Raw genomic sequence first — 108,718 nt, 5'->3', positions numbered from 1 at the left:
CTAAAAATAAAAAGACTGACTATCCTCACTGTTGAAAATGTAGAGCAACTAGAACTTTCACTTTCTGTAGGGGGTGGGTGGGGATCTTAAAATGATACAGAATATTCCATCCCAAAATATGCCACTTTGCATAAGGGTTCTCTTGAGCTGAAGACAATTGAGAAACAGCAAACGCAAAAAAAAAAAAAAAAGAAAAGAAAAAAAAAGCTATCTGCCTTCTGCCTAAAAGCAGGCTTCAACTCTTTTTTTAAAAATTTTTTAAACTGTTTTATTTATTTAATTTTGAGACAGACAAAGACAGAGCATGAGTGGGGGAGGGGCAGAGAGAGAGGGAGACAACAGAATCCAAAGTAGGCTCCAGGCTCTGAGCTGTCAGCACAGAGCCCAACGCAGGGCTCGAACTCACGGCCTGTGAAATCATGACCTGAGCCAAAGTCAGTCACTTAACTGACTGAGCCACCCAGGCACCCCAGCAGGTTTCAACTCTTAATCACCTGAGATAAATCCAGACTCTTACCAGCTCAGAGATGGCATCCAGAGGAATCAACAAGAGTTAAGATGGTAAGCCTCAATATCAAGTGTTATCTGCCCTAAATTTCCCCCAAGACTTTACCCACCCACTGCTTGCTGCCCTTTAAAACCTCAACCCCTTTCCTTTGTCTTATCACTTCTCCACAAACACACCGTACAGTCGACTCTTGAACAGCACGGGTTGGAATGACACAGGTCCACTTATACAAGGATATTGTTTTCGATAAATACAGGACAGCACTGTAAATGTATTTTCCTCTCCTTATGATTTTTTGTAAGATTTTATTTTGAAGTTATCTCTATAGCCAAGTGGGGCTCGAACTTACAACCCTGAGATCAAGAGTCACAAGCTCTACGACTGAGCCAGCCACATGCCCCTTCCTTATGGTTTTCTTAATAACCTTTTCTTTTCTCTAGCTTACTTTGTTGTGAGAATACAGTGTATAACATGTGTTCATTGTGTTACCAGTAAGGCTTCTGGGTCAACAGTGGGCTGTTAACCTTAAGCTTTGGGGGGAGTCAAAAGTTATCACGGATTTTCAACTGTGGGGGTGTCCCCGAACCTAACCCCTGCGTTATTCAAGGGTCAACTGCATTGTTCTCTGTTGAGATGCATTTTAAACTTCAGTTCCTGAACCCCTGAAGTTACTCCTCACTGTTTCTCCCATGTGCATGAGTGCCACATGTGTTAACAAACTTTCTTGTTAATTTGTCTTTGTTTCAATTTCTAGGGCCCCAGATAGAGAACCTAGGAGGGTAGAAGAAATCACCTCTCCTACTGTGCAGCCACTTTCGAAAAGAGCTGGCAATTCCTTTTTTTTTTTTTTAATTTAATGTTTTAATGTTTATTTTTGAGAGGCAGAGACAGACAAAGCGTGAACTGAGGAGGGGCAAAGAGAGGGAGACACAGAATCCGAGGCAGGCTCCATGCTCCGAGCTGTCAGCACAGAGCCCAACGTGGGGCTCAAACTCACGGACCATGAGATCACGACCTGAGCTGAAGTCGGACGCTTAACTGACTGAGCCACCCAGGCACCCCCACAGTGGCTTTTTTAAAAGTGTATTTATTTATTTTGAAGGTGGAAGGGGGCAGAGGGAGAGAGAGAGAGAATCCCCAGCAAGGAGCCCCACACGGGCCCAATCCCACAAACCGAGAGCTCATGACCTGAGCCAAAATCAAGAATCAGACGCTTAACCGACCAATCCACCCAGGTGCCCCCACGGTGACTTTATTGGTAATAGTCCCAAACTGGAAACAACCCATATGTCCGTCAACAGGTGAATGAAGAAACAACTGTGGTATAAACATGCACTCGATACCCAGCAATAAAGAGGACTTGTTGCAACAACACAAATGAACGTCAAAATTATAATTCTGAGTAACAGAAGCCAGATTAAAAAAAAAAAAAAGAAGAATTCTTGCTAATTACATTCATATAAAATTATATATAAAATGAATATAGGATCTTATAACATTTTGGAAAACGCATACTAATCTCATCATATTGTGCTTCCCTAGCTGGAAGGGAGATTACAAAGGGCCATGAGGCAACTCTGGGGAGTGGTGAATACATTCGTGATCTTGATCGTGGACACGGCCGCACGGCTACACTTAGGTTAAAACTCATCAAATGATAGACTTTAAATGTGTAGGGCTGGTGTCAATTACATGTCAATAATAATTTTAAAAAGTTGGAAAACAAACAGACCCAGCCCAGGCTTTCCTGAATTTGTACCCCTAACCTTACAAGGCTCCTCACCGAGCTTCCCACGCCCCAGCTGTCCCCACCCCAACTCTGCGCTCCATGAAGGCAGCAAGGACCGCAGGGGATTCACTTTCCTAGGCTCAGAGCCCAGCCCAAGGCAGGCAGTCCTACATATTTAGCAAATGAGGCTTCACAGGGTTAAACTCCCCTCCTATAGTCACACAGCTCACCCGGGACTCGAGGCCAGGCGGATCTCTCTCTTGCAGGGGAGAAAAAACCTTCCCCTGCTTCCCTTCTAGGTTTTCAGGCTAAGCTAATACTTAAATGGACGTAAGAGAGAGTAACAGGAGAAAAAGAAATTTAATTTTGTACACAAGAGAGCCTATAAAAATACGGGACTCAAGGAAGTGACCACACCGGGCAGCTTTCATACCTTTCAGACAAAGAAAAGATAAATTTGTGAAGCACTGACAAGCCAGAGCAGTTTGGGTTTCGGGTAGTAAATCAGCGAGGAAATAAGAAGGGTTGTTTTTGCAGCCTTCTCAGCCTTGGATTCCCTGTCTCCGGCGATAAGGATGCCTTCTACCCTCCTGGTACAGGGAGGGTACCTTTCACATGGGAGATTTATTTCCCACTGTCAGAGGGACAGAGGATATTCAGAGCATCCTTGCACTGGCTGTTTCTTAAGTAACTTCAACTCAAAATAATCTATGTGCCAAAGTGGCATGTTTTGGGGTGGCAAATTTTGCTCCCTTTCCACCTTAAAGCACGCTCAAGTTCGACAAGAATCAGCTGTCTGGAGCCCCCCGGGCCTGGGGCAGTGAAGGGTGTATGTAGAAAGAGCAACATCTTTGTCAAATACCTTCCAGCTTCCGTTTCCCCAGATCCAGTGACTCAAGACCTGTGACCAGACCAGGCAGCAGTCGGGTCTCTGGAGAGCTCGGGCCTCGAGGACAGTCTGGCCAATACAGAGCCCGCCCATGTCTCCGAGACCTGGTTCAACCTGGCTCAACACGATCAAGGCACTTGTAGGTAGTGTAGACGGGTTAAAGCAATGAACTCTACACAAAAAGATTGCATCAAATCCAGTATCCGTGACTTACCCCACGTGCGCACTTTTAATCCTCTAAACTTTATTTCCTCATATGACAAAATGATAAGTAATAACAGCATCAGCTCCAGGGGATGTGGTAAGGATTAAATCAGCTTAACATATGTACGAAGCTCAGAATGGGGCCTGTGGAAGAGGAAGCCCTGGCTCACTAAGCATTCCTTGTTCTGTTTACTCGGAGAATGGCATCCAGTTCCCCTTTCAGGATACTGCCAGAGCCTTTTTCCTACCTAGAAATTTCTAGATGGTTCTGAGTACAGTGGGGGGGGGGGGTCACTAAGATCTGACCCAATCTTGCTCTCATTTGGGAGTTCAGAACCTCGGGTTCCTCATCTTTATTTTCTGCTCAATAAGTAAACTTCCGTAAGATAATCTCAAATGCCCAGAAAAGTCGCAAGAATAGTACACAGAATTCCTCACCTGGATTCACCAGTTGTTAATACTTGGGTCACATTTGTCTTGTCATTCATGCTCTCTCGATTATATATGCATACACACACTTTTTTTACATTTTTACATATACGTACATATTTAATATGGGTATATTAAATATTTGCATGTTTAATATATATTTTACATATATGTAAATATGTCTATTTCTGGCTTATTTGAGAGTAAGTCGCAGACATCATTCCCCTTTGCCCCAAATCCTTTAGCATGTATTATACCAGAGCACAGTCTCTTGTAACCACAGTAACATTGTAAATATCAGGGACTCTCACTTCAACACAAATACGTTATATAAAGCCGGCATCGGGGTCAATTGCACCCCCCCCCCAACTGTTCTCCCCACAGTCTGGGTTCCAAACCGGATCCTGCACGCGTTTAGCTGTCCCGCTGCTTTGCTGTCCCCAGTGTTTCATGACTGTAGAGGACAAGATGGGAATCACTCGGGTCAAGCAGGGGGCCCCGTCTAGCAATGACTAAAGCAGTTAAGGGCACTACAGCCAGGAGCTGTCCGGCATCAGCTGACACCCCAGAACTGATAACAGGCAGAGAGCACAGTGATAACAGGCAGAGAGCAGAGTGGGTCTTCAGGGGCCCAAGACTGAGTAAATCCCTTTAAAATGGGAAGAGTTTTGCAGCACACTGGCAAGACTCTTCAGACACTGACCCCTCTGTGTCTGACCACTTAAAAAAAGACAGCTGTGGGAAGGCTCTGCCGGATTGATCTCGAACACAGCCGAGATCCTTCACCGCTTCGATATAATAAGCAGTAAGGGCCCAGAGCGGGACCGAGGTCTTATCTCAACTTTGCCCCACAGACTGACTTCTCCTTTGGTTCATTAACTTCCTACCCACTCTCTTATCTTGCTTATTGTGTGACTTATGTTCGCTATGTGTGCCGTGTAAGAAGCCAGGCTAATCACGTCTGAAATGTTAGTGTAGAATCCTGAACCTGCCTTATAAGTACGCTAACCTTGCTTTAAAGACACAACTGGGGCGTGCTCGTTCATAGCGTGCTCATGACAATGACCTTGTCGTCTGGGGAAACTAAGGGGCTGTTTTGCGCCTGACCCTCCCCCCTCCCCCCCTTTTGAGTAGATCTCCTCCTCCACGTGGGCTCACATGCCCACCCTGCTGGGCTGTTAGGTCTGCAGAGCGCCTGGTCCTCAGAGGCGGCTGAGAAGGCCGGGTCCCTAAAGCAAGGCTGGGGAGGCTGGCGAGGACCCGGGGGCAGGGGGCGGGACGCTGGCTCCGCCGGGGATGCGGACGCGGCAGGCAGAACGACGTGCCGGCCCCGAGGTGTGGCTGCCCGGACCTAGCCCCAAGGGAGAGAGGCGGGAAGCAGCTGGAACAGTGACTCAGCGAAAACAGACCTCGGAACCGTGACTCGGCGAAAACAGACCTCGGGACCGTGACTCAGCGGAAAGCAGGCCGGGCGTGACTCAGCAGGAAAGAGCAGCCGGGCGCTGGGCAAAAGGATTGCTCAGGGGGCGGTCCTCTGCGGGCTTTCCTCCGCGCTCCGCCCCTCCGCGCCCCGCCCTCTGCGCCCCGCCCCCCGGCCCCTGGCCTTTCGGGGTTCCAGCAGCCACCCCTGCCAGCCTGCGGGGCATCTGTGGCAGACACGGTGGCAACCTTAGCAAGTGACATTTGAGCGGGTGGTTCCGCCACTCACAGCATCGTGGGCAGCGTGGGGACTGCTGTGGCGTCCTGGGAGGGTCTTTGGTATGATCCCAAGTTCCCTTCTGCCCAAGTTAGCAAACACTTGGGTGCCTCTGGGGCCTCCGTTTCCCCATCTTCAAACTGAGGGAGAGAGATGAGCTCCCTTCACTTTATGACTGACGTTCCATGGCTCTGTCACTGTTGACTTTTAAATGCATTTTTGTTTTTATTTTTTGTAAGTTGATTTATTTTGAGTGAGAGAGAGAATCCCAAGCAGGCTCTGCATTGTCAGGGCAGGGCCCAGTGTGGGGCTCGACCTCACGAACTGTGAGACAAGAACTGTGAGATAATGAGCCGAAATCAAGAGTCGGATGCTTAACGGACTGAGCCACCCAGGCTCCCTCTAAATACATTTTTTTTTTTTTAATATTCCGTTTTGATCCACTAGTTAGAAAATCCTGCATGGCTACTGTAATCCATTTAAGTCTGCAATCCCCAGCCTGCAGACAACCATTGTTAACCCCGCAGTGTATTTCTTAGGATTAAAAACAGTGCTGAAACTCTTATGCTCACAAAGGAGTATATACACAGGATGATTCTATGTAAGGAATGTTGATGACAGGAACACAGCTTATGAAATAGCTGTTTTTTCTTTCCAGCCTTTTTCTTTGCAAATTCTATATGCATAATCATAACGTCTATATTGTACTTTTGCCTTCCTTTTGCTTAATTAACCTAACCGTCTTCCTAAATTACTACAAGGCCTTTTTTTTTTTTAATTTTTTTTTCAACATTTATTTATTTTTGGGACAGAGAGAGACAGAGCATGAACGGGGGTGGGGCAGAGAGAGAGGGAGACACAGAATCGGAAACAGGCTCCAGGCTCTGAGCCATCAGCCCAGAGCCTGACGCGGGGCTCGAACTCACGGACCGCGAGATCGTGACCTGGCTGAAGTCGATGCTTAACCGACTGCGCCACCCAAGCGCCCCTACAAGGCCTTTTTAAGCATCATTTCAAAGGGCTCACAAAAATCCATTCAGGGGACATGTTCACTCATTCAACACATAGTATCCTGAATGCCTCGGTCCTACTGCTAAACCTTTGGGTTGCTTCCTATGTATTTTTTTCCTATCGAAAAAGAACGATAAGGAGTATTTACAACAATCTCAGTGGCTTTCACATACCAGGGGAAGGGCATTTTTCATATCCAAGAATTGTCATTTATTTATTTTCATTTTTTAAATGTTTATTTTTGAGAGAGAGCGCGCGCATGTATGAATCAGGGGAGGAGCAGAGAGAGAGAGGGACAGAGGGTCCAAAGCAGGATCTGTGATGACAGAGAGCTCCTAATGCGGGGCTCGATCTCACGAACCATGAGATCATGACCTGAGCTGAAGTCAGACGCTCAACCGACTGAGCCACCCAGGCGCCCCAAGAATTGTCTTTTTTATTTTTGCAGAAATGTTACATGCTTCCCCCTGCCCCCCAAGATCTGGAAGGAAGGTAAAAGAAAGGAGGAGAAAAGGTAGGCGGTGAGAGACTTTGTCTATAGACCAAGGCCTTCAGCAGATGCTGGAAAACAGGTAAGCTGACTTCTTTCTCTCTTAGGCTTACCTAGGGCTCTCCAGAGTCCAGAGGCCCACAGAAATGTTTTAATTTCTTTTAAAATCAGAACAAAACAAAGAATAAAGTAATAAGAAATATAGAATAATGAGGCCAGCCTGGAGTATATTCATCTTTATACTACTGCAGTCCTAAAGTGCAATTTTTATTTATTTTATTATTATTATTATTTTTAGAGAGAGCATCCTCAAAGACAGAGGTGCCTCCAGCCCACGAAAGTCAAAATGCATCCTTGTGGATAAGCTGGGGTCTAGGATGAGAAAGTGATCAATAAGAAATTGCTGGGGCTGGGTCGTCCAGGTGGTTCAGTCGGTTAAACATCCGACTTCAGCTCACGGTTCATGGGTTCAAGCCCTGCATCAGGCTCTGTGCTGACAGTGTGGAGCCTGTTTTGGATCCTCTGTCTCCCTCTCTCTCTCTGTCCCTTCTCTGCTCTTGCGGGCACGTGCACGCACACGTGTGCGCTCTCTCTCTCTCTCTCTCTCTCTCTCTCTCTGAAAACGAAAATAAAACATTAAAAAAAAGAAAGAAAGAAGTTGCCAGGGGTGAGAAATGGCCACTGGGTTTACAGGAGGAGGTGGCTAATGCTAAACTTTTATGTAGCTGCCGTGCTGTGTGCCCTGTAGTTCTTCTCCACGGCAGACCCTCAGTCCAGATCTGCCATTCACAAGGGCTTGGATGGGGTTCTTTGTGGGAATGAAGGAACAGGCCCCCACGGAAGAGGTGGAGGAGGTGTTCCCAGCAGACAAGGAGAGCAAGGGGTGGCCCCGGGGCTGTGAGCTCCCCCAAGAGGCCCCCTGCTGGCCGGGTGGGTGGGGCTGGGAGCTTTGCACTTGAAAATTGAAGGACAGGGTGTCCCCGTGTAATTCAAGAACTTGGGGGTACCATGGAAACACACAGTGGGTTACAAATCATTGCAGATAACAGCAAAAGGGACATCTTTAGGCAACCTATTTCCTCCATTTTTGATTATGGGTTTATTTATTTATTTATTTATTTAATTTTTTTTTCAACGTTTATTTATTTTGGGGACAGAGAGAGACAGAGCATGAACGGGGGAGGGGCAGAGAGAGAGGGAGACACAGAATCGGAAACAGGCTCCAGGCTCTGAGCCATCAGCCCAGAGCCCGACGTGGGGCTCGAACTCCCGGACCGCGAGATCATGACCTGGCTGAAGTCGGACGCTTAACCAAATGCGCCACCCAGGCGCCCCTTTGATTATGGCTTTAGATGGAAACCCAAGAGCAGACTTACTGGGCCACCCATAGACCTCTTTTTAAAACTTTGAGAGTCTTGGGGCACCTGGCTGGCTCAGTCAGGGGCGCTGTGATTTCTTGGGGTTGTAAGTTCGAGCCCTACGTTGGGTGTAGAGATTATTTTACGTTGGGTGTAGAGATTATTTAAAAATAAAATCGTTTTTTTTTTTTTTTAAGGTTTTTGGAATCTTTTACCTAATTGCAGGTGAAAGTAAACCTTCACTTTTTATAACTTTATTTGTCCTGTTACTACAGTAAATATGACTTTTGCCATTGGGGATGGGGTTGGGGGCGGTTTGCTTCAGTCTGTGAGTGCCGGCCAGGAGGAAGGACGGCTCCAGCGTTCTGCAAGATGGTGTGCTGTTTGGCTGGGAGTGAGGACACTGAGGGGTCTGGGGATCCACCCCCTAAGGGACAAAGAAAGGATGCTGGGAATCCAGAAAGAGGCCTATTACATTGCACCCAGAGTAGGGAGGAGCCTTATCGCAGGTCGCTTGACTTGACTTTGACCCTGAACTACTGGCTGGGCTGCTGGGTGTATGTATTGTGTTGTGTGTGCATGGGGTGGCGAGGGGTGGAGGAGGGGGGTGGGGAAGGGGCAGGAATGGATGAGAAGGTTGGTGGTGTCAAAGGTGAAGGAAGAGCTCGTGAGCTCTCTCTCTCTCTCTCTTTCTTTCCTGGCAGGTGTCTGTGGCAGCCCCCTCCCCCCAACAACCTGCCAGGAGCTCAGCCTTGGTGCTCGGCGGGGGGCACAAACGTGATTTCCTGAAAAGGCCTCTTTGTGCCCCTGGTGAGTTTGGGGTGAAGCTCCAAGTAGTCTTAGGATCTGTTATGGGCAGAATTGTGTCCCTCCTCAAATTCATCTGTGGAAGCCCTAACCTCTGGTACCTTAAAATGTGCCTGCATTTGAGGCTTTACAGAGGTGATGGAGTTAGAACCGTGTTCTTAGGATGGGCCCCCACTCCAGTGTAACCGGTGGCCTTCTGGAAAGAAAGACGACGTCTGGAACATGCACAGAGGGAAGACCTGTGAGGACACAAGAAAACTATTGTCTGGGGCGCCTGGGTGGCTCAGGCGGTTAAGTGTCCGTCTTCGACTCAGGCCATGATCTCGCGATTTGTGAGTTCGAGCCCCACGTTGGGCTCTGAGCTGATGGTGTGGAGCCTGCTTGGGATTCTTTCTCTCTCCCTTTCTCTGTTTGCCCCTTCCCCACTTGCAGTCTCTCTCTCTCAAGATATATAAATAAACTTAAAAAAAAAAAAAAAAAAACAGAAAGAGAAGGCTGTTGGCAAGCCCAGGAGAGGCCTTGGAAGAAAGCAAACCTGCCGACATTTCGACCTTTAGAACTATGGGAAAATTGAAGCCGCCCAGTCTGTGGTGCTGGGTCATGCTGTTGCTAACAGACTGACGCAGGGCCCTCGACTCAAGACGGAAATGGGCCCTGAAATAGGCTCATTCAACTTCTCTTTCCTCTCTCCTCTTCTCTCTCTTCACCCCCTCCCCCCCTTTTTAAAAAGATTTTATTAAAAAAACATTTTTTTTAATGTTTTTATTTATTTTTGAGACAGAGACAGAGCATGAGCCGGGGAGGGGCAGAGAGAGAGGGAGACACAGAATCCGAAGCAGGCTCCAGGCTCCGAGCTATCAGCACAGAGCCCGATGCGGGGCTCGAACCTGCGAACCGTGAGATCATGACCTGAGCCAAAGTCGGACGCTTAACCAACTGAGCCACCAGCTGCCCCTCTTTTTTTTTTGTTTGTTTGTTTAATGTTTATTTATTTTTGGGGCGCTTGGGTGGCTCAGTCCGTTGAGCGGCTGACTTCAGCTCGGTCATGATCTTGCGGTTCGTGAGTTCGAGCCCCGCGTCGGGCTCTGTGCTGACAGCTCAGAGACTGGGGCCTGTGTCAGATTCTGTGTCTCCCTCTCTCTGACCCTCCCCCGTTCATGCTCTGTCTCTCTCTCTCTGTCTCAAAAATAAATAAACGTTAAAAAAAATTAATGTTTATTTATTTTTGAGAGAGAGAGAGAGAGAGAGCGTGAGCAAGGGAAGGACAGAGAGAGGGAGACCCAGAATCTGAAGCTCCACCCTGTCAGCACAGAGCCTGACGTGGGGCTTGAACTCATGTAAACCATGAGATCATGACCCAAGCCACAGCCCGACGCTCAACTGACTGAGCCACCCAGGTGTCTCTCACGACATTGACTTTTGAAGAACTGTTTGCAAGAGACAGGTCAGTTGCCTTGAAAACGTCCCGTGTTCTGGATTTGTCTTTTTTCTCGTGTTTAGATTCTGGTTAAACATTTTTGGCCAGAATGCTGTATGGATCTGTTACGTCTCCTCATAAGGGGGAACCAAGGAAACGGAAACCCAGTTAGTTGGTGGCAGAGTGTAGATGCATTTCTTTGTCTTTTTAAAAAATTTTATTTAGTTATTTAGTTATTTATTATTTTTTAAAGTTTATTTATTTTGAGACAGAGCACACGAGTGGGGGAGGGGCAGAGAGAGAGGGAGAGAGAGAGAGACTATCAAGCAGGCCCTGCACTGCCAGCGGCCAGTGCACAGCCTGATGTGGGGCTTGAACCCATGAACCTTGAAATCATGACCTGAGCCAAAGTCAAGAGCCAGATGCTTAGCCCGCTGAGCCAACCAGAAGTCTCCTTTTTTTTTTTAATTTTTTATTTTCAGTAGGTTCACACCCAACATGGTTCTTGAACTCATGACCCTGAGATCAAGAGTCACGTGCTCTAATGACAGAGCCAGGCAGGCACCCCATCTTTTTTTTTTTTTTTCTTAAAGGAGATAGAAGTTTGTTGAATATACCACAAAGGAGCGATGGGCAGGACAGCAGAGGAGAGGCTCTCTGCCTTGGATGCATTTCAATACCAGATTTTTACTTTGCCTTTACCAAGGCTGTGACTGCAGAGGACAGGAAAAGTGCCTTTGTGTCAAGAAGGGGATGCTCATTAAACAAAGGAAAATGGGATCTGTTAATATAAATAATGCTATTTTTCCTTGTGAAGCCTGGTGGTTAAACACAAAGACACAGCTTTGAATCTCACTAGTAATAAGCTGTGTGGCCTGACTCAATCTGTTAATGTCTCTGGGCCTCAGTTTTCTTATCTGTAAAATGGGAGTAATAATAGTACCTACCTCCTAGGCTTATGTGACATGAAATTATCCCCCGTGCCTGGCTTATTGTAGTTGCTGAATACAAAGTAATAATTATCATAGATACGTTATAATTACGATTACCGACAAATGAAAGTGGCCTGGCCCTGTCACTCACATGCTTCCCCAGTCCCTGTGGTGAGTGAGCGGGAATGAGGTAGAGGCAGGTCAGAGTGGGCAGGCTGCAGCTTGAACTTGAGCTAGCCCCCCACCGGGGGGGAAGGACATGGCCTGGAGACTGAGCGGCTCAGGGTTCTCCGCGGGCCGCAGGACTCTGGGCTGCACAACTCCAGGGGCACTGTCCACGTTGTGGCCCCTGTGAACGGTGTCTGAGAAGCAACCTCTCTCCCCAGAGCCCCTGTGTAGGGGGCCCTTCTCCATGTGTCCCTGGTAAAGGGTGGGGTTGCCCTTCCTGCCTCCCTTGGCGGGGGGGGACAGATTTCAGGCCTGAGTATCCGTAGCCAGTGCGAGACCCTCCGCAGCTCTTTGCCTCTGGCTGGCAGCAGGCACTGTTCAAATGGTGGCTCCTCCACCCCCCTGGGTCCCTAAGTGCCTCCCCCCGCCAGCCCGCCGGGGACATGCGTGTGCACAAAACACAACCCTTTGCTGGGGATGTCGGGTCCAGCACAGTGACGAGTGTTCGCAAAACCATATTGTACCTTTGAAAGTTGCGAAGAGAAATCCTCATCACGAGGGGGAGAAATGGATAACCGAGTGAGGTGATGGGTGTTAACTCAACTCACTGTGGTGACCATCTCGCAATATCAGTGTGTACGAAATCACTGCTGTGCACTTTCTACTCATGCCAACTTACAGGTCACTTACATCTCCTGCCCCTGGGAGAGAAAAAACAAGAAAACCGTGCTTCGTAGGTCCAGCTGAGGAAGGGGCTTGGTGATCAGCTCAGCATTACCGAGCCCACCCAGCTGCTGCCCCTCAACCACGGCTGCTCTTTTCCCAGCTTCCTCCCCATCAGAGGGCTGCCCGGCTTCCCTTCCTCTCTCCGCACCCTCCCTCTAGCCCACCTCCTCCCCACGTTCGCCCTGAAGGCCTTTCAACTCACCCGCCTAGCCACTGCTAACCACTCGTTCAGGTTTCCTGGACCTACCCACAGAGCTGATGAGGAGAGATGGGGACCGGGGGAGATAGGACGGTGGCGAGGGACGAAGACAGTGGCTCACTGCCTGTGTCCCCTGGAGTGGGGCATGTCTGCGGCTGAGCGGGATGGGCCTGGTCCCTGGCCGGCTCCTCGGGTTTCCTACAGAGCCACTGTCCCCTCCCCCACGCAGGTGAGTCCACTTTGCTGCCCAGGGCGGAGCCATCTCAGAGGTCCTTTGGAGGGTTGGAGTGGGTGCTGGGTGGCCCGCCTGAGATTCTAGGTCTTTTTGGTCCCACATGAGTTACTAACTGGGAAAGCCGCTCAGCCTCCGGGCGTCGTCCACTCCTCTGTGACAAGGGATGTGTCAGAGGCCTCCAGGGGCTTGATGGGCCAGTGGGGTGAAGACTGTGGCCAGTTGGGGGCCCACATGCCCCATCTAGGGGGCAGTCGGAACTCAGCTCCAGCCAGCTCTTGCCATGCGAGACGTCGTCTTTTATTTCTTTTTTTAATAAGAGAAATGAGAAATTTCACATTCTTTTTCAAATTCTGGCAATAACCCAATTAGAAAAAAATCACTACGGGACTGGACATGGCCCTCCGGCTGCCAGTCGGAGTGCGAGACATCTGTGTTTTCAGTTCCCTCCTGCTCTCTGTCTACTTCTCTGATAGTTTGACTGGTCTGTGATTCCTGGGGGTTGGGGTGGGGCTGCTCCAGGAGGGGGTTTCGAAGATGGTAATTCCTGCCTCCTGTTTTTTGGAACACCCCCAAGCTGCCCTGTGTCACCCAGCCTTCCCAGGGGGCCACGGGCAGCTCCCCACAAACGTTGTGTGTGCCCAGCGTTCAGGGACCAGTGTCTTCTGTGCTGTTGTCATCATCCCACCGGAGTGAGGTCTTCAGGGATGGATCATCATGGGCCAGTCCCTCGGGAGCTTAGTGGCTGGTCTGGGAGTCCCGTTTCAACTAGAAAAACAAAAGAGAGATCTGGAGCGCCTGGGTGGCTCAGTCGGTTAGGTGTCCAACTTCGGCTCAGGTCATGATCTCACAGTTTATGAGTTCAAGCCCTGCGTCAGGAATTCTGGGCTGACAGCTGGGAGCCCGGAGCCTGCTTGGGATTCTGTGTCTCCCTCTCTCTCCGCCCCTCCCCCGCTCGCGCTTTGTCTGTCTCTGTCTCTAAAAACTAAACACACGTTAAAAAAAAGTTGGAGGGGCGCCTGGGTGGCGCAGTCGGTTAAGCGTCCGACTTCAGCCAGGTCACGATCTCGCGGTCCGTGAGTTCGAGCCCTGCGTCAGGCTCTGGGCTGATGGCTCGGAGCCTGGAGCCTGTTTCCGATTCTGTGTCTCCCTCTCTCTCTGCCCCTCCCCCGTTCATGCTCTGTCTCTCTCTGTCCCAAAATAAATAAATGTTGGGAAAAAAAAAAATTAAAAAAAAAAAAGTTGAGAAAAGAAGAGAGAGATCTGCTTGTTCCTTGTGTCTGGGAAGACAGAGGCAGTGACTTGCTCCTCGACAGGTCCTCAGAGCCTAGCACGGAGCAGAGCAAGGGTCCCAGCCACTGCAGCCGCTGCGTGGACAGAGGCAGGTTGGTCGCTGGGAATACTGAGCCCAGACTTCTGAGCTGGGGGGCACAAGACTGAATGAAGGGAAATCAGGATCAAAGAGGGTGTGGTGTGTCCGTTTGCCTTAACAGCCAGCTCGATTTTTTTAAGTGACCTTTTTATTTATTTATTTATTTATTTATTTTATTTTATTTTATTATTATTTTTTTAACGTTTATTTATTTTTGAGACAGGGAGAGACAGAGCATGAACAGGGGAGGGTCAGAGAGAGGGAGACACAGAATCTGAAGCAGGCTCCAGGCTCTGAGCTGTCAGCACAGAGCCCAACATGGGGCTAGAACTCACGGACCGCAAGATCGTGACCTGAGCCGAAGTCGGCCGCTCAACCGACTGAGCCACCCAGGCGCCCCTAAGTGACCTTTTTAAAGGTCACTTGAAAAGTAGTCGAAGTCACGCTTGTAAGTTGTGAACCCCAGAGGCGGTGCTTTTTTGTTTTTTCTTTTCTTTTTTTGCATTGTGGTAAAATACACACAAGATGAAATTCCTCATGTTAACCATTTTTAAGCATACAGTCCAGTGGCATTTAGGACATTCACGATGTTATGTAACTCTCACCACTGCCCACCTCCAGTACTTTTTCCATCATCCCAAACTGAGACTCTGTACACATTAACCAATATGCCGACTAGATTTTATGGCTTAACTGATGGGTCGGCGTTGGTGAAATGGGCGCCCGTGGGAGGTGGTGAGTGTCCCATCACTGGAGGCGTGCAAGCAAAAACTGGATTTAATGAGCTGGATGGCACCACTAGTCTACGACTGTGCCCTAGTCTTAACCAGGCTTTTGTTGGAGGGTGAGACAAAAAGCCTTACCTGTTGCTAAACGAGGTGAGAAGTTCTGCTGTGCGGGTTTGTGTGTGTGTGTGTGTGTGTGTGTGTGTGTGTATGTGTGTTCCAGGGGATATGATTTGACCTGCAGTTTACCTGCGTTAAAAACAAGCCAATAGTGAGGCTCCACGATCACTCACACATCCCCCAGTCTTGTCAGGCCAGTCTGGGTCCAGCCCCCAGACGTGGCAAGTGCATTCACGCTCCTGCTCATGCCTCACCTTCCAGAAATGTCTAACAGCCCCCTCCACCTCTGTTAAGTAGTAGGAGAGTATGGAGGGCATGGTAATCTGGTGGATCATGTCGGTTGTCTACTCAACAGCCATCCACTTTCCCCCTTGACGACAATCTCCCAAGTTGGTAAGGATTCAAATGAAGACATACTCAGGGAAGGCGGGCCCAGTGGCAGGGCATGAATCAGGATTGGTCTAAGGTGTGGACTCTAAGCCATCTTGCGGTTGTTCCATTCCTCTTTGCCAGTGCGTTCACGGAGATGAGTTCCGAGTTAGAGGAAGGACATTGTGAGGAGGTCTGGGGTGGAGCCCTGAAGGGTGAGTTAGTTAACTGGGGGTTGGGCAGTTCTAGAAGGAACAGCATGTGCAAGGGCCCTGTGGTCAGGGCGTGAAACTTTCGAGGTGTGAAAGACAACCTGTGTGTGTGTGTGTGTGTGTGTGTGTGCAGTGCAGAGATCTGGAGTGTGGCAGGATGCAGACCCCCAGGGCCTTGGAGGCCAGGCCAGGAAGTGTGTCTTTAACCCGAGAGCAGGTGAAGGGTTCAGGTGTGTGTGTTGGGGTTCGGCATGGCGGTGTTGTAAAACCCAGTCAGATTGGCCTTTTGAAAGTTATTCTGGCTGTGTGTGAGGGAGACACTGCAGCGAGGGCAGGGTTGATGCTTTAACCCCCCGGCTTCACACCCAGTAGAAGTCCGAAGTCCTCCAGAGATTTCTGAGATCCTGGATGCTCATGTTTTCGACACTTGCCCTGCCCCCACTGCGCTGGCTTCTTCCTGAGTGAGTCTCCTGGTCCTGTGCTGACTCAAATGTGGAACTTCACCCCTTCTCCATTTCTACAAAATCCTACTCTTGCAAATGCTTGTGAGCAGAGGATCTGCTAAAGATCCTGAGGTCACCGGGGTGACATCAGGCCTCACGCTTTAACGTGGCAAGTGCCATAGGTCTGTTCTTCCAAAACTTTTGGGCATACCCCGTGTCCGCCCCTGCCCGGATCTTCCCTGCACGCTCGCTTGATCACCCAGGGCTTCCCCCCTTCCTGGTGGCTTCCGTAGGATTCCCTCTCTCTCACTGCAGACGGGTTCCATTCTCCCCAAGCTTGCAGATCCAAAGTCACCATTCACAAACCTGAAAGTGACACGGGTTCATTTTCTCCAACCACTGTCGTCAACCACGCCCAGCCCCCCATCCACAGCCTTTGTGACACTTCTGGCAGTTTTGCGAACGTTCTTGTCTCTGTCACACATGACGAAGTCCAGTCTCAAATTCATTGTCCTCTGATTGGACACCCACTTCCTCCCTGCCCCTCAGCACTTTAGGGCCTTGCTGGAGGGACCTGGGGGTGGCGCGTGCCTGCTCCTTTGCCCCCCTTTGCTCTGTCCTCTGGTCTCTTTCTTCTCTGGTGGGCTGTGGCCAGGAAGAGGGAGACAGAGAGGTCTCTTGTCACCTGGTGCCGCCCACAGTGGCTCTTGCTGTGTGATGTCCCTCTCTGGTGGGGCCTTGATGTCCTCTGTGGGCCAGGTGTCTATGCAGGTTCTGGAAGAAGGGATGGCCGAATCTGCATCTGTACTGGATGGACGGATGTCTGGATGGCGCCTGGACCAGGGGTGAATGGACGGCAGGGAGGGCTTAAGGACGGTCGGAGGTGGGGCTGGAAGGCCCCGGTGTTCTCAGCCTAGGGGTCTCCAACCCCCTCTCCTGGCCCTCTGGCTCTGCTGCAACATGGGAGGAAGCCCAATGCTGTCTGCTCTTCACTCTCAGCTGGTGGGCAATGGGTGGATCTGCTGGTGGGAGAGTAACTGGGGAGGGGTGAGGGAGGGGGGATAAGGGGCTTCGTGTTGGAAGCTGGAGACTGGAAGCCAAGATCCCCAAGTGCCGAGATGCACAGGGCAAATGGGAGAGAACCAGTAGCTCATCTGGGAGTCAAGGAGCCCACCCTCGAGCTGGGTTTGCAGAGTGGTGGGACCATTGCAGACGATGGGGTGGTCACGACCCGTGGTGCGTGATGAAGAGTGAGGCCAGGGCCTGTGGCAGCCATGGTGGCACCCTGGGCACAGTAAGCACGGCTGTCCTGAGCTCCTGCCGGTGTGGGTTGGGGTTCTGACCCAAGCAGTGGGTGGGCCCAGGGGGCTGGACGAACAGGTGTGCAGCTGGGGGCAGGGACAAGGCTGTCCGCTGTGCCACGCTGGACACAGCATCCACTGATGATGCGTACAGGGAAAAATGTTAATTACTCAATGCTTCGCAAAATGTTGTGTAGACAATGAACTGAAATAGACAAAAAAACCCCTGTCCACATCCAGGGTCTTTGGTGAGAGGTTTACAAGCTGCTGGACCGGTTGGTGTAATATCCTGGGGGAGCCTGGAGCAGGTGCAGGGTGCCAGGGAGGTAGGTGTTTCTGCACAGGGATTTCCAGAACCCTCCATTCCCTGCTTCCTGCTGGGCAGGTTCCAGTGGGAGACCTGGGCTCTAGTTCCCCTTCAGGCGGTAGCCCCCTCCCTGCAGGGGGCCAGGACGCTTCTGTAGAATAAATGGCACCGTCCAGCCCACCAGCTAAGGGCCACACATGCAGGTGCACACACACACGTACTCACACAAGGGGACTTTTCTGGCTCTGAAGCAGCCCCAGGCATATCTCCAGCGCCAGAATAAACCGCACCTAACCTCTGTCCCCACAAAGATCCTTTCTCCCCAGGAAAGAGCACTCAGTAGGGCCTGTCCACTTCCTAGCTGCGTGGCCTTGGACTGGTCAGCTGACCCTCCTGAACCTTACTTTTTTCCTCCATAAAATGGGGATTCCTTTTCTTTCCATCTCAGGAGCAGCAGAGGGCAGGGCGGGGAGGGGGGTGGTAGGGTCCTCCTACCCCAGGTGTATTCTAGGGGCAGGGAATGACATCAACAGCTCCCTGGCCCTCCTCTGCTGTGGACCATCTGCTTCCCCTTTCCGGGGACTAGCTTGGGGTGCGGCTGGGGGTTGGGTGCAAGGGTGTTCCCAGCTTGGGTTTCATTTCCTTCCTGCCTCTGAGACAGTGGGCCAAGCTCCCCAGCAGGCACCCAGCATGCCATGCTATCGAGGGGGACCGCCCAGGGCCTTGGAATTCACGGCCACCCCTGCCTCCCACGCAGCAGGTGGCTCCCCACCCTTATGGGTCCTGGGTTGGGGGAAGGACCCAGGAGCCCCAGGCCAGGCTGGAACGAGGCTGCCTCCAGCGACCTTGCACTGGTGGGAAGCAGCCCAGTGGTGAGGCAGGCCCCCTCCCTCCCCTGGGCCTCTGTTTCCCTGTCTGTGGAATCACAGTGGGATTTGGGGCCGGGGTAGGTGTTGACGTCTCCCCTGTGTCAGCCAAGTCCAGAGGTGCAGCCTCAGTGTGGAACCAGCCTGGACAATGCGGGAATGAGGCATGTGCACAGGGAGGGAGAGGCCACAGTCCTGAGTCAGAGGTGAGAAGAGAGGATGGGGCCCCATGAGGTTGCTTCCCCAAGTGTGGTCCTACCCCAGGGTGGGCGTAAGGGAACCCTGCAAACTCGCTGCCTTGGGTCTGCTCTAAAACGTAATGGGTGGCATGGGGACCAGGACGGCCCATAGCTCAGGCTCTGGGCACCTGTGGCCTTGCCTTTACTCTCCTCACTCTGGTCTGCCCTTGGCTCTCGAGGCCCAAGGATGGACCGATAAGCCCCCCTCACAGCCCTTCCCAGGGGAGGGGCAGGGGCGTGGAGGTGGGTGTCACACGTGGTCACCTTTCTGCAGAGTCTGTGTGGGTAAGAAGAGCAGGTGGGCCTGGCCAGAGGGCCCTGAGGGCATCGGTATAGCTGACCATCTTGAGCTGAGTGTGCCCTCCCCCTGATTTAATGTCTAGGTCCCAACCCCCAGGACCTCAGAATGTGTTTTTGGAGGTAGGGCCTTTAAAGAGGGGATTAAGGTTAAACGAGGTCATTAATGGTGGGCCCTGATCCATTCTTTTTTTTTTTCTTTTTTTATATGAAATTTATTGACAAATTGGTTTCCATACAACACCCAGTGCTCATCCCAAAAGGTGCCCTCCTCAATACCCATCACCCACCCTCTCCTCCCTCCCACCCCCCATCAACCCTCAGTTTGTTCTCAGTTTTTAACAGTCTCTTATGCTTTGGCTCTCTCCCACTCTAACCTTTTTTTTTTTTTTTTCCTTCCCCTCCCCCAGGGGTTTCTGTTAAGTTTCTCAGGATCCACATAAGAGTGAAACCATATGGTATCTGTCTTTCTCTGTATGGCTTATTTCACTTAGCATCACACTCTCCAGTTCCATCCACGTTGCTACAAAAGGCCATATTTCATTCTTTCTCATTGCCACGTAGTATTCCATTGTGTATATAAACCACAATTTCTTTATCCATTCATCAGTTGATGGACATTTAGGCTCTTTCCATAATTTGGCTATTGTTGAGAGTGCTGCTATGAACATTGGGGTACAAGTGGCCCTATGCATCAGTACTCCTGTATCCCTTGGATAAATTCCTAGCAGTGCTATTGCTGGGTCATAGGGTAGGTCTATTTTTAATTTTCTGAGGAACCTCCACACTGCTTTCCAGAGCGGCTGCACCAATTTGCATTCCCACCAACAGTGCAAGAGGGTTCCTGTTTCTCCACATCCTCTCCAGCATCTATAGTCTCCTGATTTGTTCATTTTGGCCGCGGGCCCTGATCCATTCTGACTGGAGGTTGGGACACAGTCACACACAGGGACCACGTGAGAACACAGGGAGAAGACGGCACCTGCAGGCCCGAGAGAGGCCTCAGAAGAAACATCCCTACTGGCCCTTGACCTCCAGCCCCCAGAAGCGAGAGCCACCACCTTTGTGTTAAGCCCCTCAATCTGTGATGCTCTGTTGTGGTGGCCTTACACACACTGACCCAGGGCTTTTGTGCCATTTTCCGAGGCAGGAGGTAGGCCGGGATAGTTTGGAACTGCACAAAGTTCGGATGGTCCGTGTGGACAGTGGACGTGGATGCCACTTCAGAGAGGCTTCCTCTGATCGTCCTTCTTAGACTCAAACCTCTTCCGTTCTTCTGCTCCTGTCCTCAACAGCGGGGGTGAAGCCGCGAGACGGAGACGGGGCCAAGCAAGGTGGGAGGCAGCCTGGAGGTGGGGGTGGGCCTGCTGCCAGGGGATGGGGAAGGGGCGGTGGGTGCGGGGAGGGCGGGGCCAGAGTTGGGTGCTGGAGCCTGCGCAGGGTGAGGACCAGGATCTGAGCCGGGGCTCTGGTGTTCCATCCAGGCATGATGTGGCCACCCAAGCAAGGAGAGGAGGACATCTGCCGGCAGGGCAGTGGGGGCTGCGGGAGGTGGTCCCTCCCTGAAGGGTAACGGGGTGGGAGGGGGTGGGGGGCAGGTCCTCGCTCTGCCGAAGGGGGCAATAGATAGGGAACACCGGGAGGGGTCCCGCGCCGTCGACTGTGGTTGGAGCGGCTGGTGTGAACGCGAGCTCTCCTGCTTGCACGGGCGGAACCAGGTACACACGGATCTGCACGCCGCGTCCTCCGGGAAGCCAGGGCGCAGCGCCCCGCGTGGATGAGTGCGCCGTCTGCTTTGTAGGAGGCGCTGGCAGCTTCTGCGGGCTCCGAGGGGACGAGGGGACGGGGCTCTGATTTGCTGCCCCCGCCCCCGCTTGTCTCCTCGAATCCTCCCCCTAACCCGGTGGTGAGTCGGAGGGAATAAAAGGGCTGAGGTCCCTTGTCCAGACACGCACCTGTCAGCGTGCGGGGGATGGGAGGCAGAGGGTAAGGGAGTTTGCGGGTTTGGACTGGGGGCCCAGGACCCCTGTGCGAGGACAGAGAGGGCCGGTGCCCCGGGTCAGCCGGGGAGAGGGTGGCCGCCTGGGCGGTGGTGGACCGCGTGCTCGCGTGGCCCTGCGGGCCCGGTGCGTGTCGCGCTGCTGCCATCTCGTGGCCACCGTGGGACGCTGACCGGAGTCCGGGGCCATTCTGAGGGGAGGGGGAAGAGGGGCTCTCGCAGACGTTCGCGGTCAGCCCTGCTCAGCCCTGCGTCCAGGACCCCGGGCCTAGCAGAACGATGCGGAAAAGGCACCGTCGCAGGATCTGGAGCTGTCCTGGATGCAGCGGGCACCCTAGAGGGCTGGGGTCCCTGCAATTACCCCGGAGTCAGAGGAGCAGTGCCCCTGGCCGGGTGTCTGCCGCAGAGGCTGTTTTGGATGGAAGGGGTACCATCCGTGGCAGCACGTGGGGAGCATCGTCTTGACAGGTGCTGTGCTCCTCATCCTCTGTTAATCCATACCACGACCCTATGAAGGAGCAGCTGGTACAGTCCCTTTTACAAGTGAGAGAACGGAGGCACAGAGAGGTTAATAATTTGCCTAAGGTCACACAGCTCAGAAGTGGCCAGGCCAGGATTTGCTGTTAGGACAGTTGGAGAGGTTGGATGCTGACACTGGGGTGAGGGATGGCGGGGTGGGGGGGGGGTGGGGGTGGGGGGGTGGGGGGGTGGTCAGTGTCCAGGCCTAGGGTGGGGTTCTGGTGGCCCAGGGAAGCCAGGAGGGGGTGCGGGGTGGGGGGAGTGGAGGCTCTGCCAGGCAGAGCTGGTGCTTCACGCAGCCCCCCGGGGGCTGCCTCCTAGGTGCCCCTTCCCCTGCCCATGGGCTGGGCTCCACTCAACCTGCCTGTGTCCCTGGCCTGGTGCCACCACCTACTGAGGCAGCTGGGCCCAGCAGGAGCTGCTGGTGCCGCATTCATTTCGTCCCACGGTCCCCAGCGGCAGCTGGTCCTCTTTCATGTGGGGCCGAGTGACTTCCTGCCGCTGAGGGACTGCCCAGGGCCCAGGCCTCAGGGATCCCCAGCCTGGCTCCTGCCAGGGCTTCCTCGTCCATCCCAGCCCCATCTGCTGTCTCTTGAGAGGAGGGGACCCTGGGAGGTGTTCCCCAGTGCCGCCCCCTCCGGGGGACACCCAGAGCCCTTCCTGCCTGGCCCCCCGCCACTGCCCCACCCCACTGCTCTAGCCCTGGGCCCTGTCACAGCCCCACCGAGCCATCAGTTTCCTTCATCCCAGAGCAGGTGGCACTTCTTGCATTTATGTCTTGGCTGCTCCCCTTCCCTGCTGAGCTGAGTGACCCCCTCCCCCTCCCCGGACTGGCACTTGGCCACCTTCAGCTCTGTACTCTCAGCACTTAGAGCCACGCCTGCTACACAGCTGGCGCTCGGGGGACGCCACACGCGGGAAGGGATAAACAACTTGGCCACTCCAGTTCACAGGGCCACGAGCCCCTGGAGACTTCCACAGGAGGTTCCCTGGGCTTGGGTCCTTGTAAGATCACCATTCCCCGCAGCAGACTGGGTCCCACTCTTCCGTTATGGTGTGCCTAGGCGAGTCTTTGCTTCTCTGGGCCTCAGTTTCCCTACCTGTAAGCAGGGATCAAAACCTTTGACCGCACAGGGCCCCTGTGACTGTGGAGAGGCCCAGGCCAGGGGCTCCTCCGAATGAGGTGGGGAGGGGGGGACCCTGGGAGAGCTGAGGGGCTGCAGGGGAAGGGGAGGGAGTTCGCCTCGGGCTCCCAGGTCGGGCCTGGGGACAGAAGCCTATAGCTTCACTGTGAGTAGGTGGTACACCTGTCAGCTCACCCGGACAGCGTGCCCCACCACGTGAGCCAGTATGCGCATGTGTGAGTGCGCGAGCGCGTCAGCAGTCCGGCCACGCCGGGAGTGGGGGGCGGACGGTCTCGTGTTGCCATGGTCGTCCTGTCTGACCATCGGATACTGCCGACCTCAGCCAGGCAGGGACCAGCAGAAGGTTCACAGTATGAAAAAGATGGTCCCAAGCCCCAGGCACTGTACCCAACTTCATCCGTCATGTGGAACCGAGCACAAAATCCAGCCGCTGCGGACCCTGCAGGGCCGCTGTGTTGTTCCTGGCAGCAACAGCAAGAAATAGCCCAGGAAGGGACCCCTGGAAGCCGTGTGCTGGCAGGAGCGCTTGACCCAAGGAGGCAGCAGGCCCAGCAAGAGAAAGCAGTCTGGGGCCCCTCAGAGGGAGACCAAAGTCCTCAACACTTGGCCACCTCCGTGTGATAAGGCCGGTAAGATGGAGGGGTTGCTAATGCCCGAGTGGAGGCAGGGAGCAGAAGCGGCCGAGTGACAGTGTGGTACCCGGACACTGGCCTCTTCCCAGTTCTGAGGAGGAGAAGCCTGGGCAAGGCTGGCAGGGCTCCACACCTTGGCCTGGGGGCCACCTGCCAAGGGACGAGAGCAGGCGCAGGCGACACTTCGCACTGGTTAAAACCCCAGCCTTGGCATCACCTGGGCTAATGCGCCACTCACACGCGCAGGAGGCAGGAGGGGAGCTGGGGTTTGGACCAGCTGAGCCTGTATGAGCGGAGGGCGAGGGCCCAGGGAGCCTCTGCCTCACCAAAGCGACTCCACCGGACAGCCGGGCCCGTGGGGTAGCCGCGCCCCTCTCCCCTGCGAGAAGAGGTTGCTAGGGTTGGAGAAATAGGCCAGAGGTGAGCTGCAGCCGCCACCTTCCTCCAGGCTTGGCTCATCTCCAAGTTCTGAAGCCTGGCCTGGGCCATGCGCTCCCCCCCACTCCCCTGCTTGGGGGGACGGGCAAGCCTAGAGCTGTCCCTGGAGTTCCTGGCCCCGAATCCACCCGGAGCGCTGGCGGGGTCTGGTCTCCTGCATGCCAAGATCACGGCACTGCATGCCAAGATCTCCTGCCTGTCACCGATGGGAGCCGGTGGCTGCTCCCAGACCCAGGCCACACTTCAGCAGTCCAGGCTCCCCTGGACCCACGCGTTCGGACTTCTTCCCTCCTCTGTAGGTAGACCTTTCAGGCAGATCAATCGCTCCCACCACAGAGCAGCCCCCTCCCTTCCACCGCTGAGGGCTGGGCTGCCCCGCGGGGAGCCTGGTGTTGAGATTCCAGGCTGGGAAATGTGGTTCCCCAAGACATGGGGCTCTCGGGTTGCCACGGAGTAAGAACTTACTAAGACCCCGTGCCTACACCCTGTGGCTCAGCTCCCCGAGCTGTGTGCCAAGGCATCCAAACTGGGCCTCAGTGTTGTCATCTGAAAAATGGGGACAATGCACTGATGCACGAGGAAGCACCTGGCCCATGGTAAGCATCTATGCCACTTCTTCGGGGCTGGGGCAGCTCACGTGACCCACCGAGTCACAGGCTCAGCATCTGTGACAGGAGACAGTCACTTTACTTTGCCCGAGCCCGCGTGTAGCCCTAATGCAGTGCCTGGCACCCAGGCCTCAGATGGGACGCCCGTACCGTCTGCAGCCGCTCCTCTGTGATCACTGTTGCAGGACAGGAGCTGGCCTGAGGGGGGACAGCGAGTGTGGAGGTGCCCTCGGGATGGAGGGCGGTCGCTCAGGAGAGCGATGGGGCGAGTCGAGGCTGCAGCCCGTGTTGTGAGGCGTGAGGGGGCTGCACCTGCCCGCACGCGGTGCTGCCCAGTGCCGTCACCCTGCCTGTAGAGGGCCCTCTCCTGCATGCCCCTAGCCCGGCCCGGCCCGGCCCAGAGCAGTCCTGGTCTCTGGTGATGCCAGAAAGACACTTCCCACCTGGAGACTCAACAGCGTTGCCAGCAGGGTGCTTTCCTACCTTTAATTGGGGCTACAAAAGGCACCTCTCCCAGTACAAGAAGGTCAATCAACAGGTGGGTGGGCTCAGTGCCCGGTGGAGCCCTGACCAGGAGGAACAGGAGGAGGATGATGGAGGAAAAGGCAGTGGAGGTCGTGGGGGCCACAGGTGCTCCAGGAGCCTCTCCTTGCGGCCTGGGGCTGCTGGGGTCTCGCCCCCACCACACGCAGCTTTGTACCTGGACAGCGTGCGGCTGGGCAGAGGCCCCCACAGCCGGCCCTCGACGGCTAGCCAAAGCCTTTGGGGTCCACGAGGCAGGGGCCGGGGAATGGACCGGAGGCTGCGGCAGAAGCTTCTGCTGCCTCTGGCCTCCAGCCAGGCCTCGACTGGCAGTGTGGAAAGGGTCCAGGGAGGGGATCCCCTAGGACAAGGAGTCACATCCGGGCAACCAAGCGGCCGGCCTGTCTCAGCAAAGTAGTGGTCGGTTGGGGTGGGGAAGGAGGCAGGAGTGGCCAAGATCCCAATGTAGAGCTGACTCGTTACCCCGGTTCATCCAGCTGTCTCTCCACGGCCCAGGCGGCGCGGCCACAGCAGGGTCAGCCTATCCTCGAGGCGAAGAGGAGGGGGTAACAAGCCATCCTCAAAAAGCAGCCTTAACACCGAAGGAGGGAAACAGGCCCCCGTCGGGGACTGTGGGAGCAGCGGGGGCTCAGGCTGCAGGTGCCAGGCCCCACGCTCATAAGGCAAACAGCATGTCCTCATCTTTCTCCTGGGTCTTCTTCCGAGGGGCAGCGCCACGAGGGGGACCCAGGGGCCCCTCGGCCGAGGGGCTGGAGAGGTTGGGCAACCGATCGGCTGCTTTGGCCCGTTCTTCCAGGAACTTGTCAAATTCTAGAGGAACGAGACAGAGGGGTTGGGGGGCGGGTTCCGAGGCCAGGGCGGGGGAAGGGGCGGGCGGGCAGGGCCTACTACCTTCGCTGGTGACGCCCTTGGGCTCCTCCGTGTCATTCCCCTGAGAAAGCAGAAGGAGGAGGAGGAGGTTAGCGACAGTCGTCTGGGGGCAGGCGGAGTGGGCCCAGGACCCGAACCTTGTCCCCACTCTTCCCCGAGCTGCAGCCCTGGGTGTCACCTGACTGCTCTGAGCCTCGGTTTCCCGCTTGGTAGAACTGGTTGTCAGGAAGCTAAAATGGAATATTGGACTGCCAAGCCCAGGCTGTGGGGCCCAGCGGGTCCTCAATAAACACCAGGTCCTTTTCTTCCAGTGTGTAGATGGTGAACCCACTTGCCCTTGTGGCGGGAAGGGCCCCAGAGACGGAGGCCACGTGTGCTAAAGTAGGGAGTGGGGGGTGCCTCCTGCCACCACCAGGCATGGACCCCCGCGTGACCTCGGGCGGAAACACCGTCTTGGCCGCTGGCAGAAGGCAGCCTCTGGGCCTGGGAGCGTCCAGGCCCTTGGTCCTTGGTACCCAAAGGTGGGGCGGCAGGTGCCAGGTGGAGGGGCCCTGGACAGGAGAGCCGAGGCTGGCCGCCCCTGCCGCTCCCTGGGGGCCGCGGGGCTCTGCAGACGGCCTGGGCCCCTGCCTCCTCCTAGGCTCGGCACCCCTCAGGGCTGCTCATCAGCTTCCTGGTCTGGAAGATGGCGCCGCTGGTGGAGCTTCTCAGAGGCACCGGAGGGAGGGCCCCCCGAGCTGGTGCAGGCGCAGGGCTCACCACTGTGACGGCTTCCCTCAGCCCATCCTGCCTTTCCTGTCTCGGGCTGAGCCTCCTGGGGCCCTCGGTGACAGCACTCTCAGGAAAGGCTCGGCCCCAGCAGCCGTGAGGCGGAGGCCTCTGAGGAGAGTGCCTGGGAGAGGGCGGGCGGCTGGCAGGAGGTGTCCCATGTCGGCGCTCCCCTCCTCACCAGCTGCTCACCTGCCCCTGTGACCAGTCACTTCCTCATGAGCCCGCTGTTGGTGGGGGGTGGGGAGGAATGTGTCCCAGCCTCTGCTTCTGGGCGGGGCGAGGCCAACTTACCACGTCAGTGGACAGCCACTGCTCGATGTCCTCCATGAGGCAGGCCTGGGTGACGGGGATCTGGAAGGAAGGGCAGAGGTGAGGTGGTGAGGGCAGTGCATGGGGTGTGAAGGTGGAAGGCCCCATCAGCTGGGGGTCTGCTGGCTGGGCGGCCTGTGGCTGTCACCCTCACCCCTGAGTCTCTTCATTTACAAAGTGGGGCCAGTTGGACATGCCCCACCCCCCTCTGGGGGGTTGAGATCCTGGTATATCCCCTTCAAGATGGCTCCTGCCCGTCTGCTTAGGACCCACAATTCTGCCCACTGTGCCAGGCTGTGGGCAAGGGGATGTGGGGCCGGGCGCTAGGCAGGGGGTCGGGGAGGGGGCTCCTAACAGCTGGAGCAGGAACCTGAGGAAGAACGGATCTCCCCACTACTCACGGGGACTTTCGTTTTGGGCCACAAAGACATGGGCTCTGCCACAAGGGTCCCGCACTGGGGCTGGGGGCTTCCTTCTACAGTGTGAGGACCCAGTTGGAGGTTTTGGGGACAGAGTCCGAGACTGCCCTTTCATACAGCGTGGCTTGGGCAGGTCACTTGTCTGACCTCGCTTCTCTCATCTTTAGAGGAGGGAGCACACGGTCCCTACCGTCCAGGCTGCTGTGAGGGGACAGGAGGTGATGGATAGGAGTCTGGCACAGAGCAGACGCTCAAGAAAGGCTAGTGACTGCTTTGTTACTTTGGGAAAGAGAGTGAGAGTGACAGCCCTTCTCCAACCCAGCCAGTTCGGTCCCCAAGCTCTGTCCCCAGCACCTGAGGACCCCGGTGGCGGCAGAAGCGCCCAGAGCAGAGAGAGCAGGCGCCTACTTCCCGGAAGCAACAGCAAGGGCTCTGGGCAGCGTGCACCTGTCCCTCTCTACCCAGCCCAGAACCAGCGAGCCCCGGTCACCTCCCAGCTGCCAGAGGGGCCACCCCTCTGTCAGACGTTTAACCGAATGAGCCACCCAGGCTCCCCGAGCAGCTTCCATTTTGTAAGGTAATTCTTGATTTCAGCTCAGGTCAGGACTGTCACAGTCACAGTCTGTCACAGTCTGGCAGCTGGGGCTCACTCGGTTAAACTGTCCTGTGACAGTCCCACCCCGGGCGGGATTCCTGCCAGTGGCAGCCTCCGCTCTCTGGGCCAGCCTGGCCTCTCCTCACCATGCCTTGTCTCATCATCCAGTCACTGAGGCTCTTCTCAAGGCTGCCTCCCATCTGGGTGAGAAAGGGTCAGGCTGAGGGTGGCGGGAAGGCCAGGGCCACTGGTATGCTGGCAGCTTTCTCCAATGTGAACGCCCCTTTCAGGTCAGGAGTCCTGTTACCACCTTAGGAGGCTGTGTGTGTGTGTGTGTGTGTGTGTGTGTGCCTGTGGAGGCTGGTGCTGTGGGGGCAGGTGAGGGGGGACAGGAAGCAGTGGAGGGTGTCTCACTGGGATGAACCACAATAGCCCTGGGACCCCAGGGTCCTGAATGCACCGGGCAAATCTCCTTTTCCACAACGAGCCTGCGAGCGGCCCGGGCAATCCCGGAAGGGCCGAGAAGGCAGCCATTAACCAGGGTGCTGGCTGCTAGGGGCTCTGATGGGTACCCCAGGATTAGAACGTTGGTTTGCCCAGTCCCCTCATGTTTACTGATGGACAATCAGTGTTCCCTAGGACCCCAGAGATGAGGAGACTAGAGTCCTGGCTCCCAGCTCGCCGGCCCCCAACTGCCTCCCCCACCCTGGACAGACCCGGCACAGGGCCTGGGACACGCTGTCCAGCAGCCGCAGTCACGGGACTTGTGAACCCCGGGGGCAAACACTGGCTGCCAGGAGAGCTGGCACTGGATTCCATTCTCTACTTTGCCGCTCAGAGTCCCGTCCTGACAGTTTAACGGGAGAAAGCCTCTCCACCACCCGGCCAGACTCATGCACCTCGGGAGCAGGTGTTTATTGACAGTTGTAAGAACATCATACCCTGATGCGGGCAGATGCTGCTTCAATCTCTCAAGTGATCAGAGAGGAATAAGCAATGATTTACCAACTTCCTCTTTCCTGCAAGTAGAGGTGTGTGTGTATTTCCTCCCTGTGGCTAACTGAAGGTGGTGTAGGAGCCGGGAGACCTGGGTTCTAGTTCCTGTCATGCCCGGGGTTGCTCTGAGCCCCGGGGCGGGGACACCTGTCTCTGGGCTGCAGTCCCTCATCTGCAACCGGAAGGGGTGCCTGTGCAGTTCGCCTCTGCCCACGAGGGGTCAGGTGGCCTGAGAGGGAAGTGCTTCCAGATGGCTCCCAGAGCCTTCGGATGCATCTGGAATCTGGGAGCCAGATTTTCTGGAGTGTCCACCTGTGTTCCTTAGAGCTGTGCAGGCCATCTGGGGCTCCTGCTCCCGGCACTGGCTATGGAGCCAGGACCGAGGACTGTGAGGTGTCGGGCAAACTACCTCACAATGCTGAGCCTGGGCTTTCTCGTCGGTAAGTGGGGAAAGCCACACAGCAGCACCAGGGAGACTGAACGCTTCACTCTGTGCCAGGCATCACGCTAAGGATGTTAACCTCTGCTGCCTCACTTGCCCGGCCTCTCGATCTCAGTTTTCTCATCTGTAAATGGGGATAACAACACGACCTAAGGGTCTGTGTGATGGCTCAGAAAGGCGGGCTGTAGGGTGCCTGGCACAGGGCACGGCTGTGACAGATGGCCACTTACTAAGGAAAGTAGCCGGAGGCCCTGAGACGCAGGTGCAAATGTGCTGTGCTTGGTGCTGGGTCACATGGCACACACGGGAGACGTCTGACTCTCTAGCTGGTCTTGCCTCCACGGTGTTCCAGGTCTGGCTCCGCTCTGACTTGGGAATGACTCCTGAGATGCTGGGGATGCCTCTGGGGAGTCGCCAGGACCCCCCCACCCACTTGTATACTGGGCAACTTCCACTCCCTCCTAGCTGCTCTCCCAGCTTCCATGCTGGTTCCTTCTAAAATGGACAGAGAAACGTGCCCCTCTGCTCAAGCCTGGCCGTGGCCTCCACCTCACACGGTCCTCCTGGCTACCCGAGGCCCTCTAGTCCCTGCTGCCCCTCAGGCTTTGTCTCCTGTCGCCCAGTCCCACCTGGCCTCAGAAGCCTGTGCTGTCACCGGCCGTCTGCCTTCATTGCCCCCTGCCTCTCCGACTCCTGGGCCCAGCCGTTTCTAATCACCTCCCGAGGAGCTACTCTGTCCATTTACTGAAACAGAAATTCCCCCCACCCCAAGGGCATCTAGAACAAATCCAAAGGGTGAGAACTGTACTTGGAGTTCCTGCCAAGGGGGAGGGGTCACCCACAGAGCGTGTGCAGTGCCAGACATGTGGCTATCACTCCATACGCCGTCAGTCAATTCGATGGAATGAAAATGGCACCCCTGGAGGCCTCCCTGAAGTTTCAGGGTATGTTCTCTTGTCCCCCCTGTCCCCACTCCTGCAAATAACAGGTCTCCAGGGAGGCGGGGAGGTACAATGCTGATGGAGCTCTAACTCTGCCGAGCCCCTTAACACGCCCTCTCGCACACCCCACTGTAAACCGTGCTTCGGGTCAGCAGTCTGTCTGCGGACACACAGCTGGGAAGCCAGGCTGCGGGACTCTGGGCTTTCTGAGTCCTTGCTCTAGCCCTTCCTTGCTGTGTGAACTTGGGCAGGTGACTTAACCTCTCGGACTGCTTCCTCAGCTGTGAAATGGGAGGTGTCACATTAGCTACAAGGGGCCAGTGACGGAACCAGATGAGGAGAGGGATGTGTCACGTTGGGGCCCAGCACATGGTGGGTGGGGGTGTGGGGCCGGGGGGCAAGCATCCTCTGGCCCTCCTTCCGGACAAGGTGGCAGCAGGACCCTCTGCTTACCGCTCCAGTGTTCTGCTGCCGGGCATCCAGGGCTCCAGCCAGGCTGTCTGTTGCTTGGGGGGCTTCGTATTTCACCCTGAAATGTAGAGGCCATGACCATGAGCTCTGCCCTGTGGTACCAGGCGTGCTGACCGAGGGCGGGATGCACGGGTGGGCAGGGGCGAGCTGGACTCACATCCTGTGTGGCCCCGGGTGGTGCCTGGACAGGGGGCAGCGCAGGCCTCAGGACGGGCTCCAATTCTGCAGGCCCACCCGCCCGCCTGCCTGCCTGCCTGCAGACGGTAGACCCGGGCTTAGACGTGTGACCATGACAGGCAGCCAAGGCTGGAGAAGTGAGGGAAGGTGGCGTTGGCCAAAGGCCGAGAGCAAGCTCACCAATGGCTCTCATCGGATCCGGCCAAACTCGAGGGATGAGAAACCATGCCAGTGCCCCATCCCCATGGAGAATTCCCACCTCCAGACCCTTCTTTGAACAGCTTCCTCTTTTTTTAAAATGTTCATTTTGAGAGACAGAGAGAGCGGGTGCAGGGGAGAGGCAAAGAGGGGAGGAAAGATTCCCAAGCAGGCTTCACGCTCAGCACGGAGCCTGACGTGGGGGTAGATCTCACGACTGTGACAATCCTGACCTGAGCTGAAATCAAGAATCAGACGTTTAACCGAATGAGCCACCCAGGCTCCCCGAGCAGCTTCCATTTTGTAAGGTAATAAATCGTGGTTCTGTACGAGGCTGCCTTTGGATGGAGAGTTCCATTCGCTGTCGTAGACACACGTGCAGATGGCTGGGTGGGGCGCCATCCCACATGGTGCCATCCTGCGTGGCGCCCCAGCAGGAAGCTCTCCCCTGCCCCGTCTTGGCTGTGCTGGGGGATGGGGCGCCTGGATGGCTGTTGGTTAAGCATCTGACTTTGGCTCGGGTCATGATCTCATGGCTCGTGAGTTCAAGCCCTTGCATGGGGCTCTCTGCTGTCAGTGCAGAACCCGCTTCAGATCCTCTGCCCCTCCTCTCTCTGTCCCTTCCTCTACTCTTGCACTCTCTCTCTCTCAAAAATAAAAAGAAAGAAACACTAAATGTCCTGGGGGATGCCACCAGCTGGGCGGGGCAGAGAGGGCAGGGGCTGAGCACAGGGAAGGTGTTTGCTGTGTGTGAGGTGAGTCACGGGGAGCGAGAGAATAAGGCAGGAGTCAGGGGAAAGCTGTGTGGCAAAGGACTGGGGCGGGAGGGGGGTCTCTCCTGCCTGCTACAGGGGGACGTCAGAGGCGGCCTTGGGCACTCAGCCCTGATTCTTGGAAGGAGCCGCTCTTCTCATTCTGGAGCGTCAGCTGAAGGAGGCGGGCACCAGCTCGGTCCAGTTCTGAGGGGAAGAAGTGAGCTGCAGAATCCCCATCACAAATGGAAAGCCCTGAAGGTCCGGGGGCGGGGGGGGGGGGGGTGGTGTCGGGCAGCTCGAGGCTTCAGGAACCCGAACCCTATCGACTGAAACCCTTGCGATGCCAAATGGCCTTCCTGGGAATGGGGGAGACTGGCACTTCAAAGGGCGTCTGGGGAGAAGACCCCCAAATTCCCAGGCAGCCATTCTGAGGGCACTGGAGTCCACTCCCTCCTGTGGAGGCGGCCGCAAGAGTGCCGTCATGAGCTCAACCCCCAGTTCCGCAGCTCCTGCCCATCCCTGGGCTAGGGACGATCTGCAGGGCTGCGCTGGAGCCAACCCGAAAGCCAGGGTGGCGGGCGGTGTGCTCACGCCCTCCTGGAGCTTGGTATCCCCGGCTGAGTCCGGGCCCTGAGAGCTGGTGAGGAGGAAGTGATGTCTAAGACTGAGCCATGCATCCTGCCCACTCCCGGTATGGAAGTAGCCCCCTTGCTGTCCTTCCTTCTAAGACATGGCAGGTGCATTGTGGAAAAAGGCAGAATAAGGCATGTTCAGACCTAGGAATATACAGGAATCAATGCTTTTCTTCACTCAGAAGAACAATACATTCTTTCCTAGTTACGCCCTCGCCCCTACCTCTGCTTTTCCGTCTCTCCTGCCCCCACAGCCCTCAGGCCGAAGCTTGGCCGTCCCCCCGGGGCCATGCCTGCAGCAGTGGAGGCGAAGACACCCGGGATAGAGGAAGCTCCCGCAAGGCCCACGCCCAGGCCCAGCCGCAGATGCTGGGCCGGGTGTCTCCGAAGGTTGTGGTGAAGCTGGTGGGCAGGGACTGGCCCGGGGGCCACTTGGATGACAGCGGCACTGGGGAGGAAGCGCAGTGTGTCCCCAGGATGACAATACAGAAGAGCATCCTACTTCCAGCAAAGCCTGGCTAGGGTGCGTCTGGCTTAGAGAGATGCTCCCTGTCGCTGTCCTTGGCCTGGTCGGCTGGAGAGGCCACGACTGTGCCACCTGGGGTTGGGGTGTGGCTGGCAAGGAGGTGGTTTCCTGGTGAGCAGAGGCAGAGCTGGCACAGGCTGGAGGGAAGCAGGAGCCGGGAAGGCAGAAGGAGGTGTGGGCCAGACTCCAGGTGGGCAGAAAAGGCCTCAGAGAATTCAAGAGCCCCCCCCACCCCCCCGGGGGGGAGGGGGCAGGGCAGTCAGGCGGGCCTGGGGCTAGAAGACCCAGCAGAAGCCTAAGGGAGGGACCACCAAGCGGAGCAAAGGAAAGAGGAACTTGACACCAAGGCATTCTGGTCCCTGCCACGTGCTTTCTGCTGAGGTGGAAACCAGTCCCCAGGGACCCAGGGAGGGCCTGCAGGGGACCCCATGACGTGAGAAGGTCCAAGATGTCCCCTCCCCATCCCCCACCCCAGCATCTCACACTCTCCCTGCCTCTGAGCCTTTGCACACGCTGCTCCTATGGCCCGAAACGGCCTTCCCGACTCCTTATCCCCGAGGTCCAGGCCTGAGCACCCTCTGCAGAGCCACCTGCCACCACGTGTGTGTCCACAGTGCCCGGCACCCCCATCCAGGGCGGCCATAAGCACCGCACGGCGGCGGTGTGTGCACCTTCCTCCCCATGAGACTGCGGGCGCTGGGGACGCCTTCCTCTGCCCCCCAGGGCCTGCTTCTCAAGGGAGTAACAGAGCAACAGCAAGCCTCACCGGGCTGGCGAGCCAGGCTGACTGCCAGGGGCTCTCTGGCGTGGCCAGCATGCTGCCTGCTGGGGCCTAGTGGGCGGGCGGGCGGCCCTCCCGGCTGCACATCCCGGTGGACCCATTAGCTTCCACCCGCACAGTGGCTTCTCCGTGCCCCAAACTCCATGGCAACTGTGAGCTGCTGGTCCGTGAGCACTGGGCCTCGTGAGCGCAGACTGCCCAGACTAAAAACGCTGCTCACAGCCCAGGGTTTGGTCCGGGCGGCAGGCAGGGCCAGCTGCAGCCTATCAGATTTGACCTGGATGTGTGGTGTGGACAGGGCATGGCTGGGCCCTCAGAGGCCCACTGACAGTTCCCAAAGACAGGGCAAGGTGGGAAGGCCAAAGGCCATTCAAATGACCAGAATGACCACCGGGGAGGCTGGGGCATCTGCTGAGGGAGTCCCTTAATCCAGAGCTTTCCTTGGCTGTAAATCCTGGCTGCCCGTGGCGCAGTCCAGGGTCCTGAGCAAAGGGCTGAGAGTACCAAGCAAACTGCTTCCCCTGCCAAGCCTGTGTGGGGCCAGTCCCGAGACGTCGAGGCAAGGGGCCTGCCGTGGCTGCCGAAAGCACCTCCCTGAAAACACCAGCTCAGCAAAGGACAGAACCCCAGCCCTGGGGCAGAGGGAGCAGACCCAGGTGGGGCAACAGGGACTTCTTGGGGCACTAAGGGTGGCTAGGCAGCAACAGAAATGACTAGACAAGTCCCTGAGGTTTTATCAGGGATCTTCTCTGCCTGCCCTGGGGGGTGTGGTGGGGAGAGGCCAGGCAGGACACTGTTTGGGAGCAAGCAGCCCTGGGCTCCCATCCTAGTGCTGCCACATATCAATGGTCTGACTCGGAGCAAATGACTCGGCCTCTCAGTGCCTCAGTTTCCTCATCTGATCAGATTATGTGAGATTCTGGCACACCGTTGCTCATCAAACCACAGGCGTCCCTTCTTCCCCCCAGGCCTGCTCGTGGGGCACGAAGTCTGCCTCTGGGGCCACTAGGGACTGACCTAGGGGTGGGAGCTCTGCCATCCCGAGGGGGTGCAGACAGCAGACTGTGTGTCCCTCCACACGGCGTGCCACGCAGCTGGGTTCAGGGGCCCGGAGAGGCTCTGCCCTGATGGGGAGCCCGCAATGCAGGGGACAGGGTGGGGCTGGGCCACTCACTCTTTTCGTTGGTCAGCCAGAGAGCTGCCGCGGGTCAGCGCAAACATGTCAAACTCGCCTTCCAGTTGGCCCGAGGCCTCCAGAGACTGCAGGCCAGCCCTCACGCTGCTGGAGCCCAGGTCTGCAGAGACAGAAGGGGACGTGAAGGGACCTGCACACTGGGCAGCGGCTGAGCTGCTAGGCCCAGGGACGGTTCTGGAGAAGCAGGGGGGCGGCGGGGGTGGGTGCGGGGTGGGACAGCACGGGTATCCGGATGGGGCAGCCAGGTCCCTGCTGGCTGAGGGGCCGTGGGTAGGTGACTTCCTCTCCCTGAGGTGGAGTCACAGTCCCCCTCCCGGGGCAGCTGTGAGAACGAGTAAAACGCTGCCCACCGCATCTGGCACAGGACACGGCTGTGCGGTGGGCTGGCGATCACACGCGCAGCTGGGTTTTCCAGCAGCCTCGCATTAGTGATTCAGAACGGGCTCTGACGTACTTCCGGGGCTCAGCACAAGCAGGCAGCCAGCGGCGTGAAAACCAGTCACAGTGACGACGATGGCACCTGCTAGCGTGTCCCGGGAGCGCACCCCGGGCCTGGTGCGACCTGGGGCCCTTTCATGTGTGAGCTTACTCAGTCCTCACGACGACCCACGAGGAAGGGCCCATTCCTGCCCTTTACACAGGAGAGGGGGCGGAGGGCGTTCAAGCGACTAGGCCAAGCTCGCCTCGATGGCTCAGGCCACGGAGAATTCAGTGTCGAGGGGCGACCACAGAACAGGGGGCCCCTGAGGCCCGGGGGGCTCAGGAGCTGTGGGCTGTGAGGGGAAGAGCCCCACGTGTTTGGTCCTGGGTGCCCGACCTCGCAGTGGGGTTCAGCCCAGTGAGGCGGGGTCTGGGCCAACGCTCTGCTGTTGGCGCTCCAGCCCCAAACTGGGAGGAGGGCACCCCCAAAAGTGAGGGGTGCCCGCAGCACCGTCGTGCGCCCTCGGCCAGAATCCCCACCCTGAACTTACTCATTCCCGCCAGCTGGGACGAGAGGCTGCTGGTGGCCGCCTGGTCAGGGCCCATGTCGATCAAGTCGGCCGCCGCCTCGGCCTCCTGCGGGGCCTGGGGAGAAGGGAGATGCTGCCGTTGCTGGGGGACGTGCCACCAGGGCCCTGGCAGCTCTGTCTGGGAATGAGGGAGTCTTCCCTGCTCTGCCCCTAGCTCAGTTGCACCCCCTGGGGGGTTGGGAAGCCGGCATTAGCTGGTAGCGGGGCCTTAGCTACCTTAAAGGGACAGTGACATAAAAAGTTAGAAGGGGACTTCTCTAGGAGTCTGGACAAGAGGGCACATCCTGTGCAGGTTGTCTGGGGAGGGAGCCCTCCTCTCCCACATCAGCACGGGCATGACCTGGTCATAGAAAAGCGCCTTTACCTTGCCGGTCTGGCCCGTGCGGAACCGTTCAAACCTACGAAGACAGAAACGAGCCGAGTCAGAGAGACAGAGAGGCCCCTCAGCACAGCCCAGCCGGGGCAGGGTTCCTCACACTGCAGGCCTCCCAATCCACCTGGCGGGTCACGATTAGGGTGACAGACCCACTTTACACCCGGGATGTGTATCCCTGCCGGTGTATCCCTGGGGGACGGGTAACAGTGCCCCTCGTTCACTGTCCCAACTGGAATTTTCGACTGCCTGCCCACTCCGGTCGTGACCGGCACACACACAGGGACGGGCCAGGACAGACAGGAAAATGCGGACGCATGGCACACGGCAAAGGTGAGTTCTGTTCCCTGAAACGTTCCCGACACGCCAAGGGGCTGCTGAGGTGGGTGGAGAAGGCCGTGGTCTGCTGAGTCCTGGCCCTGTCACTTACTGAGTGACGGTGGGTACATTAACGTCCCTTCTGGAGCTCGGCCTCGTCTTTTACAAGGGGACGACGGTGGAACCTGCCTCCCAGACGCGAAGCCCCGGCGAAGACTGAGTATGACTGTGGACTAGGAGGCAGTAGGCATAGGATATCAGGCCAGGCCTGATGCCTGTGGGTGTCAGGGGGTCCCAGTCATCCCCAGATTGGGTCCTTGGGCCACCTCAGCCCACACCCCAAAATGGCAGAAAGGGACACTTCTATTCCACTGAGCCAGCGAGCAGGAGAGGCCGCGTAGACGTGGCCCACGGCAGCCCTGCCCCACTCTCAAGGGACTCAGAATCACCTGTGTGTTGATGGACAAAGATGTGAGATGAACAAGGGCTGGAGAAGGCTGGAATAACTATGTTGTGACCCAGGGACCCCTGGTTGCTAAGTGCATCACCCCATAGGGCAGGTACCGCCGTGGACCTCGTTTTCAGATACAGAGAGCCTGGCACCCCTTCTCTGTATTAGCACCTGAGTGCCCTCTGGGGAACTGCTCCTCCCCCATCTCCTTGTGACCCTTCAAGGGCCCCTTTTCCCTTCTCCACCCAGTGGGAATGACAAAGCTGAGCCAATCAGCTTCTCTTGAACAGAATGACACAAAGTGGGCAACTGTGCGGGGCCCATTTACTGATGGCAGCACCCTGGGGACGTGGCCTGGGAGTTTCTGCCCCCAGTCCCCAGGGCCGCCCTGGGATCTTTCTTTCCTACTCTGCTGGGAGGCCTCAGTGTTTCACTCTTTTCTGGATTCTGAAAGCTTCCCATTTCATAAAGGCTGTTCTCCTAATAAATTATTTTCCTGCCTAAATGAGCTGTGTGCAGTGTGAAGTCAAAGAGTCAAAGGGCCGTAATTAAGTCAAGTAACTGGTCCACAGCCCCAGAGTCAGGCAGTGGCAGAGTGAGCAAGGACAGACCAGGCCCACACGCAGGGACACGGCAGCAGGGCAGATCCTGGCAGGGAGAGGAGAGGTGGCTGGAAGGCTGGGCGGACTTCATGCCCCCCGGGGAAGGAGACAGCTGAGGACACGCCGGGGAAGGGGGAGAGACCACAGGAGGTCAGACGGTGCGAACAGGGAGCCAGGGGAGGGAGAGGGCGGGGGCGGCCGGCCTACCGTTCGTGGCGCAGGAACACGTTGTTGAGGTTGTCGTTGACGATGAGCAGCTCCTCCGTGAGCTGCTCATTGGCGATTCGGGGGATGAGCTCCAGGACCCGCAGCTGCATGGCTCGGCACGTCCTATTGAGCTCCTGAGGAGGCAGGAAGGGAGATGGCCATAGTCCCTGGGCCCAGAGTGAGGCCATCGCCGGGGGCCGGGCCCCAGCCTTTGTGCCGCCTTGGAGGATGGAGGGGTTTCCAAACCGGACTCCAAGCTCCCAGGACAGCTTTCGGGGTTCCACAAACAAGCCTCTGGCTCCCACGTCCGGTGTTCTACACCAATACTGAACATGCAGGAGACAAGTAACATGTGAGGCGGGGCTGCTGGCTTAACCTGGCTGCATGCAGACTTGGTATTACGGTTCCAGCTGCCACTTTTGCTCGGTTGAAAAACCAAGACCCCCAAGGGGCCGGTGAAACAAATCGCCATTTCTCTGGGTGACGGGGATCTTTCTGTCACCAAACCTAAATAAATGAACTAGAGGACTCCAGCTGTTACCTGTGAACCCCGATTTTGAATTTCTGCCTCATTGTTTCCACTAATTTCTTTTTAAAGACTTCTTTACTTTGGAATAATTTCAGATCTGCAGAAATGTTGCCAAGGTAGTCGAGTTCCCGTAACCCCTTCACCCGGCTTCTCAGTTTGGCATTTGTCAAAGATGTGAACGCCAGCCCAGCCCTATGAGCTCAACTCCAGACTTTCTTCCAGTGTCGCTGTTTTCCCACTAATGTCCTCCTGTTCCAGGACCCCCCATGGCACTGAGTCGCCATGTCTGTGACCGATCTGTAATCAGCAAGTTACATGTTGAAACTCCTTTGGGAAAGAAAGAAAAAAAAAAAAAGCCACAGCATTCGAAGTTCTTCCTTTGTAAGACTGACTTCTTCTTTCTTCAGGTACCTGTCACAAGGTGGACAGGCACCTGGGTTGAGGTCTTTTTTTTTTTTTTTTTTTTAATTTTTTTTCCCAACGTTTTTATTTATTTTTGGGACAGAGAGAGACAGAGCATGAACGGGGGAGGGGCAGAGAGAGAGGGAGACACAGAATCGGAAACAGGCTCCAGGCTCTGAGCCATCAGCCCAGAGCCTGACGCGGGGCTCGAACTCCCGGACCGCAAGATCATGACCTGGCTGAAGTCGGAAGCTTAACCGACTGCGCCACCCAGGCACCCCCTGGGTTGAGGTCTTGAGGTTCAAATGGTCGTTGGAACTGCTGACTGTGGCCAAGTGCTGGCACGTTCCTCCTAGAGGCCCCATGAAGACCAGACACTGCCCCGACATTGACCTGGGTTCTCTTTCAGACCCTGTTACCCACCCCCTCTGAGGATTTCCTCATCTGCCTTTACTGTGGGGCAGGGCGGGCCGGAGCCACTTTCAACACTCTGTGGGCCTCCCCTCTCTTCCTCCTGTGACCAAGCACACTTGTGGCTTTGTTCCCACTTCCGTACCCACCCCTCTCAGCAGCCGAAAAGCAGCGGCTGGAGCCAGGCTCCTGGGCTCGAGTTCTGCTGCTTACCAGCCACATGACCCTGGGCACATTCCATGACCTCTCTTTGCCTCAGTTGGCTGATCTAGAAAATGGGGATAATGAGAGAACCCATCTGCTGCTGGGTGCGGTGAGGACGGAGTGAAGAATGAATGCGTATCAAGTGTTAACATCAGAGCCTGGTGTGCAGGAAGTGCTCATTGCTTGTGAGCTGTCCCCATGTCAACCCAGCACTCACACCTGGTGATTCCTGGGCCTTGGTCGCTGCACACCCCCCCCCCGCCCCGCCCCGCTTTCTTGGCACCTCTGTGAACTGACCTCCACGGGTGGGGTGGTGCCTTCAGTGGCTCCCAGCTGGGGATGGGACTGCGGGAATACATGTGACATTTGGAGAGAAAGCCGGTGGCTTGCACCTGCCCCAGGGCCCAAGACCACCTGCTCTTTACTCTCAACGCCGGCGCTGCTCCCATACCTGCCTGCTAAGCTTCAAATCCTGGAAGGGGGGAAATCCCACCTCCAAGCTTCTCCTCATTGACTGGGGGCCTACTCGGAACCAGGCCCAGGGCTGGTGTTTTACATGCAAAGCCTTATTTAATTCTCGTGTCACACTCAGACCTTAAAAGCTCTTATTAGAACAATCTTACAGATGAGGAAGCTGGGGCAGGAGGGGCCATTTTGTTCCCACTAGAAAATGGCAGTGCTGGGGTCCAGAGTCCCTGGTTTTAACCCCTCCCACTGTGACCAAGGAGTTCAGAGGAAGTCACGAAAGCTGCAGTGTGGGTGGGGGAGAAATGTGTGTGGACCGCTGGGTGCTCGCTCACCTGTAGCAGCTCCACGTCTGCAGGCTCCGCCTGGGTGGGGACCAGCTCCGTCAGCATCTCCGACATCACCCTCACGTTCCCACTCACCATCTCAAGCTCGCTGCGCAGCTTCCCGATCTGAAACACATGGTCGGCCCTGGTGAGAGAGGCCAGGGGGCCAGGGGCGCTGCTCACGAGGACAGGCTGGCGCCATTAGCCCAGGGGAGCTGACCCGCCAGGACCCTTTTGGCTCGTGGGCCACAGCGCGGCACGAAGAGGCCTGTGGTGGGACTGCCCCACCCCCCAAAGACCCCCTCACAGAGCTCTACCGACCGTTACCATCTCTAAACTGGGGAGCCTGGTTCAGGGAAGGCCAAAAGGAAAGAAGCTGAAGGTAAATGCACCACAGAGTGCGGCTGCAGGGCTCCAGCATCTCCTGGGGCCAAGATGGCAGCTAACGAGGCCCTGGAGGGCAGTTCCCCGCCCAGGGGAGAGGAGGGAATCAGCAGGCCGCCTTCCTGCCTAGGATGACAGCTTACTCCCCTCTCCTCTTCTGTGAGGACAGGACTTGCTCCTGGTCTGCTCCTCCTGGTCTGTTCTGGTGTCCTGGGCTCTTTCAAGCATGAGTGCCACGCCCCACCTTGAGTGTGAAACTCAGATTTAGCACTTGTTAAAACCATGTTAGCAGGTTTTCAGTGATCAAAGGGTTCCAGGGTGTCAGCTTGGGGAATCAGCGTAAATAAGGCTGCACAGTCTCCACATGAGTGAGGTGGCGAAGGGCCACTGGTCCAGTGTCTTATGCTGTGGGGCTTTGTGGGGTGATTGGTCTCAGGAACTCTGTGGACGCTGTGAATGTCTAGTAAGGCATCAGTATGAAAGTCCTTTTTTTTTTTTTTAAACTTAAAAGATTTTTGAGAGAGCGAGCGAGCATGGGTGGGGCAGGGGCAGAGAGAGAGGGAGACAAGAGGACCTCAAGTGGGCTCCATGCTGCTGACACGGAGAGAACCCAATGCGGGCCTTTAACTCACAAGCTGTGATACCACGATCCATGCTGAAGTCGGACGCTCAACTGACTAAGCCATCCAGGCGCCCTGGTATGGAGGTTCTAAAATTAATCTGGACGAAGAACCTTGGCCATGGAATACCTTATGGGTCCAGTTATTAAGTGGCTTGCGTTCTGAGAACTGCATGTGACCTAGCAGATTTCAGATTACGAGAGTCAGTATACAAATTTACGATGCCTGTGACAGCAGCCACCATTTATTAACCACCTACCAAATGCCAAGCATTTAACTTTTGTTGCTCATTAAACTTTACCACAATCTTACGAGGCACGTATCATTATCCCAGCCTTTATAGATGAAGAAATGCGGGTGCAGACACAGGTAGTAACTACAGGTCACAGACACCTTCCAAACCCCAGGACACGTTTGGTACATTTGGCCGATTTAATGAACACTCTTGGTATAAATGAGTGGAAAGACTACTGACCACAAGCCCAGTGTGTCCGGGTCCGATGGGACCTAATTACAACAGAGTCTGGGAGTGATACCACTGGATGCCTGGAAGCTTTAACATGCCCCAGGAGACAAGAGGGGAGCTGGAAACTAAACACCGCCTACTCAGTTTTGTTTAACGAGAACCTTCTTACCCTGGATGTCATCAGGCTTAATCCACGCCGACGTAGACTTCAGGCAAAAAGGTTAAAAGCATAACTAGGCTACGTGAAATTTGGATCACAGGGTGATTTTACAGGTTTTATACCACTTTAATTGTATGTCCAGTTAGGAAAACTTTTCTAGTAATATTTGTGACTCTGGGAGGTGATTTTATAACTTATTGTGAGATACCCAGTACAGAAGCTTCTCTCCAGATAGGTTGGGGTGTGAGGGGCTGCTGGCAGGTTTGTTCATAAGTCCAGATGAGACACTACAGGAGATTAGTGGGTCCACTCTGGAAGGTCAAGTTTCACTTTGTTTCCATCACAGACCTGTGTCTCTTGCCAGTATCTTTAACAGCTAAGCTTGCACGTGTAGCTGGTACAATGGGTCTAAAGTTCATAACACACCTCAAAAGTGGGCATGCTGACAACACAAGGCCTCAGCTCACACCCCAACAGCTACGTCTAAAATGGGGGTACACTGGGGCGCCCGGCTGGCTCAGCCAGTAGAGCATGTAGCTCTTAATCCCAGGGTCGTAGGTTCGAGCCCCATGCTGAGTGCAGAGATTACTTAAATAAATAAACTTAAAAATAAATACATGAAATGAGCATGTATCCAGCTTATTTTGGTGATGGCTGCAGATATCCCTTGGGGGGCAGGCGGCTTTGCCAGGTGGCCTTGCCCCCCACTCCAGGAGGAAGAAACTGAGGGACAGAAGCTAAGTCAGTGCGTCGTGAGTCTTGTGGGTAATCCTGCAGGGCTACTCACGGAGCCCCGGCCCCTGGAATCTTACACTACACCTCAAACCTTCTTCTTGGAGCTCTGTGGGAAGCATCATGGGTGCAGAGCAAGGGTTTAAAAAAATTTTTTGTGCAGATGTTTTAAAACTGTTTTTAGCCAGAACCTCTGTTCAGATGAAATCGTATTTGAGCACATAAACAAACCACCCAAAGACGACGAAGACGCTGTTGCCGAAGGGGCCACCTACTGGGCACTTACTCTCCCCAGTGCTGCCTGAGGGGCTCCGTGGGGCACACACTTTGGAGAACAGCCAAGGTGCAGGACCGAGCCTGCTGGGAGTCAGACAGACTTGAGCTTGAATCCCACCACCATCTCTGATGAGCTGTGCGGCTCTGGGCAAGTGAGTTTATCTAAGTCTCGTCTTTGAAACAGGAAGAATGATACATACCCAGTGGGGCCGCTGTGAGGATAGAAATTTCCATACCGAGAGGGGCCCTCCCTGCCCCGCATGGCTCTGACTCAGGCTTGTTTACCTGCTCAGGGGTTGGCGTGATGGGTGTGTCACTGGGGAGTGCGGCCGGGACGGGCAGGGGGGCGGTGTGCTGGGTGGAGTCTCCTCCATGGCTGGCATCAGTGCCCACAGAATTCTGCCCTGATGGCGCCTCTGAGCTGAACACGGTCTAGAGGGCAAAAACCGGGATCAGCGAGGCGGGCAAGCACGTCAGAGAGCAGCTGGGGAACCTGCTTGGTAATTCCCCCACCTGCCCTCCCCGCTGCTCCCGAGGGATGAATCTCCTCACCCTCTGGGGCGTGTGGATGGGCGACAGCATGTCCAGGTCGGTCATCGGGAAGTCCAGGCCCTTCCTCCGCAGGTCCTCGTAGACGGTGACCACACCCGTCAAATCGGGCGAGCTGCGGAACGCGTCAGCCCAGGACTGAGAGGGGACAGGGGGACACGGCCGGTAACCACTGCTCGCCATCTCCCCCGTGAGCCCACCTATCCGCCCCCAGAGAGCAGAGATGCCCTGACTCGCTGGTCCTCGGACCGCCGCGCCCACATAGCCCCCGCTAAGCCCCCTCCCCGCACTCAGAACCTCCAGTCAGCGGACACCAAGACAGCCCCACGTGAGAAGGAGCTGGAAGCAGACGGAAGGGCAGCGATGGTGGGGGCGCCTTGCTGCCCGGCCAGGCCCGAAGCTCTCTCCCCACCCCGGAAGGCGGCTGGCACGGAGCTTGGCCCGGCCTGCCCACGCTCACCTGGATGAGGTTGAGCACCTTGTCGTGCACGATGGTGGGTGGGTTGTTCTTGGGCAGGATCGTCCTCACCAGCACGCCCTCCACAAAGTCCTGGCTGGCCACCAGCACGTGGAAGCGGTGCCCGCAGTTCTTGACGCAGGTTTCCAAGACCTGGAGGCCGTGAGGGGCCCGTGAGCAGGAGTGCCCAGGACCCTTGCACTCGGCCTCCATCCCGGAGGAGAGGCTGAGTACGGGAGGGGCCCTCTCAAGTGAGACCCTGGAACACGGAGAAGTGGGGACAGTGCCCCGACTCGGGGGCTGGTGTGCTCACTAGTGGCCCCTCACCGAGTGGCCTCAGAACCCACAGAAGCCTGTCCTGAAGCTGCTTCTGAGCCGAATACAGTCTGGAGGGAGGGTGGCTCTCCAAATGGAAACCACAGTGAACTTCCATAATCCCATGGTGACCCTGCAGCCCCAGGACCAGGCGCTGAACTTCCCTCCTCATTTCTTGTTCTCCCTTCCTGGCTGGAAGTGCCCTGCTCTTTAGCCGGATTCACCTGATGTAAGTGCTGCTGGGGACCCCGGGACAGAGTGCTGTCTCCACTCGCAGCCAAACCCCTCCGACAGCCAGGATGCCCCCTCTCGCCTGGCCCGTCCTTGGCCACCGGCATTTGTTTTATGCACACTTTCCAGGACATCCAAGTGCCCAATTTGCCCGGCCAGGCTTTCTGCCCTGCTGAGCTCTGGGTTCACCGAGCTTCTGTGTCACTTGGCAGGTCCTCTGGCACGGGCTCTCCGTGACTGGGTCTGGAGGGATGTGGGCCTCAGGGTGTCTGCTCCCCATGCCAGGAAGTTGGAGAGAACTTTGCCAAATGGCCACTCCGTATCTGCCAGCACTGTAGACAGGACAGCGCTTTGCCCACAGACCTTTCCTTCTCAACCCCTGGAAGAGGAGCCCCACGGTGGCTGGGAGTCCTGCTAGGCCTGGGGGAGGTGTGGCTCTCCCATGGAGGGACAGACGGATGGACGGGGCACTCACCGTGAGAGCCAGCATCACCTCGTGGAAGTTCTTATTCCCTACAATTCTTTTCTTCACTGCTCGGAAGGCATCTTTGGGACTGGGCACAAGAAGGACAAAAGGAAGGATGCGCTGAGGAATGGAACCTTCTTATTCAACACATGGGGCCACCTACCTAAGATCAGGAAGCCCTGGAAAACGGGCTTCCTGACAGCCCTGGTTCTGTCTGTCTATCCGTCCATCTGTCCATCCATCCATCCATCCATCCATCCATCCATCCTTCCATCCCATTCATCTCATCCCATCCCATCCAAGCCAGCCACTCATCCATCTTTCCTGTGTCCTGTTTCCTGCTGAACACACAGGTTCTAATCACAACACAAACTGCCTGCTCTGCCAAAGTCCTCAGTAGGGCATGAATACTTGGCAGAGATTCTCCAGATCCCTTGCACCAGAATCCTCTTGGGGGGAGGTATGAGGGTTTGTTAAAAATGCAAAACCCAGGGCTCCCACCCTAGGTCCCTGAACCAAGCTCTCCCGGGATCTGTATACTCATCACACCCCCAAGGATTCCTGATGCACACTGGGGTTTATAAATGAATAACGTGTGGGCCGAGTCCTGGGGCCTCATCCTGGCCACTTCCTCTCTCCACCCACACTTCCACTCAGGTCTTATTAAGTAGTCACACATGCTGGCACCATGCTGGGTGCTGGGGACACACTGGTGAACGTGCGGGTCTGCTCTCAAGGACCACATGACCAGGGAGACCCACATCACTGTGGGAAAGAAGGGCGGCCCGCAGTAAGAGTGAGTGGGTGTCAGGGGAGTCCTCTCTGGGGTGGCATCACGGCTGGGCGTGAAGGATGAGATGGAACCAGCTGAGGGGAGGAGGGAAGTGGTTCAGGCAGAGGCGGGAGGGACTGGATGGAGGCCGTGCGGGGAGGTGGAGGGAGAGGCTGAAGAGGCCCAGGCCATCCCGGTAGGGAGGGTGGACATACCTTGTGCAGGGGGAGCCCTGAAGGCTCTGGTGGCAGCCTGCCCTCCCTGCCCCATCTGTCGCCCAGCCCACGCACGCCGGTGGCCTCACCCTATGTCCTGCCCTTCAGCTCTGTGCAGGTGAAATCAATGTTGCCCCGATGCTCTGGCCTAAAAGCCTTTGTGGCCCCCAACTTCCACGTCTAAAATCTGCCTCGCCCACAACTCCCAGTCCCCCATCTCCCTGGTGTACACTGTCACACGACACCCACCTGGGGCTCCCTGGCTGAGAAGATGCCCCCCAAAGAGGGGGCACCATGTCCTCTCTTGACACTTGGCCTCCCAGAGCCCTGTACGCTACAGGAGCATGAGCAACATTTCCTAGGCTGGGGAGTGGCCCCTGGGCCAGTCCTGCTGTCTGCCAGACATCTGTCTGTTCAGTGATGAGCCCGTCAAGAGCGGGTCAGGAAAGTCAGGAACCCAGACACGGGTCCCCCCACACGAGCGAAGGCGGCAGGCAAGGTGGAGGAGCCACGGAGGCCTGTCAAGGGTGTGATGGACACACAGGACACGTGGGGTGAGGGACCATGGTCCCTGACAGGGTGGGCCCCTGTCCCAGAAGGGTGGGGGTAGTTTTCAACCAATGCCCTGGGGCAGGCCGTCACCCTCGAAAGGGACTTGTTTCCACGTTTCAGAGCGGCCCAGAGAGAGGGCACAGCACTGGGAATCAGAAGTCCAGGCTTGTGTGCCATTGCTGTGGGCCTGTTGCGCTCAGTACCCGGCTAGGAGCCCAGACTGGACGGCAGGGAGGCCACAACCCACTGGGGGGGTAGACCTAGACCAGAGATTCAAGGCCAAGGGTTAGGGTTAGCAGTGCCTGGAACACAGGAAGTGCTCAAGTCAACAGCATATGCGCTTGAACCCGAGTACGCACGAGCCCCAGTTCTGCCAATGCTTATAAGGGAGATGGTGACTTGCCTCTCCAGGGGGTTTGTGCAGCCCCAGGCCCTCTCAGGGGCTCCTTGAGCCTGTCCGCCCCCCATCTTTTATCTCGGTGGCCCTGCCATTGTGGTCTGCCCCCCGCTGGGGATGCTGGAAGGTGCCGGTAGCCACTGTGTGCTGCCCTCGGTGCTCCCTGCCTGCCGCCCGCTTCCAGCTGCCTGGGCTCACTTTCCCCACAAAGGGACCATTTGGCTGAGAAGGACCCCGCAGACCAGCTGGATTATCCCAGTGAAAAATGGAGAGCGAAATGAGGTCCTGCTCCAGCTGTTGATTCTCATTTCTCAGATCGTTCCGTACTTCCCCACGACTGTGGTCCCACCTCTTCCCACCCTTCCTGGGTTCTCCTGAGGACAGTGACCCTGCTTTCCCTCTCTGCTCCCCTCGGGACTTTGGGCTTACCGCTGGAAGAATCTAAAAGAGATATTTGCCTCTGATGACAAAGACCTAGGGGGGTACAGTGACTTGCCCAAGGTCACACAGCTGGTCAGAGAGTGCTAGTCAGAGACCAAGAGCCCAGACCACGATGCCTCCTCCACAGCATGTGTCCTGGGGTGACCTGTGTACCGGAAATGCTTGGCAAAGGCTAATGCCGATGGGCTCTCAGTTCTGCTTCACTGTCACTGCCTTCTCCATGTCCCCTGACCCCCTCAGGCCCCCTCCCCTGCTGGTTCCAAATCTTAAGGAAATGAAAGTCTGTTCTCGCTCACAAAGAAAGCTGGGAGTCTCCCTGCCCCTTCCAGCCCATATGGTGCAGAACAGTGCTTGGGGCCATGTCCCAGTGCTGGGAGCCACCAGCTGGCCGCGTCCCACAAGGATGTGGCCCAGGTGATGTCCTAAGAGGTCCAATTGGCCAGACTGTGACCTGAGAGAGGCCGTGTGGGCTGGTGGCCCCCCAAGGGCATCTCTGGGTCCCCTGTCCATCTCATGACAGCATTGGATGGAATCTTTGTTCCAAAATGTCTAAGATGCCACACTCCTGCCTGGGGTGGGACTCAGAGGACCTCTGCAGCCCTCCTGGCACCGAGGACCCCAGGAGGGTCTCCCCTTGCACTCCAGGAGGGGTGGGAATGAGGAGGGGCTCTGTGGCAAGAGGCAGGCTGCACTGAGGCTGGCTGGCCAACCCGTCCCCCACCCCCCCGCCTCGCCTGCAGGCCTCACCCTTCCTCAGTCTCGTTGATGATGTCACAGATCTCCATGTTGAGGGCCCAGTCCTCGCTCTGCAGGGAGCCATCTGTAGCCTTCTCTGCGGAGGAGAAACCACAAGTTACACGGTGTGGGGGGTCCTGGACAGGCAGACTCAGCCGCGTGCAGGTGTGTGGTGTGGGACGCGGCGGGAAGGGCCAGAGAGGAGAAGGACGATGGGTACTTTTTGGGGCCTCAAGAAGGACCAAGTGGCGTGCAAACTGTTACCTAACCTTGTTCTGTTTTGTCATTTAATTGTTTTGGTTTTGGGCTGCATTTTATAGTCTTTTTTTTTTTTTTAAGTTTTATTTACTTTGAGAGTGAGTCATGGGGGGGAGGCAGAGAGAGAAGAGAGAGAGAGAGACAGAGAGAGAGAGACAGAGAGAGAGAGAGAGAGAGAGAGAGAATCCCAAGCAGGCTCTGCGCTGACAGCGCAGAGCCCAACGCGGGGCTTGAGCCCACAAACGATGAGATCATGACCTGAGCCGAAACCAAGAGTTGGCTGCTTAACCGATTGAGCCGCTCAGGCGCCCTGTATTATTTTTTCTTTTTAAAAATGTGTTAAAATACACATAACATTTGCCATCTTACCGTTTTTAAGCGTATAGTTCAGCAGCATCAAATACACTCGCGATGTGGTACGGCGGGCCCCACCACCCTTTCCATCCTGCAAATCTGAAACTCTAACTCCCCATTTCCCCTCCAGCAGCCCCTGGCCGCCACTGCACTGTCCTTACGATCCCGACGACCTAACACGTCATTTAAGTGGTCTCATACAGTATTTGTCCTTTTGTGATGTCACTTAATTCTTACAGCAGCCATGTGAGGCCAGGAGCGTCACCGTCCTTTGATCACCGAGGAGGCCTCGCGGCTCAGTCTACCAACCGGATGAGTGGGGACAGCAATCCGGTGGGCTGGTTTCTGACATGAAACTACGGAGGCAGTGTTTTATTTTCACAAATAAAATGCTCCTTCTTGACTTTCTATTATCTTTTGAGTTGGTATCTTTTGACCATTCACGTGGTTCAAAACGTAAAAGGTTCCCAAGAAGCACACAACACGGAGTAAATCTACCTGCCTCCCCGGCCCCAGCCCCACTTCCCAGTGGCCCTACTGGGAACCAGTTTCCTCTCAAACCTCCCAGAGAATTTTTTTTTTTAAAGCTTACTTATTTTGAGAGAGAGGGAGAGGGAGACGGGGCGGGGGCCGGCACAGAGAGGGAGACAAACAGAATCCCAAGCAGGCTCCATGCTGTTGGCACAGAGCCCGACGGGGAGCTCGAACCCACGAACCATGAGATCGTGACCCGAGCGGAAGTCGGGTGCTTAACCGACTGAGCCACCGGGGTGCACCTCCCAGAGACATTCTTAACCTATGAAGCAAAGGACCCAGGGTAGTTTAAATCTCGACTCCCATTACGAACAGGCGGCCTGGCCTTCCCCTCTGAGCCGGTTTCTGTCTGAAGGCTGGGTGGATGCCAGCCACCCCACAGAGCTGCCCAAAGGAGTAGTGATAACTCAAACAGGGCATCTGTACGGTTCTTGCCACAGAACAGGTGCTCAGTAAGTGGTAGCAGTTCTGTTATTTTTTATTTTTATTTTTTTAAGGTTTATTTTATTTTTAGAGGGGGGGGGAGAGAGGGACAGAGAATTTTTTTTTTAATTTTCTTAAAAAATGTATGACTTTTTTAGTATAATTTCTTAAAACGTTTATTTTTGAGAGAGAGAGAGAGAGAGATGGAGAGTGAGTGGGGGAGGGGCAGAGAGAGAGGGAGACACAGAATCTGAAGCAGGTTCCAGGCTCTGAGCTGTCAGCACAGAGTCCGATGCGGGGCTCGAACCCCCAAACTGCCAGGTCATGATCTGACCTGAAGTTGGATGCTTAACCGACTGAGCCACTCCAGGCACCCCTAATTTTCTTTCCTTCTTTTTTTTAATGTTTATTTTTTAGAGAGAGAGAGAGAGAGAGAGAGAGAGAGCGAGCAGGGGAGGGGCAGAGAGAGAGAGGGACAGAGGATCCGAAGCCGGCTCTGTGCTGACAGCAGACAGGCGGATGTAGGGCTCGAACTCACGAACTGTGAGACCATGCCCTGAGCTGAAGTCAGATGCTTAACCGACTGAGCCACCCAAATGCCCCGAGAGAGAGAGAGAATCTTAAGTAAGCTCCATGCTTGATCCCACGACCCTGGGATCATGACCAAAGCTGCAATCAAGAGCTCAACCCACTAAGCCACCCAGGTACCCCCAGTTCTTTTATTTTTAAATTGAGGTGAAGACTGCATAACATAAAATCAGCCGTTTCCTGTCTCCACAATGCTGTGCAACCATCACTTCTACCTAGCTGAGGTTGTGCAGACTCTGAGGGCTTACCAGAGCCAAGGTCACTCCCCTCTGTACCCTTCTAGAATCCATCCATGCAGCCCAGGTCTTAAATAAGCTCCAACACAGTGCACAGAGACAGTCTGGTCCCCTGCTTTTTCGGGCCAGTGTTTGATCACACAAATCACCCTGTTTTGGCAAGTGTCGTACCCTAGGTAGGGCTGTGGGCCAAGACAGGACCGGTTGACGTTTTAAGGTTAGGGAGTAAGACCCTTGGTGTTCTGACCCTGGGCACTATCCCACGTCCCCCTCTGTCACAGCCCTTTCCTCTGGCTCCAGGCCTGGCCCCTGCCGGCACCGGGCACCTGAGAGCACAGGGTCATAGGGCACCTGTCACACCAACAGCACCCAAGGGACCGGGTGCGTGCAGCTCGTGATCCCAGCGACTGTTCCGCAGTCCTGAACAGCAGGCTCACTCTCTCTGTTCACACAGAGCTGAGGCCCAGGGGGGGCCAAGTGACCCTTCACAGGCTGCATAGTCATGTGCCAGGCACTGGGGATGGACACAACGGTGGACCAGACAGATGTGGCCCCCGCCCCCCGGTGCCCAAAGGGGCTGAGGCGCACTCTGAGCCCCGGCCCTGTGACCGGGCAGGGCCCTCTTCTGGCCAGGCAGGCGGGCCCACCCTGCAGGACAATGCCTGGGCTGGGCTGGCAGTCAGCTCCCTATAACTGTGGCTTTCATGACGTTGGTTTCGAAACTGGCCTGACCTCAGTTCCATCCCGGGTCCCGCCTTGAGTCCTGTGGCCAGATGGACGCTGGGGTAGCTGCTCGGGACACAAGCCAGGCAGCAGGGGCATCAGGGTAGGGACATGGCAGCGGGACGGCAGCGGGACGGGGTGTTTTTCTCCCCGGGCTATGGCTGTGGGGACAGGGCTGGGGGCGTGAGGACGGCTTCCTTTCAAAGTGTTGAAGGGTGGGCTCATTTGTCCCACAATGAAGTCCCGAGTGTGGCTTCTTTGTGGCACACTCCCCGCCCTTGGGGACTCATACGCTTGCTAAAGAGAGCTGAGCGGAGGAAGCCAGGCTCTACTCTGGAGGGTTGGGGGGGGGGGGGTGGAGGGGTGGGCAGTGGCTAAACACACTAGTGTGCTACTCCTCCAGAAACCGCACCTCAGCGGTCCCCAGCCACACGGGCCAGAGGACAAGTCATCTCTGACTCTGGTCACAGTGTTCTGCCAACTCCAGCTCTGGATTCTCTGTCCTACCTGAGCCCCTGTCACCTTGCCCTCTGCCTCTGCCTGACAGGCCACTGCCCCGGCCCCTCCTGCCTGGCTCCCCCACCCACCCCTCCCCCACCCCATGCCCTTCCTGCCTCAGAGTGAGCTTTCTGAAACCTGGAAGGGACCGTGTCCATCCTGTGCCCCAAAGACTCCAAGGCTCCCCAGCCCTCAACCTGGCCTGCGTGCCCTTCCTCGGCAACAACCCTCTCCAGTTACAGCCCCTGACACACCAAGTGCCGTTAGCTGTTTACACAAAGCAGGCAGCTGAATCCTCCCAAGCCTGTGACGTGTGTGTCACTGCCCTCCTCTAACTGATGAGGACACTGAGGTGCCGGGAGGTCACACAGTGGTCACCAGGGGCCGGGGAGCTCAGCCTTCCCGGAAGCGCCCCCCTGCCCCCTCCTCCCCATCCCTCGCTCCACCAGCAGGCCTGTCAGGGCTGCCTCAACTAGGCCCCCCGGGGGACGCCTGAACATGAGGGGCGCCTCTCTTCTGGGGGAGGGGCAGCGCGGTTTTAGAAGGGATCAAGGTCATCTTGGACAGGCAAGTGGCCGTTAAGGGGTGGCAGGGCACTCAGAAGCCGGAGGAGGTGCCAGGCCAGGGAATCGGGGGGTGCGGGAGCCGGAGCACGGGTCTGAGGCCCCCCGAGCACAGCTCTCCAGTCCCGACGCCAGCAGCGGGCAGAGCCAGGCGGATGCTGGAGTCTTCTGGGGGGCTGGGGTTTCAGTCAGCCTCAACAGGGGGAGGAAGAGGAGGAAGGAGGAAGAGGAGGGAGGGGAGGAGGTTTGAGGTCCACCCGGGCAAACTCAGTAGGAGACAGGTGTGTCTAGAGCAGGATGGGCCCAGCCTGGGGCCTCGCGGCCACCTCCCCGCAAGCTGGGGAGCAGATGGCCCGACTGGGGGGTTTTCACACATCCTCAGTGAGACTTTCCGGGCGTACTCCATCAAGGGCAGAAATGGAAACCCACAGGAACCTGGGGATATTTGTTTTGTTTTTGCTTTTTGACCACAGAAGTGGCTCAGCTTGCTATTTCAGGAAGGGGGAGTACGAACACTGACAGTGGTTACGGGTTCTAGGAGAATGCTCGCCGGCCTCTGGGCTGTGGGTGGCAGTCGTCAAAGGTCCCAGGAGCTGTTCTGCTCTTGTCCCAGCTCCCGAGGATGCCAGGCCCTGCCAGCCTCCCTGTCTGCCGTCGGGGGCCAGCAGTCCCGTGGCCGTGGACCGCTGGGCCCATGTGTGCCTGTCCCCTCTCCCCGCGTCATGCCTGGTGCAGACGCCACCTTCCGGGAAGGCTCCAGAGAGTCTGCCTGGCGGGATGGCAGGCAGAGTCAGGCTGGGCAGTGGCACAGGCCTTGGAGTGTGGTGAGTCTAGCTTCGTGTCCTAACTTGGGGACAGCAGGCCCTCTCCGGTCTGCTTTCTCCTCTGGGAAACCGAGATAAGGCTGCCTGCCTCACACTGAGACTTTGTAGCCAGACAATGCGTGCACGACATCAGGTAAGAGCAGTAATGAGTCATGACTCATTAAGTACCATGACTGTGACCTGGGCTGAGAGCGGGCAAGAGTGGCCACCGAAGACACGCCAGCTCCCCGCCCCTGCTCCCTGCCTGCTCTTTCTTGGGGGGACCCCAAACAGCCGGAAGACAGTCGCCTTCTTGGCTCCTTCCACTGCTTTTGGAGAAGTCCGCGTCTGCGGGTGCTCGGTGGAATCATGGCCAGGACTACCTGCTGCCAAAGTCAGCCCTGGGGGTGGGGGAGCAGCCTAGAGTCTTCTCCTCACCACCCTGCACATTCCAACGGCAGGCCACTACATCTGGGAATTCCCACTACTCAACACATCTGCGAGTTGCCCCCGGCTCCATTATCAGCTCTCATTCAGGCCCTGTCACCTCTCCGAGGCCTAGACCATCACCTCCACCCTCTTCTCTTCAAACACAAATCCAATCAGTACCTTCTTCTGTCTGAAAATTATCCAGGATCCCCCCCCCCCCCCCCCCGCCCTTCCAACTGCCCTCAGTTGCCTGAGGGTCAAAATCCTGAAGTCTTCAGGGGCTGAGAGGGACATTTGGGACTGACCTCAGCCAAGACTGGCTGTGTTCTGCTCCTGCTGGGGCCTTGTTCTTGCATGCCCCTGGGCTTCTGCCTGGCATGCCTTTCTACCATTCGGTCACGCATCTGGGTCACAGAGGACGATGACAACCATCACCACCAGCACGCTCACTGGATGCTCAGTAAGCACCAATCATGGGACTCGGGCCTTCACACGAACCTCTCACCATAATCCTTAAGACAGAGGATAAATAAACTGAGGAGCACAGAGAGGTCAGTGTCTTGCCCATGGTCACACAGCTTCCACACTGCAGAGCAGAGGTTCAGACTCAGAGAGGTCTGGTTACTGCATCCTTACTCTTTACATTTTTTTTTACACTTACTTATTTTTGAGAGACAGAGAGAAAGAGAGAGAGAGGGTGAGAGCTAGCACAAGTGGGGGAGAGGCAGAGATAGCTGGAGACACAGAATCGGAAGCAGGCTCCAGGCTCCGAGCTGTCAGCACAGAGCCCGATGCGGGGCTCGAACCCACAGACTGTGAGACTGTAAGATCGTGACCTGAGCCAAAGTCGGACGCTCAACCGACTGAGCCACCCAGGCACCCCTACCGCATCCATACTCTTAACCACGACCTTATGTGCCTCTTGAACGTACTCATTGCTTGTTGCCATCCGGGTGCTGGGAGAGATTCTGGTGAGCAAAACCAACCAGGTCCTGCCCACAGCAAGTTGACGGTCCAGTGGGAGGCCACAATGGCCCTCACAAAGGTGAGAGTGGCATGACAGAAAAGACTGGGCACTGAGATAGGACACGGTGTGAGATCCGGATGTGCCGGCAGAGAGGAGGAAATGGACCGGCTGATCCCTGCTCGTCTTTTAAGGCCCTACCCTGGTGACAGCTCCTCAGTGTATTTGCCAACTGAGGGGACTGTGTCACTGTGACCTGTATGGTCATCCGGCACTGTGACGGTAACATCATGAAGAACAGTGACAAAATGACTGGCATTCACTGAGCCTGTGTAACCTGCTCAGTGTACCTCCTCTCGGGTCACCTCCCCACGGTCCCTACCATGCATGGGGGCAGCTGAGGTCCAACGCCCGGAAGTGGGGGAGCAGGGACGCAGAGCTGGGCCTGTGTGGGGTCTAAACCCACTGTGTATCTCATGCTGCTTGGCTATTCAAGGACATCTCTACCCAACTAGGGTGGACCCAGAGCTCTTGGGGACCTATCCCTCTCCCTCTTTCTCTCTCTCTCTCTCTCTCGCCGGGGTCTACCCTCCAGTGGGACAGAGAGGAGAGGCTTGTTGAGTGTTTGTCCAAGGCCAACAGCCCCCAGACTGCCTCACCACTCCGGTTCAAGGCCGAGTCCCCACCCCACCTGCCCCGATGTCGCACACTGTGTTTCTCTGTGAGCTCCCCTCCCCCTTCCCACTTTGAACCCCTCTGATATTGGGGTGGCTCTTACAAATAATGACCTGCCAGCGCTCGGCTGGCATTTTTTTCTTTTCGCACACCCCACAGTATCTTCGATTCAACAAAGTGCGGCTTGTGAGCAGTGAGGATGGTCTTCAAGGCCGGTGACGACCCGCAGACCTGGTTCTGTCTCAGGCCATGGTCCAGGCCCAGGGGAGAAGGATCCAACGCAAGTCGGCGGACCGTGAGAAAGACAACAATGACACGGCCTATCAGCTCCGAGTGGCCCCCACAGGCCTTCTTTTGAGGCCCTCACCCCAGCAAGGCCGTGCACAGCCACCTTCCTTTTAGATCACATTTACAGAACGCCAGCTCTCCGGCAGAAACACCACCCACTCACGTCACTCAAAGGAACCAGAGATCCTTTTGGGGACTTCCTTTCAGTGTTTACTGTCACTCCATTTGTATCCTTTTTTTTCAAGTGTATAATGGTACTGGGGCTGCAGCTTGTTTGTTTTTAAGTAAGAATCCTATTCCTTACCTGTTAGAGATGTACTGAAATATTCATGAGAGAAGTGATACGATGTTTGAAATTTGCTGTAGGTAATACCCGCCCTCTGTCCGCCTCCTCGCTCCCTCCCTACCGGCCCTCTGCCTCCACCCCCTGCCTAGTGCCCGTTATCCTGCCCCACAATTGCTTTCTGTGCACCTGCTTCCCACCATCTCCCTCACGTCCACCTCTCTGCCCTCCACGACATTCTCTGAGTGGCTATTATCTGTCCAGCCCTGCGGCAGGTGCTCCAGAGGCAAAGGCAAAGGACAGAATCCCTGCCCTTCAGGAGGTCCTAAAGTGGTCAGGGATGACAGGTGGGCAAACATTTTCAGAGCAGGGTGGCATGGCTGAGGCCAGTTCAGGGTGCTGTGAGAGCCAGGAGACGGGGCGGGGGGCAGTGAGCACCCGCAGAGGGAACAGGGAAGGTGTCAGCGAGGAGGTGCCGTCTGAGCGGAGCCCAGAGCACAAGGCGCCGGGCTGGGCAGGTGGAAAGGGAGGTTCTTGGGAGAGGAACGGCATTGGCCTTGCCGAATGAACTCATCAACGATGAGTCATCGAGGATGTCGGGAAGAAGACAGAAGAGGGGCTGGAGGGTGACTCTCAGGCACCGGGGAGAAGTGGCCCGAGGGAGGGAGAAAGTCCCAGGGGCAGTGAGGCAACTGGAGGGGAGAGGCGAGCTCTGCCATCCTCAAAGCTGGCACCGGCCTGCACCAGGACCCACCCGGCAGCCATTCCTTCCTTCCCTGCCCAGAGCGGCCACCCCGCTCCCCTCTGCAGCACCTGCTCCAGAAGTGGGCAAGTGGCCTTGTTTTGGTTTCCGGGGAGAAGAGGGGTGTTTGCTGGGCAGTGGCAGGGGAGACGTCCTTTCTGGGACACAGAGACACAGCTCAGGGAGGAGAAAACCCTTCCTCCCTCTTCTTCCTTTCTCTCTCCTGGGAATGGGGTACCTGCAGCTTGGGCCCAGGAGGTGACAAGCTCAGGACAAAAAGCCTGGGTGTTTAAAGACATTGGTTGGGTCGCCTGGGTGGCTCCATTGCTTAAGTGTTTGAGCTTCGGCTCGGGTCATGATCTCGCGGTTCAGGGGTTCGAGCCCCGTGTCGGGCTCTGTGCTGACGGGTCGGAGCCTGGAGCCCGCTTCCGATTCCGTGTCTCCCTCTCTCTGCCCCTCCCCTGCTCACACTGTCTCTCTCCGTCTCTCAGAAATAGAATAAACATTAAAGAAAAAAATTGTTGATCAAACCAACCCCGCAACTTCAGATCAAACAAGGCTGTGGGACTGGAACTCCCAGGCTTCCCGGGGCTTGGTGGGCAGGGCTCAGGGTGGAGACGGCCCTGGCCTTCTGACTGTGCCCCGGCGGGGCCTGCTTGTACTCCTGCCCTCCTGCCCACCCTAAATCTTGCTCCTACGCCCAGATCAAAGTCAGGTCACCACGAGGAGCCTGCCCTGACCCCCTAGAGGACCTGTTCCTTCCCTCACGGGCCAGCAGCATTTCACACAGGCCGCAGCTACAAGTTCTGCTCAGCAGGGCTGTTAAAATAACTCTACGGAATTGATTTCTTTGTTTCTGTCTGCCTCTCCCATTAGGCTGTGAGCGGCTGTCTGTCTCTCCCATTAGGTCGTGAGCTCCTGGGTGGAGATTACACAGCTCAGGAATTCATACATCAGATGGGACCTGGCCCCCCGATAAACCTGCGGGGTGCGTGTTTGCTGAGTAACTAACTGAATGAAGGATGAGGTCATACCTACCAGGACAATAAACCTCTGTAACACTTAAATTAAAAAAAATTTTTTTTTAATCTTTTTTTTTTTTTTTAATGTTTGTTTATTTTTGAGAGAGAGAGAGAGAGAGAGAGACAGAGCGTGAGCAGGGGAGGCGCAGAGAGAGAGGGAGACACAGATTCCCAAGCAGGCTCCAGGCCCTGAGCTGTCAGCACAGAGCCCGACGCGGGGCTTGAACGCACGAACTGTGAGATCATGACCTGAGCCGAAGTCAGATGCTTAACTGACTGAGCCACCCAGGTGCCCCCCACCCCCCAAAAATTTTTTAATGTTTATTTATTTTTTTTTAAATTTTTTTTTCAACGTTTTTATTTATTCTTGGGACAGAGAGAGACAGAGCATGAACAGGGGAGGGGCAGAGAGAGAGGGAGACACAGAATCGGAAACAGGCTCCAGGCTCTGAGCCATCAGCCCAGAGCCCGACGCGGGGCTCGAACTCATGGACCGCGAGATCGTGACCTGGCCGAAGTCGGACGCTTAACCGACTGCGCCACCCAGGCGCCCCTAATGTTTATTTATTTTTGAGAGAGAGAGAGAGAGACAGAGACAGAGAGAGGCAGAGGGTGAGTGGGGGAGGGGCAGAGGAAGGGAGGGGGTTATACAGAATCTGAAGCAGGCTCCAGGCTCTGAGCTGTCAGCCCAGAGCCCAAGGCGGGTCTCAAACCCACGAACTGGGAGGTCATGGCCTGAGCTGAAGTCAGACGCTTAACCGACTGAGCCGCCCAGGGGCCCCTGTAATACTTGAAATACTCCCATCCTTTGTCCTCTATTGATCCCTTGGTAGCTGTTGTGCAGGTAATCTTCCTCCCACTTGGCAGTCCTTTGAATATTTTTAGAAACTACCATGTCTCCCCCTTAATCTGTCCTCCACACTAACCCTCAATTCCTGTGGCTGCTCTGGACGTGATCTCTAGAGCCTCCGCCATTCTGATTGATCTTCTTGGGGCGCGGGCCAGCTGGGCACTCCTTCTGGAGAGGCAGCGTGGGAACTCACCCACCTGGCCGCGCCGGAGCCTGTATGTGTGTTAATGCGCTCTGCGATGACGTCAGTAGACACTTATTAACTCCACCTCGTGAAGCCGACTGCTGCAGAATTTGTCCTTGTCAAAGGCGCTCACTCTCCACTGGCCACAGAACTTAGCTCTTCTGGTCTCCCCTGCCGCTAGAAGTGGCCATGTGACCCAGTTCTGGCCGGAGACACAGGCTGAATGTCGGGCGGCTCTGGAAGCTTCTCCCGTCCCCCCTCTCCCTGCCCCCTGCCCCCCAAGAGAGGCAGGGCAGTGGTGGCACCTCCACCTGCACTTCCTGCCACGTGGGGACACGCACAAGGATGAAACAATACGCTAACGGTGCGGGTGGGAAACTGTAGGAAGAACCATTACAAACAAAATCATTCTAGATGCATCTGGATATTTTTCACTCGAGAGGAAACCCAGCACACTCCTTTCAGTTCTAAGGGGGAGCAGTGAGGTGAAGAAGTTAGGAGCGTGGGATCTGGACACAGACAAATCCCACATCAAGTCCTGACTTGAGCACTCATTAGCTATGTGACCCTGGATGAATTGGTTAAAAAAATTTTTTTATTTTTTCCAGGAGTCTGGATGGCTCAGTCGGTTAAGTATCTGATTTCAGCTCAGATCATGATCTCACGGTTTGTGAGTTCAAGCCCCGAGTCAGGCTCTGTGTTGACCTCACAAAGCCTGCTTGGGATTCTCTCTCTCCCACCCCCTCTCTGCCCCTCCCCCATTCGTGTGCACACTCCAGCTCTCTCTCTCTCTCTCTCAAAATAAATAAATAAAAATCCTCCTTCCTTCTTTCCTATGTATGTATGTATGTATGTATGTATGTATGTATGTAATGTGAGGCTTGAACTCACAACCCCAAGATCAAGAGTTGCATGCCCCACTGAACGAGCCAGGCAGGTGTCCCATCCTGAATGAATTTTCTTGAAACTCTCTGTGCCTTAGTTTCTCCCCTGCATAAAGAGGGATAAAGAGGACATTCAGCTTCCGGGGCTGTGTGAGGAGCAAATGAGAGAATGCATTTCCATTGCTTTTATCTTACTTAGCACACAGCAATCACAAAAACGAACGTTTTCCACTACAAAAATATCAACCCCCAAATTAAATGTTTGAAAATTTCAAGCAGTCCACAAAATAGATTTTTAAATCCCATACACGCTGAAGCCATTTTCTCCCCCAGCCAGCAAACTGTCTTGAGGCCTGTGTTCCAGATGAGCAAGTCTCTGAGGACCCAGTGTGGAAAGTTCCACCAGTTTCCTAAGTCGCTGAGCCATCCTTACTCAAAACTCTGGCTGCCTCTCCCCCCGCCATCCTGTAACCACAGGCCATAGAGGAACTCAAAAATACCTTACAGTGGGGGTATGACTTCTGCAACCCACAATTTTAAAGTTGATATAACCAATTATAGTACCTAACTGAAGAAAATTTCAGCTACATGAAGGAGGGTTTGGTAAAACTGTCCGGGTAAGAGGGAGCAAGGCTGTGAAAGCAGAGAGGTGACGCGGCTGGCCAAAGTGCCTGTGACATGCTCTTCCTTCCCCCTTGTGAGTACAGAAGATGCTGCTGATCCCGCCCTCCCCCCTCCCTCGGTCCCTCTCCTTCCCTCACCTCTCTCCACCCGTTGAGAGAAATTTATTTTACTGGATTGGCTCATGTGAATGTGGGCAGGCCAGCAGGCAGGAGACCTAGGGAACGGATGCGGCTCGAGTCCAGAGTCTGTCTGCTGGCGAATTCCCTCGTCCGAGAGGCCAGTCTTCTACTGAAACCATAACTTAATTAGACGAGGCCCACCCACACTATGGAGAATAACCTGCTTTACTCAAAGTCTACCCATCTCATTTAAAAAATACCTTCACAGAAACATCTAGAATAATTTTTTTTAGTAATGTTTTTTAAGGGTATACTTATTTTTGAGACAGAGAGAGAGAGAGAGAGAGAGAACATGCAGGGGAGGGGCAGAGAGAGAGGGGGACAGAGGATCCAAAGCAGGCTCCACACTGTCAGCACAGAGCCTGATGCGGGGCTCAAACTCACGAACCGCAAGATCGTGAGCTGAGCTAAAGTCAGACGCTCAACTGACTGAGCCACCCAGGAGCCCCTAAGATAATGTTTGACCAAATATCTGGACACCATGGCCCAGTCAAGTTGATACATAAAGTTAACCACCCGGTTTTTACTGCCTCAATGCAAACAAGTTCCAGTCGAACAGGGGACACCTCTGTCTGTTCTTAAATGCTGCTGGGCTCAGCCTCACACAGTCTGGTGGGTTCTGTTCTCTCCTCCTGTCCCTCTCACCCCGGGCTCTCCCCTTCCCTCCTCTACCTTCCCCATCAGGAACAAAGCCCAGTTCTCTATGAATCTTACACGGCAGTTTGGTTCTCCACAGCACTTTTCAGTGGCCTTTGCCATGTTCATGGAGGCAGGCGTCCCCCAGAGGCTCCGTCACTTGCCCGGGGGACACAGGAAGTGCCGGGAAGGGGCAGAGCTGGCACATGCACCCAGATCTTCTGATGCAAGATCCAAGCTCTGACCCCATACTGCTGTCACTGGAGTCACCGGAAGGTGCTACGCAGGGTCACATCAGGTGGGTTCACGGACAAACTTAAAGACATGTTGAGAGATGCACATTAACTTCAACGAAGGAGAGAAAAACAAACATGAATTACTTCATGATTTCATGAATGTAATCACACAGGATGAGGTCATACTAAAAATGGCGAGCCAATAAAAAGAAAATACTATGAAAGTAAAGGGCGAGGCGGCACAGGGCGGATAGAAATCAAGAAGGTGGCACATGAAGGACAGAAGTCTGCAGAATGCCAGCCTTGACAGAGACCTTCTTGGGAAGGAGGTAAAGAGTTAACTTGTCCCGATTCTCTGTTTCTCTATGGGGTGACAGCCCCAAGCTAATTAGAAGACACTGAGGGTTTTGTGTGTGTGTGTGTGTGTGTGTGTGTGTGTGTGTGTCTTTTTTTTTTTTTTTTTCTTCTAAAACCAGAAGAGCGGAAATCCGGCACTTTACTCTTATTTCTTTGAGCTCAGTGAGGGAACAAAACCTATTCACCGCTTCTATCCGTAGGGTCAGGCGAAGGCTTTAGTTCCCAAGGAAGAATCAGATCTACCCCACAGCCTGCAACCTGACCTATGAATGTGGCTGCCACCAGCCAGTGACTGCTCATTGCCCGGTGACACCAAGACCAACACAGAGGCTGCACTGGAGCCAGAGCTCCTTAGCTCTGTCACTCACTTAGACTATGCCCCAGCGACGATGATGACACCGGTAAAAAACCACCGAGGCTAACAGCTCTGGACGCTTCCTCTCTGGCAGGCACTGGGCTGAGGGCTTCCCAAAACAGCAACCCCAACTGATACACGTGCTATCACTGTCCTTATCTGACAGATGTGAAATTCAACAACAGAGAGGTTATGTAACTTGCCCCAGGTAACAAAGCCAGCGGAGACTGAACCAGGACTCAGACCATCTGGTGGGATTCGAGAGCTCAACCTGGATGCCTTATGGCATGTGCCACAGCCATTTGGCACAAGGTCCTTTCTAGACATCATTCCCTGTTACGCTTAAGACAGAGACTTGGGCCCCAAGCTAGCATTTCCACATCAGGGAACAAGAGCTTTAAGACCTGAGGGCTCCCCAAGGCACAATGGGGGGAAGTCGTAGGGATTCTGCCCTGGGAGGCCCAGGGCTGGAGCATCCTTAGGCATCTGACACATGGGGTTCTCTGGGATTCCACCCTGAAGAACACTGCCTTCCATCATTCTGCCTCTGGCCAGCTGGTCCGACCCAGAGGTCAGCAAACGATGAACCCACGTGCCTGTTCAGTCTGCTTTCGCGTGGCCCACAAGCTAAGAACGGTTTGCACGTTTTTAAATGGTTGAAAACAAATCCAAAGAAGAATACTCTTTCATGACATGTGAAAAGTACATGAAATTTACGTTTTGGTGCCCATAAACAAAGTCTGATTGGAACACCGTTTGGTCCATTCACCTACACATGGTCTATGCTGCTTTTATGCTACAATGGCAGAGATGAGCCGCTGTAATGCGGGCCACAGCCCACAAAAGTGGAAATATTTACTTTCTAGCCCCTTCCAGAAAGTCTGCAAATCCTGCCCTAATCTACCCTGGTGGCCAGTGTGGGGAATCCTCCTTATAGCCTCCCTCCCCTGCGGCCTCTGCCTTCACCCCTCCAGCGGTGGGGAGCAAGCGACACCTGTGCAAGGTGTCAGGGCCGCATGTGCTGCCACTGAGCTCGGCTCGGCTGACGTCCTCACTCTCTGCCCTCTGGGCCCGCGGAGCCGATCCATCACTCTCTTGAGTCTGTCCGTCAGCTCCTTTCTTCCCTCTGGTGTCCAGCCTTCCCTGCCCCCACGTGTGACCTCCGCTGTTCCTCAGCAGTGCTCTGGGAAGCAGAGGGAGGACGGCAGTGCATCGCAGACATGCCACGGGCAGCGGAGAGGGAACGTGACGTAGCGAGGAGCTGGGCCCAGGTCTCCTGCGTCCAGGCTTGCTGTTCCCTCGACAACATCGCTTGGGTGGCCAGTTCGGTTCCCAGTTCCTCACTCCCAAAATGGCACTCCGGGGGGCTTCAAGTGTCCTCTCTACTAACTAACACTTGGAGTCTCTCCTCTACGATTCCTTCCTGTAGCTCCCCTGGCTTGGCCTTTGTGGCTCCAAGGCAGCTCTGCCTGACTTCTCCCCCTCTCCCATCCACCGCGGGGATCGGCCGCAGGCTCTGAGCTCCCACGTCATATCCAGTTACCGGCACCTCCACCCCGACTACGGGGGGCTGGTCCTCAGGGACAGCCCACATTCACAGCGTCTGCTGTCTGCAGCTTGCTTTCTGAGCAGTTGGGTCTCCGACTCAGTGTGCCAGGGGTAAGATGACAGTCAGAAATGGACAATGGGCTTCTTGGGTTGCCTTCTGACGTTCCGTCTATAAGACAACCCCTAAGATCTGTCCGCAGAGGATTCTGGAAAGGGTTTTGAAATCCTTGGTAGGAGAGGGCTGTGTCAACACCGCCCAGTGCTAAGTATCTGGGATCCTTTCAGCCACAGCTGCTGCCCTTGGGAAGCTCTCCCACTGAAAGATATAAGGCTGAGGGACCTGCAGATGTACAGACTCACACGTACATCATAACCAGCCAGGCTAATCTGTGAGTAGAGCAATGAACCGTGGATCCTGGAGGGGTGGACAGTGTAAGTTCCAAATAAGCACTGGTCAGCCAGATACAGTGGGGTGAGGGCCCAGGGGAGGACGTGGGCTCTCAGCCAGAGAAACCTGGGTCTGGATCCCCACCCTGATTAGCTGTGAAACCTTGGGAAATGATACGCTGCTTCACACTTACTTTTGGTAAAACTAGAAAAAATAGCAAAACCTTGTAGGGTCGCTGTGAATATTAATAACCAGGATACTAGCATGGTCCCCGACACATGGTATTTGCTCCTCACCAAATGTTACCTTCCTTTTCTCTTTTCTTCCCTCCTACGATGGGCCAGGGACCATGCCAGGTGCCGAGGGTCCCGACAAGTGAGGTACAGTCCCCGCTCTCAGGAAGCCTAGTCTAGCTGGGGAGATGCACATGTACAGCTACTAACAGAACGGGACAGGGGTCTATTAGTGTGCAATGGTGGAAATAATAGAAACAATGATGAGGACAGCAAGGGCTGATGATTTCTGATGTTTCCCGCACACACGACTCCCGGGGAGTGTCTCGCTTCACTCTCGTGACCACCCAGACAGGTGGATGCTGTTGTAGCTACCGTCCTACCCAGGAGGAAGTGGAGGCTCAGAGCCCCAAGGCCGAGAGCGAAGAAGCCTGAGGAGCGAGGGTGATGCGAGAGCACAAAAGCAATGGCTGGATCTGCAGGGCTCAGGGAGGGCCTCAGGGAGGAGGTGACAATGGCTGAGCTTTGAAGGATGCAGGCTGGAGCAGGCATTCCAGGCAGAGGAGGCAGCAAGTACAAGGGTGTGCGGGTGGGTGTGCGGGTGGATGAGCTGATTGACCCTCACCCCTGACGAGCACCCCTGGAGCTCACTGCGCTCAGGGATGCCGATGCCATGATTCTACGGGGCTTCTCTTGCCACAAGGGGGCGGAGTCAGCAGCCTTGACATTATTTTACTCCTGCAGTTTCCAGAAACCCTAGGTCATCGATAATCCCAGCCAATCAGCAGTACCTTTCATCTCTTCACCTACAAGAAACCTCTGGAAGACTAAAGGCATCTACTCAAATGGCAGCTAGCCTTCATTTCATTCCACTTTTAGAGCCTCCGCAGCTTTGGTTCAAGTTTCACTGGTTCTGGGGAGCTCATCATAGCTTCACTACCAACTCTCTGGGAGCCTGGGTGAGTCAGTCTCCACCTTCTCTCTGGCCTCTGTCTCCTTCTGTGGAAAATGAAGGAGATGGGCTAGAATGGAGCTTTTCAATATGTGGTTTCCAATCCAGTGGCATCAGTGTCACCTGGGAATTTGTTAGAACTGCATAGCCTTCGGCTCACCCCAGACCTACAGAGTCAGAGACTCTGGGATGGAGCCCAGCCACCTGTCTTTTTTTTTTTTTTTCTTCAATGTTTGTTTATTTTTGAGGGCGGGGGGAAGAGAGAGAGGGAGACACAGAATCCGAAGCAGGCTCCAGGCTCTGAGCTGTCACCACAGAGCCCGACGTGGGGCTCGAACTCACAAACCGCGAGATCATGACCTGAGCTGAAGTCAGACGCTTGACCGACTGAGCCACCCAGGCGCCCCCAACCATCTGTCTTTAATAAGTCTTCCAGGGAATCCTGATGAGAACCTTGAGTTAGAAGGTGGCCAGGGTAAGGACCCTTCTTCCAGTAGCCAAATTTGGTTCTGGTTCCAAGATATTATGAGTTTGTAGTATTCTCTTTGGACAGAGTATTTCTTGCCACAGGCTTTCTTTGACCAGCTAAGGGCCAGAGCCCAGGTGAGCTTTTCTAGAAAGCTTCAGGAAAATGTGGCCAACTTTGAAGGTCAGACTTTTTTTGTTTTTATTTATTTATTTATTAAAATTTTTATTTTTGACAGAGAAAGAGAGAGAGAGACAGAGACAGAGACAGAGCATGAACAGGGGAGGGGCAGAGAGAGAGGGGGACAGAGAGTCGGAAGCAGCCTCCAGTCTCCCGAGCTGTCAGCACAGAGCCCTAGGTGGGGCTCGAACTCACAAACCGCAAGATCATGACCTGAGCTGAAGTCAGATGCTCAACCGACTGAGCCACCCAGGCGCCCCTCCAACTTTTTTTTAGGTAGGAAGTCTCAAACTTGGCATGTGATGAAAGTGGTGGTATCTGTTGCTGGAGAAATTAAGATGAGAGGAGAGCTTTTCAGCTCCAGAACAATGACTCATTGGGAGGTGTGGGTGGCAGGGAGCGGGGAAGGTGTTCCTGGGAGGACAGCTTCCTCTCTCTGGTCCAGGAGCTCTCTGGTGTATAAATAAATCCCGGACCGCCAGCCTCCTCTTGGGAGAAATTTGATTACAAAACCTCAGAAGAGCCACACACCGCCATGGCGCCTATTATACTGCTGAGCCGGGTTGACGGACTTAGTGAGGTTTGGCTTCCAGGACAGCCAGTATGGAAAGCTTGTCTAAAAGATCCAATTTTCCCAGACTAGACTTCATGCTAAAGACCATCAAGAAGATGAAGGAAGACGTTTCACAGTACTGGCCAGTTTCCTGATGCAAGAAGGCACATCCAGACAGTCCCTGGAGAAGTGTTAGCTGTTTGGGCCACGGCTTGGGGTTCCTCCCAGTATTGGGAGCAAGAAGTACCTACGGAACCAGCCATTTCCAGGGATTCCCCACCCTCACTTGGTGGTATCTCAGTAACAAGGATGATAAATATCACCACGTCCTTTTATATAGCAGTGGCCATATGCCAGGCACGGTTCTAAGTACTTTACAATTATTAACGAGTTTAGCCTTCACAACAACCTCACAGAAGCAGGGACCATTAATACACCCCTAATCACAGGCGAGGAAACGGGAGGCAACGTCACGGAGCTAGTAAGTCAGTCTCTCGTCAACAGGGCGCAGGAGAGTCAGGAGACCTGGGCTGAGTAAGCCTGTGCCTCCGGCCAGGGTGCCCGGCCCAGCCGAGTACTGAGAAATGAGGGAGGCGGAATCAGGTGGCTCCTGAGATCGCTTCCAGCTCGGGGAGTCTGTGACTGTGCGGTCGCCTTGCTGCTGGTCTCGCGGGTTCGCCAGCGTCTGGCCGGGCCCCGGGCGCAGCAGGGCTGCCTGGCCGCGTCCCCGCAAGTTGCTCGCCCAGACGCCAAGCCCCAGTCTCCTGATCCTGGGAGAAGGGACTTCTAACCCTTCTCCGGTATCCGTGTCCGGAGAGTCGGGCGAGCCAGGAAAGAGACGGCAAGAGCCCAGGCGGCGCGACCCGGGGTAGGGGAGCGATGAGGGAGACAGGCGAGGGGCTCAAGGACTGCAAAACCACACAGACCCTTCAACCCCCAAAACTTTCTCCCGGGATTCGGGACCCCATCAGCCTCACATTGGCTGAGCCGCGGCCGCCCGGCCCGCCCTCTCTCTCTAGCTATTGGCTGCCGTAGGCATCCATCACAAGCCGAGGCTTTCCTATAGACCACGGCTTTTGTCAATCAAGGTGGGCGGGAGACTGGGCGGGGACAGGTCCGGGAAAGACACGCCAGCCTCGTTCCCCTCCCAGCGTCCCTCCGGAGGGTGACTTGGGACCTGGAAGCGCCCGGGGGGGACCCAGGCCGTGCTGAGGGCTCTGCGGCGGGGCTCCGGGGACTCACCGATGCGCTGTCCCACCGGAGAGCTGAACGGGTTCCCCAGGAGAAAGTCCATCGCCGCGGCTGCCCCAGCCACCAACCGGGGGAATCAGCTGACAGCAACCGCCAGCGCCGCCGACTCGTCACGTGACGCGCCCGACGGTCCGCGAGGAGGCGCCCGTGGAGGCGGGGCGTAGGGAGTAGAGCGTGGGACACAGGCCCCGCCCCTGACGTGGAGGGTCGGCCTCCCCGAGGCGGAGGGCGACGACCACATTGCAGCTCTCCTGGCGCCTGTGGACGTCACGCACGACGTAGGGTTGGGGCAAATGAGGAGGCTTTGTGTGGCCTGTGCCGGCCACGCCCCCAATGCCTTTTAAAGGTGTGACCTAAAGCTCTACGCTTGTCAAGCAAGGTCTCGGAGCAGGGAAATGACTTGGGTAAGGTTACACTGCAAGCTCGGACCAGTTCTCACTCTAGTGACTTCGCTGTTAGGACCTCACTATGACTACGCCCCCAACGCTGGGGTTGACAGCATCTCTGGCCTGTTGTCTCTCCGCCCTGGCAGAGCTCCTCCTATCTGATGTCAGGGCCTCCCTGTTGCAAGATGCACCTTGCTTGCAGTCCGCATTCGCTTACCTTACATTGGAGGCCAGCACCAGGGGATTGCGATCCCTTGACACAGAACCAACTCCATGAATTGTAGCGAGGAACGGGCTAGAGCCCAGAGTGGCAGAATGCACCCAGATGTACTCACAAGAGGAGCCTGGGACCCATTTCTGCCATTGATTTACTCTGTGATTCAAACAGCGAGCTTTCATTTTTGCTGGATGCTAGAATTAGATCAAGGACTGTATAAACTTTGTTGTAGGTCACAGGCTCTTTTGAGAATTTGAAGAAAACCACAAGCCTTTATGCAGCAAAAATACAGAGATACAATTTAACTTCAGGGAGTTTCTGGGGTCCCTGAAACACAGCAGTGGACCCCAAGTTAAAAATTTTAAGCATTTCGGGGCGCCTGGGTGGCGCAGTCGGTTAAGCGTCCGACTTCAGCCAGGTCACGATCTCGCGGTCTGTGAGTTCGAGCCCCGCGTCGGGCTCTGGGCTGATGGCTCAGAGCCTGGAGCCTGTTTCTGATACTGTGTCTCCCTCTCTCTCTGCCCCTCCCCCGTTCATGCTCTGTCTCTCTCTGTCCCAAAAATAAATAAACGTTGAAAAAAAAATTAAAAAAAAAAATTTAAGCATTTCAAAGGCCTTTTCTCGTTCTAAGATTCTCTTTTCAACCCTCCTGTGTACCATGTTTTAGATACTGCTCTTACGCATTAGATCAGATCTGATCTATTGGTTTTTTCTTCTCATCACATGCACTCCAAAAGACACGATAACCACAGCTTTGGTAGTTTGGGCTACTGCAGGGTGCTTTAATATTTAATTGATCACTGTGTTTGTGATTTTTAAATTGGGAAGGCTAGTAAATGGATTGTACCGATATGGGATGATGAAAGACCTAAATTAGGACTTAATCACTTCCTTACGTTAACCTGTTTGTGCAGACACAGTGGCTGAACATCTTTACTGTACAGTATAAAAACTTTATGGAAGTCATGTGCTGCTGTGCTTTGAAGTGTTTTAATAATGCCCAGGAGACCTATTCACAAATGCCCTTCCCCTCTACTCTGTGAGGGGCTGGGATACTATGTCACCACTTTGCTCACCATTGTTGTCTAGTACAGTGACTAAAACATTAAAATTTAAACCAATCTACCTTAGATCAAATACCTTTGGTATTTGGACCATAAAGGGCAGGATATACATTTAAGGTGACTTCCATGCCAGGCACCTTCCATGTTTTTCTTCATTTGAGCATATTGCTTGGTCGCATACATGGTATTTAGCATTTTTGGATTCTTCCATTGGCAGCCTTTCACACGCCCATGTTGGGTGGTGATTTATCTGAAGTTTTTGCCTCCTTGCCCCACTCTGGTTTAAAGCGGTTGTGGGCAGAAGATCTTGGGCTTTATTGACAAGAATGAAACAGCCATAAGTTGTATCCTTCACGGTAAAAAAGCTGAAACAGCCCCCATACTCCAAAACAGGGAGCGGAATCGTATCAACTCCATGCAAACAGAATACTACATAGCTCTTAAATTAGAAGTATGTGGATTTGTCGGCCCAACAGAGAGGAATACAAATGGCAAACATTAAACGTAGTACAAAACTGATTAAAACTATGTTTTAAAAGTGTTTGCTAAGGGGCGCCTGGCTGGCTCAGTCAGTAGAGCATGTGACTCTTGTTCTCCGGGTCCTGAATTCAAGCTCCGTGTTGGGCGTAGAGCTCATTAAAAAAAATAAATAAAAAGAAGCGTTTGGTAGCAAGGAGCAAATTCATTTAGTAAACAATATGTTTTAATTTTTTAAACGTTTTAGTAATATTGATATCAAACGCCTGCTTGTGGGTAAAAATGGTTAAGTCCCCGAAGACTGACATACTGCATAAATGTAACGTAATCTATTACATCTTTCAAGTACTTTTGTTATTTTTATTTTTTAAATTGTTTATTTATTTTGAGAGAGAGCGAGTGGGCGGGGCAGAGAGAGAGAAACCCAAGCAGGCTCTGCACCGTTAGCAGAGAGCCTGAGGCAGGGCTCGAACTCATGAACCACGAGATCATGACCTGAGCAGAAATCAAAGAATTGGACGCTTAACCGACTGAGTCACCCAGGCGCCCCTCAAGTACTTTTAGATGAAAGTCAAGATCCTCTGCCTTCAAAGTGGTAAGACAGTAGTACGACAAGAAAGGTGAGGCCTGTGTAGTAAACGCCAGCCAGGACGAGAGAACATCTGAATAATGAAAGAGTTTCAGGTAGTTTTTGTACAGTCCCATTTGCTCAGGACCCTAGGTAACAGAGAAGGATTCTGAGGCCTTCCATACACGATCCAACTTTGCAAGTGGCTTGGGGCCCAGTTCAGCTGTACCAGTATGTTGCTATGGCCTTGCCCTTTACTAGCTGTACCACCTCAGGTGAAGTACTTTCCTCATTGGTCTCATTTGTAAAAGGGGAGAGTACTCAGAAGGCTTGTGGGAGGACTGAATGTGAGAAAACATGCAAATCACTCCTTAAGAGTCCTTCAGTGTCTTTCTTGCAGTCTCTTCGTAAGAGGTCAGTCTTCCCATTGACCGAATATTTCACTATTTAGTAGGACTAGTCACACCTTGTCTTTACATTGAAATTTTTACCTAGAGAGGTCAAACCTCCACATATTAAAATGTTCACAGTATTTTTAATCATTCATGTCAGGCTGGCTGGCCGCAGGCCTGGAGGCAGGAGTGACCTTAACACTATTTTACTGGTGGGACTTTGGACACCCACAAAGACTAAGTGACCCATCCAACATCATTCGTTAGGTCGAGACAGGACTGAAACGGCAATGAAATGTATCATGGTTAAGCACAGGATTTAGATGTGACCCTTAATACACGACTGATATTTTCTTGAGTTAGACTAACACTGTAGTGTACACACAATTTCATTTACCAGTGAATAGAGCTTCTCTTACAGAGTCACTGGTCTTTAGTTTGCAAGGGAGAGAACACGAGAGACTGTACAATGTAAAAGTTAATAGAGACAGAGCAAGATGTAAGTTAGAAAAATGGCTAAGATCAGAAACTTGGCCTCTATTCCAGACAGAGATTTTTCTTAAAAAAAAAAAAAAAAATCATGGTACAATATAGGTGAAAAATGACAGGTTTTAGAATTTCATAGCAACTTGCTCAGCAACAGGGAAAAGATAACCTGAGACCGGACTACAAATATTAAAAATGTGATTTTTAATAATATAAGTACAAAATTTTATTTCTTTATACAACTGTAATGGGATTTGGATCAAACCACTAGAATTTATTTAAAAAACAAAATAAAACAATGATATAAAAACTGCAAGGTCTGAATCCAAAGTTTTTCCTCTAATAGTACCAAATACCACAAGGTACAGATTATCATACAAATGTGTACAAATTTAAATACAAATACAATAGGGTTGGGTTTTAAAGGAAAACAAACCAACAAAAAGCAGGTCCTCATCAGGATTTCATTCATGTGCACAAATGACAATGGTGGGATTGACTGACTTCTTTCCTACTAATCCTTGTCTTCAAGGCCCCTCCTTGATACCCTGTGTCAAACAGGAAGCTTCCACGGTACAGATGAGGCGTGGCACAGGGTCTGACACGAGAAATCAAACCCAGATCTGCTCTTCTTGATTTTGGTTCCCAAACACACCCATTTCCCTCCGTCTCCCCAATTAAACTTCCCCACGGCTCTGAGCTGAGGGCCAATCAGCAGCTAGAGCACCTTCAGGAAACAAAGCCCTGCGACCCCTCGGGTGGGGAGAAGGGAAGGGATTAAGTAGGATGCAGGCTGGCTGAAGGGTCCTCGAAGATCTACTTAGATGCTGTAGTGCTGTGCCTCGGCCAGGGGAAGAAAGCGCAGATCCCCCGGAGCTTAGTTTTGGCAGGGAACCTCACACCCAGTTGGAAAACAACCCTCAAGCGTTCAACTGTCTTCTTCGGAACTGGGAAGCAGGAGTCTGGTTCTTTGGAAAAGTGGGCAGCTGGGAATGGTAACATTCCTTTTAATTTTACTTTCTTGACATTATTGAATTATAAAGAATTAGAATCCTGACATAATGATTCCTTTTTGAGGCATGATACCTTAAAATGTAAATGACTTGGGAGTTTTCAGTAGAGATCAGAAGAAAGAAGGAGGGAAGAAATGACAAATCTGTGTCTTCCACGTGCTGTTGCTGGTGGAGGCTTTTGTTATTAAATTATATATACAGAAATTTACAGGATAAATTAAAATCTAAGAGATTTTAAAGAGTTAAATACACATAATTAAAACACACATTCACACGCGCACATAAATAAACCTACATGAGAATCGAGTACTTTTTTGCAATTCACTTATGTGTGGAATGCAGAACACTGGGTATCTGCCCACCAGGGGAGCCAATTGGATGAACCCAAGAATCACGCTGGGCCAAGTTCATCTTCCACAACCATCAAGCAACTAAGCAGCAAAACCTGTGAGGACTCGGTGGCTAAGCAAATGCTGCCAATGGAAGATACCAGCAATTAGTTCTGCAGATGGAATATTCTGGGTCAGCTCACAATGTATGTTCAACTTGTGCAGTCACAGCTTTACCCTCTCCAAGGTGTTTCACGCTGCTGGGGCTCACGTAACTCCTCGGCCCCTACTGAGGCTGCTAATGGTACCAATGATTACAATAAATTTTGAGACACAGACACCGGTAGAGCAGGAAACGGAATGAACCCCCTATGAAGTTCACCTAAGCCACTGCAGTGACTGGAAGATGGGAACGATTTTATCACCTCCTGCCTAGGTCACTTCAAGTTGAAAGGCTTTGTACTCTCTCAGGCAACTGGCATCTTCCCATAATCTTCCCTATTATACTTCAGACTGTGAGACAGGTAAGGCAAGTGGTCAGTGATGGGTCTGGAGGTACAGCTGAGTTTGGAAAAAAATCACATTTTTAGCTGTCCATAAAGAGATGCCCTTGGCACCCAGAACAAGCCCCCAGCCCCCAAGTTACATTGATTTTTAAGGCAGATTTATCCACCACAGGAGAAAAAAAGAATCCCAAGTCCATATTCATGCCAAGGTTTCCTCTTGGCTAAACCTTTGCCATTTCATAAAATTATTAAAAGCAAAGTAGTTACAGTCCTATGTATATATTGTACATTATATATATATGTGTATATATATATGTATATATGTATAAAAATTTAAAACCTACACCCGGAGACCAGTGATCTGGCGCATCCACATATACACAAACCAGCAATGGGGTTGGATGAAGTCTCTGTCCCGGGACTCCTCGAGGTCACAGTCCAGGCATGATGTAAGCAATGTTGTCTAGTGTGTTTGACTGCAAAACAAGGGAAGAGGTTCAGCCGACAGTACTTTACCTTAGTTCCCTGAGACCTGTTTCTTTGTTCAGAGGAGAGAGAGGAGAAAGGAAACCGAGAGTTAGAGAGTGAAGCTGGCACCGTGCTGTCTGCTCCCCTAGGAGCTTTTCCGCTGACTCTTCCCATTAATCCTCGTGGAAAAGCGGCAGAAGCCTCCTCTTCCGTCTGTGTGTATAGAAATGCAAATGGGCAACACAGGAGGTGCGGCCCCTCAGGGGCTAGAATGCTTCTCTCCCAAGGACTGTTTTGGGAAACGGCACGTTTTCTAATTGCACGCAAAGCACAGCATGTATTCAGCAACCCGGTACCACGTTCTTGGGCCAATATACGGAGGGAGCGCCATCTGCCAGGAAGCCTGCGAGCTCGTTGAGGCAGGGCCTCTGTGGCTCCTGAGGGGTCTGGCTGAAAAAACGCCAAGGAAAACAGGGAAAACTCACCAAGACCTGCTTGGGACAGCCGTTCAGTTCAGGTAGTTGTGTGGTCAGACACGCCAAGGGGCCAAGCGCACAGATGATGGAATCCAGAAGCACTGACAGACTGCCGGACACAGCCACCATGCCCTGAAAGGAGAGCAGTAAGGGAGAGCAGGTTGTAACCGAGTCCCACTCCTGACGCTCCCTCCGCGTTCTGGTTGGTTTCCTCACATTGTTCTTTTAAGTCTCGCCCGTCCTATGCAACTTGCAGCAGAAATGGAAGGTATCTGCTTTGAGAACTCTGTAAGTTGTTTAAAAAGAAAACTTTTACAATACATTCCCAAGTTCCCTTTCTATGTTCCTCCCCCATCTTACCCTCTGTGCACCCTAGGGTTAGTCACTTGGACTTCCCTACTCCAGAGAGCTCCTGGGAAGATTTGTGGAAGTCATGTGTGCAAAAGTACTTTTCTTATGAACTCCACAGAGCTCAAGTGTGAGAACTGAGAGGTCCACAGCCCTACGCATTAACATTTAACACAAACATACACACACTTCTCCACGTACGTGGTTTTTTGATAGCTGATGATCCCACTTTTCTGGGTTGAGTTGTTCACCCTCAGAAAAGAAGTGAATTGGGTTTATTTCAAATTTTAACATCTTGCCCAATGCATAATGTCTCTCTGTGATTCAAATAGGTAAGAACTAAGACTGCTTGCTGCAATGCACCTGCCTAGCTCTTGTATCATCTGCTTTAACTAGAAGCCCCGTGAGGCTATGTCAGCAAGGGACACAGCACAGTCCTTCAGAGAAGGAGCTGTGGGCTCAGGACTGCCAGGTCCCCTACGCACTGCTTCTGTCCTGGGGCAAGATGCTTCCTATGCTGTGCCCATGAAATAGCCTGCGCAGAGGGGATTAGGGGAGATACCAGGTACAAGGTACTTGGAACGGTGCCTGGTACGTGGTAAGTGTTCAAAAAGTATCAGTAATTATTACCATTATTACCCACATCTTCGTCTCCCAAACTGCATTCTGGTTGCCTGCTAGGTCTCTCACTTTGGATGTTTCCAAATCTCAACATGCCGTCAAGAGAAATCGCCTGCCCTCCTCCTAGCACCCCTTCTCTGCTAAGGTCACCACCACTCACACGACTGTCCAGTCTCAAGGCCTTGCCATCGCCAACTCTTCCCTCCCCTCTCCTCCTTGCAAGGGGGGCTGTGCAGCAAGGGGTTAAGAGCGTGGACCTTGAGTTGCACCACCAAATTCAGGCCTCTGTTTTAGCACTTAGGGGCTCAACTCCAGAGCAAGTTACGTAGTCTCTCTACATACATCTGTTTTTTTCTTCTGTAAAAGAGAGGGAACAAAAATTCTCCCCACAAAGCTGCAGTGTGAATTACATGAAAGAATCGATTTAAAGCCCTTTGAACCAAAGTTGGCTGAGTAAGCAATCAACCAGTTAGCAATTAATAATATTATTCCATTACTTTTGCCCTGCAGGTAATTATAGCTGATGTTTTATGTCGGACTCTCCTAATGAATTATAAGCAACTTGAGGGCAGGAACCCTGTCATATTCCTTTTCATATCTTCTCAATAACTGCTGGTATTCTGCACCGAGTAAGCCCTCAATAAATATGTGTTGACTTAATTCAAGTCTTTGTCATGTCTGGACCGCATTACAGTTACACAACTTCTCCTCAAGTCAGGTGTCACTCCCAATCAAAAACAGAAGATACTTTCAGAGAAAACCAAATGAGAGCGCTGATCACATCCCTCCCTACTCAAAACAAACCAACACAAATCCCTGCGGTTCCTCCATAATGGAGAATAAAGATTTGAGAGCATCCAAACCTTCTGTAATTTGGGCTACGGCCTTAATTTTCAGGCTTCCTCCATCTTACGTGTAGGATGGTCTAAATTGTCATCATTTTAGCAGTAAAACCCTTTTTTCAAATAAAACCTGACGTGGAAGAAACAAAGCAAACGAACAAAGGGGGAAAAAAAAAAGAGTGAGAGCGAGGTAAACCAAGAAACAGACTCTTAACTATGGAGAGCACACCGCTGGTCACTGGAGGGGAGGTGGGGGCGGGGGGGGGGGGTAGGGGGAACCAGGGGAAGGGGATTAAGGAGCTCACTTGCAATGAGCACCGGGTGATGTACGAAAGTGTTGAATCACTATATTGTACACCTGAAGTTAATATTACACTGCATGTTACTTAACTGGGATTTAAATGAAAACCTTACAAAAACCCCAGATGTGGAGTCCCGATATATAAACCAGCTAGAAGACCTGGTTAAAGTGGGAGTGGGGGGCTCCTTTCATCTATCTCTGTAGAAGACCCCGATTCCAAGCAACAGAGATGCGCACTGTTTTCTGGCTTTGGAAGGTCTCTCTCCGACGTCTCCAGGAGACAAAACCCTCCAGATCCCTCCAGGCCCTGCTGGAAGAGCACCTCCCTTTCACAAAATCCCTCTTGACTCTCCCTGACTCTCACTGGGCTCTAGCTTCTCTCACCGCATCAGCTGGCCTCAGGGAGACAAGGTCAGGAGTGAGGCACGCTGGGCTCTGCCAGAGTGTCAACTTGTAATCGTCACTTAATGTTATTAGGCCCCTGGTGTCCCATCTATAAATGAGTGACTTGTAGACACCAGTGTTCCTTGAAGTGTGGTGTGTAGTTTCAGGTGGCACGTCATTTTGATGTATGCCCATTGTGATGTACTACGTTAGGAAAAAATTAGAATATCAGACTTGTGACTCCTTTCGGGAGTAACAAAGATGTTCTGGAATTAGATGGTAGTGATGGGGCCACAGTTCTGTGAATATACTGAACACCACTAAATTCTACAGTTTCAGAAGGTGAACTTTAAGGTATGTGAATTGTATCTCCATAAGACTGTTACATAAAGGGGGCTAGAGAACCTGCACAAGTCTTCTCCCCCTACCCCCCACTTTTAATGTTTTATTTATTTTTGAGAGAGAAAGAGAGACAGAACGTGAGTGGGGGAGAGGTAGAGAGAGAGGGAGACACAGAATCTGAAGCAGGCTCCATGTGCTCAGTTGTCAGCATAGGGGCCAACATGGGGCTTGAACTCATGGACCACAAGATCATGACCTGAGCTGAAGTCGAAACACTTAACTGACTCAGCCACCCAGGCATACTGAGTCTTCCCCTTCTCTGGTCACCATGTATGTGTAACTTTTTCAAAGCAGCTGCTCACAGAAGCTGGCTTGTTTTTGTTTAAATGTTTATTTATTTATTTATTTATTTTTGAAAGAGAGAGAGAGAGAGAGAGAGAGAGAGAGAGAGAGAGAATGAGATCACGAGACGGGGAGATACAGAGAGACAGAGGGAGAGAGAGAATCCCAAGCAGGTTCCATGCTGTCAGCACAGAGTCAATGCAGGGCTCAAACACACGAACCATGAGATCACGACCTGAACTGAAATCAAGAGTCAGATGCTTAACTCAATGAGCCACCCCCGTGCCCCTTAATTGCTAATTATATGTATGTTCTATCTTTCCAGTGAGACTGTAAGTTTCCTGATGATCGGAAACCATCAGGAAGCAAGTCAGATTTTCTACTCTCACAAGTTTTTTTGTTTTTTTAAATAAATGTTTATTTATTTTTGAGAGAGAGAGAGAGAGAGAGAGAGAGAGAGAGAGAGAGAGACAGAGGGAGGGAGGGAGGGGATGGGCACAGAGAGGGAGACAGAGGATCTGAAGTGGGCTCTGTGCTGACAGCAGAGAGCCCGACGTGGGACTTGAACTCACAAACCATGCGATTAAGACCTGAGATGAAGTCAGATGCTCAACTGACTAAGCCACCCAGGTGCCCCCATCCCCACAAGTTTTTGAAATAATGCCTAGGTACTCAACAAATAGTTTCTTTTTTTTTTTTTTTTAATTTTTTTTTTTTTTCAACGTTTATTTATTTTTGGGACAGAGAGAGACAGAGCATGAACAGGGGAGGGGCAGAGAGAGAGGGAGACACAGAATCCGAAACCGGCTCCAGGCTCTGAGCCATTAGCCCAGAGCCTGACGCGGGGCTCGAACTCCCGGACTGCGAGATCGTGACCTGGCTGAAGTCGGACGCTTAACCGACTGCGTCACCCAGGCGCCCCCTCAACAAATAGTTTCTAAACTAAATGGAAATACCAGGGGAAGTCTGGAATACAGAAGGTGCATAAAACAAATCATTTTTATTTCTAACTCTTTAGGAAATTGAGAATGATTAAATACGAAAAATAAGTAAGGATCCCAGAACATTTTACTCTTGAAGTATCTAGATCCATTTAAATATCTGAGTCTATATGAAAATACCCCAGTTGTTTTGAAATCTGCTAAGTTATTAAAACTAGCCAAAAAACTTAGGTAACCTTCATCTTTTGTGGCCTTTGGCATTTTATTTGTTGAATAACAGTTCAACTTCCACAGAGAAGCAAGTGAATAGTTTTATATTCCTACACTGATTTTTATGGCTTTAGTAGTGGAGACTGATTTCTTTGCTGAAATGTCCTATCAGGACCCAGTGGAAAAGTGAAATACTACACGACTGGGTTAGCCAAGGGGGTAATACGATTAGAAATTGAATATGGTAATAGAAATGGAACATGACAGCTTTTCAGGTTAAGTGATTTTGAAATTGAAGCTTAAAAGGACAAAGATCTCCCTAGGGCGCACAGCACTGTATAATTCAAGCACGCAGTAATAAAGAGCTTGAGAACCTCAATTTCCCTATTTGCTACTTATTTTCAAAGAAGTAGAGGAAGCCTTAATCCCTATACAATTTACTCTATTTTTTTTTTTTTTAAGTTTTTATTTATTTTTGCGACAGAGAGAGACAGAACATGAGCAGGGGAGGGCCAGAGAGAGAGGGAGACACAGAATCGGAAGCAGGCTCCAGGCTCTGAGCTGTCAGCACAGAGCCCGATGCGGGGCTCGAACCCACAGACTGTGAGATCATGACCTGAGCCGAAGTCAGACGCTTAACTGACGAGCCACCCAGGCGCCCCACAATTTACTCTATTTAAGACCTTACTGGAATTGTGCAGAAAAATTGAAACTCTCTTAGAAGTACCAATGATCAAAACTTCCATGGGATTTGTATTCACTTTTTCCACTGCATTTTTAAAAAATCAAAATACAGGATGATAGATCAATTGTATCTCAATAAAAATTGGGAAAAAAAATCATAGAATACCTAACTTCTTTTTGTGCCATTGTTCAATAGGATGGGGTAAGGGTAGACTTTGACAGCCAGTAGATTCCTTATCTCTAGGGGTTTTCACGAGGACGTATCTTGTCACTCTGTCCTTAGCACCTGGCATAATCTCGCACAAAAGAGTAGTAGTTGCTCACTGGGTGCACATGGAAGGAGCAAACAGATTCACACTGTATCAGAAACTGGAGTTATGCTTATAGTGCCACTCACCTCGGTTTCCTGCAGGCGGTGTCCAATGAGGCTTAGGGACTCTCCCAGCAGCTGTAGATGAGCAGCGACATCAATGGGCTCTGTCTCAGGGGCTTTGGCTGGCGAGGCTGGTAACAGCATGGTGGTGGGTGGGGATTTCTTCTGGGGAGACAGTACTCCTGCAGAGGAAGCTGAGAACAGAGACGAAATAGAGAGATAAAGCTTACCCATGGCCTGGAACACCACAAAAATCTTCTTCCTGATTTCCCCCTGTTACGACCTATACCAGGCCTTAGCAAAACTGTGGACTGTGGGCCAAATCTGTACATGTTTTTGCATAGCCTGTGAGCTAAGAATGGCTTCACATTTTTAAATGGTTGTAGAAAAAATAAAGGAGAATATGTGACAGAGAGTGCCTTTGGCTCACAAGATCTAAAATATTTACTCTCTGCCCCTTTTTAGAAAAAGTTTGATGACTTCTGATTTATATTTTCTAATTTTGTTTTTTTTTTGCAATCTATAATATTCAGTGATAATATGTGGGTATCAAGATCTGCTTCTGATATAGGCTGCACTCCCAATTTCCTGGTTAGGAAGCCAAATTCACCATGCTCTCAGGAAAAGAGGTCGGAGCCCCTACCTTTTACTTTCACGGGAACTTCCGAGCAGGAGGCTTTTCTTTTCACAGTTGTAGCTTCTGCTTTGTTCTGTTTGTGTTGCAGATACTGAGCTTTTTGCTTCCAAATCTGCAATCAGATCAGGGCAAAGCAAGTTATGATAAATGAATCCGGACAAAACATACAAGGGAAAGCAGTCACGGAAGGGGAGAATGAAGAAAAGAAAGGGAAAGGAAATCCTGGAGGGGGGCAGACAGAGGGTTGATGCTAACTTTTTTTTTTTTTAAATGTTTATTTTTGAGAAAGAACATGAGTAGGGGAGGGGCTGAGGGGGATGGGTGGTACAGAGGATCCGAAGCGGGTTCAATGCTGATAGCAGTGAGCCCGATGCGGGGCTTGAACTCACGAAGTGTGAGATCATGACCTGAGTGGAAGTTGGATGCTCAACTGACTGAGCCGCCCAGGCGCCTCTTAATGCTAACTTTTACCCTGAGGGTTACCAAACAGGCTTCAGATGGTGACTACAGTGATACCTAAGTACAGGACTGCAAACGTTCCTCCATGCTAATGGTTAGGTCTCAGAAGAGATTTGAGATCACTCGGAGGTCGAAATGGAAAATCATAGGGTAAACACCAAGCTCGGTATGATGTCCATGTGGTCCAAATAGTTCTTCTGACCTGCTGGTTGGCAATGCCAATAACAGGATGACAATGACACGGAAAACAGAAAGTAAAGATAACCTACCCAGGTGACAATAATTTCACTGCTTCACCCAGATGAGCTGTGCTGTAAAGAAAGACGGTAATTCTAGTTCCTAGACCAACCTTCACATCACCCAGTTGAAAAGTGACTGTGAATGATTCCAGTAGAACTAGTTATCATTGTGTTACCGGCTTCCTGATAGGAGGGTATATTATTTGGTATTGGCTGATGAGGATGATGGCCTGCAAGCCACTCACCTAGTAAACACAGCCCATATTTTTCTCATTTGCAGTAACCATGATGCAGATGACCTTCCTCAGTTCTCGGACCTTTACTGACCAGTGGCTGTTTGCAGGAAAGGGGTCTGATCTTAGATTCTCTTTTAACCCTTCATCACTCCCCAACTCAGGTCACCTTTTGGCTCAAATAGAAGGCTGCTGGAAAACAACTAGATGAGGCTAGAAAAGATAGCCTCCCTGCAGTTAAATCCACACTAGAGTAAACTGGCACCAGCCAGTGTTAATGCCCTCTGCCAAACCATTTTCTTTTTTAATTTTTTTTATTTAATTTTTTTTTTTTTTAATGTTTGTATTTATTTTTGAGACAGAGAGAGACAGAGCATGAGCGGGGGAGGGGGCAGAGAGAGAGGGAGACACAGAATCCGAAGCAGGCTCCAAGCTCTGAGCTGTCAGCACAGAGCCCGATGTGGGGCTCAAACCCACGGACCATGAGATCGTGACCTGAGCTGAAGTCGGACGCCCAACTGAGCCACCCAGGCGCCCCTGTCAAACCATTTTCTATTGATCTATAATTTGTTTTCACCATTTTCACTGTTGGCTTGATGGCCTACAGAAGAATTACATATTTTGCAAGGCACAAAGCAATGAAAACTACGTTCGTAAGAAAGCGTACTTACCAGTTTGTCTTTTTCTGGCAACTGCTTCCACACCTCAGCCAGTTTTTTACTAAGTTCCCCGAAGTCTGGCATGAAAGGGTAAAAAACACGACACAGTAAAGGTTGGACTATAAATCAAACAGAAGATTGATAAGAGCAAAAACTAGAAGGAATTCCCAGCTCAGATTTAAATAGCACAAGGTTCTTTCAGAAAACCACACTAAAACCCCAACACTTGTCTTGATTCTTTTCTCTAGGGAAGGAAGGGGCTACTGGGTGGTCACGAGATAGGCTCAAATTCTCACACACCTATTCTCCAGAGATTTATCCCTTCAGCCTCTTTCGGGGGTCTTTCAATTTGACCTCACTATACAGAGCTTATCAACTTAGGTTAAAGAAGATGTGTTGTGTAGAATTTGATAGAAAACGTTAGATTTTTACCAAGTTTTGAGAGCGGAGAACCAAAGAGGAATTTCCCTCGAGCAGCCCAGAAGCAACCCTTGAGAAGTGTAACGCTGCCCTTCCATCGGCACAGCAAGGTCATGCTTTATAAAGCGCTCCTATCTGCTACGGTGCTTCACGTGGGCCTCACAACAACCTCGATGAGAAGGTTGTGAAGCCACTGTACCCATCAGGCAAATGAGATCTGTGGAGGTTACGTGACTTGTCAAGGTCTGTGGCAGAGTGTTTCTCTCACCTCGCTAACTTCTGACACAGAGACAGACAGAAGCAATGCAAGTCGCCTCACTGTAACTCACACCCAGGGGCCAGAGGGAAAGGTCAGCCGGGGAATCACGGCAGCGAACAACTGCAGGTTTATGTGCAGGGCTCCCTAACATTTAGTTTTATTCAGTGTCCCGTTTTCTCATTTTGAGGGATATAAACAGAAAGCTTATCTCTTCTAGGGACGGGTGGACTAAGGCAGAACCTAACGTGACTTCAGAACAGGGAAAGAGGGGGGAAAAACATGAGCTTTGTGGTATTTCAGTACCATAGGAAGAAGCTGCCTGCTGACTGGCTGAATTCACTGCACTGTTTCTGAGATAAAGACGGACAGAACAAAGCTGAGGATGAGAAATGTCCTTACCTATACCTGGATGGTCAGCCACGATGGTTACACGATACTCTTTACAGAACACCTGGTAGGCAGACATGTTCTTCTTTTTTGGCTGGTGTCACGTGGAAACAGAACAGGGGAAGACTTCATTAGAACACAGGTTGAGCAACCCTGAAGCCACGGTTACAAAACAGAAAAGAGACCTATACTTTTTCATCTAGGGAACGGTTCGGAACCACTAACCAGCTTCCTAAACAGCATAACTTTTAATTATATTTCACTTTTAATGGTACTTAGTATTTAATTAATACATATCAGCTTTACTTTTATTTTAAAAGATTTTAGTTTTTAGTAATCTTTATACCCAAAGCGGGGCTGGAACTCACAACTCTGAGATCGAGTCACATGCTCTACTGACTGAGCTAGCCAGGCACCCCCAGTTTTACTTTAGAAGGTAAAAACCACATGCTAAATCATTTCTAGATCTTTCAGGTTGTTGCAGCTACTTGATAATTACTTGTAAAACCCTTCATTCACCTATATACAATCCCACGTTATGAGCTTGAGAACTCCGTGCTGAGAAAATCTTTGCCTCTCCTGGAGTGTCTATTTTTCTCATCTTTGAAAAGAAGAATCATATTATTTCCCTTTACTTTGGGACCAGAAAGCCAAGAGCCAAATCTGTTTGTTTTGTTCTTCTGGTTTTGATTTCTAGTGTTATAATTTCCCTGATCCTGCTTTTCCTGTTAGTTGTAGTTTATCATTATTTTATTATTCACATTCTTGTGGTCCAATGTGGGAAGCAGGTAAACAACTGAAAACAATTCTTTGGTAGTCAACGTAAGATGAACCTCTCTCACTTCAACAAATTGCTTTGTGTTACTTGGAGCATGTTTATTCTTTATTGTGATACCTCCACAAGCAGGGAGGAAGGAGTGACAGGATTTAGCAAGATAATGTGACAAAATAACCAGAGCCTGGGCTTTGGATGCTAACTGATGTAGTTCAGAATCCGGACCACACTATTTGTTAGCAACACAAACTGCTTCATTTCCCTGAGCTATAGTTTCCCTGTGAGTAAAACTTGGATAATACCATTTTAACTCAAAGGTGGGAATTAATCAAACAGTATGTGGCACTTCAGTAGGTACGCAGTAACGTCATGACAGCATCATTTCTGTGGCAGGCAGAATTCCAAGACGGCTCCCAAGATTTCTGCCCCCTGGTGCACATGCCCCGTATAGTGCCATCCCTGTGAGCGTGAGTAGGACTGGTGAATGTGGCGGGCTATCATTCCCGTGACTGTTACGTTGTATGGCAAAAGGGACTTTGCACACTAGTTTAGGTCCCGTTGAATCTTACTTAATCAAAAGGGAGACCATCCTGACTCAGCCTGACTTACCACGGTCAGTCAGGTAAGCCCTTGAAAGGGACGAGACACAACATCAGACACTCTCCTACTGACCTTGAACTTTAGGAAAAGAGGTTGCCATGAGTTCTACAGCTATAAAGAATGGAATACTGCCGACAACACGAACAAACTGCCAACAACCTGAAGAGGAAGGAGCCCTCGCTCGCCTCAGGGAAGGACCCAGTTCTGGCCCAAACCCTGATTCAGTGTTGGGAGGGACTGAGAGCCCAGCTGAGCCCTATCTGGACTTCCGAGGTACAGAACTGGGAGATAACAGTGGATGTCGTTGCACACTGCTAAATCTGCGGTAATTTGTTATGCTCCTATGGAAAACTACTATAAGTTCTTTTCTATTCCCTCTGTATCTTTCAAAATAGAAGTTGTAGCATCCAAAAGGCCAATACAAGCTTTTTTTAAAAATAGGGAATTTTGGAGAAGGATGATAAAGTGAAATCATCTGGCCTAAATCAGGTAAAGAAAATAGCAGCAAGGCCTTTACTTTAACAGTTTCATTTAAATAGTGAAGGTCCTATTTTTAGTATTCTACTGGTGAAGCCAGTCCTGTTTAGAGATGCGACATAAGTGAGTTCTGGGTGCTGCGTTTGGTTAGTAATTTAGGAGCAGCTTCATATCCCCAAATGTTCCAAGGTTTTTAACTAACGCTCCCTTCTTTCAAACCCCCCTTTATTGGGCCCCAGATACAATGGAGGGGCACTACATAGACAGGAGTTCATGTAAGTTCTATATTTGGCCATTTATGAGAGAGAGAGAGAGAGAGAGAGAGAGAGATGGATTGACTGATTAGTTGGAGTGATTCTATGCTATGAACCTATTCCTTGGAGCGAGTGTGACAAAGAACATACACCTGCTTGTCCTGGAGAACTCCTGTATGTCTCTTTCAGTGTGCACAACTCACTACCCAAGTGTGATTCTGACACGTGTAGCTAACGTAATTGAAAAAATAATAATTATGGCTTCTGAGCCTACGCCAATGACTTCACCTGGCGCCGAGAAGAACCCAGCTGCACTGGGCTGACGTTCTGTTGGACCGGCAGTCTGTCAGCTTTTGGTTGTGAAGCCAGCCTTCCTGAGGGGTTTTCAGGGAACCTGAACTACTTACAATTCCCACCTTAGGTGCTGACCTTAGAACCTAACCACTGTGCAAAATGCAACTCCTGTCTGTGGACCTAAAGTTCGGAATTCAAACTTAACAGTTAAACTTTTTCCAGGGCACAAAGATTTTTCTAAATGTAGTTTAGTAGTTAGAAATATACAAATAATGGATGATCTCTATGCACACAAAATATTTCCATGTGACTCCAGATACAAGGCCAGTAATTCCACTCTAGACTTCCTAATGCAAGAAAACATACACTATTGTAAGTGGATCACAGTGGTTACATCGGGAACAATGTTGACTCCCCCTAATAAAGTGTTAGTATTTCAAAAACTTGGATACTTTATTATTAGTAGCAGATGACTGCCAACAGATCCACTAAGTGTGACTCACAATGTTGTAATTTTGCAGCCATAACCTCCTTTTAAGTGTTTGATGACATGTATCGTTGTATCAAGACCTTTCAAAGAGTAACTTTTTTTTCTGTTTAGAAAGAGAGAGTGCGAGTAGGGGAGGGGGCAAAGGGAGAGAGAGAATCTCAAGCAGGCTCCACGCTCAGTACCGAGCCCAATGCAGGGCTCAACCCCATGACCCTGGGATCTTGACCTAAGCCAAAATCAAGAGTCAGACACTTAACCGACGGATCCATCCAGGAATCCCTCAAAGAGTAAACTTCTTAATGCTTTTTATAAAGTAGTCATGTTTAACTCCTTTGGGAAATAGAACTCTTTGACAATCTGATGAAAATCCCTCTTCAAGCCCACCCAAGACTCTGGTTTAAGAACTTTTAAAGGCTAAAACACTTGGGGATTAAGGCAAAACATAACTTACGAATCTTAAAAATAAAACTTGGCTTTCTTCTGCTGATGACAAGAACACAAGTGCTTCATTAATACTAATACCATATAGGAGGTGCTGTAGGACAGCGTTACCTCTAGAAACTCACTTAAACCTTGCAACAACCCTGTGAGGTAAATTCCATTATTACTGCCATTTTATTTAAATTTTTTTTAACTTTTAAAAGTAATCTCTGTACCTAACATGGGGGTCCAACTCATGACCCCAAGACTGAGAGTTGCATGCTCTTCTGACTGAGCCAGCTGGGTGCCCCATTCCTGCCATTAAAAAAAAATTTTTTTAATGTTTATTTATTTTTGAGAGAGAGAGCGAGAGAGTGAGAGAACGAGCGGGCAGGTCAGGGGAAGAGACAGAGGGAGACCCAGAATCCGAAGCAGGCTCCAGGCTCTGAGCTGTCAGCACAGAGCCCGATGCGGGGCTTGAACTCACGAACCGTGAGATCACGACCTGAGCCGAAGTCGGACGCTCAACTGACTGAGGCAGCTGGGCGCCCCATTGCTGTCATTTTAAAGATGAGGAAACCGAGATGCAGGGTCAGACACGAAGGAGTGGCGGGGCGAGCGTCCAAACGCAGCCGGTCTGGCTTCGGAGCCCGCGCCTGTAACCACAATACCACCTGATGTTCTCCTGAACTAATTTGACCGAGATCCCTAAATCTGATCTGGCTAAAGGAGAGGGTGCCAGAGAAGTAAGGTTTTCACAGCAAAGCTTCTACCTGAACCGTTCTGAATGGAAATCTTCCTAAAACGCACTCTGCACTTGCGCCATCTCTCACGGCGCACCACTGGGTGGAAGGCAGACATCCTCTCTGTAACGGAAGGAGCACGGGCCCCACAATCACAAAGATCGTGGGTTCAGAGTCCCGCTCTGCCCCTGAACAGGACTGTGCCCTGGGCAGGTTACTTCGCTCCCTTGAGCTTGCTTCTGGGAGACGGAGAGGAGAACGTCTACGCCTCACCGGGTTCTTGTGGAGACTCACCGAAATACCACCGATGAACGCCTAGTGCAGCGCTCGGGACGCATTTGAAACCACAGCTAGGCTCTTGCGGTCGGGGCTTACGATCGCTCCCCCAGCTCCACCGCCCCGTCCTCGGAGGCAGGTGCAGCCATGCTTCCTCCTTCCACATGGTTACTCCCGACCTTCTGCTGCCTCCACCTCACACACGCGTGCACACGCGCGTGCGCACTTCTGTGCTTCTCTGAACATCCTCTGCCTCCTGGCATCTCAGTCCCTTCAAAGCATCTTTCACTCCTTGCCTGAAAGCCCACTCCTCACTTCCACCTGATAATTCCTAGCTGGCCCTGAGATCTGGTTCAGATGATACGTGCCGCTGGAGGGAACCTTCTCTGGCTTCCCCCCGTGCTCCCTTGGCACTCGGCACGTGCCTGCGTGGGGCTCGACGCACTGAATACTTTCTGACCCCTCTTCCTACACCCAAAGCTCGGAGTTGGCAGGACGCTGGCACTGCACTTACTCATCTTTAATCCACAGCACCTGGCGCGTGCCCGGCACAACTTACGTTGTGCAGAATACGTACAAGATGGATAACAAAGTCTGAGGACTGTGTGCCAAAGGGGAGGAGTGTGAATCCCCTCCACTCCCTCATCTGATTTTCAGGGCACCCCCACACGTGAGGTGGGCCAGGTGTGTTCGCTCTTCTGCAAAGAACGGAACACGGTCAGGGAGGTCTGGCGACGCCTCTCTGGCCAGCGTTCCTTCCCCCGCCCAGGAAGCACTCCAGTGAGCTGCAGGGTGCTGGCTTTTGCTCCTTGGAAACGCTGTTTTCTTTCTAGATCTTAACTGTTGCCCAGACAGGTGGGATAACTGCAGAGTCTGCTTCCTATCAGGTGGGTGTTATATTATGAAGCAAAGCCAAAGAAAACCATAAAAGCATCGTCTCCTTGCTTCGTCGAGGTCACGTGAAATGACCGGTTAAGAAGAAAAGCTTAAGAAAGATGTTTTCAAGCTTACTTTCTGCTTTTGAAGAACTTAGGGCAGAAGTGACGGTAAGTGTAGCCGCAGCTGTTTCCGGAGACGGGCCTGTGCGGAGCGTGTTACGTGTATACACAACTGCGTTTTACAAGCGAGCAGGGAGGAAGCATCGCCAGAGAACACAGCTGGTTAAGCAGCAGACTAGAACAAGGACCCAGGACGGCCGCGTGTGAGCCCAAGCTGTCTGCGCTTCATCACATTCGACTTACAAACAAGGTCTGTACATCTCAGTGGGACGAATCTCAGACACTAGTTGAGACGCTAGCCGCCGCATCAGTTTCCTTTACCCCAGAACCTACCGTTGGCTGCGATGAAGGCACACGGCACCGGACAGCCATCTCTTGAGGCTTCAGAAGGGCACGTGGTAAGAGTTGAGAAAGTACAGGCTTGGGGTTAAGGAGACCTATGCTACAATCCTCGTCTTGTCTTCTCGGCTTCTCCTATCAGTCAAGACAGTCCGAGAGGTCAGATGCCGAAGAGACACTGGCGCACGGCAGGCACTCAGTAGAGGGCAGCGGCTGACTTTTACCGTATCGGTGCTGTTCCTCAGCTTCAGTGTCAGCAGCGAGAGGACACACGCAACGCCACGAGTCTAACCACGGCTCAGACTTCAGTGTGCTACTCTACTCCATCAGCAACAACGCCTGAGTGAGCCAGACACAAGGCCACCTGGCTGGCCTCGGCCTGCTTACAGGAAGTATGAACATTCTGGAAACATACAGATAACTGAAGGCGTGCCTCTGGAGCGGCAACATCACAGATATTATTCTGAATGGCAGCGAATGGGCTTTTAGTGATTTAGCAAAACCCAAAGTAAGGTGTCTTTGAAACGTTACCGGCATAAACAAGAGCTTCCCCTCCACGGGATGATCCCAGGGGGAAATCATCAAGACGTTACCAGATGACTTCGCTACCCCTTCTCAGAAAGCGGGATTCAACAATGAGCCAACGCACAAGCACGCAAACACGACAACAAAAAGCCACTCCCCAAACACAGCTCAACACTGAGAGTGTGACCTTCCACCGGAGACAGAGTTCAATCCCCTGGTCTGTATCAAGACTACCCGGTGAGGGTGCCACCCCTGCTGCCCTCGCTTCTCACTCCTGCATGGACTCCCACTCTCTCTGCCGCACTTGAACTCCTCCTCCCTCTAGTGGGAGTCCAGTCTACTCCCCAACGGTCTGCTCTTCACTTCTGCCACGCTGACCCCTCTCTGGTTTCTCCTCCCACACAGCGGCCCCCTCTGCCTTCTCCGGCGCCCCATTGTGCGCACCGTACCAGATTCTGCTCTGGGCTCTCTGCTCAGGGACCTCATTTCTTGTGCAGGAGCGCCCCACCCTCACCCGAGCCCCACCTGCTCTGCTGAGCCCCAGCTCTTGCGTTTCTATCGCTCTCTGGAACTTCTCCGGAGAGGACATTGAAAACAGCTCCTATTGAACGCTCACCAATGTGCAGAGCCACAGTTCCCAGACTTAGCTGGGTGCCCACATGGCTTTTCACATGGTACTTGCTTTTTATCACAGCCATCACAGAAGACCAGCTTCGAAAAGACGGGGCATTATTGAAAGGAATGTCGTGTGATAAGACGTAGCAACCATGAATTACCTCGAGCTAGTAGTTCCCAAGGTGTTTGACAGATGTCCCACACTGCTGTTTCTTTTGAAGTAAATGTAATAAATGTAAAATATCCAGGGGCACCTGGTTGGCTTAGTCAGCAGAGGATGTGACTCTTGATCTGGGGGTTGTAAGTTCAAGCCCCATATTGGGTGTAGAGGTTACTTAAAACTCTTAAAAAAACAAACAAAAAAAAAACAACCCAATGGTGCCCCTGTGGGTTGGCTGCCTTTTACATGTATTATTATTATCTCATTTAACCCTTAACGACCCTATCAGGTAGGTCTGTCACCATCCGCACCTTCTTTTAAAAAAAAAAAAAAATTTTTTTTTAAATGTTTTTATTAATTTATTTTTGAGACAGAGAGAGACAGAGCATGAGCAAGGGAGGAACAGAGAGAGAGGGAGCCACAGAATCTGAAGCAGGCTCCAGGCTCTGAGCTGACAGCACAGAGCCCGAAGTGGGGCTTGAACTCATGGAGTGTGAGATCGTGACCTGAGCCAAAGCCGGACACCCAACCGACCGAGCCACCCAGGCGCCCCACCATCCACACCTTCTACGTGGAGAAGTTATGTCACTTGCCCAATACCACACAGCTTGTAAGTGGCAGAGCCAGGCTTTGAACCCAAGTGGTGTGGCTCCCCAGCCCACACTCTTAGCCTTGAATCACTTCACGCATACATCTTAAAAAAATCTAAGCCTGACTTATCTTCTCCCAAAACAGCCATCCTTCTTGCTTCTCTACTTTTGTGCCAGTGCTGGTCATAGGATCCAAGCAGGAAGTACACAGAGGCTTTCCGTGTTTCTACCAGTGGGAGAGCCAACCTCTGCTCGCTGTAGTCTGGGGGGACGCTATTCCTGAAGCTTTCCTTTTGATCTCTAGGTGGACTTTTAGTTCTTTTCTATACTGAAATAAAACCCAGGAAAGAATTTTTTTTTTTTTTTTAAACTCCACGAGAAATTTTTATGCAGAGGTCAGGTTTAAAACAACATGGTACGTGTTCCATAAGTATTTGCTGGATAAATAAATGATTACATTCAGAGTATGACTACTTCAGGTTTGGATAGTCACGATCAAATGCTGATTCCTAATACAATTTTTGCTATAAACTACCGTTCATTTTTTACTAGCAACTGCTAGCCCCGTGGGGGAATTATAAAGAAGTCCCACACTTGAAGAGATTATAATTTTATTTTCCAAGGCACCCAGGTTCAAAATCTTAAGGGACATCTTTATCCTCATTTATGTTTCCGCCTTCTCAGATCCAAGCCCTGCAGCCAGACCTTATCAGTTTTCCCTTCAGAGTCTCTTCTGAATCTCTACCAGGCTTTTCCAGTACCCCAAACCTTGGACTATAATAACCTCCTGCATGGTCTGTCACAATCTCTCCTTGGTCTCACCCACCTGCCGCCACGCTATCATTTTCTTCTTACACGATCATGTGGAGCATATCTAAGTCCTGCCCATAAGCCCGAAGTGCCCCTTGCCAAGTCCTTAACTAATTCAAGATTCTTACAATTTGCTCCTGACCCACCTTTTCAGTACTAGGTCTGCACCCATTTCATTCACTTTACATGCATCACAAAATGCCTACCAAGGGCATTGAGGAGATGAAGGGGACGGTAAGGTGACCACAACAGCCCCTAAGGAGCTACGGCACCCTCAAGGAGCTTACCGTCTTTAACAGGGGAAATGGAATACATGCATAGAAAACCCGAATGTTAGGGAAAGTTAAGTGCAGTGACTTCCCACAGCCAGCTGGCAGGGGAAGTCACAATTGTGGTCGGAGGGGCAGCAAGTCTTGGAGGAGGCGGCACTTGATTAGGTCTTGAAGGGAAGGCAGAGCTTCAGTATAGGAAGGAGAATACGGAAGAAGATCACTACAAAAATGAGCAGAGGAGTAGAGGGAAGAATGTAGGGGCCAAGAATGGTTTCCCCACAGTGCATGTAAAGCCAACTAAGGGGGACAGCTGAGAAGGAAGGCTGAAGGCTAAATCACAGACAATTATGATGCTTGGCCTCGGGTCTGGACCTTGATTATCTACTCATTCGACAAGCATCTATGGACTAACTTTGATATTTAGTCATTCAGCAAGCATCTATGGACTAAATACAGCGGGCCAGACTGCGGGTTCAGTGCTAGGGATGAAGTGGAGAGCGTGACAGACAGGACCCTGGTCCTCTCGGAGCTTAGGGTTGAACGTGAAGGTGGGAAGGATCCACTGAAGATGCTGAACCAGAGGACTGTTGGCATCACTTAAGAACTTCTGGTACTTAAGAACATTCTGGCATCAGGGTGTAGTAAATGCATGGGAGAAGAAACAGAAAGGAGGCCATTTACTGCATTACGTACGGGGAGGGATGAGGTCCAGGATGGAACAGTGGTAATGGAGTACATAAAGGCATGGGGATGATTAAGGAGGAAGGATATCGGGCACAGTCCTTGAGTGGACCTACAGGAGAGGGAAAGCAGGGAGGCGGAGACGCAAAAATGCACCATAAGACTGGGAAGCAACCAGAACAGTGGGTGGCTCTGGGGCGGGGACCGACAGGCAAGGGGTACGAGAAAGCTGTTTGGGACGATGGGAATGTCTGTCTTGACAGGTGTGGTCACACAGGCGTATGCATTTGTCAAAACTCACCCAGTGGTAGACTGACCCCATGCACATCTGCACGTAAGTCTACCATGAAAAAAAAAAAGTCCTGAAAACAAATATTGAACTTAAGTTAATGACACGCAGGCTGAAGCGTTCAGCGATGCGATGTGTGAGATCTATAATTGACTTCAAAATACTTTGTAAAAGATGGATGGACAGATGTCTCATGAGGGAGACAGCAAGATAACTACAGAATCTCACTGGGTGGCATATTGCGCTCACTGTACCATTTCAAAGCTTTTGGTTTGAAATTTCATAATAAAGCGTCAAGAGAAACGATGCAGCATATAGTTTTGAGTCTGGGCTGACTGGAAGGGCCCAGAACACGGAAGCAGATGGAGGAGGAGATGCAGGTTTGGGCGACAGGATGATGAGCTTAGTCAGTGACATGTGGGTCTGAGGGACCCAAGGCATCCAGGTGGCAATATTTATCAGGCAGTTAGAAACACAGGACTAGAGTTCGGTGGTTTTGCTGTGCTACTTTCTAAACGTCTTTCTGCCACCTTGGATGCCTTTGTACTGAAATCCGTTTTCTTCCGTAAGCTCTGACCACCCTGACCTCCTACGTTCAGCACTGTACAATTAGTTTATGGCACTGTCATACATCACTAGCGAATGGAAATTCTCAGGATAAAGGGCATCTTACACAGAATACATAAGATTTCACGAAGCAATTCGCAAATAAATGAATAAAACCTGACCCAGTGTCTGACTATGCAGCTCTTGACGTGCACACTGATTCGTGGCTCGGAAGGTACACTTTTGTTTTTCATTTCTTGAGATATACACACTTCAAAGCCACTCTTTGCAGTGGGAAACATGACCCGTACCCGTCACAGGCTGAACCAAAGCTCCCATTTCCAAATTCTTAAATACTTGACTTTCTCCTTCTTAGCAGCTTCTCTTTCAGACTTTATCTGACATTTCATCTTGCAGAACTCTAAACAAAGGAAGCCAATGGTTGTCCTCGGGTGGCGAAACTAACCTTTCTGAGCTTCTTCTTTCTACGATTCTCGATTTCTAAATTTCTGCAATAGCAATTACTTTGATAACAGGGGGGAAAGGTTTATTTTTCAAAGAAAACCTGTAATGACATAGTCACCAGCCCCTACTGTACAACTGCTAGAAAGTTTTTCAAGTTGCGGGAAAGAAGTTAAACCAAGCTGGCTGATTTCTCATTCCTGTCTCCTCAGCAATCTGTGGGCTCCCTGAGGTCGGAAGCTAGGTCCCGCTCAGCTCTGCTCCTCTTAACATGAACCACAGCACTGGGCCTGGTAGACAGCAGGCGCTCACATGGTGAAAGAACACACATTTGACACCAGAAAGTGGAAAGCACAGTTAGTGGAAAGCCACTCCCTTATTCTGTTAACCTGGTCATTATTCTTCTCATTTTGAAAATCTGTTTCTCAAAGTAAGCTCACAGAATACCTCTGGTACCTTGAGTCTCTCTCAACTGCCCCAGGCAGCCAGTGCTGCTGAGTGAAAGAAAGTGGGTTTGGCTCCTTCCGTGAATTCCAATTTCAAGGGTGTCCCTAACCCTATGCCTGGCACAATGGGAGAACAGCTCCGTTAAGAAAACCCATGAATCTGGGGCACCTGGATGGCTCAGTTGGTTAAGCATCTGACTTCCGCTCAGGTCATGATCTCACCGTTTGGGAGTTCAAGCCCCACATCAAGCTCTGTGATGACAGCTCAGAGCCTGAAGCCTGCTTCAGATTCTGTGCATCCCTCTCTCTCTCTCTGCCCCTCCCCAACTAGTGCTCTGTGTCTGTCTCTCAAAAATAAATGAACATTAAAAAAAATTAAAGAAACAAAACCCATGAATAATCAAGACTGCTCTTATTTTCGCATCAGCCACACTTGGCCACTGGTAATATTTTACATTTCACGCCACCCCACCGGACGGGGCCACACTCCCCACGGCTCACCTCAGCTGCCGACGAATTCCAAGTCCGCTTACTACCATCGTCACTTACCCACCGCACTTTAAAGAATGGTTTACCTTTTCTCCTCTCTCTCTCTCTCTGTCTTTCTCCTCTTTTTTCTTCTTTTTCTCACCATGCCCATCTGTGTGGAGGCTGGGCAGTGGGGGGGGAGGGGCAGCCGCCCCAGCGTGCGGGGCGCTGGGAGGAGGGCCGGGAGCCACTGGGGCCTCTCCCGCTGCTGCGGCCGAAAGTCCTGAACTTCTCTTGGACTTGGAGTGTCGCTTCTCTTTATGCTTCTCCTTGTCCTTCTTCTTTTTGCTCTTCTTTGACTTCTTCTTCTTCTTGACTTCCCGGTAGGAATCATCTATCACTAGCTCCCCAGCCTCTAGCTCCCCACCAGAGGACGAGTCTGATTCTACCAGAATAGGTTCAAGTCCTGAAAGATCAAGGTTAGCGCTGTGGGAGTCTGGGAATTGGGAGGCATCCGCCCCACCGCCTTCGGGGCCAGGAGAGGAATGTGGGTCCGAGGCGGACTTGTGCTTCTTCCGGGCTGTTCTCAGAAAGCTCTGTAACTCGTGTCCTAGGAGTAAAGCACCTTGCTCATCCCGAGCTGATTTCTTAGAGGATTTTTTCACCGTCGCTTGTTGAGAGGGGTACTGAAAAGACTCCTCATCAACCGAGCTGCTTCCCTTCTCCTTTGGCGAGAGAATGAGCTTCATCTTTAAGCCGTCGGGCTCCCGAAGGGTCAGTGTCTCTGTGTTCACATAGAGCGGTTTCATTTTTTTTGATTTGTGGGAACCGCCATCCTCCAGGGACAGCTCCCCACCGCTTCCACTTACTTTCTTCCTGTGGTGTTCCTTTTTACTCTCTGAATGACTTGAAGAACTGGAGGATTTCTCCCCTGTCTTTTTGGAGGGCTTGGAGCCTGTTGCCAGCGGGGAAGTGATGGCTTTCAACAGATCCATGGCTGTATCGGCAGACTGCGGGCTGGACTTCTTCTTTTTCTTCTGTGACGATTCCAAAGACGAAATATCTAGAAATAATCAAGAGAAGTCATGTCCACACGACAAACCAACTTCCAACAAGTTTCCTCTCTCACCCAAAACACTCAACTAACACGAGCAAGAGGCTAAGAGAAATGATTTGAGGGGGGACCCTTCAACTGATTCCTGATGACGCCCGTGTGCTTCTTGGCTTGGTAGATTCTGCCTGACCCCGGACACAGTTCTCGCCACTAAAGTCGTTTCTCTTCACTGAGACTTCACGAGCAACCAGAGAGCGGACCCAGAAGAATGGACTAAGCTGTGGGATTATGAGTAGTCACAATTTGGGTTGCACTGCAGACAGAGTGTCATCTGTTTCTGTGTTCAGGACAAGCCCGTTCTAGTAAAGGGTTAGTCTCATCAGCTATGCGCGTAAGAGAGCTAAGAGAGGCTGGTCTTGTGAGTGGATATGCACTGCACTGAGAAGTAACCCACAGGTGCAGGCCCGAGGGCCCGGGACTACATACGGCAAAAGGGATGCTAGGTAACAATGGGCAGAAGAGAAGTGGATGATTGGGGGGAGAAGGAACCTGGTACCTGGTGTATCACAAATGAAGACTGTTCTTCTATGCTGAATCCTCCAAAATACCAGCCCTCCACCTCTCTCCTCCTTCACACTGGTTTATCGGCACTCAGAACAAGAACCACTGTCCTGTTAAATAGGCCACTGAGTCAGCAACATCTGGATCCCTTTCCCCTACCCCGACTCCAAGAACCAGTGATGTGTTCATCCCACCTGCTGCCCCTTCCCTCCTCACCTCCATGGTAGTAATCATCGGAGGAGTGCTTCCTCTTCTTCTTGTGCGTGTCCGTCCCCAAGAAATAAAGTTCGCTATCCTGGAATTGAAGAGGAAGAAGAATTGACCAACGAATAAGACGGGGCCCGATTTTGTTCTTTGATTTCTGACTTTGGAGAACAAAGTAAAATACGGGAAGTACTACAAACGGGTGCCAACAATGTTTATTTTAAGATAAACTTCTTTCTTCAAGTATGAGGAAATAGGATGTGAGACAGTTAAAAGCTTTCCTAATTCAAATGTGTAGAATTTACCTTTAACTTCTTCTTGGAAGAATTTCTGACCTGAGCAGCGATTTCTTCCTCTTCCCTTAAAAAGTCTTTGTAAGAACGTTTCTTTTCTCGTTGGCTTCGGCCAGCAGCTAGTCCTGTGTCCTCAGAGCTGTGATCACCATCAAAGCAATCTAAAAGCCGGGTTCATTTGGGAAAGGAAATGAGAAAGATTAAGTAAGTGGCAACCAAGTCACCACATACGTAAGGCAACAGGCCCTCCATTTCCAAGTTAAAATGTTTCAAGAAGCCCACTGGCATACGGGGCTAGGATCCAAGGGGACAAGTGTATTTCTTGATGACCTGGCTGCAAATACAAGAACCAAACCTGAAGAAACAATGCTTCCACGCTATGCAAAGCCCAATGTGCATCCTCAGACATGGTTTCTTAGTTGTGATGTGGCAGGTGGACACAGACTTGCAGAGGTAAGGCTGAAAAGAATAAGGATTCATGCGCTGTGCTGCTCTGTGGGAGTCCAAAACGTGACTCTTATCCCCAGACTCCTGCACATGGAGCTGGCAAGGACCACGAGTGCTGCAGGGGATCACCCCAATAGACTAGAGACTTATATTTCAGACTCTCGTGTTGGAACCCTGTCCTGGTTTTCGCATCCATGGGCCCAGTTGGGGGATGTTGTGGAGGCTGAGTGTCATTAATACTGCTCTGGGCCAGCACTTGGGAGTCCAGGCTGTGATGGCCAGTCCTGGTCTCTATGTCCACAGGCTGCAAGGATTGAAGAGGAAACCCCCTTTGGAATGCTTCTCAGATTAAGGGGTCATACCTTCTTTCTTCACGGAGTCATCATAAGCCATGGTGGTCCTGCAGGGCCTTTGTGAATGTGTCACTGTGTCCAGGCTCCTTCCCGTCTACAGGACCAGGTCTGAGAAACAAAGAAGGAAAACCCTCCTGTAATGCGAAATCACTGTGGAGAAGCAACCTTCCAGATGGAAATGCGTAGTGATCCAAGGGCAGACTGGAAGGGCAGCAAGAAATAAAGGAGTGTCTCGTCACCTCCTCATTCTGCTTGTAAATGTATCGGGGTTGAGACTGCAGGAAGTGTACTGGGCTTAATTTGATTTGACTTATGAGGTAGAGTTGTGGTTTGGTGAAGTATATAAAATACCTCCCACAGAATAAAAAAATACCTCAAAATTAATGAGAATTTCTGAAATGCCAACAGGACTGACAACACCGAGATGGTAAATACTGACATTAAGTCAGAGGGATAGGTTCAGTCACAGTCATGAAATGCACAGATAAAGCAGGATGCAGAGGAAGACAGATTACAGCAAACATTCCAGACCATAAAGTCCTACCATGCGGATTGGCAACAGGCTAAAATCTATCGTGTTGCAGTTTAAACAGAAAGGATAACTTTACAGTGTAATTTTTTGGTCTGCATTTTGTTGAGTTATATGAATTTGCTCAAAGCTGCAGAGGTATAAAAATAAGTATACTTCTTATATTGGTTGGCCACATGACAGCTTTCAAGGCTATCAAGCCTCTGTTAAAAGGCTAGGTGGAAATAAGGAAGAATTCATTTGTCCACTGGCGGTGAAGTTTTTGTGATTAAGATTTTTACTGATTTGAAGAGTTACCGTAATGTAAATGTTCTAAGTATTATTCTGAAGACGTTAAACTTTTTCTGGCATTCACGTTTATACGTCTACCATGACTCTGACAATGACAAGCTGTAGACTGCACTCTAGGATAAAGTTCTTCAAATACTTTAAGGACAGGTAATGTCGCAAGTCCTGCAGGAAGTCTTTGCAGGAAACTTAAAAATGACAGACTAAGTACATCAAAAAGTGTTCTCATCCGGTTAGTGAAATGCTTACAAGGTGACTGGATTGGCTATTTACTTAAATTTCATTTTATTTTCATTACTATAAGGGGATTGAGAAATGCTGACGGGCTCTCTGGTGAGACACTGCCAATCCCTTAGGCGGGCATGGGCAATGCTGAAGTGTGTAACTTTCGTGACAGAGAATCTGATTAACAAGGGGAACTTTCCTAAGTTACATCGAAGATAAACGAGAAGACTTAATTGCACGAGTCAGATAAAATACAGTGCGTAGACAAGCCTAAGTTGAGCGTACAAAGAGAAAAAGCATTACCAAGAATGATTTACAAGGAACATTCAGAAAAGTAACACAAGAAAGTACTTCTCCACTTCCCTGAGGAGAATGAAGAATGGAGTTGGTCAAGGTCAAGAGAATCTAGAGTGAAGTAAAGAAACCAAATCAGCTGGATTATTTGAGTGATAAACTGGAGAACTGCTTGCTCTGAGGGCTTGTCATAGGAAATGAAGGGGCTATAAGGTCAGATCTCATGTAGAAATATGAGGCAACTTGCACCACTGTAGCTAGATTTCCATGTTCCAGTATTCAACTTTCTCAGGTAGAAATTACTGCCCTCCCACCTGTTGGGATGAGCACTGGGTGTTGTACGGAAACCAATTTGACAATAGATTTCATTAAAAAAAAAAAGAAAAAAAGAAAAAAAGAAAAAAGAAATTACTGCCCTCCCCTCTCCACACAAGTGGTGCAGACTGCAAGCGGTAAGGCAAGGGGGAACGTCCGAGGGAATTACGTCTGTTCATTTGAAAACAGTATACCCTCTCACTGGCACTAAAATATACTGAATTTATCAGAAAAAAAGATAAAGGTCCCGTTAGTTTTCACAGGCTGGTAATGCCAAGAAATACAGCAACTTGAGACCTGGAGTTTTAAATGTTTTTCATGCCAAATGAATTCTGGCTAAGAACGTTTGAGAAATAATAAGGAAAAAAATCTTAAACATTCGGGATCATAAATATGGCCATCAATTTGTTGTCAACTCCAAGAACAGGCACTTCTGCAGGCCCTGAGACGTACGGGCAGGCCTTCTTTTTAGTAACATCAAAACTAACATAAGCCAGAGTGGAACGGTCTAACAGTCAAAATGGGAGTAAGTACCTCTGAAGACAGTATGAGAGAGAACACCACGATGTGACTTCAGAGCTGTGAAAAAAATGTTCGTGGTCTCTTAACTGACTGCTTTGGAAAACAACCAGTGGATTTAAAAAGTTGTGAAAGGGAACAGAAAATTAGGAGCTGATCCTCAGAGGCACGGGCAAATACAGAAAACACATGCTGGTATTGGCATGACGTATTGCAATTAGGCCTGCTCCTGTTTAAACTTTCAGAGAAACGCTGAAGAGCATTTTATACATTACAGAATTAAATAACCCATAGAGAGAGAGAAAAAAAAAATGAATGGGACCTGAAGGCAAGGCTGATACACTAAAGAACTGGAATAGCCAAGAGCTTAAAAAACTTAAAACACAGTGAACTCTGTTGCTCACAGCTTGGGCAGATTGATGGACCTTGCGTTTCGAGATTCTTTAAAATCAAGGTATTATTGCAGCTCAGGGGTTAGTTTGGGTTGCTGACTCACAAAGGAAAGATGAAACCAGATAAAGAAGTCTCAGGCAATAGTGTGGAAGAAAGGCAGAGTTAGGACAACATTTATATAGGATCAGATGACCCCTCGATATTCCTTCCAGGTAATCATTATCCACGATAAATTCAGAGTTCAGGGTTAGGCAGCAGATTGTGGGACTAACGGAAGTGAAAAATATTATTAGCCTTGATTTCCACGTTAGAAGACAGAGGCCATAATTAACATGAAATGTTGGCACAACGAAAACAGGTGTTAAAACACATTCTCCTGAATCCCATCATTTTGGAGTTTACGGAATTCAGTGTTGTCCACTTCAAGAGGCAGGGGTAGTTTTATAATTATGTTCTTCTCAGTGTGCTAAGAAATGATACCGTAAGTGAAAGTTCGTTACTTAATGTTGCTTATGCTTATTTTGCAGGTCCAAATGAAATGAGAAGTATTGAAACAAAAAGTTTCAGAAGGTGATTTTTTTTTTTTTTTTTTTTTTTTTTTTTGCGGTAATCTGAGCCCCAGCGATCGTTGTGAACGAATTTCTTCATCCCAGAACGTGAGTACTGGAAAAGAGGGAACAGAGTAAGGCCCTCGATCCGAGCAGTGAGCGAAACGCTGAAATCCGGGTCTAGTCCGCGACGACAGCCATGTTCAAGGGTCCCTGTTTTCTTCCAGCCTTCCTCCAGGAACCCAAGTGGCTGGTCAGTGCAGGAAAAGGAAGGTGCTTTGCCAGCTGTTGCCAGTTGCTGAATTGCTACAGTTGTTTACTTCTAGGATAGAGCAGGTGCTGTCTTGTCATTTTTGTGGAGATCGCCTCCAAACTCGGAACGCAGAGACTCCGAATTCCTGCCACTCCCTTCTCCAGGAACCTACCTATGCAGCACTCACAGCCCCTGCCAGCTCTGGAAACTGCAGAGATCCCGACAGCCTGGGATGGGGATTGAATCCTCTCATTGCAAGGGAGCTGAGCGGAACCACGACCACCGCACAGATCGGCTGACAACACACATTTCCAAAAAACCACCGGGACGAATTTTGACAAGCTTTGTCCAATCAACAGGCTTTCCTTTGACTGAGGGTTTTTTTTTTTTTTTTTTTTTTGGTTCTGCTATAAGGGGTCATAACCGGCCACCAGCTTAACCGGCAGAGGGAGGGGGGAGAGGTCGCTCCTCCAATGCATGATACAAAGTGAACATATACAAGTAACAGCTGCGGGGGGACACGGGCCTTGTACGGGGAAGATCGCACCCCGAAGGCACGTTCCAACTGGGTCGCCCGCAAAGAGGACCCACAACACCGGGTTTTTTATACAGAGAGCCCCCAGGACCACCCTTTTTGCGGTCCCCACGCAAACCAATGGGATCCTCCCGGCAGTTTTGCAGCAACAGCTAGTTCAACAAAGCTCTGTGAAGAGGAAAAGAAGAAAGCTCCTCGCATCCTCTCCGCCGGCTTAGGGCCCAGCCCTCCCGCCGCCCCGGCCCCGGGGCTCTCTCGCCTTGACAGCCCGGGGCCCCTGCACCCCGGGTCCCGAGCCGCGCCGCGGCCCCGACCCGCTCCCCGCGGTCCCGGCGGCCTCCGGGCGCCCCCGAGGGCGGAGACGGCCCGGGCAGGGGGAGGGGCGGCCCCGGCCCGCAGGCCCCTGGGGCGGCCGCACGCCCCCTCCCGGCCCCGCAGCTTTCCCGCCTTCCCCATTTGAACAGCTCCCGCCCGCCTTCCTTCCGCGGCCCGCTCCAGCCCCTTCCCGGGGGCGGACTGCGGCCGCTACTCCAGTCCCCGGCTCGGCCCCTGGGCTAGGCCGCGCCGGGCCTGAGGCGCCCCCGCGGCGGTGTCGCGGGCCCAAGCGGCGGGTGGCGGCGGGGCGGGGCCGCTGCCGCCTCGGGGAGGGGGCCCAGCCCGGCCTCGTGGGGGCTCCGCTCGCCGCTACCTTCACTCGGCTCGCCCGGATCCCGCCTCAGCGCCGCCGACCGCCGCCATCTTGGAGAAGGAGAGAAAAGCGCGAGCGGCCAGGGAGCCTCAGTCGAGCCCAGAGCGCAGGCTCCGGCTCGGGAAGGGGACTCACGCTCCTGACGGAGCGCCGAGCGCATCGAAAGAAACGCGCTGCTGGCTGAGCCCGGGAGCTGGGATTGATTGAGAAGTTGCCGCGAGCCCGGCGTGGGCTCGGAGCTTTACGAACGTTATGTCACTTAACCCTCGCTGCATCCCTGTGAGGTAGGTTTGGTCACATTTTGCGGATGAGAAGCAGGCTCAGAGAGGTTAAGTGGCTTGCCCAACCGTGCACAGGTAGTTGGGGGAGGAGGCAGGTACTACTGCAACTCTTGTGAATCGGAATGAGGTGAACTTTCTGCAAGACTATGCCATTTCCTTCGAGATATTTTTGTGCATCAGTGCTGTCTCTGCAAACCCTTGACCGTGCAGATTAATAGTGCTTATTGGGAATTTGGCACTTACGTTTGGGTGCTTGGCATATTTCGGAAGAATGTATTTTTCTAACAACGAACTGTAAAATAATTTACACGGTGAGCCGTCATCTGCATTTCTTCTCACATATTATTTGCATTTAAAAGTTGGAAACAGTCTTCCAACAAATGAAGAGATGCCGCACGCAGGAGAGAGACAGAGAGGGAGAGAGGGTTTTTCTGATTTGCTCTGGAGAATTTGGACCAATAGGTAGAGACTGCTGTGTGAAGATCTTGGTTCAATATGAAGACAAACTAATGTTTCTAGAGCAGTTCAGTCGTGTTTGGCTACCTCGTCAGATAGTGAGTTCCCCATTACCAGAGGAATGCAAGAAGAGCTAGTGTCCTAGTTATTGTAGAATGGAGAAAGGTTAGCGATCTAGGTTGGGTCGTAGAGTCGTGAACCCCATGGCACTCTGCAGAATTACGTGTCTGTGCACATGCGTGTTTTTCTGGGTTTAGGTCCTATCAAAGATTAGGAACCCTCGTCTTCCTGGGCTTTTGAGTCCAGAATTAGAAGGGCTGCTCGCAGGGGTTTTAATCATGCTGCTCGCTTTGCGGACTTAGACGTTGAGATGAAGAGAAGCAGATGAGTCGGCTCACAACGCACCGCCAGTGAGTGGTCAGAGAAGGATGAGAAGCCAGATGATTCGGCTCTTGGTTCGGTGCTCTTTTCACCGTATGATGCTCTCTCTCCCTCTGCACTGAGTTGAATGTCGGATTCCGTTTAATCGTGGCCCTTCACAGTCGTGAGATGCGAGATGTTCAAACACCTGAGACCAAGCGGTTGAATTTATTCCCCAAACGTAACTGCGAATAGTTAATAAAACTGCCATCATGGCCCCATCCTGCCCGTCAAAAAGATAGTCAGTGAGTTTCACCAAGAGTTATGGGATGGCTCTTCTGGGACATCTGGCCTGACATTAGGCCTCCCTGTGAGGTATTTAAGCGCCATGAGAATGTACTGTCACTCCTGTTCTTCAGGGTTGCTCAGGATGTTTTCGGCTGGAAGGGACGTAATCCCAATTCAAAACAGTTCACCAGAAAAGGAGACTTTATTGGCTGACAGCACTGAAAGGTCTGGTACCTTTGGGCATGGCTGGATCCAGGGAGGAACTCAAGTTTCTGGAGAGAGGTTCTTTCCTCTGGGTTGGCTTTATTCTCAGGCTGCAGGTGATGAGTCCACCTCCAGGCTGTATCATCCTTGCTACGGGCAGTGTCCCTGGGTGGGGACTTTCTTTTACCCGTTTGTTTTGGGAAACTCTCATTGCCTGAATTAGATCATGTATCCAAAACAGAAAGCAATCACTGTGGGCAAAGGTGTGGGGTATGCTGATTGGCTAAATCAGGTCACATGCTCTCGCTTTAAAGCAGCATAAACTCGAGGAGAATCAGGGATTCTTTTTTTTTTTTTTTTAATTTTTTTTACGTTTATTTTTGAGACAGAGACAGAGCATGAACGGGGGAGGGTCAGAGAGAGGGAGACACAGAATCTGAAACAGGCTCCGAGCCATCAGCACAGAGCCCAACGCGGGGCTCGAACTCACGGACCTCAAGATCATGACCTGAGCCAAAGTCGGCCGCTTAACCGACTGAGCCACCCAGGCGCCCCTGAGAATCAGGGATTCTTGTCAGAAGGGTAAAGGAGCGCTAGGCAAAGCCGATAGCTGTCCACCCAGCTGTACCACTCGCTTGGACCTGCCTGCTTCATGGGTCCCGTTTGTCCTGTGTCTTCTTTCATCCCTCATGAGATTGGGGGTATCAAATAATTGCCCCTGTTAACCTTCTGCAGACCAGAAGTCTATCACCCCTCGGTCTGCCCTCTCTGTTCCCTGATCCCAGTCTGGTATCACTGCCTGTCCATTCATTCATTCATTCATTCATTCATTTAACAGATATTTATTGGAAACACGGCCGGTGTGAGGCACTGTCCTGGGTGTTCAGAATAGAACAATGAACAAAACTGGGAGTGTCTGGACCCCCCTCCCCCCCCCCCCCCCCGGAGTTTACGTTCTAATTGGATTGGGAACAGAAAATAGATACCGTGTTAGGTGGTGATCAAAGGTAGAGAAAAAAATGCCCAGTAGGGTAAGATACCAGGAGGGAGTGGAAGTAGGGATTGTTATTTAAAGTAGCGATCAGAGGGGCGCCTGGGTGGCTCAGTTGGTTAAGCGGCCGACTTAGGCTCAGGTCATGATCTCACGGTCCGTGAGTTCGAGCCCCGCGTCGGGCTCTGTGCTGACCGCTCAGAGCCTGGAGCCTGCTTCAGATTCTGTGTCTCCCTCTCTCTCTGATCCTCCCCCGTTCATGCTCTGTCTCTGTCTCAAATATAAATAAACGTTAAAAAAATTAAAAAAAAAAAAAAAAAGTAGGGATCAGAGAGGCTCCTCTGACTGACATGTGCACTGGAGGCGGGAGCAGAGGCCGGCCCAGCCAGAAGTGGGCTGGTGGCGGAGGCTCAGAGGCCATACATAGCTCCGGGAGTGGATGCTAGGCCTTCCTCTGAGCCTCGATGGAAAAATATTCTCCACCTAATACCCTGCCATGGTTCTTTTGTTTTTTGCAACTTGGAAGGAGAGAAAGGTGGACCACTTGGTAGCCCGAAGTGGAGAAGGGCCTGGTCACACAGACTTTGTGAGTGAGAACGTCGTCCTGTGAAAACAGGAGGATGGCATCTGGGATGTGTGAAGGGTGGGTGCTCTCTGGGCCTGGGGCTGGTCTCTGGCTCACGTGACCCGAGGAAACTGCCCCGTGCATGGTAGTAGCAGGTGGCCCATCAAGTCCTACTTGATTTGGATGTGTTCTTCCCTGCACTGTTTTTCCGTGCTTTGGCCTCATCAGCTGTGTTGTGAGCAGCTTTGTTGCATCAGTCCGGATGGATATGCTGAGGACAGGGCCCTTTGGGCTGGGAGTGCACAGACCTAATTAAAACTACCGTAAGTGGCAAGAAGAAGTTTATGGCTCGAGGTGAAGAAATGCTAGGAGCCAGAGAAAAGCTACCGTCTAGGCCTCCGGGTCCAGGGATTCAGATCCCTCCCTCTTACCTCTGTTCACTCAGGTGGGCCGTCCTCGCGGGCCTGGAGTCATGGCCACATGTAGCCCAGGCTTCTAGGCTTACGGTCGTGAGGGAAGAGAGCTTCCCCACGCCAGCTCCATGGGAAGGAATCCCAGGCAAGAATGATTGGTTGGCTTGGGGTCAGGTGGTCGTTCCGTGCCGTGATGGATCATTTCTGGCAGAACCATGAAGTTGGAGTCATTTCCCAAAAGAACAGGGGAATCTATTCTGGGATGACAAATAGTAAATCCTCTGTAATGAGGCTGTGATGCCCTGTCCTTGCTTTTGAGGGGCTACTGCCTCGTGTGCAGTGTTGATTCTTCACATCCCTTGACCCTGCCCCAGCCACACCGGCCGACTTCCGGTTCCCTAGACTTCCGGTTCCCTAGACTTCCGGTTCCCTAAGCGCGGAGTGCCCCACCATGCATCCGCGCTATTGTGCACACATTTCCTTGTCTGCGGTGTGCTCCCTCGGTGCCACCACCGCTCGACCACTTTTGCCGGCTCCGTACCCAGAAAACTATTTGTTCTACAAGATGTAGCTTGAATGCCGCCTGTCCGAATCATGCTCCGTGTTCCCACACGCTCGATTTCGTGTCTCTACCACTGCGCTTCCCGCATGGATGTCAGCAATCCCCTGACATCCCTCCTCTCCCTACTCCTCAAGGGCAGGATCTAAGTCATCTTTGTCCCTCCAGCCACATGGCGGGTATTCAGCAAATCCTTTTGATTGGATGTTGTTGAATGAATAGTAGGACAGACCATTTTTTCTGGGGACTCAAGGTGACAGGGGTGCAAGCTTCTTGGGAAAGTTACATAGATGGTGTGGCGGCCCTGGGTTTACCTGCTTCACCGCTCGTCTGCCGCAGACGTCACAGCTCAGACTTCAGGGGTGGCCGTGGAATGCCAGCCTGGTGATCGTAATACCCAGCTTGAGCTTCCCTGGGGCTGGGTCAAAACTTCAAAGGCAGGAGCCTGTCTGAGAAAGCGAGAAGACACCGAAAGAGCTTGAAGATGCTCGGTGCCCGGATCAAGCTGTCCTCTGCCCCTTCCATGCCTTACTGCGTGAGTCAGGGATCTCCCCTACCTGTTGGTATAAACTGGCTGGGGGCTCCTCTGTCCTTTGGAGCCCAGAGGAGCTCTCGAGTCCCTAGGCTTCAAAAAAGAGGAAGTCCTCTAGCTGGTCCTTGCCTGTAGGGCAAGGTCCTTGCCTGTAGAATAGGGTGGGAGGGCATTCCTGGTGGAAGAGATTGGGTAAAGGGAGGCAGGGAGGCTCAGGGCTGCACCACATGCTCAGAATGACAAGCAGTGGGGTCAGGTGTGTTAGTGCTGGGGGAAGTCTGGGCCACGTGGAGAGTTATGTACTCAGTCTGGAAGGGCTGGGCCAGCACCTGCCCTCTCCTCCCAACCTGGCTGTCTCTGTCCTCCACTGTGCATTTCTAGCTGATGGGGGTGACCCTCAATTTCTTCTTTCCTTCTCCCCCAGCCTTACAGGAAAATATTTTAAACTTAGAAGTTCAAAGTACAAATATTCATGTACCCACCTCTCAGATTAAACAAATGTTAACATTAGTCTCCTTATATTGGCTTGTTTTAAAATTTTATTTAATTAAAAAAAAATCTTTTTTAGGAAAGAAAGCATGAATGAGCCCCATCTCTATCCCCAGCATCAATAATAGCTCATTGCCTTGTCTTTTCTCAGAGGAATTGAAATTGGTGTGTGTCCTTCCTGTCCATGTTTTGATCACATATAGGCACAAGAGGCAGAGTAGCCTAATTAATGATTAAGAGTATTAACTCAGGAGCCAGACTTACTGGGTGAAAGTCTAACTCTTTCTTTCTTTCTTTCTTTCTTTCTTTCTTTCGAGAGAGAGAGTGCACACACATAAGTGGGGGAGGGGCAGAGAGAGAGAAAGAGAGAATCCCAAGCAGTCTCTGCATTGTCAGCACAGAGCACGGTGTGGGGCTCGAACCCACAAACTGAGATTATGACCTGAGCTGAAGTCAAGAGTTGGATGCCCAACTGAGTTGGAGATCAACTCTATTACTTTTTGCTGTGTAACCTTGAGCAAATTCCAGACATCTCAGGGTCCCAATGTTTCTCTTCTCAAAATGGATAGAAGGAAAGCAAAGCTCTTACACAGCAGTGTCTGATACCTGGCAGGTACTGTATGTGTTCATTACCATTACGCAGGAATAATATATGGTGTTGTGTTGTGTTGCACCATACCAGCACTGTTTTGCAAATCTATGTAAGTGGTATAGGACCATTTGGTAGCAATTTGTGTTTTTCTTTTTGTTTTTTGTTTTTATTTTTAATATAAATTATTGTCAAGTTAGCTAACATGCAGTGTATACAGCGTGCTCTTGGTTTTAGGGGTAGATTTCCATGATTCATTGCTTACATACAACACCCAGTGCTCATCCCTAACAAGTGCCCTCCTCAATGCCCATCACCCATTTTCCTCTCTCCCCTGCCCCCCACCCATCAACCCTCAGTTTGTTCTCTGTATTTAAGAGTCCGTTATGATTTGCGTCCCTCCTTCTCTGTTTGAAACTATCTTTTCCCCTCCCCCTCCCCCATGGTCTTCTGTTAAGTTTCTCAAGTTCCACACATGAGTGAGAACGTATGATATCTGTCCTTCTCTTACTGACTTATTTCACTCAGCATAATACCCTCCAGTTCCATCCACATTGCTGCAAATGGCAGGATTTCATTCTTTCTCATTGCCAAGTAGTATTCCACTGTATATATAAACCACATCTTCTTTATCCATTCACCAGTTGATGGACATTTAGGCTCTTTCCATACTTCGGCTATTGTTGAAAGAGCTGCCATAAACATTGGGGTACATGTGCCCCTGTGAGTCAGCACTCCTGTATCCTTTGGATAAATTCCCAGTACACAATTTGTGTTTTTCAATCAGCATACCATGTTTGGGAGACTTTGCTTCTAGCCAAATTGGAATACCAGGGACCAGATTTCTCTTGCTGCCTGAAGCAATCAACAAAAAGATCCAGACAAAATATAGGAGATGAGGGTTTTCAGACCTTGAATATCAGGCAGCACAGGACAGCGATCCCCAAGATGATGGGAGACAAACAGTGTGAGCCCTATGGTTGCCTTGGTTTACTGCCTGAAGTTTCCAGACTACGGTGTAGGGAAGGGTACCTCAGGTGGAGCCTGGTGATCTCCCTGAGTTGAGGAGAGGGAGCTGGGAGTTTGGAGAGATCAAGGTGGCCGGGATTCTCAGGCAGAGTGTGAATGAGGAGAGCCCTGCCCAGAAAGGGCTCCAGAGCTCCACAGGGAGCTTGACCAGTCGGTGCCTGTGTGCGAAGAAACTACCTAAGACCAGGGAAAGAACTACTCAAAAGGATTAGAGAGAGCAATCCCTATAGTTCACAAAGGGTGGGGGGATAGTTCAGGTTCTCATCAGCCAGAATGGAAAAATCTGGTAATTCATGAACTATCTGCTAGAGTGCTCAGTTGTGGGAGGAAAGTTAACCCAGAATAGAGGCTGCTCTGATCCCACCTAACAAAATTTAAAAACAAACCTTGAGAGGATCAAACTGTTTCCAAGTAACTTAATTGTATCACAGAACAAACCCCAGGACTATCTATATGAATACAAAATATCCAGTGCACTACCGAGCCAAAATTCAGTCTCTTGCAGTCAATAAAAATTGGGAGGCATGCAAAGAAGCA

General features: G+C 52.2%; 2 protein-coding genes across 8 annotated transcripts; both read right to left on the bottom strand.

Annotated features, from left to right (window-relative positions):
* Positions 1 to 24,843: 24,843 nt before the first annotated feature.
* TOM1 (target of myb1 membrane trafficking protein) lies at positions 24,844 to 67,565 on the bottom strand. Of its 4 annotated transcripts, XM_043563613.1 has the most exons (18): positions 67,325 to 67,554; positions 60,893 to 61,129; positions 60,137 to 60,287; positions 48,087 to 48,171; positions 44,972 to 45,050; positions 43,954 to 44,103; positions 43,497 to 43,631; positions 43,230 to 43,376; positions 40,316 to 40,432; positions 37,970 to 38,103; positions 36,383 to 36,416; positions 35,980 to 36,073; positions 34,988 to 35,108; positions 30,727 to 30,802; positions 28,041 to 28,094; positions 26,863 to 26,922; positions 25,822 to 25,861; positions 24,844 to 25,740 (listed from the first exon to the last, which is right to left on the bottom strand). In XM_043563613.1, the coding sequence occupies exons 3-18, from the start codon at positions 60,180 to 60,182 to the stop codon at positions 25,586 to 25,588; spliced, it is 1,527 nt and encodes a 508-aa protein (XP_043419548.1). In that variant the 5' UTR covers positions 60,183 to 60,287; positions 60,893 to 61,129; positions 67,325 to 67,554; the 3' UTR covers positions 24,844 to 25,585. The 4 variants fall into 4 exon arrangements, with proteins under 4 accessions (XP_043419548.1, XP_043419550.1, XP_043419547.1 ...); XM_043563615.1 differs by lacking the exon at positions 60,137 to 60,287; XM_043563612.1 differs by lacking the exons at positions 60,137 to 60,287; positions 60,893 to 61,129.
* A 3,547-nt stretch (positions 67,566 to 71,112) lies between these two features.
* On the bottom strand, positions 71,113 to 102,798 carry HMGXB4 (HMG-box containing 4). 4 transcript variants are annotated; one of them, XM_043563609.1, is made up of 11 exons: positions 101,426 to 101,535; positions 96,848 to 96,946; positions 96,051 to 96,199; positions 95,758 to 95,836; positions 94,034 to 94,989; positions 82,409 to 82,490; positions 81,343 to 81,407; positions 79,747 to 79,852; positions 79,128 to 79,297; positions 73,725 to 73,847; positions 71,113 to 73,247 (listed from the first exon to the last, which is right to left on the bottom strand). In XM_043563609.1, the coding sequence occupies exons 2-11, from the start codon at positions 96,876 to 96,878 to the stop codon at positions 73,203 to 73,205; spliced, it is 1,806 nt and encodes a 601-aa protein (XP_043419544.1). In that variant the 5' UTR covers positions 96,879 to 96,946; positions 101,426 to 101,535; the 3' UTR covers positions 71,113 to 73,202. The 4 variants fall into 4 exon arrangements, with proteins under 4 accessions (XP_043419544.1, XP_043419542.1, XP_043419543.1 ...); XM_043563607.1 differs by lacking the exon at positions 96,848 to 96,946 and having other exon boundaries at positions 101,426 to 102,798; XM_043563608.1 differs by lacking the exon at positions 96,848 to 96,946 and having other exon boundaries at positions 96,081 to 96,199; positions 101,426 to 102,798.
* Between the last annotated feature and the right edge of the window lie 5,920 nt (positions 102,799 to 108,718).

Source organism: Prionailurus bengalensis, chromosome B4, assembly GCF_016509475.1.
Source record: "Prionailurus bengalensis isolate Pbe53 chromosome B4, Fcat_Pben_1.1_paternal_pri, whole genome shotgun sequence".
NCBI lineage: Eukaryota > Metazoa > Chordata > Mammalia > Carnivora > Felidae > Prionailurus > Prionailurus bengalensis.
Note: the sequence above shows the minus strand (reverse complement) of the source record. Positions and strands in the feature narration are given on the sequence as shown.

Bases quoted from the DNA above. Each gene is read 5' to 3' on its own strand.
- HMGXB4 (XM_043563607.1), bottom strand. From the start codon at position 101,585: ATGCGCTCGGCGCTCCGTCAGGAGCGTGAGTCCCCTTCCCGAGCCGGA. The intron at 81,408-82,408 runs GTAAGGACATTT...CTTTCATGCCAG, and splicing joins GGCTGACCATCCAGGTATAG to ACTTCGGGGAACTTAGTAAA. The intron at 79,298-79,746 runs GTAGGGGCTCCG...CTCTGTTCTCAG, and splicing joins AGTTCCCGTGAAAGTAAAAG to CTTCCTCTGCAGGAGTACTG.
- TOM1 (XM_043563612.1), bottom strand. From the start codon at position 67,376: ATGGACTTTCTCCTGGGGAACCCGTTCAGCTCTCCGGTGGGACAGCGC. The intron at 38,104-40,315 runs GTGAGCGAGCAC...CTGCCTCCTCAG, and splicing joins CAGACGTGGAGCTGCTACAG to GAGCTCAATAGGACGTGCCG. The intron at 36,417-37,969 runs GTAGGCCGGCCG...CTGTCTTCGTAG, and splicing joins GTGTTCCTGCGCCACGAACG to GTTTGAACGGTTCCGCACGG.